At 33.7% G+C, this 144,179-nt stretch overlaps 1 protein-coding gene and 1 long non-coding RNA gene across 3 annotated transcripts in view; one reads left to right on the forward strand and one right to left on the reverse strand.

Annotated features, from left to right (window-relative positions):
- Positions 1–14,463: 14,463 nt before the first annotated feature.
- Positions 14,464–81,548, reverse strand: LOC120352276. Its single transcript, XR_005571739.1, has 9 exons — positions 81,330–81,548; positions 80,158–80,206; positions 77,897–78,037; positions 69,516–69,661; positions 66,833–67,059; positions 21,294–21,356; positions 20,365–20,452; positions 17,616–17,755; positions 14,464–14,739 (listed from the first exon to the last, which is right to left on the reverse strand). It is a non-coding gene; the product is annotated as an uncharacterized LOC120352276 (long non-coding RNA).
- Positions 81,549–100,761: 19,213 nt separating this feature from the next.
- The window catches only part of LOC111064561 (runt-related transcription factor 1-like), a 48,075-nt gene continuing 4,657 nt past the window's right edge, over positions 100,762–144,179 (forward strand). The window contains exons 1-3 of one of the 2 annotated variants that reach the window (XM_039431974.1): positions 100,762–102,242; positions 109,122–109,235; positions 117,108–117,293. In XM_039431974.1, coding sequence (XP_039287908.1) covers positions 101,834–102,242; positions 109,122–109,235; positions 117,108–117,293 — 709 coding nt within the window. In that variant the 5' untranslated portion in view covers positions 100,762–101,833. Of the gene's footprint in view, positions 102,243–109,121; positions 109,236–117,092; positions 117,294–144,179 lie in introns of both variants that reach the window. The other variant, XM_039431967.1, reaches the window with a different exon arrangement.

The raw sequence follows: 144,179 nt of genomic DNA on the forward strand, positions 1-144,179 counted from the left end.
TGATGAATAGAACGTAAAAAATGAAATGGTCCCAGAAATTCTCAGTAAATTAGAAATTTTAAAATAAATCAGTCCAGCAGTTTAGACGAGATGATACATCAAAAAAACATAAATATATTGTGATATAAGAACTGAACCCTTCCATCCAAGTTGTTATTCCTGTAAACTCTTTATAATAGAATTGAAGAGGTGGATTCCAAAAGGTTTAAGTCATTTTTTTCACATTTTGAGATTTTAGTTGATTTTGATTCTAAAGCATCATTTCTAACATTAGAAAAACAATTCATGCCATAGCTTAAGTCAAGTATATTATACATTATGACAAATCAGTGATGTTTTCCAAAAGTGCTTTAGTCATGCCTTGTTCTTTTCCAAACAGGCTTAAGTCAGCTGTCAAGTTTTTGCGCATGCGCTATTCCAGCAATCTGCACCCAGTCACCTATTTGCTGTGAGTTTGAAGTTATTCTATGCTGACTGAATAAAACAATAGTGAAATCAATAACGTGACTTGCGTTGAGTAAAATGAATGATTTAGATTTTGATACAAGTGACTTTCTAGTGTCTGTAAGTGACATAAATAGTGCCAAGAAGAGGAAGAGAAAGAAAAATGAAGACCAGTGGGACAAAAATCTCAAGAAATTCGCCAGAAATAGCAAAGAAGCTCACCCAGATCCTCGCATTGTTTGTGCCCATAAAGAAGGTGATGTTTGTAAGGCACATCTATTGACCGAAAATGATGTAAGTAGTTTTTATAATAAAATTTACTCACATAAGACTGCCGCTGATCAGAACAACTACTTATTCAAGTATCTACTCAACCAAGAGGCTAAGCAACATAGGCCTAGAAACAAGGAAAATCCACGTTCTCGAACAGTTACAAAGTACTTTATACGACAGACAAATGGTGTTTTATTAAGTGTGTGTAATTCTACATTCTTGTCCATCACAAAATACCTTTTCGGTACTTGAGTATTAAACGGAGGCCACAATTACGAAACGCGCCGCGGCACTATAGAAGGTTAAATTGTTATAGATGTTGTAGTAGAACTATTCTAGTATTGTTGTGAGTCGAGCGTTATCAGATGGGTCATGTGTCTACTCGCAAAATCCCCTCCAAGTAGGCCAAGGTCAGGGTCGTTGACCGGAGCGCGCGCCATTCCCTGTCATCGCCTGTCACTGTGTCTGGTCATTGTACTGAGTGATTTATTGCCGTGCGCTACTACTGCTATACGTGTTTCAATAATGAGTGACGTGATTTGTTGTGGGATTACCTCGAAATGAAGAGGATAGTGTAAGTTTCTTTCAAGAATGGCATCTTTTGCCTTCAGTGAAATTGTGTGTTAACGACCACGAAATGAAGTTGTAATTCTAAACTTCACCTGTTAATCTATTAAAGTGTGTTCTTTCCAATTATGTAGTTATTTATGGTATCCCGTACGAAATATTTCTGTAGGTTAGGTGGCCTCCGTTTAATACTCAAGTACCAAATTTTCTTCAAAAAGAGAGAACCGATTGGCCAAGGCTTTGAAAGAGTCAGGAGAATGTCCTCGTGAAAAGCGAGGTGGATCTAGGACAAAACCCAAAGATATTATGGTCGGGGTAAGAGTGTACGCGGTTACCTTAGCCCTGAGTTGTCTATTAAGAAATTATGGCGTATTTGGAAACAGACTCAAAAAGAACAGAAGGAATCACTTGCATCTTACTCAAAGTTCTTCAAGATCAGTGAGGGGTTCAAAGCCAGAGAGAAACAAGTCCATTTTTATCATTTTTTATTTTATCATTCCAAATGGTGTGTTATATTGAACATATTGAACTCTATTCAGTGCCAAAACAGATCAAGTCCATAGTACTTCGTTCACTCGGTAGAGCGCATTAAAAATTGTTTATGGAAAGATTTCTGCTATTGCTTCCCTGGCAGAGTGAACCAAGTCCAGTTTGCAGGTTATGTTACGGAATACTAATGCTGATTATTGTTTGAAGAAAGGTGTTTTGTGATTATACCGTGGAATAATGTCATCTGATGAAGATTTTATTCCCAGTTCACCATCAGTAGCATCAGAAGAGAATAATAATAATATTAATAAGTCAATTCTATTAATAATTTATTCCGTTTTAGTCTGCTGTCATAAAACTAACCTCATTTACTTCCCAATCTATGATAGTTTGTTCAATATCATTTTATCCAGTGTTACTGGCATTAATTTACTACATTACCTATTTAATCCAATTACATAATAAATGCGTGTATTATTTAACAAAATATTGGAGAAACTATACACATTCTTAATAATTGAAAATATTCTTAAATGTTGATAAATACAAAGGATGCTTTTTAAGGTAGATAGATCTTGTAAGCCTTTCATCTAAAACCTATTGACAAGCTTCAACAAAAACTATTAACAGTGGAAATTTCATATTTAATATTGATTTTCGACAAGTGAGTAACCAATAAAAAATTGAATGAACAGAAATCAGCATTGTTAGTGTCAGCTATCATAGTCATTCTAGAAAAAATAAATCCATAAATAATCCAGAAATGTTTTATGCTGATACAATGCTGGTACTGTGATGATATTGAATCATCATATGACTAGTGTTTTCTTCTTATGTTTCTGTTATCAGATGTTGAACTATTTATTCTAATTTTGAATCTGTTATGAATTCATTACTGATCAATAAAGCCTAGAATGCAGAGGTTTTTCATTACAATTTATTGATCAGTAATCCAAAATCATCAAATCAATTCATCTTATCAAATACGAGTCAATCAATTTCTATTCTCTATTTCACAATTTCTATCAACAACAAATGTATAATCTTCAAATCTTTTCTGGAAACGAAAACTGAAAATTCGCGTTACGATGAACAAATTTTTGAAACCAGACAAGTTTGATGGTGATCCGAATTCTCCAACAGCTCTACAAGAATGGAACTTCTGGCTAAAGACTTTGAGAATTTCATCGCATCTTTTGACGAAGAAGACATCGATGATGAAAGTAAGTTGCGGTTGCTTACCAACTTTCTATTGAATTGAATTGAATTGAATTGAAAATTTCTTTATTCATCAAAAAATGCACAAAATACATCTGAACAGTGTCAAATTACAAAAATAATTATTAATATCGTCACAAAATCATCCTTTACACATACAGAAGTCAAAAATTCTGATAAAAAACAAGATTCTAAAATCTTACAGTCAAATTGACATACTCCTGCAAAGAGTATAGAGATAGTCCCACCAAATATTCCTTTAATTTTTTTGTAGGTATTCAACCTCCTCTATTTCTTTCAACTCTCTAGAAGTATATTGAAAAATTTTCTCCCCATAAAAAGTGTTTTTTTCTTAAAGAAATTCAATCTATGCCTCTCCTCGATCCTTCCAAATCTGGTGTTGTAGCCATGTGTTTCGTTTCTTGATCCTGTTGACGAGCATTTTTTAAAGTACATGACTACGTCAAAAATATATTGCCCATAGATTGTTAAGATTCCAAACTGTGGAAAAACGAGTTTTACTGAGTCTAATCTTTTTAACTTCATTATTATTCTGAGAGCTCTTTTTTTTGTAATAGTATCTTATCAAGGTTACTCTTGGTTGTACTTCCATAGATAGCAAGTCCGTATGCCAGATGAGAATGTATTAAAGAGTGGTACAGGGATTTCATTGTCTGTATACTGCAGATATCTGTCAATTGCCGCAAAGCAAAAAGGCCGGGGGATATCTTTTTTACAACCTGAGAAACATGTTTATCCCATGATAAGCTGCTATCAATATCAAGGCCTAAGAATTTTGTGCCATCCACTAATTCTAAGGTTTCGCCATTTATTTCAACATTTGGGGACCAATGATTAATTCTTTGCCTTGTAGAAAAAGGAACTACAATAGACTTGCTGGCGTTTAAAAGAAGATTCCTATTATTTAGAAATTTATTAATGGAATACAAGCCAACAGCAGATGCTGCTTCAATCTCTTCAATGGATTCACCGAGAAGATGATGTTTGCATCATCAGCATAGAGACAAACAGCAGCTCTCCCCTGGACCACCCTAGGCAACCCTTTGATGTAGCACAGGAACAATAAAGGACCAATATTGAGCTTGAGGGACACCATATTTCAGACTCCTCATGTCAGAGCGGTATCTGATTTTATATTGCAGCGCATGCGTCTCTTCAATATGCTCTATCTCAACAATTGTTGTCTATCCTTCAGGTACGATTCAAACCATGTCTGTTCTATTACTTTACACCTAGAGTTTTCAACGTATCTATCAAAACATTATGCCTCACACTGTCAAAAGCACGAGTCATATCCAAGAATATGCCAACAATTTTCTCCCCTTTGTCGATTGCATTTACGATAGAGTTAAGAAATCGACTCCAGCCGTTATCGTGGACTTTTTAGAGCGAAAACCATGCTGTTCTGTGCCAAATGTTATTTGTTTCTAAATATTCTATTAGCTGCATGTACACACACGTTCAATAATTTTAGAAAATATGATAAAATAGATACTGGCCTATAACAAGCAGGTTCTCTGACATCACCCTTCTTAAATATTGGAAAAACCCTGGCTACCTTTAAAATGTTTGGAAAATGGCCCGATATCAAGGAGGAATTTATTATATGGCCAGGGGTTTAATTATTGCCGGCAAGACTTTTTTAACTATTGTAATTGGGATGTCATTGGCCCTGAAGAAAGTTTTTTTCAAATGACATTATTATTTTTACTAACTCATATTCTGAAATAGTTTTGAATCTGAATCTCAGTGTGGATTGACAGTTTGGATAAATCGGGGTTTCAACAGGTTCACATCTATCAGGAATATTTGGTATGACAAACTTATCTACTGCTGTAACAAAGAAATCATTAAATATTACTAATAGTAAGAGGGTTTGTTACATGAATTCCATTATCTATAACACTTAAATTTGAGTTTTTATTTTTGTTTTTACCAACATTATCGTCAACAATCTTCCAGATAACTCTATTTATTCTTGCATTGGCGACTTTATTGTCAAAGACTTTTTGTTTATTATTGCTATTTCCTGTCTCAAATCTCTTTTTCTAGTTTTATTGATCTTTTAAATTCATCACTCTTTGTATTTCTAAATATTCTTCAAGCTCCAATAAGTCTCTCTTTTCCTGAAGACCTCGCTGCTCGAATATTTATCTTATTTTTTCCTTCTCATTCATAAATAGCTTTGGAAAATTAATGTTGAAATAATATGAAAAAATTGAAATAAATGCATTATACTTATCACTTACTGAAGATTGATAAACATCCATCCAATTGACGCTCTCTAAATCTTTGAAAAATATATTGGAATTACAGTCGTCAAATCTCCTGCTAAGACCTCTTATTGGTTTGTGAAAGTTACTAACATTAAGAATTTCAAATAGCTGAGCATCATGATCTGATATATGGGTTATAATGCCTGACACTTTCAAGTTCTCATCACAAATATTTGTAATAAAATTATCAATAGCTGTTTCAGAGGTTGTAGTTATCTAGTTGGAAAATCGACCTTAAATGACATATTATACATTTTTAGAATATTTCTGAACTTAAGGTAAACATTATTCTTTTCTAGTACATTAATATTTATGTCACCAGCTAGTACAACATTTTTGTATTTCCTGCACAGAATTTCAAGCCATATTTCAAGTTTTTCTAAAAAAGAATCTAAGTAACAATGTTGGGGTGTTCTGTACAAACAGGCCATAACAAAAGAGAAACTATTAATAGAAAATTTGGTACACAACACTCAAATTCTTTTTCCATCGTTATAGACTTTATTGCCGGCAGTTCAACGGGCTTGCAACTTGAATAGATTTTATTACTAACTAAAATCATGACCCCGCCTCCCATATTATTACTCCTAGAGAAATTCGAGCTTATAGTATAGTCGGATATATTTAACAGTGCAGTTTCAGCTTCTGACATCTTGTGCTCAGATATTGCCAGTATGTCAGGTTTTAGCTCCTCTAAATTAATTCTTAGCAAGTCTAACGGGATGGCAAGTGCTGAACATTCTGATGTAAAATTGATATTCTTCCGGATCCATCCTGTGAGACACTTGTAGCTAAGGTTGAGTAGTTTCCACCGAGCGGCAGTCGTTTCCAAATTTGCCGCAGGAGATGCAGCGATAGACAGGGACTCGACCTCGGGAGACAGCACGTCGCCGAGCCGCCCAATTGGTGACCGGGGTGGAGAGGCCACGCAGCCTTCAGAAGCAGCCCCCCGCGAAGGTGAGCCGTCATCGGCCAGAGAAACAGGAGAGTCAACAATCGCATAGTCACCGTCCTCAATAGCCGCAGAAATCCTTCCAGCCAGCCAGCCTTGCCCCAACGGTTGAGGTGCATACCGTGTCGAGTGTGGTGGAATCTTCTGCCCGACTTGCCTCTACAAGTATCACATTCTCATACCTCCCGCCAATAGCCTTGAGTAAACAGTTCGTCCGCGCTACTTCCCTGTTTACACAAGACCACTCAACAAGGTCGTGTCTGTTTGGAACATCCACTAAGACAATTTATTTTTTTGAAATCGATTAATCGTCTCCTCGATTCCTGTTAGTGCTTTTCTGCCTCGTTCTTGCAACATCGTTAGCGCCGCACAATATAATTAGAATATCATTATCTGCAATTTCACCACATATATTATCATGGCATAAAATCTGTTCAGTCCTAGCGCCAGGACTTACAAAACCAATACATTCATAGGAGTGTTTCAACCTACCATTCAAATGCCACGTTAAATTCCTTCCATGACTAAGAAAGAACATTTCCTTTTATGTGTAGCTCATTTAGAATTTTCAGGTCAACATTACCCCAAAACAAAATTCAGTGTATTGCCTGATTTGTGTGCTAATGTTATTGTAGGACATGACTTACTTAATCAACACTCTGAACTTAGTTTCATTTGGAGGAACTAAACCCCCATTGACTATCAATTATCTGGCTCCAGCAAAGATAGAACCTCCACCACTTTTTGAGTTTTTAACTAAAGACATTAAACCTGTAATTACTAAATCCCGAAAGCATTCTCTTGAAGACACTAGTTTCATGGAGAAAGAAATTGAGAAACTGCTAGCTGATGGAATTATTGAAGAAAGCAGGTCCCCTGGAGAGCTCAAGCATTTGTAGTGAAGAACGAAAATCACAAAAAGCGAATGGTATAGACTATTTCAAACTATTAACCGTACACACATCGTGACGCATATCCCCTCCTAGTCTTGAAGATATTGTTTCTAAGGTCTCAAAAAACTCTGTATTCACCACTATTGACTTGAAAAGCGCTTACCACCAGGTACCCCTACGAGAAAAAGATCGACCTTTCACTGCATTTGAGGCATGTGGCCGTTGTATCAATTTCGAAGGCTTGCTTTTGGTCTGACAGATGGTGTACCCACTTTTCAGCGAGTCATTGATAATGTTATTAATAATGAAAAACTTGAAAAAACGTATGCATACCTGGATGATGTGACAATATGTGGTGAGAATCAGAAGGAACATGATTTGAATCTCAAAAAATTCTTAGATGCAGTACAAAAATAATTTTACAATCAATACAGAAAAAGCAAATATTCACTTACTTCAATAAGCTTGCTTGGCTATAAAATTGAAAATGGGACAATTTCTCCTGACCCTGAACGTCTGAAACCATTGCTCAATCTTCCACCCCCGGATAATAGAAAGGCTCTTGAGCGAACAATTGGAATGTTTGCACACTATTCCAAATTGATATCCAATTATTCAGATAAAGCTAAACGGCTTCTTACAGCAAAGACCTTTCCTTTGACTTCTGAAGCTATAGCTGACTTCAATCAACTCAAAACTGAGATTTCTAAGGCAGTAGTTAGTACAATTGACGACTTTGAACCTTTTGTGGTTGAAACAGATGCATCTGATTTTTCAATTTCAGCTGTCCTATCACAGTGTGGACGTCCAGTAGCATTCTTTTCTCAGAAGCTGAATGATAGTGAGCGTAAACATTCATCCATTGAAAAAGAGGCTTTTGCTATTGTGTGTGCTCTTAAAAAGTGGAGACATTTCTTACTTGGAAGATTCTTCAAAATTATCACTGACCAGCGCTCTGTATCATTCATGTTTGATATGACTCATCAAAATAAAATAAAAAATGAAAAAATACAACGATGGCGATTGGAGATGTCATGCTACAATTACGAAATAATTTACAGACCAGGAAAGGACAACCAAGTAGCAGATGCACTTTCCAGAGTGTGTAATGCAACTCAAACCGATAAATTACACTCCCTACACTGTGACTTGTGTCACCAGAATGATTCATTGGGTAAGAACTCATAATTTACCCTATTCAGTTGAGGATGTCAGAAAAATGACTTCTTCATGTCAAACATGTAATGCCATAAAACCTCAATTTTTCAAGAAATTGAAATCTACTCTCATAAAGGCGACACATCCATTTGAAAGATTAAGCGTGGACTTCAAGGGTCCTCTTCCATCAAAAACTAAAAACAAATATTTGTTGACAATAATTGATGAGTACTCTAGGTTTCCGTTTGCATACCCTTGTCCGAATATGAATTCATCAACTGTAATTCAGTGCCTTGTGAACTTGTTTACCACATTTGGTTTACCTTCTTATGTACATACTGACAATGGAACCTCTTTCAAATCCAGAGAGCTGCAGGAATTCCTTCATAATCGAGGAGTAGCCACTTCCATGTCATCACCTTATAACGCACCAGGAAATGGCCAAATCGAACGAGAAAATGGTACAATTTGGCACACAGTGTCTCTTACATTGAAGCATAGAAATTTGGATGTATCTGATTGGGAATCTGTGCTCCCAGATTCTCTACATTCTATTCGATCCCTATTGTGCACGGCTACTAATGAGACGCCACATGATAGGATGTTCCGACACTATAGACAATCATCTAATGGTATAGCACTTCCAACCTGGCTTGCCCCTTCAAACAAAGTCCTAATGAAAGTACCTATACGAAGAAGTAAATTCGATCCATTAGTCGAGGAGGTGGATATTCTTCAAATCAACCCACAATATGCCAAGGTACGGCTTAGTGATGGAAGAGAGACAACTGTATCGTTGAAAAACCTTGCCCCTCGAGGAGAAGAGAGCATTCAAGAAGATAACGATAAAAATCAAGATGATACAAATGCAGGATCAAGCCTTAGTGATCACGCAGAGCCTGAGAACAATCAAGAAAATTATCATGAAAATCAAGATGAAACAAATACAGGATTCCCTCTCAGTGATGAAGAAGAACCTCCTGATGGCACCCTGCGAAGATCTTATAGAGAGCGCAAAATGCCTTCTTATTTGAAAGACTATTCATTGAATTCCTATAGACGGGAAGAATGTGATGATATTAAATCATCATATGACTAGTGTTTTCTTCTTATGTTTCTGTTATCAGATGTTGAACTATTTATTCTAATTTTGAATCTGTTATGAATTCATTACTGATCAATAAAGCCTAGAATGCAGAGGTTTTCATTACAGGTACAAGATGAAATTTTATTACATTGTGCAATTACTTTTTACTATTAATTTTATTACTTAGTTTATATCTTCGAAAATAAGGATTGTCAGGTTGTCCAAATTCTAGAATTAAAATGTTCATTTATTCATTCAAATTTGATGAATTAGGTTTTGTTTGTTTCAGGCAGGAGAGAAGAAGATGAATCCCCACTACAGCCCAATGCATCTATCAACCAACAAGAGGAAGGAAAAGACCAAGAGAATTACGTGGAATAATGTCATCTGATGAAGATTATATTCCCAGTTCACCATCAGTAGCATCAGAAGAAAATAATAATACTGGTAAGTCAATTCTATTCATTTCGTTTTAGCCTGCTGTCATGAACTAACTTCACTTACTTCCCAATCTAGGATAGTTTGTTCAATATTTTATCTAGAGCTACTGGCATTAATTCACTACATTACCTATTCAATCCAATTACATAATAGTGTATTATTTAACTTAATATTGGGGAAACTATACAAATTTTTAATAATTAAAAATATTCTTGAACGTTGATAAATTAATACAAAGGATGCTTTTTAATGTTGATAGATCTAGCCTGATAGAGTAAGCCTCTCATCTAGAACCTATTGACAGGCTTCAACAAAAACTATTAACAGTGGAAATTTCATATTTAATATTGATTTTTGGCAAGTGAGTTACAAGTTAGTTAGTGTCCAATAAAAAATGAATGAACAGAAATGAGCATTGTTAGTGTCAACTGTCATAGTCATTCCAGAAAAAATAAATCCATGAATGATCCAGAAATGCTTTATGCTGGTACAATGCTGGTACCAGATTAAATTTTATCACATTGTGCAATTACTTTTTACTATTTTATTACTTAGTTTATATCTTTGAAAATAAGGATTGTCAGGTTCAACAGAAATCCTTATACAGATAAACAGATAAATCCTTATCTTCAATAAGGATTGTCCAACTTCCAGAATTAAAATGTTCATTTTTATTCATTCAAATTTGACGAATTGGGTTTTGTTTGTTTCAGACAGGAGAGAAGAAGACGAATCCCCACCACAGCCGAACGCATCCATTCAACCGACAAGAGGAAGGAGAAGACCAAGAGATGAAAAAAACTGGAAGAAGAATGTCAGAAAGCAGCTCAGAAATGAAGGCAAAAGCTACCGCACATCATCTACAGGGGCCATTGTACCAGATAAGAAATTTCCAATGGATTTTGATTGTCAATGCAAACGACGTTGCAATGAAAAAATTGGCAATGATGTAGGGAAATCCTTGTTTGAATCATTTTGGGGACTGGGAGATTTCTCAAAGCAAAATGTTTACCTTCGTGGCCTTGTGCAATTGAAAAACCCGGTTAGGTCCCGTAAACGATGTGGGGGAGGAACACCCAAATCTGTCATCTAAGAATACAATAATTTCAGGTTGAAAAACAACTCAGTTTCTGTATGTAAAAAATATTTTCTTGCGATTTTGCAGATCAGTTGGGGTAGGTTATATAGATGTTTGAGCAAAGAAGAGTTCACAGCAGTAACAGACTCAAGGGGTAGACACACTCCAGCCAACAAGCTTGATATCTCAAGTATAATGGAGCATATTAAGTCTTTTCCTGCATATCACAGCCATTACTCCAGAAAAGATGATCCCAATCGGAAATATTTGCACCCTGAATTAACTATTAGGAAAATGTACCAAATGTACGTCGAAAAATGTAGTACAGAAGGTCAAACTCCTTTAAAGGAGAAGTTGTACTATAAAGTTTTTACAACAAAATTTAATCTCCATTTCAAGCATCCAAGTACAGATACTTGTAAACTTTGCGATGAATTGCAGATGCAAATTTTAAATGAAAATGATGAAAATAAGAAACAAGTACTCATTTCAAAAAAAGAACTGCATTTGAGAAAAGCCGAACAAGCAAGAAGTTCTCTCAAATCAGACCAAGAAAAAGCATCTGCAGATATTTATACGTGCACTTTTGATTTACAGAAAGCACTAACGTTTCCCAAGATCTCTACTTCTGTAGCTTATTATAAAAGAAATCTGTATATTTGTAACTTTGGAGTGCATTCCTTCAATGAAAATACAGGGTACATGTACACCTGGGATGAAGTTCAAGGGGGCAGAGGCTCTCAAGATATTTCTACCATGGTTAGAAAACATCTTATAGACAATGCAGCAACACACAAACACATTATAATGTATTCTGATGCATGCACAGGACAAAATCGTAACATTAAAATGGCACTCACGTTATTGAAGCTGGTACAAACCAATGAAGTAGAATCAAATTTTATAGATCATAAGTTTTTAATCTCTGGGCATTCATTCCTTCCCAATGACAGTCAATTTGGAATTATAGAAGTTAGAGGTCAAAAAAAAGAGAACATCTACTCCCCTGCAGATTGGGTTGATATAATAAAGAATGCAAAGAAGAAGCCCCCCCCTTCCAAAGTGTTTGAAATGAAAAATACAGATTTTCTCTCTACCGAAGAACTGGAAGAATCAATAACAAATAGAAAAAAAGACATTCACAATGAGCCTATCAACTGGTTACACATCAGGTGGCTAAGAGTTGAAAGGGGCTCATCCTTCACTCTTAAATTCAAAGAGACACTCAATGAGGAAATATCTTTCAGAGAAATAGATTTGAGGAAGTCAGGCAGGGGAAGAAATCTACTATCTTTGGCGAATGTTGTCCAATCACCTCTCTACTCAGGTCCTCGTAAAATTGCGGCAAATAAGAAGAAGGACATGATAGATTTGTTGCCATACATTCCACCAATCCATCATTCCTACTTTAAAAATTTGCCAGTTGAAACTAACACACGCAGCAATAACACTACTCCAGAAGAAGCAGGACCTGATGAATTTTTCTACGACAATTAATTGACATTTTTATGATAATTGACATTTTTATGATAATTGACATTTTTTTGATAATTGACATTTTTATGATAATTGACATTTTTATGATAATTATTAACTTAATGCTGGCTTATGGTTGAGGATTAACGTGCTGGCCACGAAAACGGAATAAATTATTAATAGAATTGACTTACCACATTGCGTTTATCCACAGAGTCAACACAGCACTTCAAAAACTCAGAAGTCAAACAACTGTTACAGACAAAATAGGTGATCATAATAAATGCAGTGAAGAAAAAGTTGAAAAAGTCAAGAACCACATCAACAAGATACCAAAATACAAATCACACTATTGCCGTGCTACAACTGATTCACAATTTATTCCAGCAGAGTATAATTTAACTAAATTATATGAGTTGTACAAAGTGGAGACTGATGATCCAATCAAAATATAACAATATATTCTATACTCAATTTAATCTGAGAAGAAAACCACTCAAAAAGGTCACTTGTTCGACGTGTGATTCTCTTAAAGCTCGATTAGATTCTGCTACTGAAGAGGGTATTGAACACAACTTGAGAAAAGAACATGAAGAGCACTTGATTTTGGATGAAAAAGTAAAAGAAGAATTCAATAAAGACTTGAAGTGTGCTGAGGAAGAAGTAAGGAAACACTTTCTTTTGATCTTCAACCTTTACCAAAGATCCCAACAAATATTGTTTACTATAAGCGTCAGATAATGATGTACAATTGTGGAGTTCATGCAGGTAAAACTAATAAAGGTCATTTTTATGTATGGGTTGAAGAGAAGAGGAGCCCAGGAAATAGTTTCCTGCTTGGAAAAACACATTATGGAAAACTGCCTAGAAATTGACGAATTGGTGCTATGGTCTGATTCTTCTGGCGGCCAGAACCGCAATATTAAAATAACATTGATACTAAAACATGTATTGGCCAGCCATCCTACACTGAATAAAATAACTTTGAAATTCATGATACCTGGTCATTAATTTTTACCGAATGACTCTGAGTTTGGCTATGTTGAATGTCATCTCAAAACCCAGCAAAGGATCTACACAGATGATGATTACATTAAAATAATGCTTTCATCAAGAATAAAAAATGACAACTAATGATTTCATCAGTACTGAAAGTTTAGAAACTAACATAACAAATCGCAAAACTGATACCAATGATAAAAAAATTAACTGGTTCAAATTCAGGCAAATTGAAGTAGGAAAAGAAGAGCCATTTTTCATTTTTGTCAGATGTAATATAGAAGATCCTACATGGCAGGAAATCAACATATTCAAGTAGGCTTCTAGAGGCAGACCTTGTACTTCTGAAGATATTTTTTCTTCTCCCTTGAGTCTTCAATGGCCAAATGGGAAAGCAATTTCCCAGCCCAAAATGGAGGACCTGAAGTCTATGCTAAGTCTCATACCCAGTGATGCTAAGCCATTTTACAGAACCTTCTTTGATTCCTCCATTCGTTTTTTCTTGAAATTCCGTATTGAAATCATTGATACATTGTAACGCACCTTCCTATTAAAAAAAATAAAGTTGTATTCAATATGGCGGACCAGATTTTTAAAGTCATAGTAAAGTTTTTTTTTCAATTTGAGTAGGATCCCCGATCACACCCACCTTGGAATCACATTTTTCTATGAGATACTAAGCCGTTCTCGGACTTTTCTCTCTCTTTTCTGCTTTGAATAGTATTGATTAATAATGTGAATATCTTCGAAACGGTTTGAGATATCGATATGCGGTTTCCACCATTCATTTATTCTTGAAATTCTGTATCGAATTCATGTATCGCATGACCACCTTCCCATTTAAAAAATAAAGTTGCATTCAACATGGCGGACCATATTTCCAAAGTTATAGTAAAGTAGTATTTTCAATGTGAGTAGGATCCCCAATCACACCCATCGTCAAATTACCTTTGTGTATGAGATATTAAGCCGTTCTCGGACTTTTCACCCATCCTGTATAAATAAACGTGATGTCTGTGTGTTCTGACATTTATCTACTTAATATTGATTTACTTCCTACTTCATTATTGATCAATTTTCTTAATTGAAGGAGAGATTGATAAGAGCTGATGATTCATCATAATATTACTAGGAAAAATTCTTTTCTAAATCTAAAATAGTTATAAAAAATACATAAAGAAATAGTTATAGACTAGTTATCAACAAACTTGAAGGAGATGCATATTGAAGCTTGAAGATAGATGTTGAATATTCGATAACCAAGTGTGAGGCGCAGACGACATCGTGTAAGGCGTGAGATTTGACGCATTTCTTCATCGCTAATTAATCCTATATAAAATAAGGCTTTCGCGATTAAACCCATTTCACTGTAAATAAAATAATAATATAATAAATTTCAATCATGTTCCAAGTTAGTACATTATATAAAATCGAAATGACACGAGTCACTCACATATTGATTCAAAACAAATAGAACTAAAAATCTACTGGACCAAATACGTTCAAATTTGATAACTATGTTCAGTTGGTCTTCTAGAGACACATTAAGAATAGATTTGAAAAATCAATTCACATGTTCAGCTTAGGTAATAGCTGTACTAAATTCATTTTCAATGTGTTTACACAAGTTGAAACTTTAATGGGTTTAGATAAAAAAATTGTTGTGAATTCTTTCAATTAGAAGAAATAGACTAAAATACAATGATTCCCATAATAATATCTTGACCGGTGGCTATTTATATTTCAAATCAACAGATGATTGAATCCAGTCTGGAAGTCTACTTTTTGACTTTTATGCAGGAAGTATGCTCAAATTGGGAATTTGAGGAACCGAAAGGGGAGACCGTATACCCCAGAAATATTTAATGTCTTATGCTTTCTTGTGAAAATAGCCCCAAGGAACAATGGTCAACAGTTTAATTAGATAGCTTTAAAAATGAAAATAGCAAATTACTACCGAGGTATAAATCCACCTACGTTTTTCATAATCTCCTCATTACTACGGCGCCCATCCTCACACTCAAACAATAATCTCTAATCTTGTTTATTTTTGATAATTGATATTTGGTTATTAGCTGTTTTGAGATCATAACTCTATAAACCTCTACAAGTAACAAGTGTAGTCCATTGATAAGTATTCAGGTCTACTGATATACCGGCAACCGTTGAATCGGTATGGATAATGTACTTTCTTGAAATTGGAAGCTAGTCCTATATTATAGGTGGTCTACTCAGTACTCATATTTCCATTATCATCTTCTACTTACGCCTCACCCGCTCCCCTTTCAATCATTCTCTGTCAATAAATTTAATGTTAATTTATTTTCTATTCAAAATAAAATGTATTTGTACTTTTGTATAAATTCATACATGAACAATAACATAATATTAACATGAATGAAATTATGAACAGTGCAAAATAACTTGAAGCTCACAAGACTAATGTCTGTTCGTAAGCTTATTATACTGGGAAAAAACAAATACCGAAGTACAAAAGAAAAATAATTGTAACCTAAAAATAGGAAATAATTAAGAATAAAAATAAAATAACATTGTGAAATAAGAAATGAAGAAACACAAAATAAAAAAATAGTAAAAAAATAAAATATAAATAGTGAAAATTGAAGAATAGAAAACAGTGCATAACGCGAGCACAGTGACTACTACAAATCATACAATTGGTAAATTTTAAAACAAAAATGGAGAATAAAAGTGAAGAATTGGTAAAGCTGTCTTATTTTATCTTATGTCAAATACTTTACTCCAATGACACTTTAATCCAATTGTGGATTTATTTTTTTAGTTCGTAAATAGGAAAGTTTAAAATGTAGTTTTGAGAAGCCATATTAGCAAGTTTTTCACATCTATAGGGAAACTGCATCCTACAAACCATCAGATTAGTTTCAGTTGAATTTTCGTCACATATTCAGATTCAGATTCCTTTATCCATGTATTTAACAAAACAAAATTCAACGTACGTTCTAGCGTTAGAATGATTAGCAGTAAGAGTGGAATAACATTATTATATTATATTAAATAGTTGGATATTAAATATATAGAAATTTTTGTGTATTGGAATACGGGCTCAAGTACACTTATCAACAAATTTTTCATTTTTCGACCGAATTTGACTTATGATGCATGATTCTAGATCACCTTGACGAGCTGAGCAGAATGAAATGCAGCACGATGAAATCTGAGCATTGTGTCAAAAGTTATAAGTGTTTGAAATTTTGATCCTTGAGGTGTCCTTAAGCGCGCCTCTCCACTAAAAAATACTAAAATGAAGTGCATCTAGCGGGTGATTCTCATAGAACATGATCTCATGAACTTATGTCATTGTGCAAAATATCAATGTAAGGACAATGTAGTTGGTGATGATGGTTGAAGCTGAAAATTAGGTGTTTTTCACAATACAAGGAGCATTGTTGTCAAGTGTACCTGGAAATCTATTTGAGATAGAGCGCTCTCCCTGATCTCAGATTATAGAACACAAAAATACGCCCAGAGGGATCTTGAATAATACATCTAAATGTTAACAATAGGAAGATATTGTTGATCAATAACTGAAATTCATCAAAATTGATTTTCCCTTCAAATTTCACTCATTTTTGAAAAATCATAACTCAGTTCTCATTGGAGATAAAGAGTTACGAATGATCTCATTTTATGATCTAAAAAAGGCAGGAACAAACTTTTCTGTCCGATTACAAGATTTTGGCAGGAATAGTTGAAAACTGGAAAATGAGCCGAAAAATCGAGGTTTTTGGGCCACTCTGTATCTAGCGCAAGGAAATTTTGCATGAAGAAATTGGTTCTGAACTTTTCTTATGTACCCAAATAATATATTAAAAAATCAGAACTACAATATAAATTGCAAGCACACCCCCTTTTTTATGTCTATATTGACTGGACTACTTGATTATTCGAAGCATTCTTTTATCAGGTAGCATTAGAGTTTAACTGTCAATATGGGCTTGAGTAGTTCGTTCATGACGTTGTAGAGTATATTAAAATTTAACAACGGTGTTTTTGGTTATTCATTTTGTAAGTGATTAAGGACTTTTGGACAGTTTGAATATGCTATTCAGATTTGTTTCGTATCCAGGAGCAATGCCCCAAAATATTGGTAGGGAGTTTAGAAACACTCTGTATCCCGTTATTCATATTTATTTAATCTGGAATTGAAAATTACACATCAAAAACAAGATTATATTAATCTCCAACCGTTATATCTACTGACCTTCTTTGTGCTGGTTTTAGTTCCAATAATCGATGATTGATGATGAAAATACTGTAGTGGCGCTTCAGTTACAACTACACTCACTGATGACGCTGATGATGATGATGATGACGCACACAACTACACCACAGATGATGATGCTGTGGAGAAAAATGTTTATTTTTATTTAATATATAATATTTTAAATCCATCTACTTCTACAACTCAAGATATATAAAAATAAGTGAGTTTAGCAATGTTAATTTTTGGATATGAGATTTTGAGTCTTCAACCAAGAGCTTATAAATTGTTGAATGTAATTATTTGAGCTTATTATAGCTTATTAGAGCAGAAATTAGATTTCTAAGGAGTGTATTTGGCTGGATTAGAATTTATAGAAACAGAAATACTGATATAAGACAGGTTTTATCGGTTGCTCCTCTGCATGAAAGAGTTATTCAAAATAGACGCAACTGGTGCTGTCATTTGGATAGAATGCCAACTGGAAGAATGCCCTTTGAAGTCCAAAACTATAGGCCTACTTAGTAAAAGTAAAAGAGATGTAGGGAGGCCAAGAAAGAGATGGGTACCGGAACAGGTTGATTAATAAACCTAATCCCTGAAGTGAAGATTGTGAAGTATAGCTGTTACCAAGATTATAACAGTTGTAACTGGCCACTAACGGTAGGACATGCCTGATACACTTGTCATACATTGTTGTGTCATCATAGCGGAAGGCTTCGAGAAATTTTTTTTTGACGTTTGAAAAATACATTCATTCTATACAAACTTGTATAGGTTAGGTTCTTGTATCTCTGATTTTTGTTATGTATTTTTTCTTTGCTGCTTTTTTGAGGTTAAATTGTTGTTCCATAATTTGCGATTCTCCAGTGGTTTATTTATTGTTAGTGGTTGTATATTTTATGTTAGAAGCCTCTAAAGGCTAAAACCCCGTTTTACTGGTGATAGTTTTCGAAGTTTTTCGATTTATCTATAAGATATGAATACATGATCCAATGAACCATAAAATCTATTGTTTTGATGGTCCATTACATTTAATAAGTGTCCTAAAAAATGGGCCTATAATGGAAACACAATAGAATATCAAGCGGTCTTTTGCCACAACGGGACTGGTTTCGGCACTTCAATAGCCATTCTCAAGTGAAAATGACACTTGAAAAGTTGGAATTAGTCATGTTGTGATAGAAGTGAAAGGCTGCTTGATTTCTATTCTATTGTGTTTAGGGTGGCCACCCATTCTAAAATAAAAAATAAAACCCGGTTTTTCAGAATAAAATTTCAAAATTTCCCAGGTAGAGTATCCGCGGTACTTGAGGATCAAGATACATTCATAAAGAATTTATTATGGAAATCTTCAGTTTCATCTTCCATGACGAAATGCGAATAGCATATTTAAATTTCCAAATATATTGATAATTTTGACAAGACAAGAATATCGATGTCTTTAGATATTTTTTTTTAGTTTAGGTAGTACAAGAACATTGCCAATATTATTATTGCTAGCCATCAAGTGTTTTTTTATTAGAGTTTATTGTTACTGTACACTTCTTTACTAAATTAATTGAAATTTATAAAAAAACTCATGAGTGATTGGAAAAATTCATGAGGAATTCACGGTATTTTTCCTGGTTAGTAAAATCATGAGGAATTCAAGGTTCTCCCGGAAGGTGGCCACCCTGGTTTCAATATTTTCAGTAAAAATAAGAGCGAGTATTTAGTTATATTGATTGGTCAATACAATATACTTGAGATTATTTTATTTTTATTGTAAAATAATGAACATTGAGTGATATGATGAAACTATTATAATTAAGAATGGAATGAGATATATTCCATCCAAAAGACCTTATACCTTCTTCTTCATCCATTACCCACATTTGTGGGATCGATGGCGTCATTGTCACAATAAAAGTTAAAACAACAAAAACACTAATTTATCAAGATGGCGGCAATCAAGATAAAGCACTTTTAGTCAACTTTTAAGGCCTTGCTCTTTTACTTATTTGCAAATTAGCCACATAGAATTTGAGACTGATCTCAAATTCTCATAAACCCTGGCTCTCAAAAGACCGGTCACAACCCTCTCGAACTGCTTCACTCCTGCAGGTAGCCCGTTGAAGTAGCGGAGAGCTGCACTCCTGTAGCATACCCGCGATCTCTGGAGGCGCACCCTGGGTATGTCAAACATCACTCGATGCCCAGTGTTATGGTGATAGAAATCAGTCCGAGTCAACAAATTGTGTTGATTCTTCTTGATGTAAATGAGGCAGATAAGGAGGAAGTGGCTGACTACTGTCAGGATACCTAGCCTAACAAAAAAATGGGCTTGCAATGTGCATGATGTTTGCTTGCAGTAATCCTAGTAGCCCGTTTTTGCAGCTTCAGTATGTCCACAACCTTGGCTGAATTACCCCACATGAGTAGACCCTAGGAGATATGGCAGTGGAATAGTGCATGATACACCATGACCAGATATGTATCCGTCACCTGTCCCCTCAGCTTGAGCAACAAGAAACAGATTTGGGACAGTCATCTGCTGGATGTGGCTGGCCCAGCTGAGTTTAAAATCCAATACAAAGCCCAGCAGCTTCACCGGTTCCTGATCATGAGGCAGACTTCGCGACAAGCTGCTGATGATGTTTTGCGACAAATACTTTATACCTAAGACCTAATATTATAATTTTTTTTAGAATATACTGTAACGTTTAGTATGTGATTTTATAGCGGAACATTAATGTCTACTACTAACCTTCAATGGCAATTACTGTTGATGTAATCAACTGCCAATTATTACTGCTGTAGCTGCGCTTTCACTGCCATCTCTACGGCGAGTAATACTGTGGAGAAAAATATTTTCTTATTAAATATACTATACTGCGATATAATATCTAGAAAATACATTCAATATTCAAAAAATTATATTGTTTCAAGTTAAACAACATATTTTTAACGTAGTTGAAATTCTGAAATTAACCAGTTAAGTGTCACCATTTGAATGTATAATTCAAAATCCCTCTGGGCGTAATTTTGTGTAGAACCTAAAAATTAGGTGTTCAAAATACAAGGAGCATGTTATCGGGTGTACCTGGAAATCTATTAGATAGAGCGATCTACCTGGTCCCAGGTTGAAGAGCACAAAATTACTCCCAGAAGGATTTTAGGCTTAATGTGTAATTATTTTATTTATTTAAAATAAATAAAACCCACAGTTTTTGAATTATACATTCAATTGGTGTCAATCGGAAGATATTGTTGATTAAAGACTGAAATTCACCAAAATTGATTTTTACTTAAAATTTTACTCATTTTCAAAAAATTATAACTCAGTAGCCTACTCTCATTGAAGATAGAGAAATCCGAATGATTACATTTTATTCAACTTAAAAAAGGCGAGAGAAATTTTTTCTTTCCAATGACTAAGTTTGGAGGAAATAGTTTAAAACTGGAAAATGAACCAAAAATACGAAGTTTTCGGGCCACTCTGGATCTAGTCCATGGAAATTTTGCATGAGAAATTGATTCTGGACTCATCCAAATAATACACTAAAAAGTCAGAACTTAAATATACAATATTAACAAGCACCAATACATAGTTTATACCCACCATACAAAACTATCCTAAGTAGATATAATTGAATTAAAATCACAACAACAGAAGTTAATCATTATACTAATCACCTTTTTATGGGTCCAGGAGTTTTTTTGCCCTTTATAATGTTGTAGGTTGTGGCTACAGGTCTCCTGTAAAAATAAAAAAAAATTGTTTCAATCTATTTTCTAATTTTTTTCAGGTAATGTCAGAACATGAAAAACCTATACAATTCACAAATAAAAATGAATAATATGGAAATGTTGCAGTATTTTATTAATTATGAATAATTATCTTCATAATAATGATTCACAGACACTTTTCTCAAGTTGTAAAGTATTTGGGATGTTGTTTTCTATCTCGAATCAAAGCCCAGTCAAGGAAGACAAAAACAAGGTTTGCGCAACAAATTAGGGGAAAGCTGTATTTCTGAGGGTGTTAATATACATGGTACAGGCAGCCTAGATCTTCAAAGTCCCATCTTCCCCCGAAGTTCAAAAGCAATGGTTTTGTAAAACATTGTAATATTTTGATCTAGAACCTATTTGACAGTGATCATTAATTCAAGATGTATTTTAATGAATGATCACAGTAACATTGATTCTTGCCCAATCAACTTCAACTATCAATTGGAATGGAATTATAGGATAGAAATCTGTCTCATCAACTAGGCTACTATGTTGTCATAACATAGTAGTGTTTTGCTTGAAGCATCCTTAGGATACTGGTGTGAATTTGAATTTCGCTCCTTCAGTCGGAAGGAGTTCAATTCAGTTCATGGAAGGTTGCGGTATATGCACAGCTTCGACCAAGGACAAGTAATGTTATCTGAATTTGGAAGAAGAATAGCACAAGTTTACCTTATTTTTCCTCCCCCTATCATTTTGATAATGTACTAATTGTATATATTATGAATAAATGAATCCTCAATTTTAACAGCTAGTTTTCTCAGTCCAGTATAATATAATTATATTTCATACATTGGATAAAATAAGGTTCTAACTGCAAAAGTGAACCTACTATGGCTTGATGAACACCTGTTAACTTTAAATACTGACAAAAGCGTCTTCATGACTTTTTCACCTACTGCCTCAACACAACATCAGACATTGGAGAGCATTAGAATGCACTGAGTTGACTGTAATAACCAGATTCTTGCAGACTTTTGTCCTTGTCCAGAGATTCATAAAAAGACCATGTAAAATATTTAGGGATTCTGATAGATCCTTATCTCAGGTGGAACACTCATATAAATAATACGTGCTAAAACCTGAAATTCCTAATATATAAATTGTATCAAATTAGACAACTGATTAGCTTGGAAATTACAAAACTAATTTACTTCTCATATGCACAATCGGTTATACAATATGGTATACGGGCTTGGGGTGAAACTTTGAATACAAAACTTTTTAAAAAGCTTTTCATAATTCAAAAATCTGGTGTGGCGCACTCACACAACTTTCCTTGCCGTTATGAAAATTTATCACCTGACGCTAGTGTTCGCGCGCATCTCAAGTCTACTATTCAAAGATCTAAGCCAGCTGGTGACAGGACTATATCGCTGGAGACACACGAGGTATGCTATCTCTTCATAGTGAATGATTTAATAGAATCAACAGTTGCCAACAGTTTGCAATTGAAATAATAACATTTTCTCGAATTTCGAGCTTATTTTCAATTTTAGGTGAAAATGTTACTGGACATTAATTGTAGAGATTCTTATGCTCTATCTTTTCCACTCGAAATTTTTTGTTTAAATTGTAAAAATCCTAAATTTTAAAAAGCCTAATAATTGGGAATCTAAAATCAAACTTTGCATAGATGGGGCGGAGCTCCTGAAATTTTTACAGATATGAGACTTGTGGCAGTTGATAGAGCTTAACAATGACTATTTTAGGTATGAATTTGATCAAAATCGTTGGAGCCATTTTCGAGAAAATTGCGAAAAACCCTGTTTTTGACAACATTTTCGCCATTTTAGCCGCCATCTTGAATTGCATTTGATCGAAATTGTTCATGTCGGATCCTTATAGGGGAAGGACCTTAAGTTCCAAATTTCAAGTCATTCCGTTAATTGGGAGATGAGATATCGTGTAGATGAAAATTTACAAATTGGGGTACCTTATTTTTTTCGGAAAGCAATACTTTCCTTACCTATGGTAATAGGGCAAGGAAAGTAAAAATCTGGTGTGGCGCACTCACACAACTTTCCTTGCCGTTATGAGAATTGATCACCTGACGCTAGTGTTCCCGCGCATCTCAAGTCTACTTATAAACAAAGATCTGAGTCAGCTGGTGACAGGACAATAACGCTGGAGACATACGAGGTCTGCTATCTCTTTATAGTAAATCATTTAATAGAATCAACAGTTGCCAACAGTTTGCAATTGGATAATAACATTTTCTCGAGCTTATTTTCAATTTTAGGTGAAAATGTTACTGGACATTAATTGTAGAGATTTTCATGCTCAATCTTTTCCACTTGAATTTTTTGTTTGAATTGTATCTGAAGCCTGATAATTGGGAATCTAAAATTAAACTTTTTACATGAAAAACAATAAAGATAAATTCAATAGGCGTGTAACCGGTTCTAACTTAAACTTGCGCCCTACTAGAGGCATATTTCAGCAAGATAGGATGGACTTTAATGTGTGTATTAGATAATTTATTTACGTCTCTCACAGGCTGATAAATTTAATTCCGACTAAATTCATAGAAAATATGAGCAGGAGCAGAAAGCTCAGGAATGAAATTGAGGAGTGGATATTCTATTGAGGAGGTTTGGATTGCCATTGAGGAGGAAATATTCTAGAGGCCGAAAAAATCCTTCATTTACATTATTTCTCGTTGCTCTTCTTTTCCCACCACCTCAAGACACTTGCCACTGTTTTCATTTTACTTGGACTCTCTTGCATTTTTGTTATTCTGCGCAAATCTGTTTTACTGAATTTATATTTTTCCTTTAATTCCACCGTTTGTACTATTTTATCACTAAATTTAGCTTTTGTCTTTATTTGTCACTCCACTAATGCTCAATTTGACTGTTTTTGACTCAATTGTTCAAAATGTTACTCGGGACAGAGGTTTATTATTTCTTATTTTATATATTTACTGTAGAGATGATTACTTCGAGGAAAATAATAGATATTTTGTTTGTTTTTCAGGTTCTATTTTTTTACTAGGGCTCTATTTCTATTTGAGTGAAATTGACTACTGTATTTCCATTTGAGTGAAATTGACAAAGAATTATTTTTTAGTTATTAAAATTGAGTGACTGTTTTGTTCATAATATGATTATGTACAATAGTGTAGAACTTCAACCTCAGCTGTTAAGCTACTAAAGTTCATGATACTGTTCTATTTGTATTATAATAATATTGTAAAACATGTCAGTGTTGTGAATAAAATTCAATTTCACTACGAACATTCTTCATTTCAAGAGTTTTTTTTCTATCTTCCTCAGCCAATTACATATTTAGATAATATGTAAAAACAAATCAAATCAAATCAAAGTTTATTCATAAAAAAACAACAAAAAACAATTACTAATTTAGAATTTACAATTACAAATTAGAATACTATAACAATTAATACGATTAAAACAATGAAGTTTTATGCATTTAATAATTTCTTAATAGGCAAAGATATTCAATGAATAAATATACACCCCACTATAAATTATATGTGTTGGGGTATAAGTTATTAGTTGCATGTTCCGTGTTATAATAATTATTTACAAACTTCATTCAGTGATATAGAGTTAAAGTTTTTTATATTGAAATTAGTAAAAATTTATAGTACCAAAAAAATATGAAATTAGTAGATAAGTATTAATGTTCTATTAAGGATAATAAACAGAAAGTTATTTTTTGAAAATAAAAAACTAGTAAAGGAAAAGAATGAAGAATAAAAAATTGCAATATTTACAGTCTAACTAAATTTTCACAATTTTCTACTCCAATATCAACTAACCAGGAAAATAAACTTTTCTTGAACTTGTGTCTATTGAATTTTTCCCTAATGTTACTTAGTATTGAATTGTAAATTTTTAGTCCCAAAAATATGTAGTTTTTTTCCCAAATGGGTAGTGTTCAAACAAAATAAATATTTTTAAAACTTTTACTCAAAATTGAACAAAGTTATGAGTCAATAAAACTTTGATCGATGGAGTAGATATAAACTTATCAAACCAACGCCACATCTATCTTAAACAGAAGTGAGGTATTAGAAGTATAATAAAAAAGTTGAAAATAATGCAAAAAGAAGCTATTTTCCATTATTTCAGATATATTGACACCTATCCTTTCAGCTCAGAGGTATCTGGCTTAATGATATTGGAAGAATAAAAAAATTCAAAATAGTACGAGAAGAAGCTATTCACTATTCTATCAGATCTAGCTCAAATGTATCTGCTATGGAATATAATGAATGAACATTAAATGAGAGTCAATTCTGTTGATTTTGAACCATAGAAATTTGGAAAATATGCAAATTAAAAACGTTTACTTTAGTAAGTAAACTACGGGTGAGTATAGCAACGCGTGTTACATAGAGCATAATGTACTTGACCTCTGCTGCCGACTTAGATAATGTGTGAACAAATACTAGTTTGTAGAGCGTATTGACAACATTAACAAAGTAAAGTGTTAAATATTCCATTTTTATAGGTATCAATTTTATTCTACTTATGACAAAAACAATAGCTCTGTAGCACTCAGTGCTGATACGCATCCGCCAGAATGTTACATGACCAAAGCCACTCAACAAGTGAAGTGAGCAAACGAATAAGCTGGTTATCCGATTTCCCCTTCCACCACCAATGATAACTTCAAGGACTGCGAGAACCAGTATCAGATTGCGCCATAGTGATTCTAAGAAGAAAGTTCTACAGAAAGATTTTATAGAGCTTGCAAGAAGCCTAACTCTAACAATCACATGCGCATACTACAAGAATAATAAACTGGAAAGCTTCCTACCGCTTGGCAGGAGATTTAGGAACAGTAAGTTATTGTGATCTGGAAGAGAATTGAAAAATGCAGACGAAAACTCAATATTAAATTTATTTGATTTAGTTGTAACAAAAATTTACCAAAAAGTTTAAGATTTGAAAACAAAATGTTTATATTTGTTTTGAGAATATTTTTTAAAAGGAATTTGATTCCTATATAAAATATTCAAAAATCAGTGACTTAAGGTTAATTGAAGTTGATAGTCACACCTATCCATATACTACATATATTATTGTGCTTAGGAGATGTCCATTCCTTGGAAAGAATTAGAGAGAGAGAGAGAGAGAGAGAGAGAGAGAGAGAGGAGAGAGAGAGAGAGAGAGAGAGAGAGAGGAGAGAGAGAGAGAGAGAGAGAGAGAGAGAGAGAGAGAGAGAGAGAGAGAGAGAGAGAGAGAGAGAGAGAGAGAGAGAGAGAGAGAGAGGAGAGAGAGAGAGAGAGAGGAGAGTAAGAGGGAATGTTTATTAATATTGTTATATTAATTTTTAGACAATTTTATCCAATATCCAATATAGGCTACAATCTCCATTTTCAAAAAAAAATTATTATTATAAAAATGTTGGAAAAATAAGAAACGAATTTTTACTGGAAATGTGACGAAAAAACTATTAAACTAATAATTAGTAGCTGATAGTGATATTAATGACTAATGGAATAGTGATCTAGACTAATGGAATTAACTATTATATTATTTATATTTTATAATAATATTATATATTACATAGGGCTCACCTCCAACAGAGGCAGAGACAAATAAACTGGACAATTTACTTTACTCTATGGTAGAACCTAAAAACAACGTCAATGGATCATCACTAGGAAGTTACAGTACTTGTAGATGCTGTTCAAGAAATGATGAACAATGGTATCATATCATCTTATTTATAAATTTCCATGTGATCGTGAGTGATCATGAAAATGTTTGTCATGGAAATATTTGAACAGAATTATAACAAAAATACTTGGTCGATTATTCAGAAATAAATAGAACAGAAATATTTGAATTGAATTGTATAGTTTTAAAATATTTAGTCTTAAAATATTAAAAATACTTGATTTTAGAACGCATATTTTGATAAATCTTGAGAAAAGATTTACTAAATTGAATTAGAATTTCATTTTGAATCTTGAGAAAAGATTTAATAAATTGAATTAGAATTAATTTTAAATCTTGAGAAAAGATTTTAGGATTTAATTTTGAATCTTGAGAAAAGATTTACTAAATTGAATAGAATTTAATTTTAAATCTTGAAAAAAGATTTTAGAATTTAATTCTGAATCTTGAGAAAAGATTTACTAAATTAAAAAAAGAATATTACTGTTCAGAGAGAATTTTAAGTGTAATAAAAGATTTAATTTCGATGCTTTGGCAACCTTCCAAGACAAATTGCATACAACACAAATAATATTACTCTATACAGCTTCTTTCTACCGCTTGAATTAGAATGCAATTTTAAATCTTGAGAAAAGATTTACTGAATTGAATTTTAAATCTTGAAAAAATATTTACTAAATTGAATTAGAATTTAATTTAAAATCTTGAGAAAATATTTACTGAATTGAATAAGAATTTAATTATAAATCATGAGAAAAGATTTACTAAATTGAATAAGGATTTAATATTAGATCTTTAAAAAATATTTACTAAATTGAATTAGAATTTAATTTTAAATCTTGAGAAAAGATTACTGAATTGAATTAGAATTCAATTTTAAATCTAGAGAAAATATTTACTGAATTGAATTAGAATTAATTTTAAATCTTGAGAAAAGATTTACTACATTGGATAAGGATTTAATTTTAAATCTTGAAAAATATTTACTAAATTGAATTAGAATTCAATTTTAAATCTTGAAAAAAAATTTACTAAATTGAATTAGAATTTAATTTTAAATCTTGAGAAAATATTTATTGAAGTGAATTGGAATTTAATTTTAAATCTTGAGAAAAGATTTACTGAATAAATTGAATAAGAATTTAATTTTAAATCTTGAAAAAATATTCACTAAATTGAATTAGAATTTAATTTTAAATCTTGAGAAAATATTTACTAAATTGAATAAGAATTTAATTTTAAACCTTGAGAAAATATTTACTGAATTGAATTAGAATTTAATTTTAAATCTTGAGAAAAGATTTACTAAATTGAATAAGGATTTAATTTTAAATCTTGAAAAAATATTTACTTACTTGAATTAGAATTTAATTTTAAATCTTGAGAAAAGATTTACTAAATTGATTAAGAATTTAATTTTAAATCTTGAGAAAATATTTACTGAATTGAATTAGAATTTAATTTTAAATCTTGAGAAAAGATTTACTAATTTGATTAAGAATTTAATTTTAAATCTTGAGAAAAGATTAACTAAATTGAATAAGAATTTAATTTTAAATCTTGAGAAAAGATTTACTAAATTGATTTAGAATTTAATTTTAAATCTTGAGAAAAGATTTTAGAATTTATTTTTAAATCTTAAGAAAAGATTTACTTAATTGAATCAAGAATAAATAAGTGTTTAGAGAGAAGCCTGTGTGGAATAAAAGATTGAATTTCGATGCATTGCAACCTTCCAAGACGAGTCGCACATCACACAAATAATATAACTATATACAGCTTCTTTCTACCGCTTGGCAGATTTTATAACAGTGAGTTATTTGATTTGGAAGAGAAGTATTGAATAATGCATAAGAGAACTTAATATTTTATTCATAGTTGCACCTATCCATATACTATAGTCTATTATTGTGCTTAGGAGAATGAGTGTGTGAAAGAAAAGAAAAGGAGAGAGAGAGAGAAAAAAAAAGTGAGAGAGGAGAGTAAGAGGAAATGTTTAAAAATTTCATTTAATATGTTTCTGTGTAATTTTTAGACAATTTTAATATTCAATATAGGCTACACTTTCATTTTCAAAAAAAATAATATATTAAAATAAGAAATTAATTTTTACCTAAAATGTGAGGAAAATTAGTAAAACGAGAAAAAAGATTGAAGTAATAATTAGTAGATGATAGTGATATTAATGACTAATGGAATTAACTATTATATTATTTATATTTTATAATATACAGAGTGTTTACAAACTCCCGACCAATACTCTAGGGCATTGTTCCTGGGTAACAAACATATCTAAATATTATATTTAAATTGTCCGGAAGTCTTCAGTTACTCACACAGTGGCCATGTTGCTTTTCACATATTATTTTTTTTCTAAATAATGGTTAAACATACAAAATTGAAACTTACACGATAATTTATAACAACTAGACAAAGCTACAAAACATTATAATAGTTTTTTTTTAAATTCACGAAAAAAAATGGCGGCCATTAAAGATTTTGTTTCTTAAATAACTCAGAGACCGATGGCTTTACAAACATTTTACAACAATAACTTTTTTTAGTAAATTTAATTGTCTATCGATTGGTAATAGATTTTTCAAGATTGAACCAATATTAACTGTGATATGGCAGCTTTAGTGGCTGGTGACCCACCTTTGAAGTTATTTTATTGTTTCAAATGGCCTAAAATCGCTTACTATTAACATGCAATGCAAATAGAGATTGTTGCATCATTGAGGCGACTCTATCAGCATGCCTTGGTTTACACTGCAACAAACTTTCAATGGTCACCTATCACTAAAGATGCATTTTCGTTTGTGTCTAAACTTCCGCAGTCGACGACAACAAGCATTCTTGACATTTATATTGTCCAAATTTCAAGTTTGCTAAAACAGCTGATCAAATAACTTTTCATTATTTGTCTTTATTATTCAACAATCAAAACATTTCTAATAGTATTTCAATACTGCCATTTGAAAGTAAAAACTCAACCTCCCACATTAAAACATAATTTGAACATATTCTTTTAGGTTATTTAGACAAATTGAAATCTACCCAATCTGAGATCATCATCCTGTCGAGGTCGTCAATGGCATGAACCCAAAACGAAAACTCAGCTTTAGGCTGCTATATATCAGTTAATATTGGTCCAATATTAAACACTCTGGTGCGAAACGATAAGTAATTAAATTTACTAAAAAAAGTTATTCCTGTAATTTTTTGTAAAACCAACGGTTTTTGAGTTATTTAAGAATCAAAATTTTAAATGGCCGCCATTTTGTTTTATGAATTGGATAAATTATCTTAATATTTTTGTAGCTTTGTCTAGTTGTTATAAATGATTGTGCAAAGTTTCAATTTCGTATGCTCAACCATTATATAGAAAAAAATAATAAGTGAAAACAGTGAATAAAGTGAAACATTGATTTGTAAAACAAAATAAAGTGAAAACAGCAAAATGGCCGCTGTGTAAGTAACTAAAGACTTCCGGACAATTTGAATATGATATTATAGCAGCTTAATTTATTATATTTATAGCAGCTTCAGTGTTGAAATTATAAATAGCCTACCTACAGCAACAAGTGTCAACTTGCCGGTATTCCACCTTTAGCACAGGGGCTAGGGATGAGCATTTTCAATATATTCAGCTTCTAACTAGTCTCAATTAAGCTGCAGAGTCAAAAATTGTGTTCCAGATATTCTGGCAAAATTACATTGTCAAAATAATGATCTATTGTTGCTGTATTGAGAATTTCACACTCAACGCTAAAGCTGCTATAACAATTGATGGAAAGCATAGAATGGTTTAATAATACATCAAATGAAAGAGAATTGATTCCTCTACAACCTAACGTCCAGTATTTATTTTTTTGCATTGTTGTTGAGTAATAATTTTTGAGTCATTTTCAAAAATTTTACACTTTTAAAAGTGAATATCTCGAAAACTAAAGAAGATATCACAAACCTCTACTGAAGAAAACTTGTAGGAAATTTATCCAGCTTTTTTTGTTCGGTTAGTCATGTCGCTAAAATGCATTGTTTCCAAGATACATGCGTGTAAGTCAGAAATGAAAAAACGAAACTTTCAAATCACCCTCATCCTTAAGCACAAAGGGTAGGAATGAGGACTTTTGATATATGTTCACCTTCTAACTAGTCCGAACCAAGTTGCAAAGTCAAATATTGTGTTCCAAACTTTCCCTCCAAATTTCCCTGTTAAATTTATCTTTTTTTGTTAAACTGATGATTAACTTGACTTGCGACTCAACACTATAACGGCTGTAACAATCGTAGGGAGATGCGTAAAATTATGAAATATTACATAAAATTCAAGAGGATATTATGCTCTATAAGCTCATGATTAGCACAGATTTTTTCAATGAATCGTTGAAAAGTTATAAGGCAATAGAGATGAAACAATCAGCTTGAAATGTGATTCTTTCGAGAGCTCAATATCTAGAAAACTAAAAGAAATATGGAAAAATGTTACAGATGAAACTTGTAGGCTAATTTGTAAGCATTAATTTTGTATTAGACAAAAATTTCGGAAAGACGCATATTGTTTGAGATATGTGCAAAAAACCAAAATATGATACTCCAAAACCACCCCCACCCCTTAGCACAGGGGGTAGGAGTGAGGACTTTTGATACCTTTACCCCCTTTCTATCCTTAGAAGAGCAGCGAGGTCAAAAATTGTGTTCCAGATATTCTGGCAAAATTACATTGTCAAAATAATGATCTATTGTTGCTGTATTGAGAATTTCACACTCAACGCTAAAGCTGCTATAACAATTGATGGAAAGCATAGAATGGTTTAATAATACATCAAATGAAAGAGAATTGATTCCTCTACAACCTAACGTCCAGTATTTATTTTTTTGCATTGTTGTTGAGTAATAATTTTTGAGTCATTTTCAAAAATTTCACACTTTTAAAAGTGAATATCTCGAAAACTAAAGAAGATATCACAAACCTCTACTGAAGAAAACTTGTAGGAAATTTATCCAGCTTCATTTTTGTTCAGTTAGTCATGTCGCTAAAATGCATTGTTTCCAAGATGTAAGTCAGAAATGAAAAAACGAAACTTTCAAATCACCCTCATTCCTTAAGCACAAAGGGTAGGAATGAGGACTTTTGATATATGTTCACCTTCTAACTAGTCCGAACCAAGTTGCAAAGTCAAATATTGTGTTCCAAACTTTCCCTCCAAATTTCCCTGTTAAATTTATCTTTTTTTGTTAAACTGATGATTAACTTGACTTGCGACTCAACACTATAACGGCTGTAACAATCGTAGGGAGATGCGTAAAATTATGAAATATTACATAAAATTCAAGAGGATATTATGCTCTATAAGCTCATGATTAGCACAGATTTTTTCAATGAATCGTTGAAAAGTTATAAGGCAATAGAGATGAAACAATCAGCTTGAAATGTGATTCTTTCGAGAGCTCAATATCTAGAAAACTAAAAGAAATATGGAAAAATGTTACAGATGAAACTTGTAGGCTAATTTGTAAGCATTAATTTTGTATTAGACAAAAATTTCGGAAAGACGCATATTGTTTGAGATATGTGCAAAAAACCAAAATATGATACTCCAAAACCACCCCCACCCCTTAGCACAGGGGGTAGGAGTGAGGACTTTTGATACCTTTACCCCCTTTCTATCCTTAGAAGAGCAGCGAGGTCAAAAATTGTGTTCCAAACTTTTCCCTCTATACCTTTTTTTGAGCATTCATTGCCTGGGCTAATGGATTATTATAGTATATTATTATATTGTGCTTAGGAGAATGAGTTTGGAAAAGAGATTGAGAGAGAGAGATAGAAAAAAAGAAGAGAGGAGAGTAAGAGGAAATGTTTATTAATATTTCATTTATTATGTTACTGTGTAAATTTTAGACAATTTTTAGACAAGAAAAAAGATTAAAGTAATAATTAGTAGATGATAGTGATATTAATGACTAAGGGAATATTCCATGACTAATGGAATTATTAAAAATAGAGTGAAGATATTTAACTAGATTATTTTTCTCAGGTTCTATTGCAGGTGAACCCTATATTATAAAGTATAAATGGTATAATATAATGGTTAGTTCAATCGTTATTCTTGAATTAGCTATTATATTATATCATTTATACTTTATAATATATAGGGCTCCTCTGCAATAGAACCAGAGAAAAATAATCTAGTGAAATATCTTTACTCTATGGTATAGAACCTAAACACAACATCAATGGATCATCACTAGAAAGTTACAGTACTTGTAGACGGTGATCAAGGAATGATGAACAATGGTATAATACCATCTTACTTATTGATTTACATGTGATCCAGAGATGATGAAAATGTTTGTCTTGGAAATATTTGAAAAAATTATAACAAAAATACTTGTTCTACTTAAATAGACCAGAAATATTTGAATTGAATTATAGTTTCAGAAAATTAAATCCTTAAATTTCAAAAAGACTCGAGTGGAAACTATTTTTACAATCATTCCACGATTTCAGAACGCATGTCTTGATAAATCTTGAGAAAAGATTTACTAAATTGAATTAGAATCTAATTTTAAATCTTGAGAAAAGATTTACTGAATTGAATTAGAATTTAATTTTAAATCTTGAGAGAAGATTTACTGAATTGATTTTAAAACTTGAGAAAATATTTACTAAATTGAATAAGAATTTAATTTTAAATCTTGAAAAAAGATTTACTAAATTGAATTAGAATTTATTTTTAAATCTTGAGAAAAGATTACTAAATTGAATAAGAATTAATTTTAAATCTTGAAAAAAGATTTACTAATTGAATTAGAATTAATTTTAAATCTTTAGAAAATATTTACTAATTGAATTAGAATTTAATTTTAAATCTTGAGAAAATATTTACTAAATTGAATAGAATTTAATTTTAAATCTTGAGAAAAGATTTACTAAATGAATTAGAATTTAATTTTAATCTTGAGAAAATATTTACTAAATTGAATAAGAATTTAATTTTAAATCGTGAGAAAATATTTACTAAATTGAATTAGAATTTAATTTTAATCTTGAGAAAAGATTTACTGAATTGATTTTAAATCTTGAGAAAATATTTACTAAATTAAATTAGAATTTAATTTTAAATCTTGAGAAAATTTACTAAATTGAATTAGAATTTAATTTTAAATCTTGAGAAAATATTCACTAAATTGAATTAGAATTTAATTTTAAATCTTGAGAAAATATTTACTAAATTGAATTAGAATTTAATTTTAAATCTTGAAAAAAGATTTACTAAATTGAATTAGAATTTATTTTTAAATCTTAAGAAAAGATTTACTAAATTGAATAAGAATTTAATTTTAAATCTTGAGAAAATATTTACTAAATTGAATTAGAATTTAATTTTAAATCTTGAGAAAATATTTACTTAATTGAATAAGAATTTAATTTTAATCTTGAGAAAAGATTTACTAAATTGAATTAGAATTTATTTTTAAATCTTAAGAAAAGATTTACTAAATTGAATTAGAATTTAATTTTAAATCTTGAGAAAAGATTTACTAAATTGAATTAGAATTTAATTTTAAATCTTGAGAAAAGATTTACTAAATTGAATAAGAATTTAATTTTAATCTTGAGAAAAGATTTACTGAATTGAATTAGAATTTAATTTTAAATCTTGAGAAAAGATTTACTAAATTGAATAGAATTTAATTTAAATCTTGAGAAAAGATTCACTAAATTGAATTAGAATTTAATTTTAAATCTTGAGAAAATATTTACTAAATTGAATTAGAATTTAATTTTAAATCTTGAGAAAAGATTTACTAAATTGAATGAGAATTTAATTTTAAATCTTGAGAAAAGATTTACTGAATTGAATTTAAAATCTTGAGAAAATATTTTCTAAATTGAATTAGAATTTAATTTTAAATCTCCAGAGATATGCCTGAGTGGGGTAAAAGTTTTAATTCCGAGAAAAGATTAACTAAATTGAATGTAAAATGTTTTCAGATGAAAGAATAAAGTGGAATAAACGTTTTGATTTGCAGTGGAATAAAAGATTTAATTCCGAGAAAACATTCACAAAATTGAATTTAAAATGTTTTCAGAGGAAAGAATAGAGTGGAATAAACGTTTTGATTTCCAGTGGAATAAAAGATTTAATTCCGAGAAAACATTCACTAAATTGAATTTAAAATGTTTTCAGAGGAAAGAATAGAGTGGAATAAACGTTTTGATTTCCAGTGGAATAAAAGATTTAATTACGAGAAAAAGATTTACTAAATTGAATTAAAAATGTTTTCAGATGAAAGAATAAAATGGAATAAATGATTTAATTTCGAGTGGAGTAAAATATTTAATTCCGATTTAATTCCGAGAAAAGATTTATTAAATTGAATTGAAAATGTTTTCAGACGAAAGAATAATAATCCGATGCTTTGGCAACCTTCCAACGATACCAGGACCTGATCCAGGTCATCGTTGAGAATACATCCTGACTACTAAACAAAGCTGCACAAAGAGAAAGCAAAACGAACGACCGAATACAGTTCAACAAACTTTCAATGACCGCCAGACAAGACAGACTTCTCTCAATTATTATTCTTTAATAAATTGTCTCTCGTCCGTTCAATTTATTTTCTCAACATTCACTCGATCTCGAGTTGTGAAGTCGAGCTGCAACTCATATTATTTCCAACCATCCAACGATTTTAAAAGTCACCTTCTTAGCAAACAACATGTTATTTCAATTTTAGTCCAGTATTTTTCTCGACGGTTCTATATGTATTTTGGAGAGAACAATTAATTACGAACAGGAATCCTTTTCGAATATAGTAGTGGTGGGAGGGAGAATACACCCAAAAATAGAAAATTATGTTCTACAGTCAAAATACAAAATTTTCATTATAATACATTTCCAAGGCCTTCCTAACAAAAAATACATATTTCGACTGAAATCATATTACGAGGGTTATATGTTTCATGAGAATCACCCGTTAGATACATTTAATTTCAATATTTCCTAGTGGGGGGGGTGGGTTATGCATAAGGATACATCAAAGATAAAAATTAAAACACTTATATCTCTATAATATCGTACTCGTTTTAGAGACTCTTGAAAACAGTAAAATCGCAGAAAAAGTGAGAAAATAAAAATCATCACTTTTTTCAATTGGATGTAAGTTTAGGCCGGTATTGTAGTCAAAAGTATGATCCATGGGAGCAAAAAGAGGAGAAAATTCTCTACAATCTTGACTCCTATTTGGATTTTTATCTGAAGTGTTTCACAAGATACACTACTTTGAAAATGCGAGAAATTTGCAATATTTTCCTCATTTTCAGTCTTGCATAATAAAAAATCCAAAAAGTAGTCAAGTTTGTAGAGAATTTTCTCCTCTTTTCGCTCCCATGAATCATACTTCTGATTTCAATAACGTTCTTAAGTTACAGCAAATTGAGAAATGATTATTTATATTTTCTCATTTTTTTCTGTGATTTCACTGTTATTCAAGAGTCTCTAAAACGAGTACAATAATGATAAGGAATTTCGATTAATCTGAAATGTAAGAGAATTACATGCTCTATAAACTGCGTTGCCTTAAATCCATCTTGCATCACTTTTTATTATCGAAAAACTGTCGAGACTGTAAAAATGAGGAAAATATAGCAAATTTCTTGATTTTTTGAAACAAACGTATCTCGCTTCACGATTATTTTTTTACAAAAATTATTTACCTCGCATGAAAGAGGAGATGGTCTTCAAATCAAGACCAAGTATCATTTTTTATCATTTCGTGTTACCAAGATACACAGTTTTGAATATAGACATTGGCGATTTTTTTGTGTATGTAAATATGGGCTAAAATACACTCAAGGAGGATTTTTTTATTTTTACATCAAATTTCAGTTATGATACCTGAATAACATGATTTTCAACCGCCTTGACGAGCTGAGGAGAATGAGCTGTAGTACGAGGAGATCTGATCATTCTGCTAAAAGTTATAAGTGTTTAAAGTTTTGATCCTTGATGTATCCTTATGCATAACCCCCCCCCCCACAAGGAAATACCGAAATTAAATGTATCTAACAGGTGATTCTCATAGAACATAACCCTGGTAAGATGATTTCAGTCTAAATATGTATTTTATTTATTTTTTTTTTTTTTTTTTGTTAGGAAGGCCTTGAAAAGGTATTATAATGAAAATTTTGTATTTTGACTGTAGAGCAGGTTTTTCTATTTTTGGGAGTATTCCCCCTCCCACAATACTAAATTGAAAAATTCCTAAGGAATCCTGTTCAGAATTGATTGTTCTTTCACGTTATGTGTGGTTTTTTATCATTGCTGGAAAAATAGGTTTGTAGAAGTGGTAGGTTTGCATAATTTTGAATGAAACCCCTTTAAAAAATACCCCTTTTTTGAAAATTCGTAGCTCTGGAACCAAAAATGGTAGAGTCCTGCGCAACCACACAATTGATTGGAAATTTTATTATCTTTAATTTTTTAAAGAATGATTTTTCTCCAGAAACTTTTCGAGATTAAATGGAAAAATTAAAAAACGTCCGAAATTTTAGGGGTTTTGAGGGTGAAGCTGCCCTCTGGCGTGTCAGCAAATTTCAGATTCGAATTCAGCGCCCCAAAATACATAAAGAACCGTCGAAAAAAATTATTTCGTGGCTTTTTTCTGAAAACGACCATTTGACTGGACTATTTCCTTAATGATTCAACGATATCGAAATAGCCTTGTATCTCTTAACCATTTTGTCATATTTTCAACACTCAACATTCTACTGATATGAAAATTTAATGTCGAGTTGAATTTATTCTTTACTATCAATGTAAGAATAAGAATTAATAATTTCTACATCTATTAATCCTTCATTCCTTTGAATAATAATATAGAGTATAGGTGACTGGCTGATTACTTTCTGAGTAAAATAATTCCAATCAATTGAATTATTCACTGTAATTTTTTATTGGTATTTTCATCTAGATTAAGAAATTAAAGAATAGTTCCAAATTTTCAACTTTAAAGATTCAACAAATTGAAGATATTTCTCCTCTACTATTATTTCCACTGAAAGTTTCACTTCTTACACTACAATAATATCGTGAATAACCCATTATTCTGAAAATTTAGAATTAGGCCTATATCAGAATGTATAAATATCACAGACTTTAGAATCAGATAACCATTTGATGTGGCTGAAGGTATGAGTAAACAGCGTGTAGCTATCCAGTGGTGAGTATATTATTTATGAATATAGATTTAGAGAAAAGAGAAGTTAGGAATTTGATAGATATGGAAAAAAGTGAAATGTGGATAGTTTTATGGAATCTAAAAACATAAATATATTTCAAAAATGTAATTGTAACTATGAAAAAGTGAAATTCAATAATGATTTATTGGAAACTCGAAGTTGAATTTAGTCATGATGATTACGATACCGTAGTGTTAATACAGTAAGTTCTGTTATGTTTTAGTAAAAAATCTGGTGTGGCGCACTCTCACAACTTTCCTTGCCGTTATGAAAATTGATCACCTGACGCTAGTGTTCACGAGTATCTCAAGTCTACTATTCTAAGATCTGAGCCAGCTGGTGATAGGACTCTATAACGCTGCAGCCACACGAGGTCTGCTATCTCTTCATAGTGAATGATTTAATAGAATCAACAGTTGCCAACAGTTTGCAATTGAATAATCACATCTTCTCGAATTTCGAGCTTACTTCCATTTTTAGGTGAAAATGTTACTGAACATTAATTGTAAAGATTTTCATGCTCAATCTTTTCCACTTGAATTTTTTTGTTCAAATTGTATCTGAAGCCTGATAATTAGGAATCTAAAATAAAACTCTGCATAGATGGGGCGGAGCTCCTTAAATTTTTACAGAAATTGTTTCTGTGGCAGTTGATAGAGCTTATCAATGACTATTTTAGGTATAAATTTGATCAAAATCGTTGGAGCCGTTTTCGATAAAATCGCGAAAAAACATGTTTTTGACAACATTTCCGCCATTTTAGCCGCCATCAAAAATCGCATTTGATCGAAATTGTTCGTGTCGGATCCTTATATTGTGAGGACCTCAAGTTCCAAATTTCAAGTCATTCCGTTAATTGGGAGACGAGATATCGTGTACACAGACGCACATACACTCATACACACCCACACACATACAGACCAATACCCAAAAACCACTTTTTTGGACTCAGGGGACCTTGAAACGTATAGAAATTAAGAAATTGGGGTACCTTAATTTTTTTCGGAAAGCAATACTTTCCTTACCTATGGTAATAGGAAAGTAAAAAAGTATTGTGAGCGTTGTTGAGACGCGGATATCTGAAAAACTACTTCAGATTCTATGTTGGACTGTGCTGATAATTAATTATTGGAATCACAGATGTCCTCTACTTCAGATAGTATTGAGAATATTATGAAATAATAGGTATTATCTTCATTGTCATAAAAAATATTGATCTGTAGATGATAGGCCTAATCAATTAATCATTGTTTGATTTGATGAGTATAGAAATATTTATAAAATAGAATTATAGTACCCTTTGAAATTAATAAAATAACCGAATTAGAATAAAAATCATAACTATTAATTAGTTTCGGTAATCAAACCATCTTCAGGTTTAAAAAAATAAATTTCCAATAATAGATTAGTAAACATTTATTGGAAATTTGTATTTATAACCTGACGATGGTGTGATCAACAAAACTAGTAGTTATAATTTGTATTTTTATTTTATTAATTTCAAAGGGTACTATAATTCTATTATATATATATATATATATATATATATATAGATATATATATATATATATATATATATATATATATATATATATTATCCTGTATCCTATATTATATATGTTATCCTGTTATATATATATATATAATATATATATATATATATATATATATATATATATATATATATATATATATATACAAGAAAGTAGCCCTAAATTCATACATTTTAAAAAAGATAATATTTTTTAATGTGTTTTCAATGATGATAGTTCACATCACTATTCATTTTCTTTTTGTATTATTCTGTGGTATTCTATGGGTATGGAATTGAATTATATTATAAATTGATTACATTATTCAACTTCATTATATCGCTGGCTTGGAGCAAAACTATCTCAAGTCCAATATCATTTTTCGGTTATGGGTGGGTGGAGCTGATCGTAAATTGGTACATCTCCCTGGTGCAGAAGTATTACAAGTCCTATGTTATCCTGTTCCCTTCTATTTCATTAAAACTGTTCAAACAAGCTGAAGTCTACATCGTCATTTCTATCAGAGAAGAGCTATCTTATGTCCGAAAAGCTTATACTGATTTCATAAAATTCACATTTATCGTTTAATTAATAGCGCAAAAGTATCTCATGTTCATAAAGCTTGTTCTGCACCAAAATGTGGGCTGCATTCATGTGGCATTGACTCATCTATGGATCTCATCTATATATTATAAAGTCCGAGATAAGTTAGTTCTAGACTCATCGAATTAATTTTGGTGGTACTGAACTCATATTGGTGTATGAGGAATAGGGAACCTAACCTCATATTTCCATATTGAATGAAAGAATGAAAAGGTTTTTATTCTTAAAAAGCAACATGTTACAAACATTTGAAATGTAAACTTTACAACAATTTAGAAGAATAGTATAAAGAATATCTAGAACGAGTCTGTGTGTGAGGAGGGTCGTGTACAATATAAATCAATTTGCGTAACACTTGAAAACTTGATATTAGTCCTTAATATGGCAAGCTTCTGTTCCAAGATTTACAAATTTCATATTATGGAGAACATTGAACAATTTTTGGTCAAATTGGCTGAGCTATCACGGTAGTACATAAACGTCTAGTAAAAACACTTCACTTGAATTGGCTACTTATACAAATAATATTAATAAAACAATATTCAAACTTGAAGTACCCTTTATTATTTAAAATATAACAACATCTAGTTTCAACCATAACTTTTTTAAGTCATTTCTAAGTTGAAGTGTGGATAATAAATAAACAAGTTGATACTATTTAATAAGAACATATTTATGCTCATTTTCATATGATTAATTTATTTCTTATTCATTATTTTTTTGGTTGAAGATATTAAATTTAATAAATTTAAATTTATTTACTTTCAATTTTATCAAAAATGGGATTATTCAAGTCAAATTTAATTATATTTATTAATTTATTCTTATCTAATTTTGCAGTTTTATAGATATAAAATTCCTCTTTTACATTCAATTTATTACTTTCATTACCAATGCTAAATACTTTCATATTAGTATTTATATCGATATAACTATGATTAGTTTCAATTAAATGTTCAGCAAACGCCGATTTTTTAGTAGTATTTTTTTCATTTTAAAGCCTGAATATGTTCATTGAACCTTCTTTGAGAACATCTACGTGTATGACCAATGTAAAATTTTTCACAATTACTACATTCCAGTTTATAAACAACTGATTTTTTATAAATTTTTTGATAAAATTAAAAGTGAATAAATTTAAATTTATTATCTTCAACTAAAAAAATAATGAATAAGAAATAAATTAATCATATGAAAATAAGCATAGGGCCTATATGTTCTTATTAAATAGTATCAACTTGTTTATTTATTTTCCACATTTCAACTTGAAAATGACCTAAGTTATGATCGAAACTAGTCGTTGTAATATTTTAAATAATAAAGGGTACTTCAAGTTTCAATATTGTTTTATTAAACTTTTAGTAATATTATTAAAAGCAAAAATTCAGTAATAAGTGATTCAGACACGAACAAAATAAATGTTGCATTAAGTATTTTTGCACCAAGATAAATAATATTCTTATTTCTGCTTGAATTAACGTCGTATAAAAACAAGCTCTACAGAAACCGGTCTAGAGATCCGTGTTCCTTATATGGAGCGGCTATTTTGTGTTGCTTTTGGCAGCACATTACAAAATCCACTTCAATTCCAACAACTTATTCGTAGCAAAATCAGCATTTAATAATGCATTTTCAAGTGTAATAATTATTTGTTTCATCTTTCTGATCAACCCAGCTACAAAGTTTTAGTGAAATGTATATAGACTGTAAATTGTTGTGATTTTTATAAAAGTGTCTACATAACCTCATTTGGACTATTTTTATCAAAATAAGGGAGAGAAACAGTTTTGGGTTAATACTGTCGATTCTCTACCAATCATTAATTTGATACTAGGTTATACTTTATTATACTATTTTTTATTTCTTTCCTCGTATTTTTCTTCCTCTTTTTTCCTTATCTTCATTCTTCTACTTCTTTTTCTTCTTCTTCATCTTTTTTTTCCTCTTCACCTTCTTCCTCTTCTTTTTCCTCGTCCACTCCGACTTCTCCTTCGTCACCCTCTCCTCTTCCTTCTTCCACTTCTTCTTTTCTCTCTCTCTCTTCCTCTTTAGTCTATCCTATCCTCCCATCTCTCTCTCTGAATAAACAATGAAAAATATGATTTTTGTTTCAAAACAGCTGATTATCAAATCATAAGTTGAAATGTGAAAATTTTCAGCTCATCGATCCCTAATAAGCAATGACACAAAGTTAAATAATAACAAAAATTGAAACTTTGTTCGTACATTCCTCATGTCCAGGATGACTTTTCAAAATGTAAGGAGTTGTCATTACAATAAAAAACATGTTCGTCTATTAATTGTATATTCCTCTTCATCTTCTTTTTCTTCCACTTCTTCTTTTCTGTTTCTTTTTTATCTTATTTTGGACATACACAGATTGCGCCCAGCGGTCAAATGGGAGTGATACATAGCTCCCATACTCACGTACACTGTTTACGTAGTGACGTCATCACTGCTATAGTGAGGTCCACGTTATAATGGCAGTGGAGAAAAGAGGAGAACAACGTTGCCGATCCTCAGTCTTGTCAATGCCTTCTTAGACAATACAGGTTTATTGATAAAAACACTTCACTCACATGGGCTTCTTTTTAACAAATTAATAAAAATAGTATAAAAATCTTGAAGTACCCTTTATTTTTTAAAAACTTTAAAATAGTTCAACAACTAGTTTCGACCCTAACTTAGGTCATTTTTCAAGTTGAAATGTGGAAAATAAATAAAAAATCTGGTGTGGTGCACTCACACAACTTTCCTTGCCGTTATGAAAATTCATCAACTGACGCTAGTGTTCCCGCGCATCTCAAGTCTACTTTTCTAATATCTGAGCCAGCTGGTGACAGGACAATAGCGCTGCAGACACACGAAGTCTGCTATCTCTTCATAGTGAATGATTTATTAGAATCAACAGTTGCCAACAGTTTGCAATTAAATAATCTTATTTTCTCTAATTTCGAGATTATTTTCAATTTTAGGTGAAAATGTTAATGAACATTAATTGTAGAGATTTTCATGTTCAATCTTTTCCACTTGGAATTTTTTGTTTAAATTGTATCTGAAGCCTGATAATTGGGAATCTAAAATCAAACTTTGCATTGATGGTGCAGTGCACCTGAAATTTTTACAGACATGAGACTTGTGGCAGTTGATAGAGCTTATGAATGACTTTTCTAGGTATGAATTTGATCAAAATCGTTGGAGCCGTTTTCGATAAAATCGCGAGAAACCTTGTTTTTGACAACATTTTCGCCATTTCAGCCGCCATCTTGAATTGCATTTGATCGAAATTGTTCTTGTCGGATCCTTATAGTGTAAGGACCTCAAGTTCCAAATTTCAAGTCATTCAGTTAATTGGGAGATGAAATATCGTGTACACAGACGCAAATACACTCATACACACACACACACACACACACACACACACACACACACACACATACAGACCAATGCCCAAAAACCAATTTTTTGGACTCAGGGGACCTTGAAACGTATAGAAATTCCAACAACTTATTCGTAGCAAAATCAGCATTTAATAATGCATTTTCAAGTGTAATAATTATTTGTTTCATCTTTCTGATCAACCCAGCTACAAAGTTTTAGTGAAATGTATATAGACTGTAAATTGTTGTGATTTTTATAAAAGTGTCTACATAACCTCATTTGGACTATTTTATCAAAATAAGGGAGAGAAACAGTTTTGGGTTAATACTGTCGATTCTCTACCAATCATTAATTTGATACTAGGTTATACTTTATTATACTATTTTTTATTTCTTTCCTCGTATTTTTCTTCCTCTTTTTTCCTTATCTTCATTCTTCTACTTCTTTTTCTTCTTCTTCATCTTTTTTTTCCTCTTCACCTTCTTCCTCTTCTTTTTCCTCGTCCACTCCGACTTCTCCTTCGTCACCCTCTCCTCTTCCTTCTTCCACTTCTTCTTTTCTCTCTCTCTCTTCCTCTTTAGTCTATCCTATCCTCCCATCTCTCTCTCTGAATAAACAATGAAAAATATGATTTTTGTTTCAAAACAGCTGATTATCAAATCATAAGTTGAAATGTGAAAATTTTCAGCTCATCGATCCCTAATAAGCAATGACACAAAGTTAAATAATAACAAAAATTGAAACTTTGTTCGTACATTCCTCATGTCCAGGATGACTTTTCAAAATGTAAGGAGTTGTCATTACAATAAAAAACATGTTCGTCTATTAATTGTATATTCCTCTTCATCTTCTTTTTCTTCCACTTCTTTCTTTTCTGTTTCTTTTTTATCTTATTTTGGACATACACAGATTGCGCCCAGCGGTCAAATGGGAGTGATACATAGCTCCCATACTCACGTACACTGTTTACGTAGTGACGTCATCACTGCTATAGTGAGGTCCACGTTATAATGGCAGTGGAGAAAAGAGGAGAACAACGTTGCCGATCCTCAGTCTTGTCAATGCCTTCTTAGACAATACAGGTTTATTGATAAAAACACTTCACTCACATGGGCTTCTTTTTAACAAATTAATAAAAATAGTATAAAAATCTTGAAGTACCCTTTATTTTTTAAAAACTTTAAAATAGTTCAACAACTAGTTTCGACCCTAACTTAGGTCATTTTTCAAGTTGAAATGTGGAAAATAAATAAAAAATCTGGTGTGGTGCACTCACACAACTTTCCTTGCCGTTATGAAAATTCATCAACTGACGCTAGTGTTCCCGCGCATCTCAAGTCTACTTTTCTAATATCTGAGCCAGCTGGTGACAGGACAATAGCGCTGCAGACACACGAAGTCTGCTATCTCTTCATAGTGAATGATTTATTAGAATCAACAGTTGCCAACAGTTTGCAATTAAATAATCTTATTTTCTCTAATTTCGAGATTATTTTCAATTTTAGGTGAAAATGTTAATGAACATTAATTGTAGAGATTTTCATGTTCAATCTTTTCCACTTGGAATTTTTTGTTTAAATTGTATCTGAAGCCTGATAATTGGGAATCTAAAATCAAACTTTGCATTGATGGTGCAGTGCACCTGAAATTTTTACAGACATGAGACTTGTGGCAGTTGATAGAGCTTATGAATGACTTTTCTAGGTATGAATTTGATCAAAATCGTTGGAGCCGTTTTCGATAAAATCGCGAGAAACCTTGTTTTTGACAACATTTTCGCCATTTCAGCCGCCATCTTGAATTGCATTTGATCGAAATTGTTCTTGTCGGATCCTTATAGTGTAAGGACCTCAAGTTCCAAATTTCAAGTCATTCAGTTAATTGGGAGATGAAATATCGTGTACACAGACGCAAATACACTCATACACACACACACACACACACACACACACACACACACACACACACATACAGACCAATGCCCAAAAACCAATTTTTTGGACTCAGGGGACCTTGAAACGTATAGAAATTTAGAAATTGGGGTACATTAATTTTTTTCGGAAAGCAATACTTTCCTTACCTATGGTAATAGGGCAAGGAAAGTAACAAGTTGATACTATATAATATGAACATATGCTTATTTTCATATGATTAATTTATTTCTTATGGGGTCACCATTATCAGGATACCTTGCTAACATATATATGAACAATTTGGAAAAGCAATTAGGAAGACTTTCATAAAAAAAATTATTTAGGATAAAGAACAACAAATAATGCTTTTGATTTAATAAAGAAGATTTCTAATAAGAAAATACAACAGGAACAATTTAAAAAGTCAGGCGTTTATAAACTGGAATGTAGTAATTTTATTGTGAAAAATTTTACATTGGTCAGACATGTAGATGTTTTCAAAAAAGGTTCAATGAACATATTCAGGATTATAATAAAAAAAAATACTAATCAAAAATCGGCATTTGCTGAGCATTTAATTGAAACTAATCATAATTATATCAATATATTAAGTTCTAATATGAAAATATTAAGCAATGGTAATGAAAGTAATAAATTGAATGTGAAAGAAGAATTTTATATCTATAAAACTGCAAAATTAAATGGGAATAATTTAATAAAAATATAATTCAATATGAATTGAATAATTCTATTTTTGATAAAATTAAAAGTAAATAAAATTGAAAAAATTATTTTTTTTATTTATTAAAATTTGATAGCTTCAACAAAAAATAATAAATAAGAAATACATTAACCATATGAAAATAAGCATAATATGTTCATATTATATAGTATCAACTTGTTTATTTATTTATTTTCTACATTTCAACTTGAAAAATGACCTAAGTTAGGGTCGAAACTAGTTGTTGAATTATTTCAAAGTTTTTTTTAAAAAAAAGGTTACTACAAGATTTTTATATTGTTTTTATTAATTGGCTTTATTGATGTAATAGTCTAGTCACTATATACGTTGGTGCATGCAATTTATATTGTAGTTCTGATTTTCGAATATATCATTTGAGTACATAAGAGAAGTCCAGAACCAATTTCTTCATGCAAAATTTCCTTGTGCTAGATACAGAATGGCCCAAAAACCTCGATTTTTCGGCTCATTTTCCAGTTTTAGGCTATTTCTGCCAAATCTCGTAATCGGACAGAAAAATTTGCTCTCACCTTTTTTCTAGATTATAAAATTCTTAATAAAATGAGATCATTCGGAACTCTCTATCTCCAATGAGTACTGAGTTATGATTTTTCAAAAATGAGTGAAATTTGAAGGAAAAATACATTTTGATGAATTTTAGATTTTGATCAACAACATCTTCCGATTGTTACCATTTAGATGTATAGTTCAAAATCCCTCTGGGCGTATTTTTGTGCTCTACAATCTGAGATCAGGTAGAGCGCTCTATCTCATATAGATTTCCAGAATTCATGCATCAAAACTCAAATTCGGTCGAAAAATTGAAAATTTATTGTTGAGTGTACTTAAGCCCATATTCCAATACCCAAAAAATGGCCAATTTCTATATTCAAAGCTATGTATCTCGGTAACCCCTTATTATAAAAATCATTACTTGATCTTGAACTGAACAATACAATTATCTCTTTCATCTGCTGTAAACGATTCATGAAAAAATATGCTCGTAAAGTGAGTTTTAATTGTTGAAAAAATCCGGAAATTGTAGATATTTTTCTCATATTAACGGTTTTGGCAGTTCTGTGATAGGGAAAAGTGACTCAAGATGGATTTTAGGCAACTGAGATCGTAGAGAATGAATTTATCTACAATTTGGAATCAATCGTGAGTTTCTATGATGGATCAGACTCGTTTTAGAAACTCTTGATCAACAGTAAAATCACGAAAAAAAATGTAAAAACTGAAATCGCCTTTTTAAAAATATTCTGTAACTTTTGAATTGTATTGGAATCGAAAGTATTATTTATTGGAGTGGGTAGAGGGGGACAATTTTCACATTCTCACTAGATTTGGAAATTTTATCAGAAGTATTTCACAAGACATGCAGCTTTGAATATAGAAATTGGCCATTTTTTGTATATTGGAATGGGCTTAAGCACACTCAACAATAAATTTTTCATTTTTCTTCCGAATTTGACTTTTGATGCATGAATTTGGACCGCCTCGACGAGACGAGAAGAATGAAGTGTAGTACGATGAAATCTGAGCACTGTGTCGAAAGTTATAAGTAAAATTTTGATCCTTGAGGTGTCCTTAAGCGCGCCTCTCCACTAGGAAATACTGAAATGAAGGGCATCTGACGGGTAATTCTTATAGAAAATAATATCATGAACTTATGCCATTGTGCGAAATATCAATGTGAGGACAATGTAGTTGGTGATGATGGTTGAAGCTGAAAATTAGGTGTTTTCCACAATACAAGGAGCATTGTTGTCAGGTGTACCTGGAAATCTTTATAAGATAGAGCACTCTACCTGATCTCAGATTGTAGAGCACAAAAATACGCCCAGAGGGATTTTGAATAATACATCTAAATGGTAACAATCGGAAGATATTGTTGATCAAAAACTAAAATTCATCAAAATTGATTTTTTTCTTCAAATTTCACTCATTTTTGAAAAATTATAACTCAGTACTCATTGGAGATAGAGAGTTCCGAATGATCTTATTTTATTCAGAATTTTATTATATAAAAAAAGGCGAGAGCAAATTTTTCTGTCCAATTACGAGATTTGGCAGAAATAGCTGAGAACTGGTAAATGAGCCGGAAAATCGAGGTTTTTGGGCCATCCTCTATCTAGCACATGGAAATTTTGCATAAAAAAAATTGTTCTGTACTTCTCTGATGTACCCAAATAATAAATTCTAAAATCAGAACTACAATATTAATTGAAAGCACACCCCCTTTTTATGTCTATATTGACTGGACTATAATATTAACTGTTCAATCTCGTTTAAAATAATCAGTATATTTTATTAAGCAGGAAATATATTTTCTGCAATTTCATAATGAATTTTCATAATTAAGATGAAATATCTTGTTAATTGATTATTAATTCTAAATTTCTGAAAGACAATCTGGGAACAGAGCAAAGCGAGAAATATATAACAATATCCGATCTGTTGAATGATGGACAAGGATAACAATACCATTGATAATCAAACATTGCCATTATAATGTGGACCTCACTGTAGATGTTATGATTCATAAGGCATTGGGACTCCGGATTATAAAGAAAAATGCCAGGCTAACCTCAAAAAGAGTTAACAAGTTCTCAATCAAATCTAAAAATCAACAATTCAGTTTCTAGTTGGAATCTAAATACTCTTATTCTGTCGGAAGATTTATTTTACAATTCCAAGCCAAGCAATTTCCCATTTTTATCAAAAAATTGCTAATAATCCATCATGCTATTCTAAATTACAATGATAACAGCTGATATACTCAACATGGCGATTTTGCAATGAATGACGGGATCGTGTCTTGACCTCTTTCCACAGACCTTGGATGAAAACTAGTGACCCCCTGGGTTGGAGAACTCGCTCATGAAATGTTGTAACCTGCTGAACTGTCTTTGAGACCAGCAACTTTTAATTATACAGAGTTGATGGGAATACGGAAACAGCTAAATATTTTTTTGCAAGAATAATTTGACAGTAGATTTTATTGGAGATACTATTTGAAATTGAAAACTACTCTGTCGCTTCGACAGCTTTGACCCTCTCATATGAATCCAAATTCATTTTCTTTTTATGAGAAGGAGATTTCGATACAGAGTACTAAGAGAAAATAAAAGGCAAAAACCGCACATATCCGGTAGTTTATTATATTTCTGCATTGTCTACAAGCAATTACAAATCAAGTCAAATCAATTTTTATTGTTTACATTACTTGTAACATCAAAATCATCAGTAAAAGAAGAACACTTTTCTTCAGTAATAAAATTTGACATAAAATACAGATGACTTCCACCACGAAAAATTAGTTATAAATATTGAAAATGCTGATGATGACAAAAATAATTATTGAAGCAAACAATAACATTCTACTACTCACAAAAAAGCAAGAAGTTTTTTGAAAATAAGAAAACACACAAACCGTGTGTGATTGGCCCCTACCCCTATCATTTTTAAACACTTTTATTCTAGTTTCTCTGACAAACTTCTAACGTGCCATGGTTTTTCGATTATATCTCGGCTCATAGGCCACATAGAGCCTTCTGGTTTTCACTAGTTTATTGGTACCATCTGACACTACAATTTAAGTAAAATTGATTGAAGGATTCAAGGATTTAAGAACGAAAAACAGGAAAGAGTGTGAGTTGTTCATGATTTTGCTGTTTCGACCCTTGAATATAAAAAAATTCCATCAGAACTTCATAGAGCGGTATGGTCTAGGAGATAGAGAGTCTGCTGTAGCAGCACAATTAGGCTAGTGCTAAATTTATTTTTGCAATAATTGTGATGGATGTATTTTGTTTGAATTAGTGTTGAGAGCAGTATCAATTTTTGATATATTAATAATATTAATCACTTACCGGGCAGTGGGATAGTAATATAGCATTTATCATTGAGTTCTTTAGCATTTATCATTGATTTTATAACTGAATTTTCCATTCCCTAACTGTTGAGTCTTGAGTTAGCTCGTTTCCATTTATTGGATTTCTACATGAATTTAGAGTGTAACACTACACTCTCATCCTTACAGGATCTCTCTGTCGAAAAAGCCATAAGCATAAATAAAAAGATAAACTACACTCTACGTGAACAAGTGTAAAACTTAAATGAATCTAATAATCTTTGACTTCCATTTTAATTAGTTCAGCGACTAGGAAATTCCCAAAGTCTCTGTGTGGTCTAGAACTTGCTTCTAGAAGATTTTGTTCACATTTTTAGATAGTGAATAATTTAAAGTGAAAACTAAAAAGATAAAAATAACATTCATTTAGAAAAAATATCAACACTTTTAAAAATGCACTAAAAAGAAGAAAATAACTTTTTCCTACAGCTACCTCGGAAAGTTGCTGTTCCTGTACTGATTACAATACCCAAAGATTCACTTTTTCGCTCTAGTGCGTGATAATGTTTTTCTGCACGCCATATTTGCAACATGGCAACACAAAATAGTTGGTGGGTTATATGGAGGATTAGTGCACGAAAACAAAAATTAATTTGGTAACAATGACTGTGGTTAGATTTAGATAAGAATCATTTCAATGGCTACCCTACATTTATGATAAAATCCCTATCTAGAAATCCAAAACAAGAATAATGTTCATCTAAATCATAATTAAATAATCATAATTTACGAGTTCTCATCATTTAATAATAAATAATAGTTCTTTTTTATTGATAATTATTATTTCAACTGCAAGAAATGAGAAAAGTAGCAAATATACATTATAAAATTCGAATTTTGAGATTAAATGATTACCGTTCGATATTCATATAAATAAAAATAATAAAAAACATAATAATACTACTATAAATATTCTCTGTTGTCTATGTTATTTTTATAAATATTTTTCAGTTTACTTTCAGCATTTTTCTCGGTAATTTGCGCAAAAGTCTAAATTTCTGAATCCTGTTACAGTAGCTGGATGAAACAAACTTAGGTACGATTCTTCCCGCTAGGTCGCGCGCTTGTCGGTTCAGCCATCTTGCTGCCATCTTGTTGGCATGTATTTTGAATGCGAATTTTTTGTTCTATCTGTATTTTTTCTGGTTCTTGAATGAATAAAAATGAGAACTTTGGCTGAGAATTTTCAACTTCAATTGGATTATTAATTTTTAAATGAATTAAGGTTGTTATTAATAACAGCATCACACACACAAACATTTGATGGATTTCAGCCATCATTTTACACATAATCATTTAATCAACCACTTCTCATATTCAATGGTAACTGTAGGAAAAGTTTAATGTGAAATACATGAGCAAAGTTCCTCTGCTGCACTCAAGAAGCCATTCCGCCCTCGCCTACGGCTTGGGCGTAAACGTTTCTTTCGGTGCAGCAAACTGTCACTTTGCGCACTAGTTGCACAAATAACTATTTTGATCACACTTGGTTAAAAAAAATGTCCACTTTATATCCCTGAAAAAATTTATAATTATAAGTCAAACGATAAAAAGTGTGGCTCAAACTTAGCGAAGCTGGGTACCCTGATATTGAAGCTTAATCAAGTTTGAGCCACACTTTTTATCGTTTGACTTGTAATTAGAAATTTTTCAGGGATATCAAGTGAAAATGTTTTTTAACCAAGTATGATCAAAAAAGTTATTTTCTTCTTTTTAGTGCATTTTTGAAAGTGCTGATATATATTTTTTAAATCAATGTTATTTTAAAGTAGAAGTTGTAGATTATGTTGTATATTAACGAGCTGACATCATGTGTCAGCGCTTGTGATAGCTCCCCAATAGTCTCAGATGATGTTATGAATGAATGGGGAAAACTGTAGTATTGCAAACAATGAATTCTTCAGCTGACTAAATGATAAATCACAACATTTCTTCTTATGCACTTTCAATGTTATTTCTATATCCTGAAAAAGGACAAAGGAGTAAGTCAATTTTGTTAACCAATGAGCTTCGGCCTGTAAAAAGGTTTGAAGAGTACGTCAGAACACTTCAAAATTTGAAGCAGATTGATCAATTCTCTCTAAAGTTACTGTAGGATATACAAAAGACTTTGGCCTTCAGTAAGTCAAAAGTGAAAACTCGCTAACGCTCTTTCAATAATTTTTAGGCTGGCGTAATCCAGCTTTGAGGCCTATATAGATTGATAGGGGGGGGGGGAGGCCAAGTTGAGTTCAAACATGTATCACATTGTTGTCGATTTCCAAGGATTAGCTGAACAAACATGGTGAAAAGTTAAAATTCTTGTTTCGATTTTCATTTTTTATTGTTTTTAATGGCTACAATAGGTTTTAAAATAGTGCAATCTTGTGTGAAATTTGACGAGGAATCCAATGAAACCCGTTTCAAGTTTGCATCTTTAGTAGTATTTGAAATATTGCGCTATTTTTGTTTTTGAAAAATGTGCTATTTTTTTGCTTAAAAAGAGGCTAAATTGTTTACTTGGTGATTGATAGGTATTTTAAACTATTGAATTTTGTAGAATACTAATAAATTATGAAGAAAAAATGATTAGTCACTTGATAGCCTAAATTGATTTCAAGTTCAATACTGAAAAATAATTGAAACGATTAAAAAGATAGTTGGAAAAGAAATCAACAAGCCTGGGCACGACCAAAGGCATAACATTTTTTGGAAAGTTGTTTGTGGCTGATTTTATCAAATGCCTTCCAAAAATCTGTATAAATGACATCCTCTCTACCTCCAATATCAAGGACCTCAGAAACATCAGAGAAGGACTCAAGCAAGTTAGTTGCTGTTGAACGAGCCTTTAAAAAGCCATGCTGACTCTCAGAGACAAATGGACCAATGTGAATCATCAACTTATCTTAGAACTCTCTTAAAAGCCTTAGCAAAAGGTGATAACTGAGTAATAGGGCAGAAATATGATATATAATTTCTCCTACCTGACAAAAAAATCGGAATAACTTTTCCAATTTTCCATCTAGAGGGAAAGAGAGAGGTCTTCAACAACAAATCAGAAAAGAACTTGAATGAAGAAGCAAGTATTTCAGAACATCCCTTAAAAATGTATGGAGGAATATTATCAGGGCCACAACATGCTCCAGCCCTTAAGTCACAAATTGCAAAATTGCAAGTAAGATTGTATTTAATTCGATAGATTCGTTAGGGTTACTTAAGGGATTTCGTGAAGATAGAAACAGATCTAAAAATTCTGATTCTATGGTACCTCAGGATATCCGAACCACTTGATGCAAATTTAGGGGGCGCGACTGGGCCGCGTAATGGCCGATTCAGAATGGCGGGTCCAGCGTTCATAGAATGGTTACCATTGATGATAGAGATCTCTAGTGAACGCGAATCGAATCACAATGAACTACCTATTCCACAATGTTTGATATTACACATTTCCACCTAAAACGTGATTTTAACCTACAAAAATACACTTTTTCAAAAACATTTCATTTTTCAAGAGTATTTTTTCTGAATAACTACTTTCAATTACGATATTTTGATATAAAGTGCCACAGACAAAAGTTATTTTGAAATATAATTTTTTTATTAAATCCCATTTATTTAAAGTTTTCATCATCTTTTGTTCTGGAGTTATGATTTTTTTATTATTATGTCATTCTAGCTGCTGAGCAAAGTAACAATAAAAGGAACTGTAAAATCGATTTTTCACGACTACATCATGATAAAGACTTGCAAATTGTCTCAATCTCTTCGTTACAACCAGCCAAATAAGAATGTTGAAGAGAAAGCAACGAACATATTTTTCATAATTATTGATAAATACAAGATGGTCATAACTGACAATTTTTTTTCATATCGATTGCTTTTCAGTTATAGTGAAGTTTTATCATATTTATTCTGGGGTTATGTTTTTTTATTATGTCATTCTATACTCTGTCCAGATTGGCATGAACTCTGAAGGATTAGGCCGACCCTCCCACTACTCACACGCACAAGCGCAGTCTCCTTTTGTGTATGTGAGTAAAGGGACGTTTGTATACATAGTATATCAATGACGCAGGTAGGCCGGGCGTGTGTGCCTGCACGTGGGGGAGCGATGGTTGGCTTAATCTTTCAGCGATCATGGCAGTCTGTACAGAGTATAGCTGCAGAGCCATGTAACTGTAAGGAACTATAAAATCAATTTTTTCACGTGATAAAGATTTGCAAATGGTTTTAATTTCTTCGTTACAACCAGACAAATAAGAATTTTGAAGAGAAAGCAACGAACATATTTTTCATAATTGATAAATTCAAGATGGTCATAACTGACAATTTTTTCATATCGATTGCTTTTCAGTTATATTGAGAGATATTGGATCGATTCTACCACCAAAGGGTTCATAACTACCCAAAATATAATATTCCAGAGATTAATCTCATTTTAATTACTCTTTCCATGATTAATACAGTTTCAAAAAATTGAAACATACATTCTTCGAGGACCAAATTTCTCTTTACACCCTGTAATTGTTTTCACAATGGACATAACCTACTATTTTTGAGACTATATTGTAGAATATTCCTAAATCTTCAAAATTACATCTAGTTAAGGCTGTAAGTCCATTTTCTACGTCAGGAGCATCATTGGTAAAAGAGAAAAGTACGGTTTGCAGCCGAAATCACGTTTTTCCTCCATATATTAGGCCTATGCCAAACCTGACAATTGGAAAACCGTGTATCTCAATAATCCTTTAAGGAACAGACTTGGAAATGGTATAAATATTTTCGTTATCATGTGTGGAGAGAGAAAATCCATGATGACAATCTTAAAAATATTTGTTAAAAAAAATAAAGATGGCTGCTTGATAAAACAAGATGGCTGCCGAAATTTTGAGATTTTTACAATGTTGCCTTTAAATATGAAAATGTTGAGGATATCGAAACTTTTTTTCCACAGAATTGTTAAGAATGAAATTGACTATAGAATTGGATAAATAAATCTGGTTTATACTATATATAACGTGTATTACTGAGCTCAATATTGTAAAAGCCTATGAAGTTCTGCCCTCATCTAGTTTTTTAATGATGTCAAATACTTTTGCGATCTTGATCATAAATATTCTTTCTGTTTACAAAGAAATTGATACTATATTCAAGTATGTATCTTCAAGGAGTCATGAGTTACACGGGTTTTACTTGTTAGGTTCGGCGAATGGTGGAAAATGCGTGAATTTCCGCCGCAAGCTGTTCTCTCTTCTCCTCATGCCGCTCCAGCCATTAAAAATTGGCCTACAATCTTCAACTGGACGTCATTTCAAAGCTTATGGAATAGTTTTCAACACTGTGTTAATGATATTAGTGTTTGTTCACTGCTGCCACATTTACAGGGTCTCGAGTAAGAGCAAGTCCACAAAAAAATAGAGATTCATAGTTTTTCAGTTATATATTGAATGAGATAAAGGTTTAACAGCTATATGACTATTAAATATTGTAGTATGATTGTTTTGAAACTACCAGATGGCAGAATTGATCTGATATTCTCAACATCAATAAAATTGCAAACGATTTCTTGGAAATTGAATTTTTTTGCCGCCATCATGTTTTTTATAATGACAAATATTTTCAAGATTGCCATCATGGATGAAGATGCCATCATGAAACGTGATTTCGGCTGCAAACCGTACTTTTCTCTCTTTTTCCAATAATGCTCCTGACGTAGAAAATTGACTTACAGCCCTTAACTAGATGTAATTTTGAAGCTTTAGGGATATTCTACAATATAGTCTCAAAAATAGTAGGTTATGTCCATTGTGAAAACAATTACAGGGTGGAAAGAGAAATTTGGTCCCCGAAGAATGTATGTTTCAAGTTTTTGAAACTATATTAATCATGGAAAGAGTAATTAAAGTAAGATTAATCTCTAGAATATTATATTTTAGGTAGTTATGAACTCTTTGGTGGTAGAATCGATTCAATATCTCTCACTATAACTGTAAAGCAATAGATATGAAAAAATTGTCAGTTATGACCGTCTTGAATTCATCAATTATGAAAAATATGTTCGTTGCTTTCTCTTCAAAATTCTTATTTGGCTGGTTGTAACGAAGAGATTGAAACCATTTGCAAATCTTTATCACGTGAAAAAAACGATTTTATAGTTCTTTATAGTTACTTGGCTCAGCAGCTATACTCTGTCCAGACTGCCATGAGCGCTGAAAGATTAAGCCGACCATCGCTCCCCCACGTGCAGACACACACGCCCGGCCTACCTGCGCCATTGATATACTATTTATACAAACTTCCCTTCACTCACACACACAAAAGGAGACTGCGCTTGTGTGTGTGAGTCGGCCTAATCCTTCAGAGTTCATGCCAATTTGGACAGAGTATAGAATGACATGATAAAAAACATAACTCCAGAATAAATATGATAAAACTTTAAATAAACGGGAATAGATGATAAATTCTATTTCAAAGAACTTTTGTCGGGCACTTTAAATCCTAAAATCGTCATTGAGAGTTTCAGAAAAAATGTTTTTTGAAAAAGTGCATTTTTGTCGGTTAAAATCATGTTTTAGGTGGAAATGTGTAATAACAAACATTAGAATAGCATAGAATATTCATTTTATTCAACAATAATAATACAGAAAAATTCCATACAGTTGAATAACGTCAGGAAGATATACAGTCAAAAAACTTTATAAAAGATAATTCACACGGCAAGTTATGTAAATCATACATTAAAATTACATTGGCATACATGAATAACATTGAAACACACTACGTTCCATTTAAAAAATCTTCAATACTATAGTATCTCTTATCAACTAGAACATATATAAGTCTGTTTTAAAGGTATGCGTCCTAGGATTAAAATGAGTTGGCAGCCTATTCAATAATTTCACATCAATATAACTTATAAAGAGAAAGTCTATGATACTGAACTATGCCTAGTATTATGATGGTGTTTTTCTGATGCATCTAGGCAAGTGTGGTTGAAGCCTAAACCTGCTAAGTATCTTATTGCCCTTTTCTGCAAAATAAATATTTTATTCATATTCTGCAAAGTTGTAGCTCCCCAAAGTTCAATGCCATAAGAAATGTGTGAATAAATCAATGCAAAATATAGGACTCTTCCCGTGTCTAGGGGTACATAGCGTATGATGTTTCGCAGGACAAATAAATTAGTACTTATACGGCTGGCAATTTTTTCAATATGAGCATCCCAAGAAAGGCTTCTGTCAATTACCAGACCTAGAAGATTTGCTTCTGTGACATTTTCTACCTTTGAGTCTCCAATATTAATGACCGGTTCAAAGAAATAATTATTTGTAGAGTAGGTAGTTCATTGTGATTCGATTCGCGTTTACTAGAGGTATATATCATCGATGGTAACCTTTCTATATCCGTTTTAATGAACGCTGTATCCGCCATTGTGAATCGGCCATTACGCATCCCAGTTGCGACCCCCAAATGCGCATCAAGTGGTTTGGATATCCAGAGGTACACTAGAATCAGAATATTTGGGTCTGTTTCCATCTTCACGAAGTGCCCACGAAACCCTGTTTTTGCGCCATAAGAAGGCCTACTGGCAGGGACATTCAACCCACACTCATAGCCTGTTTCATCTCCTTCCAAGTGAGAATGATCAGAAAACACAGATGAAAAATACTGGGCAAAACCATTTGTAGTCCAGGCAATGAATGCTCAAGAAGAAGACAATTTTTGACCCCACAGTTCTGTTTAGGGTAGTAAGGAGGTAGACATATCAAAAGTCCCCACCCCTACCCACTGTGCTAAGTGGGTGGGGGTGGTTCAAAGGTACTATTTTTTGGTTTCTCGCATAAAACTCCAAAAATCTGTATCTTGAGGACATGACTGTCATATAACATTTAAGCTTACATAATTTCCTACAATATTGATTATACAACTTTTTTCATATCTCCTCTAGTTTTAGAGATATCCGTCTTGAAGTTGTGACATTTTTGAAAAAAACATGTTTGGCACCATTTTTTTTTTCAATTTTTGCTCTTATAACTTTTTAAAAATCGATGGGAAAAATCCATGCTGATTATGAACTTATATAGCATCAAATTATTTTCAATTTGATGTATAATTTCACACTTTTACGGATTTTCCTATACCTTTTACAGCAGCTTTAGTTTTGAGTGTGAAATCTCCATTTTTGCAACAATCGACCAATTGACATAGAAATTTCGAGGGAATGTTTTAAACAAAATTTTTGACTTAGCAGCTTTGTTGAGACTAGTTAGGAGGAGAACATTTCAAAAGTCCTCATTCCTAACTCATGTGCGAAGGGGATGAGGGTGCTTTAAAAGTTGCATTTTTCAGCGTTTTGCTTCCACGCTCATATCTTGAGAACAATGCGTTCAACCGACATTACTAAATATTCAAAAATGAAGTTTGATAAATTCTCTACACTTTTTGTTTAGTGGAATTTTGTGATACTCCCAACAGTTCCTGAGATATTCGCTCTTGAAGGTGTGTAATTGTTGAAATAACAGGTCTTTATCCAATGTTTTGCTCTTTCAGGGCTTATAACTCTCCAACAATGCATCGTAAAAACTAATGATTATCGTAGGCTTGTAGAGCATTAAATTCTATTTGAAATGATGTATTATTTCACTATTCCAAGTATTCCTTTAATTGTTATAGCAGCTTCAATGTAGGGTGTGAAATTTTCATTGATGCAATAAGTGTCAACTCAGCGGTTCCACACCTTCAACAGAGGAGGTAAAGACCCGCACTTTTGCTATGTTCACCTACTAACTAATCTAAATCAACCTGCAAAGTCAAAAATTGTGTCACAGACACACTCTTCAAATTAATTTTCAAACGATCAATATTGTTGCAGCAATTAAAATTTTGCACCCTACATTGCAGCTGCTATAGACTGAATTCTTGGAGTTTTTAGAACCTAGTAGATGGTTCTTCGTGTTTCAGACCGTATACAAAATCAAATGCACTTTGAAATCAGATTTGGGAGCGCTTACTTTTTTATTAGTCAATAAATCGTCGAAAGTTTACTCGTTTGATCTAAATGTGTATGCCACATAGTGACCTATGCCATTTGCATTGTCTGTACCGAGAAATCCTACACATCCCCTTAAAAACATCTCCTGGTGTCCGATGACAATCCTTCTTGGTAACTGTCTAACCTTGAGAATGCATTGAATAAGGTGTGATTTATTCCATACGTCAATCGGCTCTATGAAAATATAATTATTTAATTCATTATCTATAGATTTTTGCCTTGGCAGTAGTTGCCGTTATCTCCAACTTGAAAGCAAGTCTTATATTTGCTTTTCAGCTCCTCATCAATGAGAACATTCAATTTGTTCATCTGTCCACATTGATTAATTGAAATGTATAATAAAACTTTCTTGTTTAAATCATGTGTATCATATATGTTTTTCTTTCGGCTCAGTCACCGAGCACACACTCTTTTCAACCAGCGACGGCTGGCTCTGTAAGAGCTTGAGAGCCAGAGTACTCACCGGAGCTTTGCACCTCACTAGGTAAAGACCTTCTGGTAGGAGCTCTGTATTGTTCTTATATAATGGCGCTAGTATGTTTATCTTTGCGCGGTACGCTCTTCTATCCACGCCATCAACAACAATCTGTTGCACTAAAGATAGGAACTCACACTTGGTAGAATTAACGAGTTCTCTGAAACGCAGGCTATCACAGTAAGCAACCGCAAAAAGTTGTAGCATACTGTCAAATCAATACCTACTATTACTTCAGGCCCCACAACTAATTAATGACGTCATAACATGTAGAATGATTCTTCTTAGATCATAGTAGTTTCTACTAGCTTATCAATGTAACTTTTGTTACTGTATCGATTTTTTTTTGGATGGATTACTATCTAAATTTCAGATTAAAGACACTTGTATTTTATCAAATAGAAATTTTATTGAAATAAGAACACTTTATTCCACAAATGCAATAATTTATCCATACTTTCAGCTTGATTATTGTTAATAATTTATACTCTATTCAGTGATAGAGCTATTGATAAAATTCATCTCAACCAAAAATACTTAATAATAGCCTGTATCAGAATCGAAGAAGAGGAATATCAAAGATAACCAAATTTGATGTAACTCTTTTTTAGGAAAGAGGCTTCTACAAACTTCTGATCACATTAAATCTGTGGTACAAAGAAACCCATCAGGAGACTGTTTTTCAGTTAGGTAAAACCTTCAATATTATGATGTCATAGACAGTTCCAACACTTTGCATTTACTTTCTAATTTATCAGTTCAAAATTTTCTCACACACTTTATTTACACTGTTCTTCCACACTCTAATTACACTGTTATTTCACATTTTATTTACACTGTTCTTTCACACTTTAATTAAATTTTCCACTCACACTTTATTTACACTGTTCTTCTACACTTCATGAAAACCGTTGTTTTGTAGAATTGAAGTTCTTTCTCCTTATCGCTCGTATCCATTCTCGTTTTAAAGTTTCCTCTTTCGAAAAAGAAAATACCGTACGGATCGAAACTTTTGGAGTCTTGTTATAATTCCCGCAACAATTAGGTACACAACAGTATCCCCATGATTTAAAACCCCAAATTCATTATTACTTTTCACAAACGAATATTAGAAGAATGATAAACAAGCAATATTCATTGAAATGGAAGACCGTGAAAATTGAATTTGTAATCCTAATTTTGTTGATTACCGTATCAGATGTGATAACAAACATCAGCGCTCTTATTTCGCTTGCTTACTGCCAGTAGATCATGGATCTACATGTGATGACGTCATAGTTTATTAGAGATCAGTAGGGGCCTGAAGTAATAGTAGGTATTGGTCAAATGCACATGTGTTAGACAATATGTATCCAACTCCAGCGATATTTACTGTATCTAGTTTCTCACTGGGTCCGTTTTTCAAGGTACCAATAGGCACTACAGGTTTTGCTCCCCTCAGATCTGAGAGTCAGTCCAGGCTCCTTTTTTAAATAAAAAGAAGGTGTTTTTTTGAAAATCAAACCACCCCAGTCTTCGTGTTCCTTCAGTTTAGAAATTTTAGAATCAACAGCATTGAAGTGTTTAGAGTTCATTGTCTGCTTCTCCTCAATTTTTCCTTTGGAAGTGCGGTAGACCTACACAATTGTTGTCTACTACTTACTTTCATTCCACTTGCAGCTGCCATTTTCATTACCCCTTCTAATGAAATGATATGATCAAAAATGAAATCATCAGCTCTCATAGGCAAAGTTTTGTTTAAAGAAAAACAGTTTTCAATATTTTGAAATTTGTTTTAACAGGAGATGATGTGGCTGTAGCTTTTCCATACCCAAACTTGGGAATCATGATGCCACTCCAAGTTGGCAACAGAGGAACAACATCTTTTACGATATCTATTAGGTTCGGCGGATACTGTTGGTTGCCCCTGTCACCAATAACAGCATTACTCATTGCATGTTTCTCAATGCCTGAGAAAATTTTTCCAAATGCATTTTCATGTCGTTTCTTGTTTATACCTGGATTGCCACTTTCAACAGTTTCTTCAGTAACACTAAAAATATCCTCTTCTGATTCCGGTATTAAACCTCCAATTCTATTTATCAACAACTTCTTACTTACTTCACAATGTGTATCATTCCACTGTCTGTCCACTCCTTCAGTCTCAGATAGTGCTACAATGAGAATGTGCCTGATAATTGAATTGGCCTCCTCTATACTTGTAATTTGAAGAATTTCGGCTAGACAGCTCATGAAGAATTGTTTCGTTATCTTCAGACATTTTCCACAGAAACATTTCCATGAGGACATCATTTTTATTATGTGCTACATCATGTCCAATTAAACATTCTGGTAGGACATTTGAATATTTTCCATCAAGTTCCAAAATATCTGCTCATCGTTGCAAGTAGGAATTAAGAGATGTCAGTGAGGTGAAGGCTTGAACTGATGCTGACATCAGAGCTACAGACATGTGTGTGACAATCTCTTGTGATAAGGGTGCTTCACTTCTTAAAAATTAGGAAAGCCAATGCCTTAGGGTTTCTGTATCATGTCTCTCAGAGACTAGAGAACATATTGGATACATTTTATGTAGTTTTTTATCTCTTATTACAAAACTATATAAGAATATGTGCCCAGATCGGATGCCTAGACCTCTTCTGAGCTTTTTGATTATGCCTCCTGTAGCATCAATTGCAACAGACACAACTTTATTCTTCCTACAAAACTCTTTTTAACATGAAATTGAGTAGCACTGTGGTATCCGACCTTGAATTTATCATAACCAACGTCTCTTATGATGTTTCTAAAACGTGATTGGTGCATGGCTCTTGCTATCGATATAATTGGATCTTCATCCACTCTGACTTGAGTTAGGTTAATCTGGTTAGGGAGCTTTGTTTAACCAAACATTTCGCATTTCTTGATTGCGGTAAACTAGGTATATGGACAGGCTCAACATTTCCTAGCTCCATCAATTTGTCAGCCTCTATTCTTTGTAAGGCGAGAGGTGCAACATTTGTATTCAACATAAGGTTGATCGCCCTTTCTCGCTCTGTACCTTTTAGGTCTCTCTTACTCTCTTCTGGATGTTGAGTGGAAAAATTACCTGAATATGTGCAATTGAATTCCACAATTTCGCCCTCTCCATCTGGCAATTTATCAGCAAATGCATAAAAGTTTGCTTTACAAAATGAACATTTTCCAGTTATAGTAGTTTTGTATAACACATTATTTGTTAAATTTATTCTTCCACCACGACATGTAATTCTACAAGGGAGCTTTGTTCTCTTCCAAAAATGTCTATCTATAACATCGGTCCATGTTCTTGGCCTTAATGTTAGATAAGTTCTTCTCTTACCGAGTCCTTTTTTGTCTGGATAGGAAACAGCTTCTGGTCTAATTTCATCCCACTCCTTTCTGTCAATTGTGAAGACAAAGTCCAGTCTCTCGTTGTTATCATTTCTCTCCCCAGTACTGGATTCGGTAGAGGATGAAACAGCAGATGAAGATGTAGGCCTAGAGGATGAATGATCTTCTGTCACTTCAGGTGAATCTCTATTGGAGGTGTGCTCAGTCAAACACTCTTGAAGTTGATATCTGTGCAATTCACGATTGAGAAACAATTAATACGTTTTCTCCAATAAACTGTAACTGATTCTTACACGTTAAAGCAAATTGATATTTCATAGTATACAGATATAGAGAAGGGTATACAAGAGTTTCACTTTAAAAATATTTAAAAAATAGCAAGTGAGCCTCCCTGGCTGGAAGAGCTCGCTTGTGAACTGCAAATTTGAAATTGGCAACTTAGGCACGATTCCCATTTCACGTAACTGAATACACGCAAATGGGCATCGGCCATCCTAAAAGAAGATGATAACGATAAATCTCTTATCCACCGTACGGGTGGGTTAGTTATATAAATACTATATTTTTTTGCACTGGGAATATTCTTTTCATTCAAAATTTGCTGCCCAATAACAGATGACGGTCATAATAGAAACTACATGTTCTGATAACGTCAAGCTCCGAGAATATGTTTTCAAAATCTAAAGCTGGTCAAAGCGTTAGAAAGTTATTATCGAACATACAAACCCACTGACAAATGGATAGCTTCTCGAGCCACGAGTCAAAACTGAGTACTCGATATGCTTGTTCAATAGTAGGCCTACTTGAAACGAAAAGTATCTTTTAAATTATTCTTATATTCTATTATGAATATCAAGTCAATAATATCCAATAATTATCTGCTCTTGAAAGTCATCAACAATTTGTCAGAAGGAAAGTGGAGCAATTTATTATATCACGTTATTATTCTCATGAAGAATAAATTATAAAAGAACAATTCTGCAGGCTTCATTCAAATTGGTTCAAATTATACGCTGCAGATTATAGACAATGGATATATCACTTCTGTATCACAAGATTTGATACAAAACTTTCAAATTCAAATAACTAATGTTGAGGAGAGGGGCAAAATTATGTTTTCTCACATCAGGTGGAAAACGTCTTTCTGTAATCAATGAACCGTTTTAATCACGATTTTCAATTTTTTCATAATTTTTCCACTGTAATGAAAATTACAATAAAAGAGGTACAAATTTATTTTTCAATTGGAAAGGGAAGAAGAGGTTCCATTTTCGCTATCAACAATGATAAATACCAAAATATTAGTTTCAGTGGCCAAAAGAATAGTTTTTTCCTTTTGTATCATTTTAATTGGTTCAAAATGATACACTAAATATAGTAGAAAGGAATGATTACTCTGTATCACAAGATTTGATACGAAACTATTAAACTCAAATTGCTTATGATGAGAAGGGGTACAAAATCATGTTTTCTCAGATCAGGAGAAAAACGTCTTTCTGTAATCAAGGAAACGTTTTAATCACGATTTTCAATGGTTTTTCATAATTTTTCACTGTAATGAATAGTACACTTTCCACCTCAATAACACGAAATGAAAATGGGTACATAATTATTTTCCAATTGGAACGGGAAGAAAAGGTTCCATTTTTGCTATTGACAATGAGATTGACCTGACCTTGAGATTCTTCAAATCAGATGTGTTGGTACTGGATAATTTATATAAATCTTGGGAACGTATTATTTCCAAAGATTTGATAATCAATGCTGTATATCGCTGCTTTATCCAACTTATTCGGTGAAGAATATAGTTGAATTTCAGTTCTAGTGGCCTAAACAACAGTATTTTCTGTTTTTTAGTATTCTAATTGGTTCAAATGATATGCTGCAGATTATAGACAATGAGTTTATAATCACTTCTATATCACACGATTTGATACAAAACTTTCAAACTCAATAACTTATGATGAGGAGGGGTACAATAATTTTTCTTGGTGGTACAAAAATCCAGCTTTCATTTGTTATGGGTTTCATTGCATTTTCTCAAGTCGGGGTCCTGCCCACGACTTTTCAATCTCTTGTACCCCAAAATGGGAGGCGGTACAAATTTTTTATTGGTGGTACAAAAAATCAGAGAACACAATGGTATAATTTTAGTTCAAATCTGAGCAGGTCGGGGATAGGAATAAACCTGTACCCCGACTCATCAAATGTAATTTTTTCAAAATGGGGAGGGGTACAAAATGTTTTCTTGATGGTACAAAAATACGGTATAATTTTTTTCCGAATTTGGGAAAGTCGGAGACCAGGTTTATGCTGCTGGTCTTTAGTGTATATGAAACTCGATGTCGTCACATCCCAGGGTGGTCGAAAGATTACATCAAAATATAGTTGAGGGAGATTGGTAGAAAAACATAGAAGCCATAATTCATTCTAATTACCAATAACTTATTATCAACTTAAGATCCCGTAATCTGAACGTAGTGTGAATATACCTTTACTATAACAATGTCTTAGCCAATTAATATATAGTGAGCCGGAACAAACATCATCAAACTTTGTTATTAAAAAGTTGTAGTTGTCAAATTACATTCTTACATAGTTCTTCTCTATTTCTTCTTTCTTCTTTGAAGCTTCATGTATACATTGTTTATAACTTATACTTTTCCAGTGACAAGTTCTTCATTGGGTTGCATCAATGCTCTCGAGGTGTATCATCCTCTCAGTAATTTTTCTATCATGATTAAACTCATTATCAATCAAGAATTAACTATTCAAGGATTCAGTATTCAAGAATTACTTTATCCTTCTCAAACCACAAACATTTTTATTCCAAATGAAGAACAGACTCCTCTCCACACACAAGCTTAAGCCTTCGTGGACGAGATGCATGTTAATTTTTCTTTTCTTTTCACTTTAGTATCATAAGGATTAGCCTATTAAGTCTTTATTGTACAATACTTTTGATCATGTGCGATAGATAACAACTTATAAGTGTACATGTTGATTCATTTGTAATTGTACTAATTGTGAAGTATATTCAATTGTGTATTTATTTCATGCGATAAATGAATTTGAATTTGATTGGGGGGAGGGGGGTGAGGTGTAAAAACCGCGCGCTCATAAAATCGGATGTCCTGCAGTTAAAATTCATAGTACAGCTTTGGCTTTTGTCTAAATATTATCTACATATAACTGGCTTTCAATATGGTCCTCTACATTTTTACGATTTTTTTTCGCTCCTGTTACACGGTGCTCTATATGATGTATATTATTTGTTTAATTTAAATCAAATCAATTTATTCTCACAATTTACAAATCATACAGTACAGTTACAGTACATATTTATAGATACCCTTACGTTGTGAGAGACTCGCATGTAGGCTTGAGCCTGTGTTTGTGAGGGCCTGGCGTAATTCGCTGAATTTAAAATCGATTAACTATAGTAAACTAAATTTGAGAAAAATACAGATTAAAAAATTTATATAAATAAATGTTGATATTATAGAAAATAAAACAAATAATTGGCTGCGGAAACAGCCAGTTATAATTAATGACTAAAAAATTAGTAAAACTAAAAAATATAGTTACCCGTGTGGAGTTGCTGATCACCCATCGGGCGCCTTCCCAGGTGGCGGATTGGGGAATGCCTCCTAGATATAGGGGGTACCGGGGAAATCAAATACCCGGCGCGGAACAAAACCAGCAGCTGCTGCCTTGTAGTTCGGCATTGGGCTGCCAAAGGCTAGGGAAGAACACCCGAAAAAATTACCTGGTCCACCAGGTTGGGGGTTGGGCGTGGGGCCAACGACCCTATCCTGTAAAAAATCAGCTTTTTACGAAACCTCAAAATGAGCCTCGGACGGACAGGATACTTATCAAATCAAATTATTTATTTCGCCATTTAAAAAACAATCACAAACAAAGAGCAAATCAAAAATAATGAACAATAAATGTAAACAAAATACAAGTGTTAACTTAAAAATAAGAAAGTAATAATACAAAATCATAAATATTTCTTTAAGTATGTATATATAATTTACGTGTTATATATGGCATCACCAGCAAAAGAATAAACTTTGCCTGCTGGTGACCGTTGCAAATCGAAAATAGTATAATATAAAAAAAAAACTTGAAAAACAATTTTGGAAAAAGAACTTGAACTTGATTATTGGAACATGGAATGTGAGAAGCTTGTACAGGAGCGGTGCCTTGAAAGATTTACTCCAATTTATAAAACAATATCGATTGAAAGTACTTGCTGTAGCCTACAGGAAATGAGAAGGCCTGGCAAGGGAGTGTTTGATACCCAGTCTCACACTGTTATGTACAGTGGGAAGGAAGGAGATAGACATGAACTTGGAATTGGATTTGTGGTCGAGAATAGCATGAAAAAGAATATAATAGATTTCAAGACAGTGAACAAGAGAATATGCGTCCTGAGGTTTTCAACCTCTCACTCATAAATGTGCATGCCGAAAGTGAAGACAAAGATGAAGCTGTTAAGGATGAATTCTACTGCAAGCTGGAACAGACATACAACAGCGTCCCTTCAAATGATATTAAAATGGTTATAGGGGACATAATGCAAAAATTGGTAAGGAGATGGTATTCAGAAAAGTGGCAGAAGCACATAGTCTGCATGAAGATAGCAATGAGATAATGGAATGCGTATCTTGGGTTTTTCAATGTCAAGAAACATGATAGTGGCCTCAACTCAGTTCCCAAGGAAAGACATTCATAAGTGGACATGGACATCACCAGATGGTCAGCATCATAATCAGGTAGATCATGTGTTGGTTGATAGAAGAGCAGCTTCCAGCATCACAAACGTCAAGAGTTGCAGAGGTGCAGACTGCGACTCGGATCATTATCTGGTGAGAATCGACTTCAGATGCCGAATCCCAAGTAGAGATAAAACAAGGTAGCAGACGACACCAAAGCTGAATGAATATAGATAAACTAAAAGAGGATGGTGAAAGGCAGGAATATCAACAGGCACTGGAAAATCTCCATCATGCACAGGAGGGAAATAGGACAACTGAGGAGGAATGACAGGATCTAAAGAGGCTATGAGGCAGGCAGCAGAGGAGACTATTGGATATAGTTCTCGGGTGAGACAGGAGAATTGGTTCAATGATGAATGTAGGGAGGCTGTAGAAAGGAGAAACGAGGCCCGAAAGCACTATATAGAAAGACCAACCAGAGCCAAAAAAGTACACTATGAAATTCTAAGAAGAGAGGCTAAAAGTGTGATAACAAAGAAAAAGCGAAAATATTACAATATGAAGGTCACCAAAATCCAACAAGATTTTGATAAGAAGGACCCTCGTGAAGCATATAGAGGAGTGAACTTGTTCAAGAAAGGATACAAGCCAAAAACAACTCTTTGTAGAGATATGAATGGAAAAATAATTGGAGATAAGGATAGCATTATGGAGCGATGGAAGACCTATTTCAGCCAGCTGCTTAGTCCCAACCCAGATCACAATGAGTTGTCAGACCAGAGACTAGAAATTCGTGATGAAGAAAAATAATCATTGAACCTATGAACCAATGAATAATCATTGTTTTTTCAAAACCTAATTCAGGACCCCCTAACAATAATCCGAAGTCAAATTCTCTGCCTCTATCATGTATGCTCAATGTAAGCCAGCGCCTGGACTAAGAAATTTTCGATCGTTTGGGAATCCTATCACTTTCGGTCAGTTGGGACTCTCAACACTTTCAGCTCAATGCGACAAACAATTCTGTCGATTGGGAAAATTCTTAAAAGTTTTCGGTCATTTGGGATTCGGCTGAATGAAAAAGTTCCAGTTTCAATATTTCATTAATTCTGTCGAATGGGAAAAAGTAGTTTTCGGCTGTTTGGGAAAATATAGCTTTTCGGTCGTTTGGGATTCGGTCAATTGGCATGCCACCGTAGGAAACAAGGCGGATCGTTGATCTTTGTTGAAAAATTGTGTTTTGTATAAAATAAAACCCCCTTAAGTTTTTTGAAAATACCACAGTAAAATTATTATCGAGCTTGCAGCTGTATTCCTGGAGGAACTAAACATTGTTAATATTTATTTATACTTTAATCTTAAACTTTGATGTTAGCAACAGGCCGTAATGCGATATATTTTGTAATTATAAAAAAATATTATCGATTGTTTTTCTCTCTCTAATAATATATTGGATCATGAATAATTACTCAATTAAATAACTAATGTTTGAAATAAAATACGTAAGCTCTCGCCACTGCACTCAGCCAAATTGACGATTATCTTACCTGCCAGGACTGGAGTCAACATCCTATGTACCAGACGCCTGCAAATACATGCTTGGCTCCATTTCAAAGTCAAAGATGATATTCTTCACCTTTCTGTTCCTTTCCTCGGTTTTCCTCTCCATGAGGAAAAACACCGCCCCGAAAGCCTAGAAATCAATGAGTTAATGACTTTCTGCATATGTCATTATACTGTATACAGAAAATACATAATTTTAGTAATTATTTATTCATTTATTACTACATTGATCCATCAGGGTGTCCACTGAATCAGGCTTTCCCGTATATTTCACGTTTTTCCCGGCTGGTAAAACACATGATTAATATGTAAAAATATAGGTTGGGTGGGGGGGGGGTTTCTATGGGGTAACTCAGAAGGAGGGTAATTTGGAAAAATAGAATATTCTTAAATAACAATATTTCAAAAATGCACAAGCTGAAAGCGGCTCTTCAACCTGAGACCAGAGAGCACACAAAATTACGCCAAGAGGGATTTTGAATTATACATTATTTGAATTGTGGCTATCAGAAGATATTGTTGATTGAAAACTAAAATTCATTAAAATTGATTATTTTGTTGAAATTTCACTCGTTTTTGTAACTCAGAAGACATTTGATATAGAGAGCTCCGGATGATTTCATTTTATTCAGAATTTTATGATCTGAAAAAAGGCGAGAGCAATTTAACTGTCCGACGACTGGATTTGGCGGAAATAAGCTGAAAACTGGGAAATGAACCGAAAATACGAGGTGTTGGGGCCATTCTGTATCCAGCACAAGGAATTTTTGCATGCAAAAATTGGTTCTGGACTTCTATTATGTAACCAAACAATATATTGAAAAATCAGAACTACAATATTATATTGAAAGCAAACCCCCTTTTCATGTCTATATTGACTGGACTATTATTAAATAGAACATTTAGGTTCTGAAAAACATGTGTGATTTGATTTACTATCAATAATTTCAATATCGATAATACCTACACTAGATACGGAACTACACATCAAATGGATATAAAGGTATTTCCACACATGCCGAACCGAACCTCGAACAGCTTAGCGAATCGTACAATCCGCCGTGCATCGAGGCGTGCAGCGAACATCAGGCATATGTTTCATAATGTTAACGCTCAGCTGTTAAATAACCGCCGCGCAGATCTCCAAACCGTTCGTCGTCCCACTAGCCGCTCTTTTAACCGTCCTCCAAGCCGATCGCTCAACGCTTAAGTTTTCAGTCAATCAGAGGCCTCGATTAAAATTCGCCATGCAGCTTGCGGTCCAATTTTTACGGTGACGGTGCGGTCTCGTTTAACATAGAGATTGAAAAACGTATTGAAGAGATACGGAATTTTCCAGTTTTGTACGATCAAAGTGATGAGAAATATGGTCGAACGGAAAATTAAGTTATGAATAATAAAATGAATAACAAAAAGTATAAAAGAAGGAACCCGTGACTGTGTCTTACATTTTAAATTTAAAAATAATTACGTGTAGATGCAGAAGATAAAAATTTTATTGCTGATATATATTTCCGATACATGACTAAAGATGGTTGTTATGCAACGAAATATATACCAACACTATTTAACCATACAATATCATTCTCAACTATGAATGATTGGAAAAGGAACAACAGGCTTAAAGCCCAAAACTGTTCCTTTCCAAAATTTAGATAGAAATTGTCCAAAAATAGGTTATGTTTACACTTCATGATTTTTGGCCAATTTTGAGCCCAAAATATATATAAACTAGAAATTTATAATTTAGAAAAGTTGAAAATCAAATTAAATAAGAATACTTCACTTAATCATAACTGATAACTGAAAAATACTGTATTAATAATTGAAAATTTTAAAACTTGAAAAGAAACTCAAAATTAGGCCTACTCCAAAAACAACAGCAGTTATTGAGAGACAACCTAGTTTCTTCAAAATCTATTTTTACTACTTAATACCAAAAAATATCATATTATTTATTTATTTATTTATTTATACATTAATAGATACAATCATTCTCAACTATGAATGATTGGGAAAGGAACAACAGGCTTAAAGCCCAAAACTGTTCCTTTCCCAAATTTAGATAGAAATTGTCCAAAAATAGGTTATGTTTACACTACACGTTTTTTGTCCAATTTTGAGTCCAAAATATTTATAAACTAGAAATTTAGAATTTAGGAAAGTTGAAAACCAATTATCTGTATCAAAATTGAAATATTTTCCAAGTGTATTGTTATCAAAACTATAGATGATATATATGTTTTACATTCAACTGGAAGTTTACAGCAGTTATTGAGAGACAACCTAGTTTCTTCAAAATCTATTTTGACTACTTAATACCAAAAAATATCATATTATCTGTATAAAAATTGAGATATTTTCCAAGTGTATTGTTATCAAAACTATAGATGATATATATGTTTTACATTCAACTGGAAGTTTACATTAATTTTTACTATGGGAATTAATCTTTCTACTCACACCGTAGGTCTATCTATTCACAGTGATAAAATTTGAATACCGTAGTCAGTTTTCTACGGTATAAATTTCAATTTTAACTGAAGGTTTATTGGCCTGTGAATGGTGTGATTTTACTTCTTCATAAATATACTTATTTACTTTATGTGGCTCTACAGTCCATGATGAGCTTTGGCCTCCTCAACATGACGCCTCCACGTCTTTCTATCTTGTGTTCTCTGCCGCCAGTTTGTCACTCCCAGCACACGTAGATCACCCATCACATCACTAATCCATCTTCTCCTTGGCCTTCCGCTTCTCCTCGCCCCAATCACTATATCATCCATTATTCTAACCGGTCCTCTTTCTTCAGCCATTCTCACTGACCCAGCCATTCTCATGACCCAGCCATTCGATTCTTCTTGCTTTTATGATGCGTATGATATTTTCTTCCCGATTTTTTCATCTATCTCATAAATTATATCTGCCTCTCTATATACCTTGGTTACATATTGGACCCCAAATTCTTCTGTACATCTCATTTGATTTCATTTTTGCTCAATATCGTCCAAGTTTCAGCCCGATATATTACAACCGGCCCCCTGTGGGTTGGGGGAGCTTTGAGTCGATCATCGTACTCAAGAATGTGTTGAGAACCAGAATTTATCCAAAGTATCCATGCTTGTCGTAGGAGGCGACTAAAATGGATCTCAAGGTAACTCCAGAAGTTGCCTTGCCTTCAAACCCACGGGATCTGCCCCATCAGGGCAGTTTCGGAGGGACAAAAAGAAAAACCCAAGATACCAGAGATGGGTGAAACTCCAGGCACAAATGGATACAGGCAGTTTGGCGTCCCCTCTCTTAGCGGAAGGACCTACAAAAAGGCCAGGAGTGGAACTCACGTAGGTCACGAGTTTGTGGGTGGAGAGGCAAAGACTCACCACTGCTCGTAGAAGGGCGGCCATTTAAGCAAAGGTTCTTGAGAGGGGTGAGGCTTTTGACCCTTCAAAGTTTCGGAGGGGCAAAAAGAAAAAACCAAGAGACCAGTGATGGGTGAAAAACGAGGCACAAATGTGGGTCAAGAGACTGAGTCAAGGGTGGCCGGGCGCCCTAGAGGCAACTTGATCGCTCCTTCCTCAGCGGAAGGACCAACAAAGAAGGCCAGGAGTGGAACTCACGTAGGTCACGAGGACTAATCAGTCTGAAGAGACTACCAAGCATATCACACTAGATTGCGACAAGGATTACAAACAGGTGATGAATGGTTAGTATAGGGAAAAACTCCTGGTTCTTGTACAGGACATAAGTTTTGGTTTGCCTAACTAACATGCTACTTGGGAACACAATAAGCTTCGGTTGACGTGTGGGGTTCTTTGAACCTTTGGATCCTTGAATCCGTCCCTTCAAAAACAATAAACAATATTACAACCGGCTTTACCAATGTTTTGTATTCTTCATAAAAATATAGTGCATCATTTCATTCGACTTTTGTTTATGAGTTTTGTCTCAATTAAGCTCTAACGATGTAGAAATTGACCTGCTTGATAATAATAACATTTCGAAATTTCTAAAAATAGTCTCTTCAAAATCTATTTTGACTACTTAATACCAGAAAAATATCATACCAAACAATACCCACATACAGCAATTATGCAATAATTCTATTTGTAAGGTACCGACGACCGGAGTGACTTTGTCCCACCTCGCGGAAAAATATTCCAATCCATGTATTTCCGATCTCTGTTATCCGAAATCGATGTTCAACATTGAAAGCCGTAGCTCTGATCAATATCGAATTTCTACAATCGATATCTTGTCGAATATCGATATATTATTTGAAGAATTATCGACATAAAACCAATCTGCTTGGTTCATCTTGTGATTTCATTGTCGGAAAACTTCGTAATAGAAAACTTATACTAAGAGACATGGTATCGGTGAGTACATTTTAATTTTGCCATATTATTACATTTCAATATTGGTATATAGCCCAGTCAACGGAGTGTTATAGAGGGAAAAGTTTGGAAGACCATTTTTGACCCCGCAGTTCTGTTTAGGGTAATGAAGAGGTAAACATATCGAAAGTCGCCACCCCTACCCCCTGTGCTAAGGGGGTGAGGGAGGTTCAAAGATACCATTTTTTGGTTTCTCGCATATAACTCGCAAATTATCCCTTTTTCAGACATGACTATTCTATATATCCAGTCAAGGAAAGGTTATAGAGGGAAAAGTTGGGAAGACAATTTTTGACCCCGCAGTTCTGTTAAGGGTGGTAAGTAGATAAACATATCAAAAGTCCCCAACCCTACCCACTGTGCTAAGGGGGTGGGGGTGCTTTAAAGGTACCATTTTTTGGTTTCTCCCATAAAACTAAAAAACTAAGTATCCTAAGGACTTGACTGTCATATAACAAATTAAAGCTTACATAATTTCCTGCAATATTCATTCTACAACTTTTTTTATATCTCCTCTAGTTTTCGAGATATCCGCCCTTGAAGGTGTGACATTTAAAAAAACACGTTTGCCACAAATTTTTTTCTATTTTTGCTCTTATAACTTTTTAAAAATTGAAGGGAAAATTCCATGTTGATTATGAGCATTGTAGAGTATTAAATTCTTCTCAATTTGATGTATAATTTCACACTTTTACGAATTTCCCTACACCTTTTGTAGCAGCTTTAGTGTTGAGTGTGAAATCTCAATTTTTGCAACAATAGACCAATTGACACAGGAATTTGGAGGGAATATTTTAAACAAAATTTTTGACCCTGCAGCTTTGTTGAGACTAGTAAGGAAGAGAACATATCAAAAGTCCCCATTCCTGAATCATTTGCTAAGGGATGAGGGTGGTTTAAAAGTTGCATTTTTCAGCGTTTTGCTTCCACGCTCATATATTGAGAACAATGCGTGCAACCAACGTAACTAACTAATCAAAAATGAAGCTTGTTAAATTCTTTAAATTTTTTGTTGGCTGGAATTTTGTGATATTCCCAACAGTTCCCGAGATATTCGCTCTTGAAGGTGTGTAATTGTTAAAATAATAGGTTTTGTATCCAATGTTTTGCTCTTTCAGGGCTTATAACTCTCCAACAATGCATCATAAAAACTTATGCTTATCGTAGGTTTTTAGAGCATTGATGTCTCTTTGAAATGGTGTAATTATTTCACTATTCCAAGTTTTCCTTTCATTGTTATAGCAGCTTCAATGTAGGGGGTGAATGTTTCATTGCTGCAAATTGAAGAGGAAACAAAGCTCTACAAATCTACGGTGAGAATCTATTTTTACGATGCAGAGTTGTATGCCCTGGAACATCAAAAAATATGATTAAAAGCTGTTATTTTAACAATTTTACACTTTTAAGAGCGTATACCTCGAAAACTGTTGGAGATATCACAAATCGCCACAGAACAAATATTGTAAAGAATTTATCAAGCTTCATTTCTGAATAGTTAGTCAGGTCGGTTGAACGCATTTTTCTCAAACCACCCTCATCCCTTTAGCACAGGGGTAGGGATGGGGACTTTTGCAATGTTCACCTCCCAACTGGTCCCAACAAAGCTGCGAAGTCAAAAATTGTGTTCAAAACATTCTCTCCAAATTCATTTGTCTATTGGTCTATTTTTGAATAACTGAAGATCTCACACTCAACACTGAAGCTGCTGCAATAGTCGTGGGGATGTGCGTAAACTTGTGAAATTATACATCAAATTGAAAAGAATTTGATGCTCTATAAGCTCATGATCAGCATGGGTTTTTCCCATCGACATTCAAAAAGTTATAAAAGCAAAAATAGCAAAAAAAAAATGAAGGAGAATTTGTTTTTTTTTTCAAAAATGTCACATCTTTTAGAGCGGATATCTCAAAAAGTGAAAGATATATAGAAAAAGTTGTTTGATCAATATTGTAGGAAATTATGTAAGCTTTAATTTGTTATAGAATAGTCATGTCTGTAAAATGCATAATTTTATAGTTACATGCGAGAAACCAAAATATGGTACCTTTGAACCACCCTCACCCCCTTAGCACATGGGGTGGGGACTTTTGATATGTTTACCTCCTCACTGCCCTAAACAGAGCTGCGAGGTCAAAAATTGTCTTCCAAACTTTTCCCTCTATACTCTTTTTCTTCATTGCCTGTGGACTAATATCCATAATATCCATGGTTGAACTGGTTGGGGTTCTGTTACTAGTTAAATACAAGGTTTTTAAACTTTAGGCCACACACTGAGGTGACTGTCTCAATATAAAAATCATGATATAGTGGACTCAGGTTACAACGCCTCCGGTTAGAGTGCTAATCCGTTTATAGTGCTCTTACAAGACAGAACCGGCCAATATCCCGTATAATTAAGTGTATTTCGTATACTTTTATAACGCGGTGTATCTCTGGATATAGCGCTGTTTTCACATAATGTCTTCACATAGTGTAGCTTTCTTGTTGCTCTCAGTGAGTAAAATTCCACAAAAATGGACTATTATCAAACAATTCACCAGTGACTGGACAAAAGTGCTATTTATGGAATAGTTAAGAGCCTCTCCCACCTCTTGGATTAACCAGTTTGTATGGTGTCAATCACCCTTATTCTTTCCTTCTCTGTTACTGTACTGAAAAGACTTTGTGAACTGGACATTGTCAGTAGACTGACAGTGGTGTTCATGATTTTGAAGCAGATTGTGAAGTGAAAGAGAAATTTTTGAAGCCTCCAACTCTTTCTCGGGCTTTCAATGAAGTGAAACAATTGATTTCTTTTAATGAGTGTAGGAGAGAGAATGAGAGTGATGGTATGATACTGTCAAATTTGTATGAGATTTCAAGTGGCATAGACAGAAAATTCCTAAATTCTAGAGAAATTCAAAAACTATCAATGAATATTTTAGGAAGAGTAATATCATAAAATATTTATCAAAAACGTGTTCAGTGTTCAGTATATCAAATAAGAATGGCATAGTAGTATTTAAATAGCTGTTTAGTGCTTGATTGTATTAGAACCCATTTCCACTGTTGATGAATGGCAACTCTAGTTATAGCGCTGCTTTGGCTATAGCGCTCACAACCGGATGGTCCCTTCAACCGCGTTGTAACCGGAGTCTACTGTATTATACAGGATATGAAGCATCAAATACAATGCAAAATATGATGCATTTTATCTAATAAAACAAAATATCCACCTTACTTGAAATTAATACGTTCTGAATATTAATTTTTTGCAGATTCTACAGCTGGAGCCAAGATGCCTTGATGCTAAATTTCTTTGGGTAGCAGAAACTGAAATATTTTTCAATAAATAATTTGTGATTTTTCAAAGTGGATTTTATTTGTTTTTAATATCATTATTCATTTTAAAGGTTAACAAATGGTTTCAATTTGTCTAACTCTTGAAAATGAACTTGAATCCAAAGTTATATATTATAATTTCCAATATTTTCCAAAGTGAGACAAAATCACCCCAACCCTTGGTTGACATTGTCTCTTATATTAAAAAAAAATATCCTTATTAAAGTGAAGAAAAATATTATATTTTTATAAAGGAGAATACTCTTTAAATATTGCATAATACAATAAAAAATATTGCAAGAGATTTGTAGCAGCTTACATAGTGATTGCAAGCTATTTAAAATTTTAATACCCCAAAATTGGGAAAAAGTCACCCCTGTCTACCATATATTAGTAGGTACTTTTATATTACATTTATTTCACTATTTTATCAAATACGTTTTTCACTTGTAGGCAGTAGAATAGGATAGATTTGTCTATTATAGCGAATCCATCAAACGATCCAATTTGTGCTATGATAAATTGAGCATCTTGATCAAAGAGAAATTCACACCCACTTTGAAGGCATTCAAGAGCATTTATAAAGTTTAATAAAATCCAATGTCCATATAAATGACACGGATCACGGATGGTGGAAACCTGTTGCATACCTGCTGGCCGTTTGGGGACGATTATGAATGTTACGTCCCCTCGGTCTCTTCCCTTGGCTACACTGCTCTCCTCGAAAGCTTCATCATCCTTTTCGCTTTCAATCTTTTACATTTTATCGGTCAGCAACAGCTGTTGGATGCCTGAAAATTATACATAGTATAATAATTATTATAATTATACATTTATAAAAAAGTATAAATATTATATATATATATATTATAAGAGAATAGGGTTGTTTGTTCGCATCAAAACATGTCAATCTGTGGATTGCATACCGGAAAAACGGGAATGATTTAGATCTCCGAATTTTGTACATAGATTCTAAAAATATCAATCTCATGCACCTCGAAGCTCAAATTTTAATTTTCCTTCTAGATTTTTTCAGAATTAATGATCAAATTTCATTCATGGGACAACAATATATTGTAATTGAAATGTACATAACATTGTGTTAGATATAATGTTAACTATAATCTAGATAGACTACCTCATCGAAACATATGGTTAAAATTTGTAACTAATAAACATTATTTTTTCAGGTTGGCATTACTGTAAGTTGAGGAAGATTTGAGTTCTGTCACTTTATCATGTTAGTACCAAGTTGAAGAACTTACCTATACTATAATAAAGGAAAGAACTAGCTTAGAAATTTATGTTTGACGTATCATCACATCTAAACTACTGGACTGAAATTAACTTGAAATTTTAAATATAGATTCTAAATTAATTGAGGATGGTTCTAGGCCTACTTCAAACTCTTCAAGATTCCACTCGGTCAAGTTTTCAGATTGTCAAGTTTTAAAATAGACCCTTGAGAAGCACGGGTTACCTGCTAGTGATACTAGATATACGTATTTATAGCTATTGTACATTGGTATTTTTTATAATTGAATTGAAGATATTAAGTAGATTGTGAATTGGTTGGCAAATAATGTCTTCAGCCTGAATGACCATATGCCACTTTACAGCATTACAGAAGCCCATTACACTATCAGCATAGCCACCTATAATACAAGGCCGCGGCCTACGATATTGCAACGTCGCAGTGTAGGCCTAGAATCTAATACCGGTACATGATGGGTGAAAAAGATCAGCTGATATTTTTTTAAATCTTTTCGCCAATCATGTATTAGATTCTAGGCCTACACTGCGACGTTGCAATATCGTAGGCCGCGGCCTTGTATTAGAGGAGGCTATGCTATCAGCTATTTCATAAAAAATATTTGCCCAACCTGTGATAAATATTTGATTCCCTGTTAGACCCTTATTATACTATTAGATTTTTAAGATGAAATCATCAAGTATTTTTTCATGATTAATTGACAGTGTAATGGGACATTGAGTAATCGGGTAATGTGAAAATAGAGTTCATGGACCAGTTCGAGTAGAAAATATGAATATGTGAAGTTAGTATTTGGGTATTAGGATTTCCAGGTAACCAATGCAATAGGATAATGATGAGCAAGGCAAAACTCATGTAAAGCAGTTTTCAATGTAAATCGATATCTAGTTGATTATGTAGAAAAAGATAACGCAATACAACAAAAATAATTGATATGATAAATTAGGGGGTGCACATTGTCAAAGATTACATTATAATTAGGCTATCCAAAGATATCGCGGGATACTACTGCAGTGAATAAGATTAATTTTGATTTTTCGATGTCATTGCAGTGTTATTCAGATGTATACACATGGGACAGGATGTTTCCAAACTCCCTACCAATATTCTAGGGCATTGTTCCTGGGTACGAAACATATCCGAATATCATTTTTATACCGTCTGAAAGTTCTTAGTCACTCACACAGCCACCATTTTGTTTTTTCAACACTTACTATTTTTTTGTCAACAATTTATGAATATATTATGGAAAAGAAAATTTGCACAATAATTCATGACATCAAGACAAAGCGAAAAATAAATTATGAGAATTTTTCAAATTCATAAAGAAAAGGGCAGCCGTTTTAAATTTATTTTTTTGAATAATCATAAAACCGTTGATTTTACAAAAATTATAGAAATAATTTTTTTATTAAATTTAATTACAAATCGATTGTCACCTTATTTATTAAGATTGAATAAGTATTGAGTGAGATAGAGCAGCTTTTGTGATAGGTGACCACTGAAAGTTTGTTGCAGTGCACACCAAGGCATGTTGATGAAGACGCCTCAATAATGCAACAATTTCCATTTGCATTGCATGTTATTAGTACGCGATTTTAGGTCAATTCAGACAATAATATAACGTTACATACTTACATTACCCTCTAAATGTAGGTCACTTGAACCTCGCCAGCATACTTTGCATCTGTAATGTAAAGAAGAATGAGAATTGAACAGTATTTGTATAGGTATTTTGTAATGTTAAGTTGTAAAAGTCTTGAAGTATCTTAAATTTTTAAAGAAAGAATGCAATTTAATGTCTGTCATAGATTATCGTTAATTATACCGTAAGAGATTTTATTAAAAAATAATGATCAGTAAATAAAAGAATAATTTATTCTAGAGCTCCTGAATTATACATTAGAAATTAATCAAATCATTTATTGAATTATTAAAAATGTTACTGTATTTAATTTTCAATGTATTTTAATCAAATGTTGATTGACTTAGTTTATTGTGAATTCTTAATTATAATCGAATTTCTAATTTTTGGATCAGGATAAATAACTAGCCTATTAATACAAGAAGGTTAAAATTTGGTCACTAGGTAGAATAGAATGAATAGTTAAACCTTTAGAGCAACTTGACTTTTTGAAGGTACTTCTCTATCAATAAGTTCAATTTTTTGCCTAGACATAACTTTAACTTGGTTGGTGTTAAAATATAGCCTATTTAGTTAGTACTCAAAACTAAAAACACCAAAATGGCAGCTTACTGTATATTTATGTATGAATGAATAGCCAAACAGAAACTCTAGCAAACTTAATCCTTATAGATTCTATCAGATTGAACATAACTTATCATACACATGATGATCATATGTGTTTGTCAAGTTCCGTTCAATCTAATAGAATCTATAAGGATTAAGCTATTAGCATTTTGTTAATAACTTTGGTTTAAACGCGGCTTACATAAGTTGATGGAAAGTAACAAGTGATACTGTATGATAACCGAATAAAATTCAACTGTAGGCTAGTATATTTTGGAAACATTGCAATTATAATAAAAATATCAACAACTGAATACATCTGTATGCAATAAACAAATATGTTATACAAGTAATACAGCTAAAAATAGAAATAACTTCCCTAAGCTTATAAGGTTAGGAAAAACTAACCTCAATTGAGATATGTCAAACTCTATGTATTAAATAATTTTAATACATGTGAGTGGAAGAAGCAATTTTAAAAACTTATATCTACAAGAAAAACACTACCTATTCAAGTAATACTTTTAAAAATATGGACTGACCAATAAAGTTTACTCACCTACACACATGCCCTCACATGGAGGGTTTCTGTCAACAAACAAGGATCATGACCGTTATCACGCGATGTTCCCCATAAGAAACAAACTTTTAGATTCATTTACAGTTCCAATAATATCCAAAAAGGGGAAAAATTCATTAATAAGCTTGTTTAATATAAGAATCGTAATTTTATAAATACTGGCAGCGTGACGCATGATGAGTTGATGACACACACAGGCACAGGTTATATTTTATGTGTGAATGAAAATTTGAATGTATTGCCAACATAAAATTGACATGTACACATGATGAGTATCATATTCCACAAAAAAAAATGGGTAGAAAATGTAATTTATCTAAATTTTCTCATTGAGGAAATAGAATTGTGAGAATTTCAACAGATCTTCAATGAAAGTATAATTATAATTTGAAGATTGATGTTCAGCGGGAAACTTCAAAATACCGGTAATATTTGAGGCAATTGATTTAACCTAAATAGGTCCAGGAAATAAATGCTCAAAAATCTGGTGTGGTACACTCACACAACTTTCCTTGCTCATTGAACTGTAAGCCTCATTCTCAAACGAGAATAATTTAGGGGAATAACATCATGACAATTATTGGCGGCAACATATTATTTGCAACTACGATCAGACTACTGTATATGTGTACATAATAATAAATTATTGTTTTCAGAGTACTTTTTCCTTCCTGTAAATTGTGAAATTAGATGATTTTTTTCAAAGTCGTCAAAACAGCTGTTCTACAGATGAAATATCTTGACAATGACTGTGTACTTTTTACTTTCCTTGCCCTACTACCATAGGTAAGGAAAGTATTGCTTTCCAAAAAAAATTAAGGTACCCCAATTTCAAGTTTTCTATACGTTTCAAGGTCCCCTGAGTCCAAAAACATGATTTTTGGGTATTGGTCTGTGTGTGTGTATGTGTGTGTGTGTGTGTGTACGGTATGTGTGTGTGTGTGTGTGTATGTGTGTATGTCTGTGAACACGATAACTCCATTCCTAATCAACCGATTGACTTGAAATTTTAAACTTAAGGTCCTTATACCATGAGGACCCGAAAATAAGAAATTCAATAAAATTCAATTCAAGATGGCGGAAAAAATGGCGGATAATTACTAAAAAACCATGTTTTTCACGTTTTTCTCGAAAATGGCTCTAACGATTTTCTTCAAATTTATATCATGGATAGCTATTTATAAGCCCTATCAACTGGCATAAGTCTCATTTCAGGGAAAATTTCAGGAGCTCCGTAATATTCTTGAGAAAAATGGCGGAAAATGACTAAAAACCCATGTTTTTCACGGTTTTCTCGAAAACGGCTCCAAAGATTTTCTTCAAATTTATACCATGGATAGCTATTCATAAGCCCTATCAACTGGCATGAGTCTCATTTCTGGGAAAATTCCAGGAGCTCCGTAATATTCTTGAGAAAAATGGCTGATAATGACTAAAAAGCCATGTTTTTCACGGTTTTCTCGAAAACGGCTCTAACGATTTTCTTCAAATTTTTACCATGAATAGCTATTTATAAGCCCCATCAACTGACATGAGTCTCATTTCTGAGAAAATTGCAGGAGCTCCGTAATATTCTTAAGAAAAATGACAGTTACTAAAAAAACATGTTTTTCACGATTTTCTCAAAATTGGCTCTAACGATTTTTTTCAAATCCATACCCTGTATAGTTATTTATTAGCTCTATCAACTGACATGAGTCTTTTTCCTGGGGTACTAATGAGGGGTCCACCCAATCCTTGAGAAATGGACTTTGTAACCTCCTTCTCGTTCATGAGATAGGTAGGAACACGGTTTTTACTATTTCTTCTTCCATTTACCGTGGGTACGGTAGGTAGAGCAGTTTATAAAAAGAACACAGTCATAGTCAAGATATTTCATCTGTAGAACAGCTGTTTTGACGAATTTCAAAAAGAATCATCGAATTTGACAATTTACATAAAGGAAAAAGTACTCTGAAAACAATTGTATATACACATATACAGTAGTCTGATCGTAGTTGCAAATATGTTGCCGTCAATCGTCATTATGTTATTCCCCTAAATTATTCTCGTTTGATAATGGGGCTTATAGTTCAATGAGCAAGGAAAGTTGTGTGAGTGTACCACACCAGATTTTTATAAACTGCTCTACCTACCTACCTCATGCACGAGATGGAGGTTACAAAGTCCATTTCTCAAGGATAGGGTGGACCCCCCATTAGTTTCCCAGGAAAAAGACTCATGCCAGCTGATAGATCTGATAAATAACTATACAGGGTATAAATTTGAAAAAATCTTTAGAGCCGTTTTTGAGAAAATCGTGAAAAACATGGTTTTTAGTCATTTTCCGCCATTTTTCTCAATAATATTACGGAGCTCCTGAAATTTTCCCAGAAATAAGACTCATGCCAGTTGATAGGGCTTATATATAGCTATCTATGATATAAATTTGAAGAAAATCGTTGAGCCGTTTTCGAGAAAACCGTGAAAAACATGGTTTTTTCGTCATTATCCGCCATTTTTCTCAATAATATTACAGACCTCCTGAAATTTTCCCAGAAAGGAGACTCATGCCAGTTGATAGGGCTTATGAATAGCTATCCATGGTATAAATTTGAAGAAAATCGTTAGAGCCGTTTTCGAGAAAACCGTGAAAAACATGGTTTTTTCGTCATTATCCGCCATTTTTCTCAAGAATATTACAGAGCTCCTGAAATTTTCCCAGAAATGAGACTCATGCCAGTTGATAGGGCTTATAAATAGCTATCCATGATATGAATTTGAAGAAAATCGTTAGAGCCGTTTTCGAGAAAAACGTGAAAAACATGGTTTTTTAGTAATTATCCGCCATTTTTTCCGCCATCTTGAATTGAATTTTATTGAATTTCTTATTGTCGGATCCTCATGGTATAAGGACCTTAAGTTTAAAATTTCAAGTCAATCGGTTGATTAGGAATGGAGTTATCGTGTTCACAGACATACACACATACACACATACACACACACACAGACCAACACCCAAAAATCATGTTTTTGGACTCAGGGGGACTTGAAACGTATAGAAAACTTGAAATCAGGGTACCTTAATTTTTTTTGGAAAGCAATACTTTCCTTACCTATGGTAATAGGGCAAGGAAAGTAAAAAAGGGTATAGAGGGAAATGTTTGGAAACAATTCTTGACCCCATAGTTCTGTTAAGGCTAGTAAACATAAAATCACACATGTTAAGGAAAACATATCAAAATTCCCCCCCCCATCCACTATGCTAAGGGATGGGGTGGTTTAAAGGTACCACTTTTTGGTTTCTTGCATAAAACTCAAAAACTTACGTATCTTAAGGACTTGGCTGACATATAACGAATTAAAGCTTACATAATTTCCTACAATATTCATTCTACAACTTTTTTATATCTCCTCTACTTTTCGAGGTATCCGCTATTGAAGGTGTGGCATTTTTGAAAAAACACGTTTGCCACCATTTTTTTCTATTTTCGCTCTTATAACTTTTTAAAAATCGATGGAAAAAATCCATGCTGATCATGAACTTATAGAGCATCAAATTCTCTTCAATTTGATGTATAATTTCACACTTTTACGGATTTCCCTATACCTTGTGCAGCAGCTTTAGTGTTGAGTGTGAAATCTCCATTTTTGCAACAATAGACCAATTGACATAGGAATTTCGAGGGAATGTTTTAAACAAATTTTTTGACTTTGCAGCTTGGTAGAGACTAGTTAGGAGGAAAACATATCCAAAGTCCCCATTCCCAACTCATGTGCTAAGGGGATGAGGGTGGTTGAAAGTTACATTTTTCAGCGTTTTGCTTCCACGCTCATATATTGAGAACAATGCGTGCACCCAACGTACCTAACTAATCAAAAATGAAGCTTGTTAAATTCTTTAAACTTTTTGTTCGCTGGAATTTTGTTATATTCCCAACAGTTCCCGAGATATTCGCTCTTGAAGGTGTGTAATTGTTAAAATAACAGGTTTTTATCCAATGCTCTTTCAGGGCCTATTATAACTCTCCAACAATGCTTCATGAAAACTTATGATTATCGTAGGTTTGTAGAGCGTTGAATTTTCTTCAAATTGATTTATTATTTCACTATTCCAAGTTTTCCTTCCATTGTTATAGCAGCTTCAATATAGGGGGTAAAATTTTCATTGCTAGATGACTTTTGTAAATGAAATTTTCAAATTGGATTATTCAAAAATGTAGTATTTAACAATAAATAAGTTAGGTAGTATAGTAGAACAAGTATTAAAATTTGACCTTTCCATTCATTTTGTATGGTACCATACCCTAATGAATATTGAATCGGACATTGACGATATTTGACATAAATAATATTCAATTTTGAAAGCCCTCATGAACCATAACTAAAATCTACAGTCTTAAAATACAAGTCCAAAATCTAAAATCTACAGTCTTAATAAAATATTTAACTGTCTGCATTTTTTTCCCTACAGTACCTATTTCAAAAATCAACCCGAAGCTGTAAAAGTGGTGAAAAGTGAAGCACAAAAAGTGGTGGAGGGAGGGCTTTTTCGACTTCGACAACATATCAGTGAATTGAAGTTTCATCAATCTTTAGCTTTTACAAATTTTTATTTGGAGCATTTTTCCTAAGTTCAATAGTTATTGAGATACAGCAGGAGGGAAACAAAAAATTGCATCTACTAGTATCACGAAGCCAATAATTTAAAGATACCCTACTTTGAATTACAGTAACTATATAACCATAGTTATATATTTACAGTACCTACTTTGAATATACTGCATATAGATTAGAATAGGAATAGAATAATTATGATAAGATATACAATTAATATTATAAAAATGAATAATAAATTATGTATCATCTGTAGAATATCCAAGCATGAGATAAATTGAAGGGTGAATAAGTGCAGAAATACTATGATTTTTAAATATTACATTAATGAAACTCTGAAGCTTTGCACAATCAACAACGCTGCTGAAGTAAGAAGACCCGAGCATGGATGAACAAACAAAAAGACATAAAACATATATTTCATTGAATCGCTCTCTTTACCAGCTCTACACACCACTGTACAATATTATTGTGCTTTGATTCATTTTTATTGATGAAGATATGATTATTATTTAAACTCTCGTTGAAAAATATTTACTTCTGTGAGGGAATAACACCCACTATATCCAATAAGAAACATCGTTATTCAAGTTGGAAGACAGGCTTTAAATGACATACTTATTCCTTGATGTTAGAAGAAAAAAATCAAAATTTTCAATTACCGCTACACAGCATTGAGCCTCAGAAGTATTTTGCAAAAATTCTTCTTGCAATCATTTTTATGGATGTTCATGATTTTCAATTCATTTAGTATGGCAAATCGTTCCTTGACTATCATCAATCATAAAGTAAAGAAATATTTCTAAAGATTATTTCTTCAATCTACGCTATCATATACAGTCGAACCTCTCTATAACAAACCACCACTCAACGAAATCCTCTACACAACGAATTTTTACCTGGTCCCATGAAATTTTAGAGTTTTGGCTGCTTATTTACATCTATTTAACGAATTTCGGACCTCTCAACAAAAAAGTTTTTTCTTGACTTCAACATACAAAATGTAGTGTGTATAGGAAGTAGACGGTTCAAGGAATTGTTTAGTTTCAGCAGAAAGGTCAATAGACTAAAAATAATGGCAATTCAGGTAGGAAGAAAATAGGATGGTAGACAGTCAATAGAGGGTGAAACACAAGTCGGGAATTGAATTCCAAGAACTTGTCATTATTGTAGACTAGGCAGGTGAACGACTGGGCTTTCCATTCTTTCTTTTGTCACACATTTCAATTCTTTGAACTGACTATGATGATGATGATGGCTGTGACAAACCTGAGGAGAAGAATCCGTCAGATCAAGAAGTTATAGAGGCTTTCAAAATTATCAGGCAAGGATTAAAACTGAAAAATAGTGTACCAGACATGTCTGTTTTAATAGATGTGAGTCGTTTATCGAACATGATGTTTTATTCAAATGCAAAATTCAACCGAAAATTACTCACTTTTCCTAATATAAAACATTAAAAAATAGGAAAGTTGAGTTATTATAGTATTATGAAGTTATTGACAAGATAACCGTATTTTGCGTTCCATCTAATATTAGTGTAAAAAGTTGAAAAATATTGCTACAGAGTATGTACTTTGATTAAACTCTACTAATAGTACAAATCAAGCTTTCTGGAAATAAATTGGTGAGTTTACCTACTTATTACATTCTATAAATATTTAAAAAAAAAACATGTTTTTTCAAACAGCATGAATTTTCAAATTTCCATATCAATATTGGCCTAATAGGTACCCTACCGTTCACTATGATATGTTCTATGTACCATATTCATTTACTGTACCGCCGTGATACGATATTATAAGATCCATAGGAGCGTGGCAGTTTTCTTGCAGAACCTCTCAATAACGAATACCTCTCTGCAGCGAATTTTTTCTCGGGATAATTGACTTCGTAATACAGAGGTTCGACTGTATAAATATAGTGAGGTTCACATTATAATGTCAGTGGAAAAGATAGTTCAACACACAGCACCGTTGCATATTCTCCATGTTGCCACTGCCTTCTTTAGTAGCTCACTCCAGTAAATCTGATGTAATATTACTCTCCTCTTAATAATCAATTTTATCGTATTCGCTAAGAAAGTATTTTATTTCTTATGATACAAATGGCACTAATGTAATAACATTATTGCTAGATAAAATAATAAGGTAGTTCTTGAGCTATTCTTCTTCCAAATTTTGTAGGCGATGACACAGTTCAAGATAAGATTAATAAGATTAGAATTTCACTTGTACAATTTCAGTCCAAAATAAACATAGAAAATATAAGTATATTATATTTCAATGATTAAATACCGATTCTAAATTTGCATTATTGAGATTAACTATTTTAGTAAACTGATTATATTTCTATATCGTTCAAAAAAATCTGACAACGTTGCGGAGCTCGAAAAGGATATCGCTATCTTCTTCGTCTAATGACATACTAGGATAGCAACGCCAATGTTAATCAAGTACTGACTTTATAACGTGGACCCCACCATAGTTGATGATCGACCAATGTTGATCACAGATCACCAAGTGAAAGGGGTTGCAGGCACTTGTTCAAACGAAATCTGTTTTAAAAGTAAACTTTGACGATGAGCCTGAGCATTGGAGAACAATGCCGGTCACATCTGAATCTGAATAATGAAGCGGCAGAACTCGAACACCACTAATGAAGTCCAGTGGATAAGCCGCTTAGCTTGTGCGCTGCGGAGGGCTGGGCATTCTTTGTGCGAGACCGCTAAGAATGGTGATGGAGTCATGGGGACTCCTATCACTGTTAATACCATCAAAGGCACCCAGAATACAATCAGCTTACACTCCTCTCCCTCTGCCAAATTGATCATCAATACTCACTCCTTTCTGGGTCTGTCTCTTCAACGATTTCCAAAATGATTCTTCCCTTTCATCAAAATATCCGACAAGCAGTTTATCCTATTCCAACTGAGAGCTCAAATAACAGACAACTAAATCCCTCGATGTAGTTAGTGAACTGAGAGTTGAATATTGTTGTTGACTGTCCACTTTTTAATCCTGTTCAGAATTCGACTTTTCATAAACGAATCTCTTTCCATGTTACACGCAGCTGTATGAAGATTTCAAAAAAATTTGAAATAGATTTCATGGATGGTAAAGCATGTTTTATGCATTTCTATGGGAAACAAATGAAGTCAAATCTATAATGTACAAGTTAAACGCATAACTTGGAAAGGTATAGCAGTCTTCATCCCGAAACACAATCTTGAAATATAATAACTCATAACTTGAGTTATAATAAGCCCAGTTTCTTACTATGCTCTTACATTTTTTATGAATTTGAATTCCCTTATATAGAAGGCCCAACCTCTCTTTAGTAGTAATATTCATTAATGATACGTAATTTGATTACGAGTATATTGATTATTTGATTCACGTGAAATTCTTTCGTACATGCACCGTAATGGATGCCAATGAAAATTATTATTATTATTATCATTGTTATCGAATTTATTGAGCATCTCCCTTTCTATGTATGCAATCTGAAGATGTATTAAAACGTATAAATTCAATCAATAATTTTATTCAATTCAATTCAATCAATAGAGAAATCAAGAAGATACAAAAAATCACAATCAAAAATAAACTTCTAATAAACTATAAAAACAGGCTTCATGGTGGGGTGTGTTGAAAAGAAAGAAAGGAGGAAAAATACTTAGCCAACTATGGTTTCCCATGTAATAGGCAGGTAGAGGGTATAAAAGTACCTACCATGAAGGGTGAAGAGGAGAAGAAAAGGGAAGTATTGGAGAAGAAGGTAGGAAAAAATGAGCAAAAATTGTAAGCGAGTCCACTTTCAACAAATGTATCCAAAAGAAATGGCCTTGTAGTTAGAGCAGAAACCTCGAGATTCATACGTCGATATGGAAGAAAAAGTTACTGTAGGTCCGGGTTTTTATTTCTAGTTTGGTTTTTCTATTAATCTTAGAGTCTATGAGAAAGTGGTCCGGAATAAGGGTTTTTATTACAGTACTTATTGTATATAGATCTACTATTGCTATTTTTTTGAACGAAATAATGTAGTTCTATATTTCAAAATAATGTTCAATTGCAAAAAAATGATTTATTAGATTCATACTCATATAATATATGAAGAATGTGCTCGTAAGAATGTGCTATCATTAGGCCTATCACTACTCTGAAACCACAGATCTACACATCTCGTAGGAGTCATCAAGGTCAATGTTGTTTTGTCATTCATTTTCAAATAGCAATCGTATCAGTCGGTTATTAGAATAATTATTGCAATTCGCCTCTGCTGTCAGTTGCAATGATTTGGGCCCGGCGGGGTGAAGGGTGGCATTTGGAAGTGGGGTGAATATGCAGTGGCTGAAAAATGGGGTGTCGCTGATTGATTCGGCGATTATAATGGAGAGCACAGTGCACAGTGCACAGTGCATTACACGCGGACACTGTTTTGTGACGATGATAATAGAGTCGCGCGATCATATTTTCGCGGAACGCAGATCGCACAACCGTGGATCGATGTCACTGGAAACCGCACGCTGGCGGTCTAATTATTCTATAAATATTGAGCGAGAATATCGTGGCCGTTGTGCACTGATTTTTTGAGCGTCATTTAGTATTCCGGAACCATTAGTCGCCGGCAGTCGGTGCCGTCCGTCCGCATGTTGCGGTTTCCTGATTCGCTGCTGCTGTATCCTCCTCGGCTCACTTGCCGCTTGCATTATGTTTTCAATAAAAGCAGTCAGCCAGCCAGCGATTCTCTCGGCCATCGACTCTTGCTCATCACCTGATCTCATATTGTTTTGTTGTCTGTCATAAACACAGCAACCATTCATCATTACTGGCGCTTTATTAAAATTCAATTCGGAAATCTCATTTCAAAACAGCCGTTAGTAGAAATTTTGTGCAAGGATCAACGGACATGGAGTATCCAATAAACTGAATAAATGAGTAGGTCACATACAGATTACTAATGCATGATAAAAGTTGATCATTATTCGTTCATATAATTAGATACGGTACTTGAAAGTCCGTCTGGATTCGATGAACATTTTAATAGATTTGATGAATGGAGAAGCGCAAGTTTTCTCTTTCACAATAATGCTTAGGCCTACATGATAGTATGCGAATTTCGGATGTGGTTATTGGCCCAAGATATTGGGTCACATTCTGAAAGTAGGCTACAGGACGTAGCTTCATACCAGATTTGTGAGGGAGCCAAATTATAAGATGCTGGTGTTTTGATGGAGTATTATCAGTATGGAGAGTACGAAGGGAATGTTGAATGTTGAATCAGTATCCTCTTTTATTCTGATTCCCGATATTATCATTTGATAAAAGCCTACCGTACAGCATTGTTGAAGAGATGAAATATTCAGTTGATAAGCAAGAGAGAAGGAAATCAGATTAAACAAAATATATAAGTATTAAAAAATATACATGTACAGTGTTGAGTGAATACTATTTGTAGAGTATATCTGCACTTGGCAGAGGTGCCCTCAGGGTTGGACGCAGGGCCGGATCCAGGGGGGTGGGCAGCGGGGGCATGTGCCCCAGGCGCCGAGTTAGAGGGGGCGTCAAATTATAGTCACCATTTTCTTCTAAAAATATATAGGTAATAATAACTGCTTTAGGCGTTTATATCTGACGTAATTGTTAATTTGAAGTTTCAATAGTCTCCGTACACATTCTAAATTTATTTTACGGTACTCAAATATTTTGGCAAAACCAACAGAACAAAATAACAAGTATTTTTACAGCCGCAGTGTACTTCCGCTGTATGAGCGTGGCAAAGCAAAGAAAGTCCGAAAAATTATAATTATTTAAGAACTTAATCAAATAATGATCTTGTGGATCTGTTTTTTTTTTTGTAACTACAATATTTCCTGCTCTATTAACTAACTTATCATTTCACTGCATAACGCTTTTGTTTTACTTAGTCTGTGACCATATCTAAATTTGGGAGAGGAATAGCTAAAGGTTACCTTCTTTTTTTCTCTCCCTATCATTTTGATGATGTACTAATTGTATGAATCAATAAAGAATAATATCTTACGATTTCAATAATTAATCTTAAATTTTTGATCAATTTCATAGCTCCAATTGAAAATTGAAGAATATTTAATACTATTGCATCACCTGGATCAAGCATCACATAAAGGTGTTTTAAGAAGCAGATCCCTAAAATAGGAATGTACTTGGAAGAATATCATCATATTATCATCACAAGAGAAATTTATGACACAAAGAAGTTATAAGTATAATTTTCACTTGAGTTCATTGAAAATTATACTCCTGTACTTTTTTATTCAAGTAAATGATTCTAGAGATTTTTGTGAGGTTTCATGATCATTATCTACCTACTTACTAATTAATCCTCAGTATTAATAGCAACATTCATATAATTCAAAAATTCTTACAATCAACAAGTTAATTTTAAAGTTGGAGCTTTAATTTTTTCAGCATTGTTTTCAATTATGTATGTTGATGAAAATGAACAATGACACAATTTATATTATCATTAAAAATGACTTCTAATTCAACCTCAGTTTTATTTCAACCTCGTATACGACTGATATAGCAATAATCCCTCTCATTTTTTGTAAATCGGTGATGGTCGATCGTGATGGGTCGCCAAAAGTAACGCTTTCCCCCCCCCCCCCTAGAAAAATAGGTAGATCCGGCCCTGGTTGGACGCAAACTGCGTCCTTGAAATTCTTCAGGTAGGGCTTCAAAATAATGTTGTGTGGGTACCAAAAAAGGCAGCAGAGCTTGAAATGACCACTGATGATTTCTGGGTTTTCTCCTATTTAAGGGGTGGGCTGAATTTTTTTTAAATATAGAGGGGGTGCGTCCATGGACTTGGTGGGGGGGAGGGTTCAACTATGCCTCTTTCCACTATGGTTATTACAATATAGATTTAGTTCATTATCGTAGATAGGAAAATATGGAAAACGATTATTTTACACTTGTACAAAACGTCAAAGTAGAGATCCGGGATGTAGATAAGAAAATATTACTTTGTTAAGAAATTATTTTACTCTGATAAAGTGAAAGGTGATATGAATGTAACAGGAAAAACGTCAACCACAGAAAGAGAAGGAAATCCGTAAAATAGTCAATAGAATAGGCTACTTTTAATATTCCTGTAGCTGAATCGCTGTAGGCTATCCTCCAAGAAAAGCAGGAGAGTCAATAGTCATCCCTTCTTTTCCAAGGATCGATCACACAGGGAACAAGGATCTTTCAGAAGTAACAGTTCTAACCTATTTTCTTTATTATCTGTGATGAATAATTATTCAATTTATTTCTATCTTTATCACCTAGTTGTTTCGAAAAAATAATAATTCTAGTTGATGACATTTTTCTAGTAATCACGAACATCTCTAATGGCAACAATAGTGTCATGATTTGAAAAGGTAGCTTGGTTGAATAGAAGTGTCAGCATCCACAACGATACGGTCATAGGTAACAAATGACCGAGCCGAGGTGTAAAGGTGGAGAAGGACTTCGGACAGATGAAAGCCATTCCAGGAGTGGAGAATCGGAACACTCGACACAACACAGCCAGCGAATAAATTAGGCCTTGTTTGAGGCGGTGGAATGATGGGTTTGGGTGGCTGTCTGAAGGAGGAACTGTGGGAGGGGGAGAAATATTATAGGAGGGCGATCCGTGTGAGAGGTTAATTGACGAGGGTCTAAAATTGATTGACAATTGGCTAAAACTGTTCAGAATAAAGTCACAGGTTGTAAAATTAATACTTGTTTTCAATAATAGTGCAACTCAAAATAAATTATGATTTATCGTCGAGGAACTACCCATGATTATAATATGTGAAGCGAAACCCCTCCAATAGGCACCATCTCGGTTTAAACGTAAAAATCTGGTGTGGCGCACTCATACAACTTTCCTTGCCGTTATGAAAATTGATCACCTGACGCCACCTCAAGTCTATTATTCAAAGATGTGAGCCAGCTGGTGACAGGACAATAACGCTGGTGACACACGAGGTCTGCTATCTCTTCATAGTTAATAATTTAATAGAATCAACAGCTGCCAACAGTTTGCAGTTATCAAGAATCACATTTTCTCGAATTTCGAGCTTATTTCCAATTTTAGGTGAAAATAATACTGAACATTAATTGTAGAGATTTTCATGCTCAATATTTTCCATTTGAAATTATTTGTTTAAATTGTATCTGGAACCTGATAATTGAGAATCTAAAATAAAACTTTGCATAGATGGGGCGCAGCTCCCATGGTAACAATCGGCGCGCCTCTCCACTAGGAAATACTGAAATGAAGTGCATCTAGCGGGTGATTCTCATAGAACTTATGATCTCATGAACTTATGTCATTGTGCAAAATATCAATGTAAGGACAATGTAGTTGGTGATGATGGTTGAAGCTGAAAATGAGGTGTTTATAATACAAGGAGCATTGTTGTCAGGTGTACCTGGAAATCTATATGAGATAGAGCGCTCTCCCTGATATCAGATTGTAGAGCACAAAAATACGACCAGAGGGATTTTGAATTACACATCTAAATGGTAAAAATCGGAAGATATTGTTGATCAAAAACTAAAATTCATTAAAATTGATTTTTCCTTCAAATTTCACTCATTTTTGAAAAATCATAACTCAGTACTCATTGGAGATAGAGAGTTCCAAATGCTCTCATTCTATTCAGAATTTTATGATCTAAAAAAAGGCGAGGGCACATTTTTCTGTCCGATTACAAGATTTGGCAGAAATAGCTGAAAACTGGAAAATGAGCCGAATATACAAGGTTTTTGGGCCACTTTGTATCTAGCACAAGGAAATTTTGCATGAAGAAATTGGTTCTGGACTTCTCTTATGTACCCAAATAATATATATTAAAAAATCAGAACTACAATATAAATTGCAAGCACACCCCTTTTTTTATGTCTATATTGACTGGACTATACTGTTTTCTGTTATCCGCTATCCCGTATCTACTAAACCACTATTGTTTGGCTTCCACTCAATCGATTGCTGGGCTTATCTCATATTGTAAGTGAATTTTTGAAAAATCAGAACTACAATATAAATTGCATGCACCAATGTATATGGTGACTGGACTATAGGTGTAGTGTTTGTGATAGTTGAGCTCTTCAACTTGTAATTTTTTCAATGAATAATGACGATTGTCTCAACATGTTGTATGTTTTATGCCAATAAACGATGATTTGATATGATTTAATTGAACCTCGTATTATTGTAGTAGATGGTATATAATTATGGCTCCAAGATATGTAACAATAGGAAAATAATGTTAATAAGGCAGATCATTCTAATACTGCGTAACGCTGATATAGAAAATTGGAAATCCTCCCTTCTACTTACAGCTTCACGTACATTTTAATTTAAAACAGCCCGCTAAAAATCGATCACATTGCAACATGTGATGTTACTTTAGAATGAAACTGTCGAAAAATTGCGCCCATTCCTGGTCTGGGTGAAATTTTTCGACTGTTTCATTCTCAAAATGTCCTTTTGCTATTTAGTTCTTTGGTCAATATTTGCAGTAGCAGAAGTCCTTAGTTCGATTTATTCTCATTGGATATTTGAAATAATTATTACCGATTAATTAATTTTTGTATGCAATTGGTTTAAACTACAATTTCCTATAAAATCTCACATCAAGTGTGATGTAATTAAAACGATTAGGCGAATTGAAAATTACTAATTTTGATATTGTCTTCGTAAGGATAAACCATAGTCTATTAAAGTGGTGAAGGTAGTGTCATAGAATAAACAATCTAGAAGTTTTCTCTGCTAGTGCGTAGCAGAGGAGGAAGCAGAGAAGGTAGCTGAAAAAGCTCAAAAATATCTAAATATCTCCGCTTCCTTCTCACCTTGAGGGTTGAGTGTAAGAGAGGGCCGGCTGCGCCCAACTCCGCCCTCCTAGGTGAAAAATAAAGGCAGCTATTCTATTCTATTCTCTACTATGTTCTGACCTTCTGACACATATAAAAACCTGCACGTAACATGAATTACTTTTTAACACTCTCAGCTACCTTCAATGATACCCTGTACCTTTGTCGCTTCAGGTTTTGTATTTTGTACAGAAACAGTAGGATACAGGAATAATTAGCATAGCATCAACTACTGATGAAAAGTGAAATTGTTTGTGGCGTTTTTGTGGCCCGTGCGCACCTTGTGAAGTTGTGAATTGTAAATCCTTCACAGATAATACGATGTTTCTGATATTTATAAGAGCAGTCTCTAAATTCCCTCTTTTGCGAATAAATTCACAAAAAATTAAGGCCGTCCGGCTCGCAAAATTACTGAGTTCAAACCTCAGCTCTAGCTCAGTGGTAGATACATGAATTTTACAAATATATATAATCACCATAAGGTTCAAGGACCGGTGATTGATAATTCTTACCGCTGCTTCTATGAAGTTCTTGAAGAATACCAATAAGGAAAGTAAAAGAATATTTGATGACTGATTATCAGTAACCATGTACCACTAGAGAATAATAAGGACCAACTATAGTTGTTTCTAGTTGATTCTTAAAACGCTCGTCGTGAATACAAGTATTCACCAATATACCCTTCCAAAATTCCTTAGAACTTACAACGCCAGTTCTTGAAGCTCTCTGGATCCTTATATGATATAACTGGAACCTTATTAATATAATTTCTTAATATACTTGTTCTGGTAGATGAGATGAATATCATCAAAGGATGATAAATATTGAGTGCTCTGAATAAGATTAATATTACTTGATTCAATAATTTTAAGTGCTGCTAAATATTTGTTGGTATTAAAACAGCTCAAACTGTATATCACGAGATGAGTTAGGATATAATAAAAAATTCTATGAGTTTGTATGCTGACATAAAACACAAAATATATTCCCATAAAAAAAAAATGTGCATAAAATATTCGATATATCTATAATTCATTTAAATAATCTATTTCTAAAATCTGAATAATTATCACAGGCTTTGCTAATATTCACAATAGTGAGTTTCAAATTCATAAATATATTATATTTAATACTGATACTTATACTTCCAATCAATACAAAATTCTGCAAACAAAAACCTGTTCGGTCTATAAGTTTGATATGATATACTTTGTTCAATTAACAAAATTATAATTAATAAGTTAATATTCAAACATGAGATCTCAGGGATTTATATGATTCGGGCTGTGCATGGAAGTAAGCTTCCTACATATATTAAATAAATTTATAAAATGTTCTTATGAACTATGTGATATTATTCAACACGTGGTGACTTTTTATTTAATTCAAGTTAATTTGAATAGCGCTTTTTTATTAATTCCCCCACTGTAAGTAGACCTAAAACGAGCTCGTTTGACTTATCACTCACTGAACTGAAGTTCTTGATGGTCTCGTGGATTGAATTAATTATTTCCAATAATTAATTAGGTAGGCTCCTTTTCGTCACTGCTGGGCTAACGCATGATCCAGATTCTTATAAGTTTCTTTCGAATTAAAGATATTTTTATGGGAATCGTTACAAATTACGAACTCTTTGACAGCACTGAGTTCACAGATAATTGAACATTTAATACAAATACTTTACATTAAAAAAGGGTTTGGCTTAATAGTTTTAAAATTCTAAAAAGAGGAAGAAAGAACCCTAAACTCCATGTGCATCCTCTCAGGTCGGGATCTTAAGCCAGAAGAAAGAGGTTTTCAGAAAAATTTGTCTCTTCCACGAATAATTCTGTAAGCTACTCTCTGATTGGCCTTCAATTTAATAAACTCAATACAATTGGTTGCCTTGGGAATCAGGGCTTCCTCGGCTTTATAATAGAAAAAATTAAATAAAAAAGAGTTTTTATACAAATGTATGAAGTGTTTATCTTAAATTGATTTCATAAATAAATCCTAACATGCGATTTTAATACATTTAGTTTTTATATGAGTTTTGTATACTCTTGATTTATCATGCTTTTTTAGATTATAATAAATATTTATACAGAAATAATGGGTGTTCGTATTTCTACACATCGACTTCCTTTAGTATACAACATAATATCCTTTATGAGTAAATTTTATATAATTCAACCTGTTATATGGGTTGATCGAATAATCAGCTGATTCGTTCAGTATTGATTCTAATAATTATCGATTTATCCAAGATCGACTAATTCAAAATGTAAACAAATAATTCTAACCTCAATGTTCATGCATTTTATTTTTTATAATCTGCCAATAATAAGTAAGCCGCTTTATAATTTTTTGATCTTACCAATGGGTTCTCATAATTATTAAATCACAATTATACATGTTTTCCTATCGTTTTTGATAACGCTATTACTCCTAATCGCTAATGATACTTGATTTAAGTTGATTTATCCTTTGAGTAGGTCTAACCTTCTTTCCAATTTTATAGTTCTATTACATTTCATTGGTTCATTTTAAAATATTTGGTGGTATTAAATTACCACGTGACAACCTTTATATTGATTGTATGAACGTTCATTCATGAACATTATAATGTTCATTATATAAATTATAATGTATATCATATTTTATTATCATGATTGAATGTTTGTTGTATTGCGTGAAGTTCAACCTTATTAACATTAGCATCAAGTTTTTATCTATTAGCATTTCTCATTTCAAATATCGTTTAATGGTCTTAAATCCAAGCTCTGAATTTCCAAAACTATCCTTCCAAGTATAATTGTAGACATTTAATATAATTCAACCTTTTGTGACACCCTCTAATTGGTCTTGCGTGATCAAAAAGTCTGTCATCCGTTATTGAACTGAATAGTAAATCTCTAGTGGATTAATATGTATGTATGTGTTGAACTACAGAAATCCGAATAGGTTCAAGATGAATGTAAAGTGGAGTCTATAAAATAAAAAGGAGAGATGGAAGAAGTTTCAGTGGAGAGTAGTGCAAGACGGCCGAATAAATGGATGATGTAGGATGATAGAGGTAGAAAGAATCGTTTTGAAAAATGAGATGAGGAGGAAACACGCGCATTATGAATTGAAACAACTCAATAAGACAGTCTGACCCGTGTTACAAATTGCCAGCTCACTTGGACACTATTCTTCTCAAGACTCGTCTACAGTATGGATGGTACTATATTCATGGTATAAAAGACTGCCCTGATTATTCTGACCATGAAAGAGAAAGGTATATTATAGATAAGGACGAAAGAAGGCTTGTTAGTTGGAAATTGAGTGAACGGAGTACTTACAGCATAGATGAATTGAAAATACTAAAAGAACTGGGACTAGATAACTAGATTGAATTCAATAATTTTGTACTAGTGGATAGACTGATAAAGTCATAAAGAATTGAATTTGATTATAATTCATGATCTAAATTTGAATATCATTGTATTATATACTTGGATTTCCTTAGTTCCATTCTTCAAAATACTTCAAGAAGGATTTCTAGGATTGATGTCTTATTGAAGCTTCTGAATCTTTCCTAACAAAACAATAATTATTATTGTAAAAGGTCGGGGACTGGAATTTTTTTCTCTGATTGGAAATTCTGGTAACTTGTGGTGAATTGGTAATTCATTTGTGAACTTTCTGTGGATATGTGACAAAGGTGATGAAGACCATAAAAATAGTGCATTGGTTAAATTGTCTGCTCTTGATGAAGGCAAGAACCGAACGAGATTAAATTCGAACTGTTTATCGAATAAAATTTATTCAGATGATTTTTGTGAGTAGATTTATTGGGTGAAGGTAGCCTATATTGTATGAACTCTAGAAAATGAAGTGGTGAGTATGCTAATCATGTATCAAGTAAGAGTACGATTATAGAGTAATGAATCTATTATAATCTGCAAGATATTTAGAATATAATTTAAAATTAAGAATATCAGAGCTCTTCGGTATATTTTTCATTCATTTCAATAGGCTACTTGAAAATCCAATTAAATAGAACTACTGGACCCCTTTTTGACACTTGATAATGGTGTTATTAGCCGTAACTAGTATCGTATCTAAAATAAGAAAAATGAAATGATATTATTAGTTCTATGTTATTACAACTCTACAACATATAAATGTGAGAGGTTACAATGTGGGAAGCATCTTCTTTTCTGCATTGGGAGTCATCATCGACTTCTAAAACTTTGCAGGATATCTTTAACATTTTCTCCACCTCCCACCTCTTTGGTATTCTCAAGTCTTCATCCTCCAAGACTATGAGAGCAAAATTAGGTCTATAGGTCCTTGAGCGCATAGTTCTAGCGAGTGATCAAAAACGAAATTTAATAGTGTCCAATTCATGAAGAGCTTTAATGATGGAATGATGGATTTGATAGAAGAAAACGTGATTAGATAACAATAGCCTTTAGTAGTATGAGATTTTATTTAAGATTTTATTCAACTGGCAAGCTATAAAACATACATTTCATGCGAATTCAATCATGTCAAAGAATAGAAAAAATACATTTTTATACAATGCACAGTTCTTATTAATAAGTTTCGTACATGAGAAGTCGTTCTCCAAAAATTATCAAAGACTTATTGGATTACTTCGGCAGGTGAGAAAACATATCAAAGACGTAGGCAGACGAACAACAAGAAACAAAAGAAGAAAATATGATGATGATAATAATGACAATGATGGAGGTTGTGCGCATGCGCCAGGACAAGTTTGGTAACCAATCAGGAGTGGAGCTCGATGAAGAGAGAAGTCGGTTATTGTTGGAGGGGTGGTTTATGGAAGGAAGGGGGGATTGCCTATGAAATTATGACTGTTCCGCCGCGACCGGTCCCTGATTAGGGGAAGGGGTGGGGGAGAGCACTTGCTGGCAGACCGCAGGAGAGAGGCAGTCAGTCCTTCTCAGTCCTCAGTCGGTATCCAGGAGCATAGCAGTGTGCGTGGCTCACGTGACGTGACGTGACGTGACGTGGTTCGGACATCGGAAAACGTGTTACAGTTCCGAAAACTGTTACTTGCCGAAAACTGGTTTTGGACGAGGGAAACTGTGGTGATTTTGGTTTGGAAAATTGTGTAAACGTGCGAATTTCAGCTGTGTGACTTTTCATTGAAGTGACAGTTCTTCAGCTGCGGAGGCTGTGACATTTGAAAATATTATAAATTAATGGATTTTCTCTGAATTGGAGTTTCCAATGATATTTTCGTGTCTATGGACAAGCGATCATCTTCAACTCATTCAACAGTATAATTGAGATGTTTTTGTAATACATTGAGTTTAAAAAGAGTTTTCACCACTTTTCAATGAAGTAGATCCAAGAGCGGTCTTCAGTGCAGGAATGTTTTCTCTGATGACAATTTGGGATTCACGGGATAATAATTGATAGTTTAGTTTTCATAGGTTTCGACATAAGGGGTCCTGGCTGACAGTAGTAAAACGTGCCACAAATAGGAAAGTGAATGAGGAAATCATTCTTCAACCTGTGAAAATCTTTTTGAAAATTTTGTTTGAACTTCTCTTAAATCCATTTTAAAAACTTTAACGTATTCCAAACTATTAGGGTCGTGAAGAATTCAGTAGCCAGTGTTCGAAAGGTACGTACGTATATTGGAATTGTGAATGTATTCAAGTGGACAGTGAAGAGCTCACAACCATAAGAAACGTAAAGCAACAGATTGGTTTAGATTTGTAACTACTTGAAAGTGTTTTATAGCAAAATAATTTGTAAAGTAGGAAGTAGTTAATTACATAAAAAGTGTAAAAAAATTGATTTGGAAGAGTTGAGAAGCTATTCCAAACGTGTAAAAGCAAAAACCCTGTAAGACTGTTAGTGAAGTTGAAAATCTAAAACCCTCATTTGTTTGAATCATATTAATTCATATTGGACGTGAAGTAGGCCGATGTATCTTGAAGGAAGAGAGCGTGGCATGCTTTAGCGTGAGCGTGCAGTGGCCGGTGGGAGGCCTCAATGCATCTGCCGGGGATCATGACGTCGGATCCGTGCGGCAAGAAGCGTCGCCGCTGCGTGGAGGCGGCGGGCGGGGAGACGGGGGCGGCGCCTGGAGGCGGCAGTGACGAGTTGTGGTGGACGGAGCGAGTTCTGTGCGAGGCCCAAGCGGAACACCCGGGGGAGTTGGTCCGCACCGGAAGTCCGGGCTTCCTGTGTTCGTCGCTGCCTACGCACTGGCGCTCCAACAAGACGCTACCCGTCGCCTTCAAGGTGGTCGCCCTGGGTGACGTCATGGACGGCACGGTCGTCACCATCCGCGCCGGCAACGACGAGAACTTCTGCGCCGAACTTCGCAACTGCACCGCCGTCATGAAGAATCAGGTGGCCAAGTTCAACGACCTGCGATTCGTCGGCAGGAGCGGCAGAGGTGAGACTCAACTCAAATTAATGTCAAAACCAATTCAGTTACGGCTAATGATAGTTTTGGCAGGTGTCACTTGCAAGACTTGAATGCCGCATCGTGAGCTCCATTGAAGATGTTTGCTGTAGCCTTGGTGCAAGGGGCATCCAGCGACATGATTCCGTGTGGCTTCTTGGGAATACGACTGCAAAGTAATACAATACAAAAATAATAGTGAAATTATCTCTGTTTATGATCTGTAAACTCTCCATGATCTTTTCTCTATGATAAAACCGTAGATGGAGAGGGCATAATATTATATTATTGTGAATCCTTTATCTAGTAGTGCCCACCAATCCCACCAAATCATGGATGCACCCCCTCCCCCCTAAAATTAGGCAAGATTCAGCTTCCACCCCCCTCATAAACTGAGAAACCAAAAATAGTCGGTAGTCATTTTAAACACTACTGACCTTTAGTTTGATTTTGAGCTCCCCTCTCAAGACATCAAGAATTTAAATGACGTAGTCTGCGTCCAAACCCCCCCCCTTGGGAATCACTGGTTGATAGAGCTGTTGAACAACTGCAGCTGGTACAGCTGAAGAAGACGAATTTCTCATGCGATCCTGGTATAGAATTTCTATTAAATCCAGTTCAGAAAAAGAGTAGCATCTGATTTTTGTTAACAAAACATTTTTATTAGGATTTCAAGAGAAAATATAAGGAGAAAGAGGCCTGAAGTGTCTATTGTGATTCGTTTGAATCTATATTCTAGAACTAGAAGAGAACTAGAATCACATTGTTACTGCTATTTTAAATGAATTGGAAATCGTAAACATCTCTCATTTTCACATGGCATTCAATATACTGTGTAGTGTGTATCTGTGTATAAAACAAAAAAAAACAAAATCATCAAATTAAATTTAAGAGTAAAGGGCTCAGCTGGAAGAACATATCCAAAAGCTTTCTAATTCTTGATAGAATTGGACATCGATCCACTTTCGTTTTGGTCAATTTCAAATTCTACTCTGATGGGATGAAGATGATGAATTTGACACGTCTCTCCAAGTCGAACGAATTTACCTTTAGAATGTTGTTTAATTTAGGAAGCATCATGTTACATGCAACGATCAATAATATTGTTGGTTGATGATCATGACTTCATCGATTATATTATGTAGTTATTACATTACTTTCATTGATTCAACTACACAAAATGCAACCATACTTATTGCTGCCGCTATATCTGGGGTTATCGTTTCCGCATTCTCCATCTGACAATCATTAATAAATCCAATAAAGTTTGTTAAAAATAGAGAAAATGAAATAATAAATAAATATACATTTATTGGATGTAAATTCATTGCAATTATACAAGCCTTCTATACTTAATAAATTAATTTATTGGTTGTAACTTTATTACAATACAAGCCATCTAGACTACCTATAATACAGGAAAGAAATTTCCACTATGAACACAGATGTAGAATTTCTCCATATTAAGGTGAAACAAAAACGATATTGTCAGTTTCACATAATTTATTTGAGCCAGGAATGACTCTTGTCGTTATATCGATTATATTATGTAGTTATTACATTACTTTCATTGATTCAACTACACAAAATGCAACCATACTTAATTTTTGTAATAATAAAGATATGCGACCAGTAGCCTAGCCAAGAATTATCATTTTTTTCATAATATTTTATTATACTGATGTAAAATTACGAACGAATTTTAAAAATTAATGTTTCAGTCATGAATTTCATGATCGGAAAAATTTTTTAATTTCATATTATATATATTTTTTGTTAGAATTCCTGCTGCTGCTTCATTTTTAGAAAGATTTGATTCAGAAGCTCTAACGAATTTCATCAACACATTCTAGGCTCTCTTTCTGCAACTTGGTGCATATAAATTTGAAAGAAAATGCTTTAATGATTTATTGTCTGAAACTATATATAGCTGTTATAGGGAGTTGTCAATCAATAAAGTAGTCAATCGAACATTTCTACATTCCAATTCTTCAACTCTAAATAACTCATTACTAAAACACATACTGCACACAGAACAAAATTTCAGACTCCAAAGCAAATTGGCAGATTTCTCGTGCCCCAGTACTATTGGTCAACACAGAATAGTTGCAATAATAGAATTTGAACAACTCTATTTAATCACTTGAATCGATCTATTAAATAGATCCAGTTTGTACAAGAATGGCTAAAGTAGTATTGGTTCTAATATGCTGAAATCTGTTACCACATCCAATTATTGTCAATTGAAATGGATTCGCTTGATTTGGATTGAAATGTGCAAATAAATTACAGCGGTAAAGCTGAAACCACAGAATAGTAGATTCAGTTTAGACTAGAAAGCCTAAACTACTTGAACCAAGTCACTATTTTACCTACGCTAAACAGGAGACCACAAACACAAACCCGCTATTGATTCAGGTCTACAACACAACTGTTGCTGTTGCATAGTGCACACAGTAGATGACGTCACTGAAAGAATAGCTGTGTAGTTAATTTGAATTTGAACATCTATTCCTAAAGAGTACAATGATGATTCGTAAGTGATTTTGTATTTAACATTTCAACACTAGTTACATTTGCTGATATTTCTTCAAAAGTAGACTCTCAGTGACATTAACATAGTGTTCCGATCCAAAAAGCAGGCTAAAATTTAAATTTAAAACTAATTTTTCCTCTGAACACTTTAACTCAGAACATTGTATACCCTCATAACACTAGTATCATCACTAGTTCGTTTTTGGAAGGATGACGTTGAGAGAATGTAAGCAGGTAGGATTCAAACTCTGTTATGGAAACCGGGTGAAAGAAGAGATGTCAGAAGACCATTAAAAAGATCAAAATAAAGAAACAATTCAAATTATTTATAATTCAGATAATCATTATAAAATTATCATTAATATAAAAAATACAACAATCTATATAATAATTATCAATTGTGAGTCGAAACTGGCAAATATGCCTAATCCTTGAAGGCAAGAAAACATAAGACAGTATCAACCTCATTTATTGTCTCTGAGTGAATTCTCACGAATTTTTTGCGGAAAATGAATATAGCTTCATGATCCACATCAACAGATAATAATCTTGTCCAGAAAACCATGCAGAAGAATAATTGCTCCATTGTATTTCAATTATCGTTGAATTGATTATACGCCTATAGCCAATATGATAATATTTCATGAGTGCAATATTACAGTTAAAAGTATGTGGTTTGAAGGGAATTTAGGAGTTGCATATAATGCAGAAGGGCTGTATCTGCGTTCACTATGGAATAGTATGGTATGGCGCGTATATGAAAATCTCCATGTCTATAATGTACTGCCACAGTGCCACCTGCTCTCGTGCTATGTATCATAGAACTTTCCCAATATCATAGAGATCCCAATCAACCATGCTTTAGTTCGAATTTCCTTTAATTATTAATTGAATTGTGAATTCAGGCAGTAATAGAGTATTATTATTTCTACAATTAGTTTTAAAGAAGAGAATTCAATAACAATTTTACAAATACAAATTCATTACTATCATCGGCACGATCAAGAATGAACTAATTGGAGATTATTTTGTTGGTCGATAAACGAACATAACAATAAAATGAATTTGCTCACTGTCCGGTCAATTAATGCCGCCGAATGCTGGGCTTGAGGTTATCGATATCAATAGTCAGATTTATCGTTGCCATCACTTTTGCACTGTGAATAATTCAGGTGGCTGTGATGGTCATACCTACCTGGTCATGGGGAGAGAGAGAGTGTGTGTGTGTGTGAGAGAGAGTGTGACAGAGGGGTTGTTGAGCAAATGGTTAGCAGCAACCGGCGACATGCGAATTACATGTCGTAGTAACGGTGAACGGGTGGACGAGGTATGCATGGCGTTATGTTGTTATAACATGAGAGACGTTGCGATTTAATTGCTGCGTCGAATGAAATGCTGCTGCCACCCCCGGCTTGTGCTGCCCCCATGATGTGAGTGACATGTTGGCGGGGGCGGGGGTGAAGGCGACGATCTGGCCGTGACAGCTACACTGGTCCGCGACAACTATTGCCCTATTGCCACCGCTCAATCTCAAACGATTTCCTACCACCGAACCACTCGCTCACCTTCCCAATCAAGCCAGGCAAATGGCTCAATGTTCCGAAAGAAAAATGTTGATCGGCAAGCTGAGAAAGGCGTATCGCTAACTTTGAGACAATAAACAGCAAATTATCTTCAGTCTCTCGTCTACTTATTTTTCCAACCCCAGTCCATCAGATGGGGTTTTCTCGGCATATCAATATTTAATTTGTTACGACTACAAAGATATAGTTATTTAAGTATTGCAGTTTTCCTCTTCTATTAAGTTGATTCAATTCATGTATTTTGTTGTCAAGATTCATGTAACACAATTCACAGAATGAAAATCTTATATTAAATAAAAAACTTTCAATATGAAAAACTTTAATTCTATATCACTGAATAAATTTTGTAGAAAGTTATTATAACACGCAACAAGCAACTAATAACTTATACCCCAACTCATATCATTTATAGTGGGGTGTATATTTTATTCATTAAATTATCTATGCCTATTAAGAAATTGTTCAATGCATAAAACTTCTTTGTTTTATTTGTATTAGTATAGTTATTATTATTAAACGAAAATCCAAATTAAATGCTGCAATTCACCCCGAAGACTTCTGCTACTGCAAATATTGACAACAGGGTAAACAGCTAGATGGAAATTCGATGAGCGCTACTATTCAACAATTATTTGTCAGCCCGGAAACAAATAATTTTTGAATAGTAGCGCTCATTGAATTTCCATCTAGCTAGCTGTTTACCCTGTTGTCAATATTATTGCAGCAGCAGAAATCTTCGGGGTGAATTACAGCATTTAATTTGGATTTTCGTTTAAGAATAATAATTAATTCATTGGCATTTGAATAATTGCAATATCTCAGTGATTTCCATCTGTAGACTGGTTATAGTATAGTATAGTATCGAAATTTGTATAGTGATTGTTTTGATGAATGAACTTTGACTTGAATCAGAATAAATTCATCTCGGTTAGCGCAGAATAAACACATTATACCAAAATTAGTTTATTTAAATCGCTGGCATATTCGTTTGACATCAATACAATCCATTAAGAGCCCCGTTTGGGGATCAAGCATCGGACATCTAATATATTCAACTAGCCTAATTTATATTTCGAATTTCTATTTTCATGAAAAACTATTTCGCTTGGAGGCAAAGTATATATCATTATAACTGAGATCATTTTCACATTTCTTGTAGGACTAGACAATGTTCCAATGTTGCATTAGCATCCTATTATTATTTAAATTGTCCATTATCTTATGGATTCACCTAGAAGTAAAATTCTTAGGATTTGTATCTCTGAGAGTTTTAACCTTGTTAAGACTGATCTTCAAGGAACTAAAAGGATCAAAAGTTCATTATCTCATAGGATTAGGTCCCAGTGATGAGTGGCAGTTAACAATCTGTTACTAAAAGTAATACGTTCACAATGTATTGTTTCTTCCACTTCCTATTCATTCACAAATTAGTTGTAAGTTTGTGAAAAGACACATTTAACGGATGAGCCGAGAACGGTGAACGTTTAACGATCCAACAGTCATAAAACACATTGGAAAAGGAAAGAGTAACAGAAAAGCCGGCAGAATTCTGCGAATCGGATTTCAATTTTTTCAGCTGAAAAAGGGATAGCGAGTTTTCTTTTTGTGCATAGATGATCCATGTGCAAGTATAGGTAGATCTATAGGCCATTGCGATCTTCAAAGACCTCTCACCGCCGAGAACTCTTCCTACAAATGTGACTCCCATCCAACCGTTGTATGATTTACAAGCTCAGTTCAGCGCCTGCTTCCCTCAGTAGGATATATATTACTTTCTAAGCTGAAGTCCATCTTTTATAGGCGAGGCTACCGACAAATAAATTTATGACAAACTCTTCAACTCTGTATCTAGAGTTGCAGACATCGTAGATGGCGCTTTAATGCATTTCATTCAAGAAGCTGTATGAAAATGTTTGAGACCTCTGAAAAATGTAATATCTCAAGAAGTATAGCTTTTTTTAGAATTCATGAATCTATGATTTCAGTTCACAAGATAAGCAAAACAAAAAGAACAAATGGAAATTATATTATATTATATGAGAATATTTCCTATTATAGCTATAATAATGAGAAATATTTCTTCTATGTTTAGTTTTGAAGCATCTAAATTTTAAAATCTACTTTGTGAAAATACTTGAGGACTGAAAATTTAGTGAATTGAAGAACTACAAGACTTGACCTTTTTCGGACTATGTGTTATCTATATTTGGGAGAGGAATAACACAAGGTTACCTTATTCTTCCTCTCTCTATTATTTTGATAATGTATAGCCTACTTATTGTATAAATGGATAGATGAATGAATAAAATAGTAGGCTACTCAATTCTAGAAAATGTACGTGAATCTCCTAATTCTGCACTGTAGAAGCCTATTCAAAGTATCTTGATATGAATATTTTCTTAATCCAATCGTTCGCCAATCGAGTTTCAAACATCAATTATCAATGCTAATTTTGAGAGTGATTCCTAAGGAGATATACGTAAGCTGTAGGCTTGTGCGTGGGTTATCGGAAAAATGTATTCTGAGAAATTAGAGTAACGGAGAGACAATTTAGTTCACTACATTCCCATCAATAAATGTTCCTATAACTTTTACTTGTAATTGTAATAATAGGCCTACTTTCAACTAAGTACTAATACTTTTAACTAGTGTACTGTGCAGTTGTGTGTATCGATAATACATTTCTTCAGAATGTAATGTTAATCATTCCAATAGCTTTTATATCTTTACTAATTTCATATTTTTTCTACAGGGAAGAGCTTCACAATAACGATAACGGTCGCCTCGTGTCCACCTCAAATTGCAACTTACAATAAAGCAATAAAAGTCACCGTCGACGGACCAAGAGAGCCTCGTTCTAAAACAAGTAAGTTCATTACTTTTTTATCAACCTAATATTCAAGCAATATTGATACTCCATTAAGCTATTGACAATGATCATTGATTTAATCATAATTCTATAATATTTTGTTTTCTCCTTTTTGCATTCTTCTTGTCACTTTCAAGTAGACCTTTCGAGGTTGAGTGGTAGAGAGGAATTAAAAGTCCTAACTCCGCCTAAAAAAGATTTTTTCATTTTTCATTTCATCACATTATCTTTCATTTTCTTGTGTCATCGTTGTGTTCTATATTCTTCATCCACCTCTAAGCAAACAATATCATTCCAGATCCAAACCTAATGCGAATTACTCAAGGTTAAGACTTATTGATTCGTAACTTTCGTTCATAAGCCCTCTAATTGGAGAGCTCTTCTAGTGTTTGAAGTGGACTCAAGATTTCTAGCCTTGTAGCCCGTCTTAACAGTCCATCTTGAATGATTCAAGATGCAGTTTCTCTACAAATGGTCATAAGCGTCTTGCTAGTTCTGAGAAACAAGCAGAGAGAATAGTGCGGGTTGAAGGAGAGAGATGAAGTTTGATCGAAAATTTATTTATTTGCAGATGAGAATCCAATGATTGATAAATTATTATCTACTACGTAAATAACGGAAATTGAAAGAAGGTAATACTTAAGCTGAGAACGAATTCTTGAAGCACATCACTATCATTATATTCAATGTAACCCACATCTTTTTCAATTTCAGAATTTTGAATGTTTGAATGATTTCAAAAGTAAAATGTTGGTATCCTTTTGGAAGTGAAACGAAGTTGGATTGAAGATCATTCAGCAAACAATCTTTTAGATTTCATAATTATTCTTATTGAAGTATGTTCATTGCTCAAAGAGAACAAGAAATGAGTATGTAAGGTTAAGAGCTTTGAAATGTGTTGGAAAACCCAGAGCATTGAGGGAGGCGAGAACATTTTTCCAATTGTGTTGTTCGTTTTTTCAGCCAATTCGAGTCAAAATTATCGATAATTCATCGATTGTTGCGTGGAACTCCACTTCATTCCTGAAATCTGCGATGTGAATGTTAGTTTGTGAAAAATCATATTTTGGACTATAGCCTATATTTAATAAATTCTGGACCAGAAGAAGTTTAGGTCGAATGCTTGTTTCCATTTTCTTGAATTTGTGCGTGGCTCAAGTCCAACTCAACATTATACACTGGTGTGCCTTTTGCTACAATCAGACTCCCCGAACTATTGTATTCTACACCCGATACAATAAATAAAGTATTTTTCTCTTCCTCGATGTAAATTGTATATATTGAAAAACAAAAAGGTAACCTGTTCTTTGTCTGAGAAAAAAACGTAAAATTGGAAGAAAGGAAGAAATCCGAATGATAACTAATTATAGAATAGGACTGAATCGTGTAAAGGTCGAGATGAGGGAAGTTGAAGTGGGAGAAAGATAGGGTTGAAGGGATCTTCTCTCTCCATGGCAAAGCAACAGGGATAAGAAGGAAGACCCATTACAGGCAAATGGTGAACGACCAACCAATAAGCAATATTGAGAATTGAGTGCTGAGTGACTAGAGGCCACTTTCAGCAATCGGCCTGAAAGCGGAAGCCAGCAGCAGTGCACAGCCCATCAATTATTCGTCACCCGGCTAATGACGTATTCGGGCCCATAATGTCCGCTGGTAAAGCGCAGTTAAAGGCCGGTGCAGTGCAGTGCAGTGCAGTGTGCATCATGGAAATCGCGTTAAGACGACAAATTGGCAAGCATTAGGCCACCTATGTAGTCCGGCGCCTAATTTTGTTAGCGCTGCGTCGTCGGTCGTCTCCGGTGACGCTTTGGCAAACTTCACTCGCCTTGAGCCTCGACGCGCGTCCCTTTGACTTTGACCGGCGCCGCATCACAGACACAGGCACAGGAACGGCAGCTTAGCGCCTGATCGAATAAGTCGCTCCTTCCTCTTCACTTGGCCAGAGTGCATCGAGGCCTTCTCTCCCAATCATCCTGTCATTGCCTATTCTCATTGCTCTCATTACCCTCAATTCACCATCGATTCTCACCTTGAAAAGACAGGGGAATCGTATTCATGGTGGAGAAGACCTGTTCAACTTATTTGTAAAATTTATTACTTGATGGCAGATTGTTTAGGCTGATTTAAAAATTCTTTGATATGGGAATCGTTTGTAAAACTCATGACAATGAATGAGAACGTTATATATAATATGTTACCATAAATACCAGAAAAAATGCATTAATTATGACTTCCGTGAGATCATTTACTCCTATTTTTGTATGAAAAACAGATTCAAAGTGACTCAATTTTTTAGAAAAGTTACCCATAATTGCATAAAGTTATAAAGTTTGTAAACACAGTATGTTACTTTGTAACTTCTGCGCCGTATGCTGGGGGAACGCGGAATTGAAAATGTCCGTAACTCAAATGTACACAGCATTTCCGATTCCGTAATCCCGCGACAGCTAGTTGATGCTACTGTTGTCCCTAGTCCCTGTTTGCAGGCTGCTGAACATATCACTATCTAAGATCAGATTGACAATTTCTCATCGTTCCGAGTTTTAGAAATGAATGCTCCATTGATTCGAGCTTAAATAACAGACGAAGCTTTCCTAAAACTCGAATGACTTTGTAGAGAACGGTATCTCAGGTACTTTCTTTAAAAATTTTCAATTTATAATAATGTTTTACTGCTAATATTTGAGAAATATTTTTTTCTTCTAATCATGCTTTGTTATTCTATTGTACAAATAAATGAATCCTATAACTATAATTATTGATTTTATTTGTCCCATATTTTTTTGTCCCATAGTTACTGTTTGTCATCATCATTGCTGTCGAATACTGACTATAGTTCTCCAAACGAAAATGGGTCTCTCAAGGCCACTGCAATGTTGCCACTGTTGTCCACCCATCACTCGACCAGTCTATATACATTGACTATATTTCTACACCCTGAAGATAGCTCTTTCCTTCTCATACCTTCCCTCTTCCTCTTTTCCGTCACTACCTGTCACAAATTCTTTTGAGCACGTCAGATTCAAAAGTTCTATTGTGTCATTCTTTGAAGTAAGAACAATATCATCCCCCGTTACCTCCTCCCCACCACCGCTATCTTCTTCAACATCATGAAATGGAGGAAATAATATTGTTATGTATAATGTATAACTCTTTATTGAGTCATGACATCAAGAAATCCAATTTTATAATCATGATTAGATTTTTCTTCATAAATGCAACTATTTATAAACTGAGCTATTACTTCATAAAGGTTACTTGAATACTTTTATAATAATCAATTGGAAGTGGAGTGATGTAATTTTATTTATTTTATTCAATATTCCTGTAGTGTCCACTTCACTCTGCATTTTTCAATTTGCATGAATTTTCATTTGATCAATTCTCATTCAAACACAAGTACAGCTGTTGAAAGTTATATGTATTATATATAATATATCTTTACATTATGTACAATACATTTGTAAAACTGTGAACTATATATTGTCCTCGTCATAGTCAACAGTCCATCGAAGACAAACAATACTCCTCACAAGAACAATACTTCACTCTCACACCCTCTCTCACACACACATTCACTTTCTCTCTTACTAGCCACCCTTAGTACAAAGTGGCAACAGTTTTGGTAGAGACGGGTGGTGGTGTCAAGAAGAAACTTCGACCTTGAGGGACCCATTTTCGTTTGGCCAACTATACTAGTATACAGACGGTATTTCTCAAATCCATTTCTACTAAAGAGTACGCACCGATTGAAACATCTTGGTTAACTTATCATGGAAAAGGCATTACAAAATGATTAATTTAATGAGTAAAGAAATTGCCAGCCATTCAGTATTTGCCGACTATTCTGTCCTAGTTTAGTTGTTAGTAGAATGAATTCCGTGTCATTAGAATACTAAATGATTGAATGAATAAATGAATACTGTTGTTCGTCAATATAAGATCACCTGCCCAAAAAGCACGTGCAGGCGGTGAAGACTACATAAACAATGAATTGAACCATTCTTTTGAATAATTATAACTCTAACAAACAAAATGAACCTGCAATTTTTTCTGCAATAGCAAACACATTGGTTTTAATCCACTTACTGAATGGATAAACAACAAGCTAGGCTTATTCAATTATGACTGTTAGTTTTCAAGCACTAATCTGTATTATTTTACTAAGAGGGAATGAATAGAAGGGGCTTATTAAGTAGTATTCTATTAGTACAACTTGAAATTCAGTAGAATAGTATAGACCTTTTCATTGAATACGAAAAACAGTTGTTGAATTTTAACGACCGAACAACAGGTCACGCGAACTATTTACAAAGCTGTCGAATTAACCAACCAATTGGAAACGGCGTAACGTGAGTTAACTGGAGAATAGATACAATGAGTAATAAGGGCAATTAGAGTGTGAGTTTTGCTGAGGGGCTGCCACTACTCAAACACATGTCCCGCCGCAAGACATCAGCCCATTGTTGGTTGGCACGGGCAGGGTACCGGCTGTATTTTTTTTCAAAATCCACCTCCAGGCTCGTTTTTACTACTTCCCTCAGCTACCTTTTTATAGGGATATCATAGTCTGCTCTGCTTGGTCATTGTTTTTTTCTCAGCTATATTCGGCACGCTTCTTCGGATGAAAAAGAAAATCATGATAATCATCCCACAGTCTCCTGACACCATCTGAAATCTTACACACCAGCTGAAAACTATGAAAAAGTACTTCTTTACAAGGAATAAATGTGTTCATAACAGACGACAATGTTATTTAAATTTTCAGACGGCAAATTTATTTAAGGAGTGAATGTGTTCTAAGGAAAACAATTTGGAGAACATCCAGAATTCCATGAAGCAATAACATGATCAGTTATGATCAACATGATCAACAGACTTTAGTTCCCAACACCAACATTCATACAATCCTAGAATTTAGCTGGACCAACTGCCAAACAAACTCACTGACAACAGAATTTTCAAAACTTCAATCATCTCTGCAGTCTACCTTGATAAAATTTGCGGTTGGCATGAGACTAATTCAAGAAGTTTGCCACCAGAAGGAGAGAACACACCCCTTTGATCATATTATTATTACAGGGCGAGCGCTCCACATGTTCATTAATTGATTGTCAGCGAGTTTCAAAGGAATTCGTTCACTTTCAGGTCTGTAACAAATACAAAACAATGATTATACGGCTGAGTGGGACTGATTTAATATACTTGCAAAGCACGTATATAACATATAGCAACATCGTATCGCTTCCTAATACTAAACTTCTGCCTCCAAATCAAGCTTAGCCTTTTGAGTTATACAGTGAGTCTGGCAGTGAGGCTTCATTACAAACCAGGGTTCATGATATCATTGACTATTATAAATACTACCATCTCCAAAGATTTCTTAGAGTTCAATTCATCCTCAGCATCAAAAATCATACAATTATGATTAGAAAGTTCTATGAATAATTTTTGTTTTTAACAATTCAATCAATATAAATTAATCTTCAGAGTTTGAAATTATTATACCATTTGTATTATAAACTTAAAATAGAAAGAGTTTGAAAAGATGAGTAAGAATATGATATTATAAGGAGCACGTAATAATGGAAATTCTACTTATTGCAGCAATTTGGTTGAATTAATCCGACATTCTCAACAGAAGTGGATGCTCCTTCAGCATCAAGAAGTAGCCTAATTTTTTACTGTGATAATTATTTTCCAAAGTAATAATTCAACTGTAATTTATCATCAAGAACGCCATGAAAAATCGGTTGATAATTTAGTCCTAGTCTACAATTTAATCTATATCCCCATCAAAATGTGCAATAATTTATGATATTATTTATGAATACTTTAGGCTGCTAATTTCATAACGTCTTGGAGCTCCATATCTCCCACTCCTTACTAAAAGAATATTCTATAATAATTATTATTATTCTTCAAGCAGAGACTTCATGTATCTTGAAAAACGTTCTCTAGACTGTAAGCTACTCTTCTGAGAATTTTCAGCATATTTTGATTTACTCACTTCACGTGTATTTATTATTAGAGTGATTTACTGCTCATTCATATCTTATGCTGCTATGAATTGTCCAATGTTTTCAAAATATCAAATCCCAATACCCATCAGTAGCAAATTTATTCTCGAAATGTAGCCTACTGTACATGTCCCAAGTGTGATTTTGGTGGAGGCAACGATCCATAGTGCCTCGAGCATTATTTGTTCTGGTCGATTTGAGGCGATTGCGATCAGTTTGTGACTTCTGCGCTGCGCCGCACTGCGTCGCGCTGCTCTGCTCATTAGGCGGCCTAATCATTTCCTCAGAGGCGCGCGTTCACACGGTCCTGCTTGCTGCTTCCGTTCACACTGGTGATAGTGCACGCTGCGCGACCCGTTTGACCCACTTCCCTTCTCACAACAAATCAAAACGAATCTTTCTTATCATTCATGAGAAAATAATTGTAATCAAATTAATGACGAATCGAAAAAAACGTTTCTCTCTACTGGCGATAAAAATTGAAAGGGTCCTTCTCCTCTCATTCATAATAAAATGATGGTTGAAATTCGGAATAAGAGGAATTAAACTCTTCAAACTATTCATACTGGAATGGAAAGGACAAGTTCTTCTCCTGTTAAACATTTGAAAACAATATTGACTTGTGGAGCTGACCCGGCTGAACTCCTTCCTTCTGAACCAAGAAAAGGCGATATTTTGATAAATGATGTTTTTTGTGTAGTTGAGAAGTTGATATTGTGGTAATTATTCATATTAAATAAAAAGACTAAGGAATTGTCAAAAACCACAGATTTTATTGAAAGTTAGAAAAACCGGTTTCGGTTGTTACACCATTGTCAATGTCTGATAAACTAGTCAAACATTGTCAATCTCTGATAAACTAGTCAAACATTGTCAATCTCTATTTATCAGAGATTGACAATGGTGCAGGCCTAACAACCGAAACTTTCTAACTTTCAATAAAATGTGGTTTTTGACAATTCCTTGTTTCCCAGTTTTTTTATTTGATATTAAAAATTACCACAATATCAACTTCTCAACTACACAAAAAACATCATTTATTAAAATATCGCCTTTTCTTTGTTCAGAACCCACCTAAAGCTGTGGGTTCACCCATTTCTCACATCTGACCTTCCTTTACCCGAGCAAAATCCTGGATTGTATACGGACATGATCCTCAGAAACACAATGGTCTCCCCGCCAGCAAATATCCATTGGAACTTACTTGTCCTCAGAAAAAGAGGGTTGTCTGCTTTGAAATGTTAATGCTCATGTTTGGTGCCTTAATCAATATTATCACATTCATATAGGACTATTATTCACTTTTTATCAAAATACTTACTATTAGATTAGAATAGAATATAAGTTTATTACAGGATACAAAATACAGAGGAATACAATCTACCCATGTTACCCTTCTTTATCAATATAAATCGAGTGAACAGCAGTTCCATGTCATTTTACATAGCTACCCTTTAAAAAGTACTATCACCCAATCGATTGTCAAATCGAGAACACTCTTGGATTGTTATATAATTTAGAATTGGAAGTGGTTTGGGTTTCAGCCTGTGTACCTTTCTAGAAGTTCGAAGTTGTATAATTCTGAATAAGAGAATGAATAGATTGTAAAATCCAATGAACGATCAATTTTTCAATGAGCAAAACCATTAATCTAGTTCATATTTTTTACTCATAATTATTATTCCACTATTTACTAACAACAATCTAAGAAATTTGTCAATAGTTGCTTTTCTCATATTTCACTATTTACTAACAATTTTGTAATTGATTGTCATAATATGAATTGTGTGAAATGCAATAATCAGACCAGTGTTGATTGACTTGTTGACAGCGTCGGATGTTGCAGGGCAGGCACACCAGTTTCGAGCGATCGGGCTCGGCCAGCGACCCTTCCTCGACTCGTCGACGTTCTCGTGTCATCTGCGGGAGCTCGGCACCTATCGGCGCAACAAGGAGCACGCTGCCTCCTCCTCCCCGGAGCCACCCTCCCACGCTCAGTACAAGATGCCAGGACCTTCCACGCCTGTTAACGGTGAGCAGACTATCAAGCTAAATTATTACTTTACCATTCATAAAATTATATTATGTAGATTTTTAAATATAAGGCCTAACTAACGAGTGGAACATTGGGATTTTGCGATTTGATTTTTCGACTACTTGACAGTTTCACAGAAAAATAATAAATGTTGGAATAGATAGACGAATGAAGGGCTATATAGTCCTGGGTGGTGTCCAGGAAAAGATGAATTGCTAACTCCTACAATATTTGAATTCCATCCGGTTTTTAATCGAACTGAATTGAAAATTTCTGGTTTTTGTATTTTTTAAACTCTAATAAGTGAAGTGAAAAAAATAACCAACATTTTGAAACTATTCTTATAGAAAATTGTGAAGTAAAGACTTTGGGCTGAACCTGTTCTTTCTTTTCCAATTACTTGATTTGTATAACATCAAATTAGTATAAGAAATATATAAAAAAATTGGAACAAGTAAACAAATTCACAACAAGTCTTGTTTCTACTTTCAACCTGTAGGGCCTTTCCAAAAGATGTTTAATTGTACATGTTGGAATAAATAGATGAATGAATAATACAGTCAATGAAGGGTTATATTACTGCCCTTGTATTTTGCCACTTTATTTTAAATATTTACAATTTTTGTGCATATCATTCACTTGAGATATTTTGGATATTCAACATGAATATCAATTTCGAAATTTCTATGTATGCCAATCCGCCTTATGGAGGAAACTCCAGCAATTCAGGGGGTCTAGTTCAAGGTAGCCTTAGTGAAAGAAGTATTGTGTTGATACATTGCATCGATTCAAGGCTCAACTCACACTTACGCGACTCAGGTCGAGAAGAGACTAGATTTGTTCCCAAATAATGGTAACACTCAGACCAGTCGATTCTAGTCTCCGCGACGCCATCATTTGAAAACAGATGCTCTCGACTAGAGTCGAGTCTCTTCTCGACCTGAGGGCTGAGTCGCGTTAGTGTGAGTTGAGCATAAGAGTTAACTCGAATTCCAAGCTTTGGACGAATTTCAAACCTTTTTTATGGAGTTACCCAACGATTGTATGTCCCCAATTGTATGTATAACCAAGCAAGCGACAGCTATTTCAATTCATACAGAGGCAAATAATAGTGGAGTACAAATCAATTGAATAGAGAAGTACGCCTACCGTATTGAGTTAGAATATTTGTTGAATTGTATTAGTCATTTCCATCAGTAATAATGGATTATCTTATAGCTGGAAACTTTGGAGATTTTCGATATCGATTATTGATTTAAATAATTATTTGTAAATAAATATGTTTCCAATAATTATTGGTTAAAATAATTATTTTATTGATTCTGAAGCCAATAAGTCAACTGGGCTAGAATTGGTTTTTCAGTTTATCCTACCTATATGGTAGGAGAAACTAAAAACATTCTGATAGAAATATATGAGATAGTAGTGTTATAATGTTACAATGAAATCAACAATGGTCATTCTGCTAAATAACCAAAATTGAGAGTGATTAATGTGGATGCAAATGGAACTGTGCTGCGATGACATCAGTGGTTTTAGTCAGTTGGCCATTAAATTTCTTCCGGCCGAACGTTTGCATTTTGATTCAGCATCAGAGTGCAGAGTGCAGGGAACAAGTGTTATTTCATCTGGCGCGCAAACCGCGTGGGCTAATGAACTGTTGAACATAAAATTTCGCCGATCATTAACTAACCTTTATAGGCGCATATTATCGGCCAGTGATTCGCAATTAGTGGAGCAGTTCCATAGTAGTGGGTGGACGGAGAGGACTTCGGAGTTGGACTATTTGGAGCCAATTACCATTTGTATCGGAACGGTCCCTAATTAACGTTTTACCTTCGTATTGCGATGAGTTGGAGCTGGCCAAATGAATTTGCACACACAAACAACGGCCCAAGTCACTCATCAGACTTCCTCATTGGGCCACTCTCATAATGTGGTGGCTTCCCCATAATCAGTGAGAAAATTGATTCGGTCCAGCTCATAGGTGGCTTCTACAATGCCTCTCCCCAATCATCCATCGATTATTATTGTCCAAACAATACAATATTGATGAGGTATTTGTAACATCTCTTTTGAATACATGGAATTTGTAATGTTGATTTGATGCCTATTAAACGTCTCATTGTACATTTCTTTTCGACTTACTTTTCGCTTAAAATTCACGATTTAGAATCTAATTAATAAACCTCATTAGATTCATTTTCAAAAGAGATGATTCATTCGTTATATATAGTCCGATACATATATGATCCGTACATTCCTTTCTTGTTGACATCCAATCAACTTCAGTTGGGCTTACGTGTTGTTTTTCCTCCTCACATGTTTTATTGAATTCCGAAAAAGATTCATTCAATGCTTACGAATTCATCAGTCGTTAAACATTATTTTGAGAGAATATGAGCATATGAGATGCAAACATGGATGAACTGTAAATATAAATCTGAGTACCCTTTTTAAATTATTTCGTCACGACATGATTCGGCTACTATGCCATTATCAAGTGATTGGAAAATAAAAAATAGCAAATAAAAATAATTTGAAAAGGGTACTCAGATTTATATTTCTATTTTTATTTACAGTTCATCCATGTATGCATATTATATTCTCTCAATATAATGTTTAATGACTGATGAATTCGTAAGCATTGAATTAATTTTTATTTTTATTCAAAAGAAGCCCTAAAGAAAAAAACAATGGATGAACTGTTATGCTTTCTCTATGATATAATACAACAATTAACAAATCGAAATAAATCAACAACAAAGAGGAAATGAATCTATTTCGAAAAGTTACAAGCGAAAACTCTCCACAGCCTAAATTTCATATTTTGAGAACTTTTATTTGGTGTAGAAAGTAATCATCCAGTTATTTCAGAATTAGGTTGCTAAGAAGATGATCAAATATTCAGTTGGTACGGTTAGAGTGCTCATCGAATTTGACAAGGTGATATGATTTGTGTGACTGTGGTGGGGGGGCAGGGTGACGAGGCACAGTCGGAATCAGAAATCGTCGCCGCAGGGGTGCGGGGGTCAGTAGATGCACATTTCCACGTCCAGCAATTCGTACACGAGTTGCAATATGAACGCTTGCATTGCCAAAGAGGGTTGCAATCAGCCGAAATGCTATAGTTGTTAGCAGAGGACAAGGGGAATATAATGGAATAACAAAACCGGGCGTTGTAAGTGACACATTCAATAATTACCGGCTGACTCAAGTGATAAATTAATTAATGACAGTGTCAGGCACAGCTCGCCCGCCCCTCTTAGCCGAGTTTCCATCAGAGTTTAGCAACTCCATCCGCACCTGAATAGACTAGGCGACACATCACCATGCTCGAAGGTTATGCCCAAACAATCTTCCCCCACATCTCTCATCACACACCTATTGCCAAACTCAATACAGCAATCTAATCCAACATTATTATCATCATCAGTATAGAAGAGAAAAAGAAACAAGAGGAACCATCCAATAAACTATTCTAAATTACTTGGTACAAATATTCCTACATGATTTCAATGTTTTTGAATGTTATTTCAACAAAGCTCCAAACATGTGTTTGTCACAAACTAGTCAGTTTATTTTGGTAACTTTATATTATCTGACTGAAAAAACTTCTAAAAATGTCACCAGTTTGTAAACGCCTGGTGCACAACTTTGAATATTTGGACTGTGGTGCGAGGCAACGACTAAACTAGCTCTGGTGAAAGACTGAATAGGAATAATTCGGATTCACTGAATTAAATAGTTTCATTCTACAAATGAGATTTGTAATAGTATCTGGGGAGCTGAAGATTACTCATCAGTAGCGTTTTGTGATGAGTTTATTCTTGTGTATGATTTATTAGAACTTGTATATTATGTCATGTAAAACTATAGAAGGATTGCTTAGAGGAAGCGTACTTCTGGTTCAAGTGAGTAACAAACAACGGCTTACTGGATAGAAAATTTTATTCGATTGATATTCCATTTACTTTCATGTACCGTACTTGCAATTGCCTATAGCCTACATTTCGATTTTATAATATGACGAGATATTTGCACGTGATTTCAGTTCATTGAATTAGTCAGAGAGGATGATCAATAAAATGTAAATCATATTGTGCAAGAATTAGTCAAGTGCTTTAACCACTATACCAAATCATTATATTACTTTAAAAGGTTTCTTGCTTTGATGATAAGATATTGATTTCTCTGCTATATTTTGGATGAATAACATTTTTCTTCTGATGAATTACATTCCATTAATTATTGATTTGATAAAATCCATATGTAATGAGGATATTTCTATGTCAAATTCTGTAAATTCTAATACTATTCAGATTAACAATATTTCAAGTGCAAGAATTGATAATGCATCATGAATTATTCAGATGCAAATTTATTCCTCAAGCAACATTCAAGATGTGGAATAACAAAGCCATAATAGAAAAATACTTTTTTACATAATTATATAATATTTTACCTGAATCAACCAATGGACTGAGTCCATTAAAATCTATTAATAAGAAATAATCCGATAAAGAATAAGTTACGACAAAGAAAACTTATAAAAAGTCTTCTTAAATTCGGAAACCTAGAAAATTCAAGCAAGACATTGAATCGAAGAAGAATACGGACAAAAAACTGAATGTCCATCACGACGGGCACTATACAAAAGTCAATTATTCGGCAAGGACTGGCAGACGTGTGATCTCGTGTCGGTAAATCATCGGCGCTTGCCAAGGAAAAATACAAAATGAGTAATGAGTTTTCAGATTTCGGGTTGCACTGCACAGTAGTTGGAAACAAATTCGCTCAGAAGCAGAGGACGCTAGGAAATTATTACTTAAACGCAAGAATTCAATTTACAATTTTCTTGGAGCCTTGGTGGTGCTCCTACATGGAGTCGTGCTTGCGTGTGTGTTGGAGTGAAATGAAGATAATGATATGAGACGGGTCTGGCACCTGCCTCGCCCCTCTTCCATCCCATCATGATATCACAGTCAGTTCTGCTCTCAGTGCCTGGACCGCTGCCTTCCTTGATGCATCATCCTCTTTTACATGATGCACATTGGTGTTTATCGAAAAGGCTGTGGCCATGGATGTGTGGCTGTGGTTCGTCAGTGGTGGTCACAAGGGTTCGCGCCAAAAACAAGACCACAATCTAACCACAACACCAGCTACCGAACCACTCTTCTAAGTGGCTAATTGCCAGCGTTAAAGAGCTGTTTGGTTTTCAGCTTATTGAATTAAATTGACGAGACTATTTTTCAAAACATCAACTCGGACAGAGCCGATTGTAGCTCACTAAACAAAAGAAGAAACTGATTCCAGTAGGAAATGCGAAAATTCAACTGAGCTGTTGGTTTTCAGCTAATTGAATGAAATCAACGAGCCTTTTTTCAAAATAGCGACTTGGACAGAGTCGATTGTATTTCACATGCCAGAAGTAGTAACTGATTCGATCAGGAAATGCGAAGATCTAATTTTCTGGTAACTGGGGGATAATCTATCAGGCTGTTAAAATGTTTTAATGTCAAAATATAATGGTTCAATATACAGTCATTTTGGTCTTTACGCGTTAATTTTCGAAAGGATTTTAATTCTGCAAAGCCGAGCTCTTTCTACTGAAATTTCTGTAAAAACATTATTTTCCTTCTGAATAACTTGAAATCGATGATAAACTCAACAGATGATTCTACAGTAATAATCAATTTACCTCGTTACAATACTCTGAACTTAAAAATATTATCAAAAAAGTATCTCCAAAGTGCAAAATCACTTTGTTGTGGGCTAAAGCTTTGAACTGAACCCAGTTTGAAAGTAAACTTCACCAGAATGTATTTTGTTGAGTTACAAGATTCTCTTGATCAGTATAAGAATGAAATGTATATGAATAATGAATATAAATAATGTTTCTTTCCCCCCCCCAAAAAAATAAAACTACTACATCAATTACAGAAAATATTAGATAATTCACATATATTCATCCCTTCTGAATTGTTAGGACCGATATTTGAACGATAAGGTTGATCGATCTCAAAACAAAGAAGTGTCCGATCTTTGAATGAATTGAAGTGCAAATAAATTGTGTTGGTGGCGATTACGCGATGCGATGAATCGACTTGAGTTTGTTGTTTCTGTTGCGCCGTGTCGAACAGTAAAGAGTGAAGTTGTGCATTACCGTTGATGTTGTTTGAATGTTGATAATACTGTGATTCTTATTACGAAAACATTATCTGGAAATGAGTTTTGTGATGAGATGGAGGAATATCCTTGTTTGCTCTGGTAGCGGCGGCAGAAGGACGAGCCTCACTCACTCACTCACTCTCTTCTCTCGACGCTCCTTTTCTCTCCCAGTTCCTCGTTGACCCCGCTCATCCGGATCCCGCTCTCATCCGACAGCATTACAGGTACGGTAAATTGGTGTCTGCCCGTGGTTCATAGTTGAAGCTCAATTTTTCGGTAAAACATCGTCCTTCTTTCTCTTCAAATTCGACTGGCTTCTTTTTCGACGGTGTTTTTCATTTATTTCTATCATTGCTGGTGATGTCGAGCGTGAGTCTTCCTTTCGATCACGATCTACTGCTACCGAAGTCTCAAGTTACCTCACCATTATTTCAAATTTTCTACTCTATTTCATCATCAACTTTACACTTCATGCGATTTAACCTATCATCAGAAAGTTTTAGCTATTCCAGTCTAACAAGAATTAAGAATCAAACCGATCAATGATATTTTATTTCATATCGAAGATGTTGAAGTTCTCATAAACTTCTCTACTATAATAAAGGAAAGAACTTGCTTATACACGTATGGGATAGGAAAATTATGTTTGAAGGATAATCACGTCTGAACTACTGTACTGATTAACTCAAAATGTTTCATATTATTTAAGAATTCATATGAAAAATTTCAAGTTAATTCTTAATTAACCGAGGATGGTTATAGGAGTATTTTCAATTCTTCAAGATTCCACTCCGTCAAGTTTCCAGTTTGTCAAGTTCCTGCTAGTTCCTAATAAGATTTGTCTGTAATTTGAGAAAAAGCGTATGATTTCATTTTTTCAATCATTACATTATTTCTGTTGTTTCTTAGAATATTTTCATTATTAGTTTTTGTCTACACTACTCATTGATAGTGGACTATTATTGCATCATTGCTTAATTCTTCGACTTGGGGATATTTTTTCGAGTAAGTTTTTGACGCTTTAATACGGATTTCTTAGAATTTTTCGCTAACAATACTAATAGCAAACAGTTTATTAGTGAAGGAATCAAAGTGAAATGACATTCTTAGAATGAAGCTTTATATCAATAAAAATTATTGCTCTTTTGATGCTATTTCATCATCAAGTTTACACTGTATGCGCTTATTGTCATACGTACTCATTTCCCATTCATGAAAATCCATGCCATTTCAAGTTATCCTAATATTAATTCTCAAGAAAGTGATAAAGGAAAAGTTGATAACTTTAAACGAAAAACCAATCCAAGACCAAGATGCAACCAAAAGTCATCATACTTCGGGTCCAACATTGTTTGACCACCAGTCGGATAGTGAATGGTCCCCTTTCAGGTACATTACAGGACACCAATGGTTTTTGTGTTGTTTAAAGCTTGCTGGGACAAGCTTTAAACAATAGGCCTGGCTTCCCGGGGCCCGATTGCACAAAAGCAGGTTAAATTTTAACCGTGATTGGTTCTCGTGAAATTAATCACGGTTAAAATTTAACCGGCATTGAGTGTAATAACTTGTTCGGCAACGAAAATATAGTGTCCAGTGTCCCGGCTATATTGCCCATAGTGTTTAATGAACACAAAAAAACTAGGGTAAAACCTATCTGAATGGGGGCATGGGACGGTCAAGCTAGAACAATACAACTGCAAGACCCTTTGGCAGGTAGATTTAGCACATCAGATTTTCCCATCCTGTTAAGTTTAGTGACGTTATTCCACACTTATACTTTTACTGCGGGATTCCCATTTCCGTGTTCTGTACAGGTCCGCCAAAGTTATAATTGTTAAGTATTAGACAGTCTATACTCCGTAGCTTTTGGTGTAATATGGAGTGCTTATCAAGATGCGACAAAGATCTAAACCGTGAAGGCATATACCTCGTTTTTATTGATGTACAATCGAATTGCAAATCAAAGGATATTATGTTCTTCGTGTGTTAAAAACCAAACCCTGCAATTAAATGGTGTGTTTCACGCAATAAATGATTTTAGTATATAACGATTTTATAACTCGTATCAGGTTATCAGAGATGTACATATTGTTTCGAAACAGATTTTTCAAGTCATTCCTATTACATTTAGAAAAATAGTTGAATTCAATCATTATGGAACACAATATTTTGAGCCTATTCTAATATTATTAAAGAACTGATTTCCTTGTGCTAATTGATATTTTTCAAACGATACATATTATGTCGAGTTGTAAGTTGCGGACCAGAGTATTGGATTTTGGATTGGGTTTTGAAAGTATATTTTATGCTGCTAAACCTATCTGGATGGGGGCATTAAGAGATCTATTGTTGAATATTGGTTGAGCATTGACATGGGTTGATAGTTATTGTTTCCCATTCAACCAGCGTTGAAGGAGGGGTATTGTTCTATCTTGACCGTTCCATGCCCCCATCCAGATAGGTTTTACCCAAAAACTATTGCCGCGTAACTTGGACACTCTTTATGTCCACTATATGACTAATGACGAGTCACAAACGTTCTAACTCTAGCGTACCAGAATGTAACTTCACTTATTCATTCAGTTCACAAAGGCAATCAGAGGCTCGAGATCAGTGAAAGGCTTATAATAAACAGCCAATCAAGTTTCAGTTCAATTGTTCAGGGGTACAAGTTTTATCTACATTTCTAATCCACGATAATTACACCACTATATCTATGAATATTACTTTCGACAATATTATTTACCAATCCTTATAATTAAAATTGGGCCATTGAAACTAATTCACACCAAACTAGGAATATTACATTATCAATGGAAACACATCAATCCATGGAATATAGAATATACATATTGCATCAATCCATGGAATAGTACATTAAACGGTGCAATGGAAAATGGAATCACACTTTTGACGCGTTATGAATCGGTTAAATTGCACAACGGAAAGGTTACGAGTCGTCTGAGTTGTATTTAACGCTAGACTTTATATGAAAACCGCAGACCCAAGAGATTTGGGGAACGTTGACCTCAGTGGTTAATACAACTAGATTCACTAACGTTACATTTCTGATATTCACTGGTAACACTGATTCATATACTTGAAGGTGTTGCATTTTTTTCAACTCACATTCACTTGTCAAAAACAATTCGAACGGAAAACTTTCATAAGAGCCAGGCCTTTCCAATATATTACTAGAGATTATTGCTCCATTGATTTGAAATTTCACATCCATTTTTGACAGACTTAAACAAGTATGTTATTCAATATAACAATAAGGTCATTATTGATTTTTTCAGAATTTGATTATAGTAAAGACTTGCATCAACAAAATGGACAAGTATGAATAGTGAGAACAATATTTTACTGCTTTGAAAATAATGAGCGAATTTGGGGCTTTACACCCAAAAGATGATAACACATTTTCAAACCATTCTAATCTTTTATGGGTAAAAATTAAAAACTCATCATTTGAACAGTTTTCTTCATAGACGGAAAATGTGTTATTAGTCTGTTGGCGTAATGACTACAATCAAATTATAATGCCCAGTCGTGACTCAATGGAATGAGAATTGGATATCGCTAAATGGTGTTTCCACATTACTATAATTATCATTAACTTCTAAATGCGAATGACACATTGTTTTTGACACTTTGAGTTGTTCTCACTGTTCGAAATATTTGAGTGCCTGATATAAAGAGCATTTTATGGAATTATAAGGAAAAATATGTACCCGATAAAATGTACAATTTTTTGGCATCCATCGTACTTCGAAATAGGTACTTTGCATATACACTCTTTGCATAACCTTGTAGTAAATCTATGGAATTCATACTCTTGCAATTTGATAGGGTTTTTAGGAATGGAGAGACGTGTCTCAATAATAGCTCAGAAACAGTTTTTGATTGAAAAATCAACTTTCTACCGGAAGAGAACTACATTAAATATTGGATAAAATAAATTTGTTTGAAATGAGCAGATGTATTTGAATGAAATGAGAAATATTTCAATACATTTTCCCAACGGAAGGGCCTTCAAGTATTCCAGCCTCCAGGCTCAAATTTATATCATACCAGGCTGGAAAAACTAATTCATTTCCACCTTATCACGATTGAATAATTCTTAAAATTGAATTAGTATTGTGACAATATAATAATTTTGAAATCCAGCCTACAAGCCTAGATTATAGTTATTAACCACGAGAGCAAACAGTTGATCATATCTGCAAGTAACCACGAAACATTGAATCACTGCACTTCATTTAACAATAATTATTCCACTTTGAGGTTTGAGCCATGCGAATATGGTCGATTGCGCACAAGCTAGTTCAGTAATCCGGTTGAGAAATGCCTAAAACACTTGTTGGATTGAGATTATTGAGACATGGCTTTCAGCACTAAAGTAGTTAGCTGTGCAACCTTCACTACCTAGATAAGTTAGTTATATATGAGTTAGTTCAAGAATGTATTTTTGACAACAGAGATTTGTTTTCTTTCAAATTTAATTGTAGAAGTTAATGTATCAAGAATCTGATACTTCTGATCACTCATGTATCAGTGATGAAAATTCGGTTGTTGAAGTTAGTAAATGCAATCAAACGAAATAGTTGAAATGTTGAATAGTTCAATAACATGAAGACATAATACAATAAAGATGCAAGTAAAACTACAATGTGTACAACTCTACATTCAATTCCACAAAAATCTCAAATCTTACAATTCAGCAGTATGAATCAGTTCTATTAAGATATCCTTAGTAATTTGATAGGATAGTAATTAATGATTAGGATAGTAAATTGTTGTTCCAATCCAGTTGTGTGTTTTAGTAGCCCAGAGAATACCGAAGATCTGTGTTGTTCATCCTGTTAATGATCTACACATCTACAGAAATTTTGAATTCGACCAGATTTAATTTCTATGTAGCTGAATAGCTCAATGACAAAGTACCGTAACTCGAGTTGTTAACACTATATTCTTTATTCCTTCTTTCCTATACTCATATGCCTATATTCTTGGTTGATATGATGTCTCTTATTCTCATTCTCCTATTTCTAGTCTCGTTCAGAATTATGTCTTCCAAACAATAGTCACCAGTGTTAATCTGTGATAAACAAAAAGTCCACTTTTCTCCCTTATTTTTTGTCTTAGATTGATTGGCCCGCAGGATTCTTTTCCACTTCATCAAGCCGTGAAAACATGAAACTCTCAGTTCTGCTATAATAGTCATGGAAAACAATTCCGCCACATTTCCTTGTTTCACTTCAAGTAGGCAATTTAAATGAACGTCACAATTATTGTTCTGAGACGCATATTGATATTGAATGTTGTGAAACATGACTACCGTGAGCCATCATTGGTAGAGATATATGGGATTGGAGCAACAACGTGTCTGCAAACTAGAATCTATTTTGAAATGATCGACGCCTGATTGGTTTCTTCTGGTGGAGATTGGAACAGTAGTCGGCCAGTCACGCTCGTACCCGCCCCTCGATTTCCGGCCAGTATTCAAAGCGTATATGAGTTGCAGTTGTGAATGGAGTTGTTCGATTTGAAACAAAAGACAGGCGAAATGATTTTATAAAAACCAAAGAGAAAATGATAATAATAATGATGTGAAGTGGGCAATGGAGTAAGACAGTTCTGCATGGCCGGTCGAGAAAATCGTCAAACGATAGGAGCTTAGGAGCAAGGAGGCATAAATCCATGCGGCACGACTACGTGGCCCATCTGCCTGTAACCAAGGTACCGTTGCGTTGGCGTGGTAAGACTACTTCTCTACCAGGAGAATGGATATTCAAATTGCATCAACCGAAACATTATTGAAAATACCTAATTGACAAGAAACTCAATGCTCATTGAGAGCCCATCCACTAGATTTACAGATCTACGGGTATTGCTGATTTGGCGCCTTGTGAAGATCGAACTCTCCAAGTTTGTAGCACAAAATCATTTTTGACATTGAATTATATGCGAATGTAAAAAGACCAATCAATTGAAACACAAAAATATATTTATTTATCTACATCAACAAAATCTAAAATATGCACGCATGAACTGAATCAATAATCTGAGAACCCAGAAAAGATTATAAATAGAAATTCAAGTTTGAGAAAAGTGTTATTGAAAAATACATACTGCTGGAATGTTGAATTGAGAAGTCGGGGAAACTACACGCGGTTACCTGATAACATACTCGTACTTCATTCAGGAAAACTCTTACAATGTTTACTAGGTTTTGAATTTGAAGAGGAGCAAGGTAATACTGTCATTGTCAACCACTTCCTCCAGTATTGGATTCCAATATTTGAGACCTCTCATCCATCTTGAACTAGAATTTTGAAAATACATTTGAATGCCATCCAGGTTAGCCAAGACGAACAAGGCGTTGCACCCTTCAGACTGCTAGTGCTACGTGGTCGTGGGTTCGAATCCCGCTGATCATCTCATCAAATCACTCACGCACTCTTCATTGACAAGCTAAAAATCTCAAGAAGTGGTCATCATCCGCAATTAAAGAAATCGATTCAAATGAAAATTGATCCACGGTCGAATACTAATGAAATCTCTTTCTGCTTTTGCATGATCTATTAATATTCTGAATCATAACAAAGTAGAATAAATGGGTTTCACCTAAAAAATGCACCAAGAAGGACGTCCCGAAGAATCCATTGGACGCGGCATTGAACAAAGACAGTCGGCAAAGGGGAAAAGCCGGTGAATGTTTGGGACCCGGGGCGGCCATTACAAGTCCCAGGCTAAATGAAGACCTGGACTGGCAACGTACTAATCATGCTATTAGTCCTGCCAGATCCCAGGCCTACTTTACAAATCGAAGTACGTCACATTCCGAGTGATCTATAAATCAGCCAAACTCTTCAATTCATCTCTATCCGATAGCACATTATTCATACACACCTTACATATAAAAAGTATAACTATAGATTGGTGGCGTGTGCGAGGGGGTGGATGGACTTGGAACGGTACTCTATTGTGATTGAGTTGTTAGCGGTGCTAATGTACTCCACAAAAGTTGAGCACACCGTGTCACGGCTGATTAATGTCCAACTATTCCCATCGTTCACAATAACACAATAAAGATAACTAAGTGAGGCCCCAAGCCTGAGGAGTCTAGAATGGAGGTGGTGAACGCAATAGAAACTTTGATGTTACAGACAATCACTATAGAAATAATAGTAACTTTTAAAACGTATGTAACCAATGTATGTTTCTCAGAAAAACACTCGCCGTTGAAGAGGAATTATACTTGACTAGCAATTAATCCCGATAATCTAGAAATATAGAAGTTATTATAAATTCGAAAGAATATCTCTATCGTATGCAAGGATCAAATATTTCTGAAGCTTGTTTTTCAAGCTCTAAAAATTTATCTTCTGACAATCAACAAGTTTTCATCATTTAAAAAATTATGTGATCCTGAAATATATGCAGAGCATTCGTTCAGCGAGAATGTTCATAGCTCACACAGATGTAGAAAATATATAAAGAGGATGAAAATTAAACTATAGTTGTACCCTTGATATAATTCTGTATACCTGGATAATCTAGCAATACAGATATAGAATAGAATATCAAATTCTACAGATAAATGGAATCCATATTTATAATTTCGACGGAGTATTCAATATATCTGAAAATCTGAGGGTGATATATCCCCAAAATATTGTGCTTAGTGAGAATTTAAAAATATACTGACCTTCTTATGACAATCACCAGAATTGAATAAAAACACACATATGTAGTCAAACAACAATGGAACGGTTCTACAATATTGACAATAACTCAGTCGAATTTTAGCAATCACCAAAGAAGATAATAATTATCTCTGCTTCCAATCATTGAAGAGGGGGAGTACTTTGAAGTGGTTTACAAACTGCTCTCAAATGCTGAAGAAATGATAGAATTATTTTCCTGAGAATTATATTATTTTATTAAAATCGATAATTTTTTTTAGCTAAATAGAATACAATAATTAGATAATTTGCAGTAACATGATTTATCAGGTAGAACAGCTATAATATAATTGCCATCCCATTTCTTCCAAATTCTCTTGTAATTTGTGAAAATAACGTTCGACTATATATAAAATTATTGTTGTGCACTACATTTTTGTAAATTTTGAACAAAATTTTCACTATTCTGTTGGCCTAATTCGCGGTTTTTCCTGAACACGGTTTTTCGTATTCATACTGCTAGAAGATGCTGATTGAAGTTTTGACAGCTTGTTATGATATTTAATGAACATTTCTTCAATCTCAAATTTCTGATTCCTCAATCAAAGTATAAAATTTGCAACAGATTTTACACATTGAACGCATTGGCAGGTCAATAAAATACATCTTCAGGATAGCAGTTGTCAAAAATCGGGCAATGGCGGTGAGTTATCATCGCCGTTGTAGGAAAAGGCTGCAGTGATGAAACCTCAAAACCGAAGTGTCAGAAACATAGCTGTTGCCGCTAAGAGAATATTACAAGCCAGAGAGCCTCAAGAATAGAAACACTGCGGTTTCGAGTACTCCACTCTCTCACTCACTTACTCACTCACTCACACATCCATCATCAGACAAGCTATCACACACCATCCCAGACCGAGCTCCATTCATTCATAGGCTTCAAAATACACGATCATTCATAATTCGGTTCTTTATCGACTTGGTTGTTTCGCAGTTTCAAGTCATTGACACTCCCGCTCGATTAGAGACAGAGTGAGGGAAAGAAGAAAGATAGAGTGCAAGAAAGCAAGTTTTCCATAGAAGGGAAGGAGTACTTCGATAAAGAAGGAAGTGAAAAGACGATAATGAGCAACCCGGAATGTTGTGGGCGGCTGCAGATGATGAAGAAGAAGAATCGGAAAGATTATTTTCTCTCATGCATCTTGCCTGTTGTTTCTCGATTGATTGTGTGTTTTTGTGCTGCTCCAGACCGGAAATCAAATTGTTGAATGGAAGAAATTGGAAGGCAAGAGAAACAGATAAAACTCTCGAATCTTAAATTCAATGAATCCATGAATTGACTAGCCTCGCTTCTGATTATGCAACAAACAAAAAAGTTCTATAAAATTGAATGGATGGATAGATTCACCTATGCTTTTGTGGAAGATTTTCAAATATTCCACAAGATATATACTTCATTGTCCACTCACAAACTTCTAGAGTGATCCATTTTTTCTTTAGGTTTCAAGATAAAATACTTGAATCTGTAATTAGGTATACGAGAAGAAATCAACTTTATTTGGACTGATTCAACTTGGATGTTCAATTCATTGTAATTCGATTTTTATGGGAGTTTCGTATCCACGTAAGAGGATAATCATATTTGGCATGTTGAATCAATGGAGACAACTATTTCATCAATTGCCATTCATTTGATCCAGAACGAGATTACAACTTGTATATGGAGCTGAAGCTAAAGAACTCTCCATAAATCATGCATGATAATCACTAAAACCCAAAGGCTAAGAAATTTATAATTACTCACTGTGACAACGAGATCTGCCTGACTGTGATCGGACCTGCCGAAAGATCTCGTTGTCACAGTGAGTGATTAATTCATCTATTGGAAAAAATCTGACTGCTAGTTGTTCTTTTTTAATAGCAAAAAGTGATTTAATAATAAGCAGTTCGTGATGGTAAACAACATTGAAGAAATTTATAATTCTCTTTATCGATGAAAGAAACACTTATACAAAAGTGAAGTACGCAAAAACCTTTAAAGACGAAGGGTGAAAGTATATTTCTTAAAAACTCTTTAATCAATCCAAGAAAAGTATGCTCGGAGCTCAAGATAACAGTCTGAATGTCTTTAGATGAAAAGCTTGTAAATTATGTTGTGTTCAAGCTCAATCCTCAATGTATAGCTTTGAATTTAATGTATGTTGAAGAGTTTAATATTATAATTTGAAGAATAGTTTTGGTCGATAGTAAGGGATGCTATCTGAATCATTATTTACTTATCTTGATTGAAAGAGGTACAAAGAATACCACGATGAGTTAACCTCAAGCCTGTCACAAGTAGAACTTACATCACACAATAGTGTACGTACAACAGGTCCATCAATAATCTGAATTAGCACTGAGACATTATAAGCGAGACTGATGCTGAAGACGGCAATGGATGCTGGTGATTAGGCCGAAGATTAGATTTGGGATTGGAAGGACGTTGCGCCTGTTTTGAGCCAGTAATGGACATCCAGTCAGATATGACGATTGAACAGATTCACATTAGAAGCTGTATAAATGGGACCCACCGGCACTTTCTATTTGCACGTTATGCCTTATGCATAGGCCCGCTGATCATCTAATAACTCAGAGGCCTATCTCACTTGCCAATATATCCAAGCACAAGGCCTACCTTACTTGCCAATATATCCACGCACAGAAGAGAGTCGTTAGCGCAAGATTATCTTGTGTGTGAGTTATGTACTGCGTGCGCGCGTTCTCAATCAATCACAAGCACCAATAATAAGAGCCTGCTTACTTATTGCAGAAGCCGTAGTAGTTTCCTGAAAGGCTGTAATAATTGTAGGCTGTATGATTGCAATTTGAGAAAGGATGTAGGTGGTAGATGGTGAGAACTTCTAGATAAACCAGTACCAATCCTCTACTTGTTTATCGTTTCTCACTATCTACTGATATTTTATTAATTAGAGTTGAACCTGATGATTATTTTGGTGTCGCCAATGTAATGATAAAGAACCAAATCTGACACTATCGTTATAATTCCAACTCTTCGTTCTAATATGTGTTAATATCTCGTACCTACAATCATGGAATAAAACAATCTATGGCATATAAAATATAATTATAGTACCCTTTGAAATTAATAAAATAATATAGCAAGAATACAAATTGTAACGTAACTACTAGTTTCGGTGATCACACCATCGTCAGGTTATAAAAATATTTTTTTAATAAATGTTTTATTAAATAAACTAGTACGGTAGTTACGTTACAATTTGTATTCTTGCTTTATTATTTTATTAATTTTAAAGGGTACTATAATTCTGTTTTATATATACAAGAAAGTAGCTCTGAATTCATACAATCTATGGCAATAAATTCAATTCAAATCTTAAAAGTCGTAAACGTTTTCTATGCTACAATGACTGAGCCTAATCTGTAGTGTAGGTCACTGAATTATTGAGATTAGAATTCTCTCATTATCTGAGTGGTCGTTCAGTGAATTTCACAGGGCCATTGAACGTGAACAGGAGATAATCTTTCAGAGCACTGGCTATCATAGGAGTTGTTGGCCTCTTTTTGTGTGTCTCAAGTGGGGAGAGAGAGAGAGTGCAGCCAACCCTTCGATCGAATTTGATCCTTTGAGACAAGTGAAGCGCCTAGCATGCAATTTGAGATACCTGGTTTCACCTTACACTTCATATTTACATCGCTCTCCATTCCTCAAATCCGTCGTCAATCTCACTTCCGCTCAACACTTGTTTACTCTCTCACTTGCTCTTCCAATGAAAATGATACGGTGTTTTAACAGTGGATTAAAAAGTATGTTATCGATAACTTTCTTATGGAGTTCGCTCAGAGTGATAAATTTCCTGATATGAATCACCAAGTGTTGGAGTTCCTTCAAAAAGTCAGCACGTCGCTGATATGAAAATGGAGTTGAAAGAGTTTTGTGAAGGTCGAGTTGTCTGTCTGATGCTGATGCTCTCAAGTCTGGCAGACAGTCACCAGCACTTGCTTTGCATAACAATTAGCACGTTTTCCTGTTCAATGATTCAGTTTGAAAAGTCCCCATGACTAAAATTATTATGACAATGAGACACCTGCGAAGCAGAGATGAGCGATCATTCGCTTGTTGCATGTCAATAGACATTAATGTTCAAATGACTAACTAAGGGTAATTGCATTTTATGATTGAGGTTCACATTTGAAATTTCATTGCTAAATTCCTCCAGACCGATTTGAGCAGAGGGTTTGATAGGTGAGTAATAACACCGAAAAATTTGGAGAACGATTTCGCATGCACAATATAAAACAGGAAATAAAAAATTTAACTACACTTTTTTAAGACTTTTGTTCACATGTTTCAATATATTAATGCCATTTTCGAGTGAGTGAATAAAATAGATAACGAAAGATAGAAATCTAAAACTTTTATCTATTGAATTAAATAGATAATTTAATTCAATAGATAAAACTTATAGAAATAGAATGAAAGTTTTAGAAAAGGGTAATTAGATTTCCAGATAAGAGTGAGTATAGCCCTCATCAAAAAGTTAACTCTATATTATAACACACTACAAATACTTACTGGGTACATCAGTGAATTTCCATGATTGTAATTTAATTCAATAGATAGTTTCAATTCATGAAAACTGAAAGCTTGTCACAAGTCATCGTTTGCCATATGACATTTTCTATGTAGAGTCAATTCGTGGTATGACTTTCTGTTATCATTTAAGACGTCAATGGGCCTTACGACTGTCATACAATTTCTATGTGGATTGTAGATAGTGATGGTAATGTTAAATGATGATAAGAAAGTGATGGATAAGAACAAAAGTCTCTTGTTTCAGCTAACAGTGTGAATTCTGAATCTGAATAACGTCTCGGGAACAAATGTAACGAGAATCATGATTCTTATCTCGCCAGAAACGATGCCATGTGACTCTGATAGGCAACAATCAAAGAAAAATATAATATCATATTGAAACATGTATGCTCTTTGGATCAACGACTAAATAATGATTGACAACTAATACGACCCAAAACCCTGCGGTCGATAGTAGGTAGCAAGAACCACAATACCACAAACACCTTTGTTCGTCTAGGCCTTTCTTCCTGCAATGAGTGTTTCTCCCAAATTAACTCTGCTATATAGCCTATAAATACACTCGTACAATCAAGGTGATAATCAGAAGAGCCAGGAAATTTAGAAGGACTAACAAGCTTTATGAACGGAAGTAAATTTTTGGATGTGGGAACACTTGAATCTGAAACTGATGCCTTCAAAACTCAAACAGAATTATTTCCTTCGCTTCTGGCAATTGATTGAATTTGAAGAGCTTAATTTCTCAGTTGGGGAACTATCAATGATGAATTATTGAAATTTAATTTTTGAATCAAACATTATAATGAGTTTACTTAGAAGATTTTAAAATGCCTCAATAAATCATTAGGATGATAACGAATTAAAAACATTGTTGTTACAATGCTTCATGTTTGCATGTTGCTTGCTTGTTTTATTTCCAAAAGTTACAACAATCTACAAATCAAGTACAATAATGAGAGAATACAAAATAACAAGACAAAATATGAATAAAATACATGCAAAAAAATCACAAATTCAATAGCACAAACCCAACAGAAATCAATATTGATAGTAAAAAGATGTGATGAATATAGAAGAAATAAACAGACAATATAATCAAGCAGCACAAATTAAACAATTTAAAGCAATAAAAAACCATTCACACAAAAAATTCAATAATACTAGTCCTACAGTATCAATCCACCACGAAAACGTTTTCAGTAAAGAATAACCTAATATAGTTCAAATACTACTTTCTACTGCAGTATTGAATTTTGCATTACATGCAATGAAATACTAGTTTTTCAACATAACCAACTGGTTGGGCAGTGCACCGAACTACAGATAGCTGTGGTTCGATTAATAATTGGAGAAAATTCGTAAACTTTAAGTTTGAATATGAGCTGACTTGAAAAGACATTCCCACCAACCAACCAGCCCTGCAAGCACCAACTGGCATCAGGTACGCAGTTTACAATTGCTTTCAAGTCACCTATAGAGTGGTGTCTTGGACCTGTCATGAGAAGAATAACCATCGATTCGATCTTGTCATATACAAGCTAGTATATTATAACCAATTTGGTTTCAATCTTCTTTTTTCAAAGTTGAGTAACGAACTGCAACCTGTTTCTCACCCTTCAAATCAGGATGAACAGATTTTCAGCGTATCGTTTAAAGGAAGTAGAGTGTTGAGAAGGCAAGACATCCGATGGATAGATGACACAGTGGACTTCCTGTAAGGATGGGAGCAGACCACACCGAAAGGAGAGAGAGAAAGAGAGTATTCTTCAGGCCTGCAAGAGAGACCGAGCGAGAATGAAGGGGAGTGTCTCAGTGTCTCAATCTGACTCTACATCCTCAGGTGTGTCTCCTCACTCAGGGGCTTCTCATACGGGGGCTGATCAACTTACATGCTCTCCTTACACACTGTTCAGTCCAGTGATTGATCATCAACGTATTAAACACATGGAAGAAAGGAATTTCTTGTAGAAGGTATAGTGATAGCTAGTCTAAAAATAGCCTGGTTAGAAGGATCACCAGGAATCTTGAACTACAATGATATTTTGTTTGGTTTGTTCATAGTATAAATTCAATGATATTTTGTTTGTTCATAGTATAAATTCAATGACATTTTGTTTGTTCATAGTATAAATTCAATGATCACGACAGAAATTTGCTAAATATAGAGCATTACTATGAAGATCTGATCTGAATTTACTTGAGAAATTTTAACGCTAAATTGACTCTAAACTACAAAGTTATTATTATCATAAGAGTATTTACAACTAATGAATCTAAGATACAGCAGATAGATAGATACTCGTAGTATACAGCAGTATAGAAACTGCAAAATTATCAGCTACAAATAATAAAATAACTAGCATTCTATGCTCTTCAGTCCTGGCTCTAATATGATACATGCTGAATGATAAATAAATAATGCCCTTGAATTGAAAAATTCTAGCTTTCTGCACACCAGTGAAGGTCGTCAGCTTCATTCGGGACGTTGACGGGAACTCGATAGTTTTTAAACCGTGTTTTAAAAGTTAAAATTAACGATCGTCCCGCGTGATAGCATAGATTCGTACAAGAGGCTTTTAGAGTTTTCCAATATTGAATATATTTTCTGTCTAACGATAATATCCATGGCATTTCAGCGCTCTTTAATACAATAAAATATATCTTCTATAATACGATATCCATGGTATTTCATAGGTCAACAATGCAATAAAGGTGTTAATTGAGGCAAATGCTTTGTTGATATCATCGGCCGTCTTCTCACAATCGACTAAAACAATTAGCGGAATTGTTGCCACAGCAACATGGTTGTGGTTGCCAGCGCGGCGCGACCACCAAATCGTTCAAATTTGTTGCCAGGCAACGACGCCTTGCAAAATATCTCCAGTTTATTTTGAAAACTTCCACGTGGCAATGGCAATGTCTTTCTCATGATTCAAAATAACTGAATCATTCTTTAATAATCTACTAACATTTTTTTAATAACTCAAATAATTTCAAATGGGTATCAGTTGAATAATCTGTAAATTTCACTGTTATTTATGGGATAAAAACTTCATAGATCATCAACATCAACATGTAACTCTAAACTGGGATAAATCCTGAAAACACAATTATTGAGTTACAGTATAATTTAATTGATGTAATATTAACTATTCATTCTCGTTCAAAATAATCAATTAAACTTGAATTTTAAAAAACACTTTTGAAGTGAAAATACACTTACTTTTGTAGTGACGATCGTTTCGACCTGTTGTTGGACATCATCAGTCTCAAATGCATCCTCAAATGCAGACTCAAATTTGTCTGATGATGACCAACAACAGGTCGAAACGATCATCACTACAAAAGTAGGTGTATTTTCACTTCAAAAGTGTTTTTCAAAATTCAAGTATAATTTTAACAGTGAAAAAGTATGGATATGCAACAGAGTAATCAATTATATTTTATCAAGCAAGAAATTATATTTTTCAATAATTTCATAATGAATTTCCATAATCAAGATTGAATATTTTGTTAAATAACTATTTATTCTACATTGTTAGAAGACGATCTGTTGTGATGAAAAAGAATGCTCTATTTTTTACTGGGATCACTTCTTTACTTGTAGATCCTACCATCAAATAGTATGGAAATAAGAATATTTTCTCACTTGTAGATCCTACCGTCAAATAGGAATATTTATACTGTATTTTCTTTTGTCCTACCAGAGATCCGCTTTTTTGTATAATATAATGTCTAATTATAGCAATCACAAGTCTACTATAACCCTATTTGACGCCTATTTATAACCCCATTTATAACGGAGGATTTTCCTCCGCCAATGATAAAGTTTCAAGTTAGTAGTCGGTAGGAATACTTAGGTTTTCTTTTATCCTACCCAAGATCCTCTCTCTTATATAATATAATGTTCAATCGTAGCAATCACAAGTTTTTTATATTTATATTTGTTCAAATTTCCTTCACTGATAATAAAGTTACAAGAGTAGTCAATTGCAATCTTCACTTGATATTCTTTCAATCCATACTGAATATTCTACTTTTCTGTGACTGTATGGAAAATGAAGGAGACAGATCAAGTAGTTGGATAAGAACAGGAAACTAGATACTATTCAGTGAATATGATTGTGATTATCGAGGGTCGTGATCGCCACTGCTTCGGAAAACACGCGCAGGCGCAAGTCGTAAGTGGCTTCCAAGCTAGTTGCTGCCTGCTTGCTCCTTGCTGCTCACTGAGGTAGCTGACGCATTATCAGGCAGCAGAGCAACAACAAAAAGCAGGAGATGTTGCCTGTTTGATGGGAAACGAAGCTGCAGTCAAATTACCAGCGCGATCGCCCCGTTAACGTGGCCTACCCAGGTAGCTCTCGCTCCAAATTGGATCCGAAGCAGATGAGAGACCGCTTTTGTTGTTCCGTGCCATTGGTTTTGTTTTATGAATCTCTCCATCCATCGACAATTCTCATCTCATCCCAACTGCTTCATACGTAATAACTACTTGTCATTACCTACGTTTTTATCCCCCTTCCACTCTTCTCCTGATTCAATCTTTCGTAAAAGGCGCGCACACACATACACACTACCACCTAGGGGCAACTCAGGAGAAGGCAAATCGAAAATTTGTGTCCGATTACGATGAGCGAGAATACCGTCAATTCCTCGTGAAGAAACCAAAGTTCGATAAACTCAAGAAAAATGCCTTATACTGAAAAAATTCTATTCTCTGTTAGCAGTGCTCAAAATTGCGATCGCCGGCTAATTTGAGAAAAATTGCTTTGAATACTCAATGCTTTGGAAGCTTGGACTGTTGACTTTCGATCGATTCACTGTTTTGAATACTAAAAGACTGGAGCTAGTAGAAATAAAATGATAACTTGCGTTTCCAGAGCCAGACGTGCAATCAAAATCGAATTTTCAGTGTTGTTCGCTGAGTTTTGGATCTTTCTCATGTTCTTCAATTCTATTATTGATCGAAAAATGTGTTAAGATTTTTGAAAATCTTCATGTTTGTATCAATTCTTGCAGGGCAGATGCTAAAAAATAGTACAAGGATTGAATGTATCAATAACATTAAACAATAGTAGTGAAATGGATACAAGTGGTTTTGAAGAGAGTTCACAAGCAAATAGATGAAATTCTTAACATACGGAGTAGTGTCTACCTCACCAGTAAATATGATCACTTCATATACGATTCCAACTAGAAAAAAAGGGCTAGTTAATTGCTTGTAGCCAATCCAATAGTATCTTAAATCTGTAATCCAACACACAAATTACGAATAGTAAGCTTTTACCGATCACAAACAATCGTATAGTACTGTAACCGTTTTTCTCTGTTCCAACAGCAGCTTTCACAAATCAAAATAGTAGTTTACATTAAGGATGATAGAAGTTTTTATCAAGTCCTCTGAATTTTGTAGGACGATGAAAAACAAATTGAGGTGAGTAATTTTCGAAAAAGGGATGAAAGATGAAAGAGAGATTGCGACTACTATGATCTTGAAAATGACGGAGGTTGGAGGCCCAACTCCATGCAACCTATCATTAGGAAGAACAGTAGCGACCCATCTCTACTCCGACGCTTTGATTAACTCCTGTCTACACCTTGTAAATGCAGCAAACAAATGCTAAGAAAAGGATTGCGATAATTATTTCGTGAATAAGTGGCTGATGATGATAACTCGTCTTTGTTTTCCCATTCTGCGTAGCGCTGTAACATTAGCGTTTCTACTTTTCGTTTACAATAATTGAATTTCAACTCGAAATTCAAAGGTTACATGAATTTAGAATTTGAGCGTCAAAAATTGAATCAATAACAAGCTCTTCAATTTTTCCTTTATGAGTTGAGCGTTAACTCGAAATTCGATGGTTACATAAATATGGAATTTGTGCGTCGAAAATTGAATCAATAATAAGTAGGATGATAATAATAATAATAATAATAATAATACTTTCAGAAGAATTCCGTAAAAAAATGAAAACAGTGAAAAAAGTTCCAAATTCACTGTTTAAAGCTAGGATAAGATTCTATGGTCTCAACAAAGGAATAAAAATTTCGTCTTTCAGCAATTATCATTTTGAGAAAGAACAACTCAATCTTTAAAATCTACAAGATAGGCTACAGTTTTTTTTTGTTTTGTTTGAAGAGAATCAGATTCAACACAGCTTTCATCATTTTTCTTATGATAATTAGATAACATATCGCAGCATGTAAGTAGGAACATAAACAAGATTTTGTTCAACAAGTTGCAGGTTGTAAACTATAGTTGCTGTGAATTCGCTCCATCAATTTCACTGATTATCCTTTCCCCGTGGAACGTGTTCAGTGTTCAGACTGGCGGAAAATGTTGTGAGTTCCATGTCAACTATCATTTATCACCACTCTGTTGATCTCGAAAAGCTCATCTCCTTTGATGAGAAGGATACTCTACTGTCAACTCTATTCCAGTTGTATCTCATCTTCTATAATAATAATATAATAAAGGGAAGAATCGGCTTATACACGTAAGGAATAGGAAATTCACATCATCACGTCTGAACTACTGGATTGATTAGCTTGTAAGCTTGCATGTAAATTCTCAGTTTACCGAGGATAGTTTTAGGTCTATTTTAAATTCTTCAAGATTTCAGTAGGTCAAGTTTTAAGTTTGTCAGGTTTTTAATTAGACCCTTGTCAAGCACAATTGAATAATAATCTTATCCTCTCACTGGGTTTGTTCGCATTTCAAATAGATTACAGCATGTATATTTCACGGTAAAGGAGAGAAACAAAAATTCATAATTATGATTCCACAATAAATAAATCGAGTTCATTACTTTAATAATGATTGGCCTGATAATACATAAAATGTAGCAACTCTATAATGTAGAATCATATCTTTCAGGGTCAGGAAAAACTATGAGTTATGCTTCAAGCTTTCTCGGCTTTTTATCAACTTATGTAATTAGGGATTACCTGATCTTACTAAACGGAATTCATTCCGCGAAAAAAATATTCTTTTTCCTGCAGCAAACATGCTTATGCCTTGAATAAATCGCTGGAGTAACTAATTTAAATTCATGGGGCGATTAGGGACTTATTTCCTCCTCAAAGCACTCAATCCACCTGATAAGATCTAATGAGTTCCTAATCCTGATTCGAATCATAATTGAGACAATAATAAGACTCTATTTTGGTATAAGCAAGATAGATGAAGGTTTCTTGATTGGATTCTGAAATCAATATTAGGCCTATATGTATCTATCAAGAGTGAAACGACTCTTTTGAAGAGTCAATTTGACAATGACTTTGAGGGATGGATACTAAATACCACTAAATGGTTAATGATGGATGAATAATTGTTGATACCGTACTGCACTATGAAAATGTTAATAACAAATCATAGATTAACGTGTGTTGCAATTATTGAAGTGTTTTATTTATTCTTGAATAGTGTAGAAACACAACACTCCATGTATTCTTGTATTTCGGTTCAAATATCTTCTGAACAATATCAGTTCGCCTCAGATAAAAGGCTCCAGATCTATTAAATGTCATGCATCAATTTATGGATAAGTAGATAATAAATCAATCAAAGGAGAATAATAATTTTCACAAATGGTTCCCAAAAGAATATAACAAATTCATGTATTGTTCTATATTATTCTATTTTCAATAGTTTTGTCAGGCTAATGATTTAATATTTCAAACGAAGTTGTGGTTTTTTATCGTCCAGACCGCAGATAATATTAAGACCTTTCCTAGTGATAGCAGCTAAGCTGAGAACGGAAATCTGAGTGATATCCAATGAAAATAACTTATTGTCCAAAACGACCAAGTCATATTGCTCATTGAAAACAGACCAATTTTATAAATTACCGAAAGTATAAAAGTTTGCAATACTTTATCAATCCAACTTTTCGATATCAATTTCTTAATACAATATGGATCTAGTATTAATATAAAATTCCAAGTTTATTGAGCGAGAGTAGCGAGTTCTCACTGATTACTAGAGCCTCGAATATTTTTCTATTTGTGGGTTTGTATGTATACTCGACGATTACGCTTGATTTGTTTTATCAATGAACTACAAATTTTCAACACTTCTTCGAACCATTTCAACACATCTTTGAATAATTATTATACAGGTCGAGTTCGTTGGCCAAAGAGATTAACTAACTTATTCCTTCGTCCTTTATGAGATATACAATAATATGATGACATTTAAAGAAAGTGTATAGCAAAAAATGTGTACTAATCTATCAGAAGTGCCCACATGAAGGGGGGGACTGCATCCTTAAAAGTTTTGGTGGGGGAAATAAAATTTTCGGAAATAGATCAACAACAAAGCTGGGAAAGAAGATTTCGGTAGTGATCAGAAAGAGAGATTGGCGTACTATGCTTATTTGCTTAGAATGGATCCCAGCA

This window comes from Nilaparvata lugens, chromosome 1 (genome assembly GCF_014356525.2).
Source record: "Nilaparvata lugens isolate BPH chromosome 1, ASM1435652v1, whole genome shotgun sequence".
NCBI lineage: Eukaryota > Metazoa > Arthropoda > Insecta > Hemiptera > Delphacidae > Nilaparvata > Nilaparvata lugens.